Source organism: Pezoporus flaviventris, unplaced genomic scaffold (genome assembly GCF_033815535.1).
Source record: "Pezoporus flaviventris isolate CSIRO_AGI_PZ_B2104156 unplaced genomic scaffold, CSIRO_AGI_Pfla_v1 ptg000006l, whole genome shotgun sequence".
Lineage (NCBI taxonomy): Eukaryota > Metazoa > Chordata > Aves > Psittaciformes > Psittacidae > Pezoporus > Pezoporus flaviventris.
Window position 1 is genome coordinate 13,544,303 of NW_026892554.1, and position 121,896 is coordinate 13,666,198.

Here is a 121,896-nt window from a genome sequence, read left to right on the forward strand (position 1 = left end):
AAAAAGGAAATGCTACTTCTCAAAAGGCCCATCCATCAATGTTTCTGTAGACCTCGCTGCATCTAGACTGCATTTAGAGATACAGACTTATGAGATATAAATTAACAAACAAACAATAAAAGGTTTAATGTTTGTTTAACCCAAATCAGGCCACAGTATGGCAATAGAAACCTGGTTTTGTCACTCCTGCAGCCATGACATTTCCCCACAATTAAGAAAGAGATTCATTGCCAGGGAATCTCCACACAGAAGAAATCCTCACTCTGCTAGGTAAGGCAGCTTGACAGTTAGGAAGGATCACATCAGATCATTATCTCCACCAAAAAGTACAGATCCAGAAAAGCACATCAAGTCCCTTTGGCTTCATTAGCACTCTGACAATTTGTAATACAGAAAGTGAGCTTACTGCTCTGTGTAGCCATTATTTATCAAACCAGCATAAACCCCCAAGAACATCAGGTGTTCAATGAGTCTAATAAACTCCAAATATTCTCCAAACATAATAGTATATATTTTTTAAAAGACAAAAACGTATAGTTACTTTTCCCAGTGAGCACAAATAGAAACTCAGTATCATTTCAGAAGAGGCCTCCCATCAGCTTCTCCAACTTCATTTTGGTACTACATTTCCAGAGATGGCGGTGATAGCAGTATTTATAGAAAAGGAAAATTCACATCCTAGATACCACCAGATTTATAATCTACTTCCCATGCTCTTCTCTGCAAATAACATTTGTTGTGGTTTAATTGTTTCTAACTACTCCATGTTCATTCCTTGAAATGCAAACAATGTTTCTAATTATTTCAAAAGCATTTGCTTTTGATCAGTGTTAAAATGTTGCTGGTAATAAAAGCCAGAAGCAAGGAGAGATAAAAATTTAAATTTTACGTATATAAAAGACTATTAAAACCGATGCAAATTTTTATGGTAAAAGTTCTAAGATTTGTGATCACTACAAAAACTAGAGAAAAACATCTAAAAACAGAGTTGATATTTTCTATGGTAGAACTATCTAAATTTAGTTAAATAAACATGAAACTATTAGTGATGGAAGCGTGAATTGAAGCCAATAAATCAGCAAAAAGAAGCTGATCTTATGGAATGTATTTGTTCCGAAAATGAATTGTGAAATGCATACAATAACAACTACAATAATCCAGTTCATGTCCAGACCGCATATATTCTTTCTTGCTTGTTCTTGTGCATCTTCTAATTCTTCTGGCTAAGCAGGTTTTTCTAACACACCTTGCAGGAGCACACCTTAGATATCCAGGGATGTGACTTCATGTCATCTGAAAAAGAAATGTATTCACGTGCCTTAACGCTTTTACAATTTGAGGTAAGAGGCAGGATTTTTTATAGAGTACTAAGCTCTATAATTTTTGTTACAGAATGAAAACTTTCAGCGCTATCATGCTAGTGTTAACGAATATCAAAAGTCTACCTCCACTATAATTGCTATGGCACAGGGGGCAATATGGAACCCAGAAGAGCTCAAGAGCAGAAATGGCATTCCTCAAAAAATTTTCACCTGAACAACCTTTTCCTTTGTCTTCCGTTTTTGTTTTAAAGGAAAACATTCCAGTGGATCAGCAGAGAGCTAATTTCTGTTCTAAAGTAATAGATTGTTGATGTTTCCTCTGCAAATGTAATTTTCAAATTATGTGTATTTCCTTTTAGCAGAAACAACCGTACAATAGCTGTAAACAGGAGTAATAGGAAGTTACACTAATGAGACACTATATTTTAATTCTGTCATGTCTTATTAGAATTCCACAGAAGAACACTCTCAATCATCAGTTTTCAGCTTCATGATTTCTTCTTATTTGACATATGGTAATACTTATGAGTTTTAAATATTACTTGTATCAGGAACACTGCCTAAACACATGCAACACCTTCTATGAGTCCATGATTATGAAGAAAGCTTCACACACTGCATTTTCCCAATCTAATGGATATCTTGTACATTTATCATATCATCTATCATCTTTCTGTCTCTGTGTCCTAGAGACAGAGGTGTACGTTTTCCTGATGTCCACTGTGTAGTCTTCTGGTTTTAGAGTTTACTATTAAAAACAAAACCAAACCTGTGATTCAAGACACTAATAACCTAAAATGCTGATAGTTTGTGACACTGCATCTACTGCAGTGAAGCTCTTATGGGTTCATCTCTGCCTGCATTCCAGAAATTCTTTCTGGAATAATTCCTAGACATTGCATCCTAATCCTGCTTATTATCAACAACCTCAAGCACTCCAGTCCACAATCTGTTCTACTTGTCATGATGATGCAGACAGAGAAAATCATGCTTTTCTAGGGTGTTTCATACTTGGAAATTTACTATTTATTTTTACATTCTGCCTGTGTACTGATAAACAGCCATATTGGTGACACAGGGATGATTTCAATAACATTCTATTCAGTGGATGAAACATGGAGCTGGCAAGTGAATATTCAATAGAATAATCATAACCTGCCTGATAACAAGATAGTCGCAATTTTAGTGCTGTATTTTTTAGCACGTTGTGGCTAATAAGAATCTGTTCTTGATACATTCTCATTTCTATTTGCTGCAGTTCTGTCTCTCATAGACTGTATCTCATGGACAGTCAGAGATCTTTCCCCTCTCTATGCCAAGGTCTATCTCGGATAAGCAAGGCTGTGGAAACTGTTTGGATATTCACTATTATTTGCTGTTCACCCAGAATCACATTCTGCCTTGAAAAGTAAAAAAAATGAAGAGTGAAAAATTTAATATGGGCAATGTTTCTGGAATGAATGGATGGAAGATATCATGAGCTGCAGAAGGATCAGCTGACTCAGGTAGAGACTGGCTACTGAAGGCCATAAGCATATAGGGCTCTTACCATTTACATGGTTTTCATCCAGAAGATAGAAAACACTGTAATTTCTGTCTACAGCTTCCAACTCAATCTTCCATTAGAGAGACTCAATTTCCCCCTATAACCAAGTGAAGTAACAGTCTGTTGCCTAGACTACTGCAGTATCTCTGCAGATCTTCATAGGAGATGGCTTGTGCTACTGCTTGTAGTGCACTGATTAGGGCATATTTGGAGTTTGATGCTCAGCCTGACCACAGGATTGAGTAGACTGATAGAGGGGATATAGTTAGGAGGAAGAGAAGGCCTAGGTTTGGGTCTATGAGGGGAAATGGGAGGGGGAGTGGGGAAATAAGAGGCAAAGGACATCTGTGCCTACATTGTTTCCTGTCACTTCAGCTAAAATCTACTGCTTTTTCTCACCAAAGCTGTACTTGCAGAACCCTCCTTAGCGGGCTTGCGCCACATATGAAAGCTAAGACACCTCAAATTGTGTCAATCCTCTTACATTTTGACTGACAAAATTCAGAGCGTTTTCAATCCCCTCAAAACCCTTCTCAAGCAACTCCCTTTGGACAAGACGATCTGCCCTCTAGAGGGGTAAATTTTCCACCACTGTTTGTACAAGAAAACTTGGGTGAAGAGCTCAGACCTAGAAGTGTAACTTACACATCTGTGCTCACCCAGTTGTGAGCCTCTTTCTCTGCTTCCCTGAATGTAGAAAATTTGTGTGATAAAACAAAAAACGCTGCTGAGAATATTTATTTATACTAAAGAAGCACTCTAAGGGATAGTGAATTCTTTATAGGAGGTTGATATGATCAAAAGTAAAGTTCTATAAAACGCTGATGTAATTCTTATCTGATTATTACGTTTAAGGCCAAAGCAGAGACAAGTTTGAAAAGCCAAGGCTTTGCATGTCAAACAGAAGTAGTCCTCAGCATGGGGGTAAAATGGCAGTGATAAACCTACTATTAGGCATCTGGGAGAGAAACCCAGCATCTCCTCTGTGTGTGGGCTAAAATAGACATGAGCCACTATCACAGATAATGGCAGCTTGTAGGCACATGAAGGGAGCAACTAAAATCCATTTCACTTAGACAAGAAACTGCAGTCTGATATTTACGTGTGTCCATCACATGTGAAAAGTGTTAAGTGTGAATTATCCAAGAGAAAAGTGCAGGTTGAGGGGTTTTATTACCTATCTGAGAGTAGCTCTGATCACACACTGAATACAAGAAATCACGGGTAAATCTCAGATTGGTGTCTTGGGTAGTCAAATGGAATCCTGCTATTCATCTGAGTATATGCCTTTTTCTACAATTGCTGGAGGCCCACATCCAGAGCAGTGAGAACATGTTCAGGACATAGAAAATGTGGAAGTGAAATAAGCACAGTAAGCTTTATGTGATTTTAGGAAATTAAGATCACTTTTAAAATAAGTCTCAGCTGAATGTCAAGGTTAGAGACTGCTCCTTTCACCACTAGAAAACAGAATTCACAGAGATGTCTGTTAATGGCTGCTCTAGAGCCTTCCTGATTCTTGTAGAAGTTGTACTAAAGGACCCTTTCTAGGAATAGCTGGAACTCCTTGCAGGTACATTGTCATATTTTCACCTTTTCCTCATCAGGAGAGATAAGAAAATTAATGTATTTCTTAACACCTTTTCTTTCACATATGACAACATATTGTAAGCGAAGCGGAAGAGGCTCCGCAAAACACATACAGTGACTTGAAAATGAAAACTGCAAAATGGAGTTTGTAAGTTTGCCCAGACTGTCAAAGACTTTGAAGTCAGAGGCTGCACCAAACCAAATGCTGACTTCCCAGGCAGATTCCAAGATACTATTCAAAGTTAATGCACCTGAGAAATACCAGAGAAAATCATAGCCAACGGATTGTCATATTATTGTTTCAATGTTTGCTACTAAAAGTAAACGGTAAGTTTTAAGTAAATGTATTGTGTTACCAAGTCTTTCCTTTCAAACAAGCACTTCTGTCAGAAGTGTCTTAATTTCTTATCACAGAATTTCATCCGCACAAGGAGCAATAAATAATTCATGTTCCTAGCTCTTTGTTGTGTGTCCCTGAACTGCACAGAGCTGGAAGGCTGACAGCTGTGTCAGGACAAGCACCAAAGATCTGACATGACAAGTGACTAACAAGTTTCTTTCAGTCTATAGTGAAAGAAGACAATGGCATAAAGTGCAAAACCGAAATCCTGAAACAAAATGAAACTGTTTCTTTCTCTTTACCTAAGTGTTTGCTATGAGCTTATTTCCGACCCATAACCTCTGGTCATTTTATAGTACTGCCCAACCCCCTTTACTCCTCACATTCGCCTGGCCATTTACGCCTGTCCACGGATCAATATGAGCAATTCTTGGAGAAATACGATGTCTCCATGACAACCAAGCCACAAATTCTCAGTGGAAAGCAGTGAGACCAGTAGTGAAATCTCCTGAGGTTTTCAGACCTATAAGACAAGATGTCTTAAAATGCAGGAATGGACAGAAACAAAAGCCAGAGTAATTCATTGTTTATTACTAGTTTAATGATGTCAGATGGACCGAATGGAACTCAGTTTTTAAGTTTAGATGCTTTATCAACATGTATTTTTGCCAGTCAATATTACCTCCTGACAGGCTTTTATCCTTTCCATTACTTCATACAGATATGCAGAGTGCAGAATTGGATATTCAAGTTCCCATCCAAATGTGATGTGTACACTTTGCCACACAGAAGTAATTTAAGGTTAAAAATAATGTTCTCTTTAAAGTACGTGAGTTCTTTATCTGGACACTTTAGCGTCACCTCTTTTTTAATTTTTAAAGTGTTTTAATTCTCTCTCACTTCAGAACAATCACAACTTGGACAATCCACATTTTTGCCCATAGTCATCATTGAAGGGACGGTAGACAGTTTCTGAAGGAGCTGCCATGCACCACCACAGGTGTGGTAAGGAACCAAACCTGGCTCCTTCCTGAGCAGATTATGTATCTCTTTCTAATCTCACGCTGGTTTCTGCTGTACAGTGGTGAGTCCAAGCCTATGTGGCTTTAAAACGAATATGGATTTACAATTCATTGGTTTCAATTATTCCAACATATACGGGTGGTCATTTCTGTGGAAAAGATGAAAAGGGAATGTAGTTCAAATCAGGTATATGACAGCAGTTGAACTCCCAAGGAATCTTGGAGGAGTGGAGTGTGCTGAAATATAATCCCCCAGACATGGGTCCTATCTGGGGTCTGAGATGACTTAGGGGACCTGACATGGATTTCAGACTGCACCCTTTGACTGAAAATTAAATCTCAGCAGTGTTCCTTGGGGAAGGATCAGGGGACTGTTGGCAGCTGCCCCCTGTCAGCACAGGCTGCAAGATTTGGAAATCTCTTAACTAAGCTGACAGGCCGCAGAGACGATGAATCAAAAATATGATACACGGATCAGCACACAAAGATGCAAGAGGGTACACAGAGACCAGATAAAGCAGGGAAGGGAAACAGCAAGTGAAGAAAGATGTTTAACTCTTTCACTAATGAGTACTACGTGCAGGTTACATATGTGGTGTATGTGGGTCAAGCTCACAGTTTGCTTAAAAGATCTTAGTATTTAGTCACAAAGAATGTTTTTAATCAGCTGTGACTCGATACACTTTATATTTAATTGTTTCCCTTTGGGATTCATTTAATAAATTTTGTAGTTGTTCCATAACGAGAAAGATAATGAAACTACATGAAGATAAATCTTTTAGTCACCAAAAAGGATGCACTCTATGGATGTTCTTGTATTTAGCTGAATCAATGTTAAAAGCCATTAAAATGAAATAAGGATTGTGAGCTGATTTAAAGAAAAGGACCAAGCTATTTAACACCACCAATTTTCTTTCCCCTAGAAATACAGCATTTGAATGTCTGCCGCTACACTCAACTGCAGTATATACAGTCCTAATTTTTCATAATCTCATGCTACCTTCAAAGGGTCAGACACTGTACATATATTAAGTAAGCAGTGTAGTCCAAAACTAATTATAATGAACTAGTAGTGTCAGCTTTCTTTTTGGTCATAAAGCCTTTATCCTTTCTAAAACCTGAATTCTTGATGAAAGAGGAAAGGATAACAGCTCCACACTGTGACCCCTGGAGGTGACCATTAATTTGACATTGCAGCTGCTAAAAAGGAAACAGCATTACAATGTGCTTTTTTTACAGACCCAAAAGCTGTGTCAGATTTATCACTTGATACTTGGTGTCTGTCTTTAAATGCCTCTCACCTGGACTCTCAGACTCTTCCAAGACGCATCTGTCAGGCGTATCCTCCACATCTTGGAAGTTTGCCGAGTTGGAGCTCTTGTCATGCTTCAGCGCACGGGCTGGAGCAATACAGAACAAAAACAGGGGGAGGGAGAAATGCAGTGTATTCACAAACAAACACTTCCTGGCTTTCTGCAGAGCTTTCAATGCTGAAGACATAATTTGTAAACACAAATAAGAGATGGAAATAAAACAGAAACTCTAAGTACTTATATGCAACCACCGCACAGTTGAAAAATCTATAGACGAATTCATTCAGGGAGAAGTTTGAGGCAGTGGCTTAAATGTGATCTCTTTGAAGGAGAAAATCATTTTTTTCTTACAGAATCCTAAAATAATTAAATAAATTAGAAGCCATAAAAAGTGCTCATCTGTTTCACCAAGGAAGCCAGTAGACAATTGTAATTACTGCAGTCATTCACCAGGGAGAGAAATGGTGTTAGCTTTAAGATGAAAATATGTTGTATATAACAAGATAAAATGTGTAATAAAATCAGTGATAATGCCAAAGTGCAGTAAAAACCAGACTGAGTTATGCTTTAGAGATTGCCCAATTTGATTTCTTCTTTTACTTAATTGCTAAAACCATTTTCATTTCCGAGCAGGAAAGTATCTTCATGAAAACAATTATTTGTCTGTGCAGGACAAATCCCACATAAGTCTTCCTGAACAGAAGAGAGGTATTTCTCTTGTCAATGTCCTCTCTTCTGCTCCTCATCATCACGTGGAGCCACAAACACAGTTTGACGATCAAATACAATTACTAAACAATATTTTATAGAAAAGCACAGTAAAGACTCGATCTCAGTTTTTCAGTCCCATTAAAACTCTTAGCTCATCCCGTTTCTTAGGAAAACAGTGGTGACAAGGAAATACCTTTTTTTTTCCTAATCCCTAGAAAACTAAACAAGGTTCCAGACTTCCATGTGGATGGGGATACCAATGGCTATACACAGTCTCAGTGTAGTTTGGTCCTGTTCTTAAAACAAGAAATTTGTTATAACTTTTGGTGGATTTTCTTTTTATTTTACCAAATGAATATTTGCTGCAGGATCACTTCATTTAAACGGCCATTTAAATTTCCCAACATTATGAGTGAACCAACAAGGCCTCAGGGCATTATTCAGACAGGAAGAGCTCAAAGGACACATATTCCACTTCAGTGATTTGCACTTTCCCTCAGTTTGGAGCTATTGATCCCAGGTCACCAAAAGGTTCCATCATTTTTGACTCCTGCATCTACACAGAGTCTGTTTGAAGCAGTCAGAGCTTCCACACAAATGTGGAATCAGATCCTTGAAATACAACATTTAAAAATGGTAAATAATAAAATCTACTACAGTGACACCATGCATTTCACCTTCAAACAAACAAACCAACAGAAGCCAGTAAGTTTTGCTTAAAAACCTGCCTTGGACAGCAGCTAACCATCCAAGATTAAAACTCTGCTTGGGTAAAGGAGGAACACTGGTTAAATCTCTAGGCTGACAAAAAGCCAGTAGACTGTTATCAATGGTCAGCGTATCCATGCTGTGATGAAGTGGATTTTCAGTTCTTGTCTCTGCCATGGAAGTGCTGACATGATAATTTGCATGAGGTGACACTGAAGAAAAGCTTATAAAATAAATAACAAATGTCCTTGTTTACACATGAAAATAGTACGCTATGTGCAGGAAGAAATGTCTTCAAAGATATCTGTACTTTCCTCTGTTTCTTCCTCCATGTAAATGATTTTCCAATACACCAATCGAAGGCCAGAACTCCCACTTCAAGAAAGAAAACTTGCAAAATACAAGTGCACGTATCACGTTTTCAAGAAATTGTTCTGTGCCAAATTTATGAAAACATTCTTTCTGGAGCAGTTCTTCCCATTCAGCAGCCAGCTCCACTGCGCTGTGATAGACTGAGTCATAACAGCTGCATGAATTTAAAAGTCAGAACTGCTCTGAAGTAGAACAATAGGAAAATTTCCAGCAGAGTACAAAAGGTGGCTATGCCTCTGCAGACAAACAGAAAATCATAAGAGGTGTCTCCTCCAACACACAAAGCAGTGACCCAAGATTCAGGACGAACCTTTCAAAGCGCGTTGTGTGTTTTCACCCAGTGAAGAACTCTCACAGTGAACCAAGAGGGGAGATGCTTTCACAGTGCCAAGCACCAGTGTCAGAAGATGGCAGGTACTTCCCTTGCTGGAAGTCTGTGCCATAATTGCTCTTGAACAGGATTAGGACAAACCTGTTCAAGTGCCCTCCCTTTGTCCCAGACCCTGTCACTATAAGTCATATAATTTAAACTGACCTGCTTGATTTTACAACAAAGCAGAGCTGAGCAGGTGTCTTTTAGTGAAGGTACCACCTGAGAAATAACTCAGAACATAATGAATAGAAGTCAGCTAGAAGCAGGTCCACACAGATGAGATACATCAGAAGGAAGGTGTGAAGTGAACAAAAAAGAAACCAAGACAGGCTGGCAAGATCCTCTGACAAAGCAGGAGGCTCTCTCGTTGATATGCTTGAGTAGAGATTGAAGAGATCTGGGGAGATTCAGGAGAGGATGGAGTCATTGAAAGCCAAGAAAGACAAAAATGATAAAGGGATCACAGGCAGAGCTGATACTGCTGACAAATGACAAAAACCAATGATGAAACACTCACATGAATAGTTGGTGGCCAGGAGCCATTAGGAACAGTTTAAAGGGAGTGGAAAGCATGGATGGAAAGGGCTTTCAGAGGGGCAGAGAAGCAGAGCTCTAGCACAGCCTGTGTAAAAACAGCTCTCAGAGAACGTGGGTCACCAGGAGAAAGTGAAGGAAGGAAAGTGCGTATTTCAGAACAGCAGGAGACAGGCCTGGACAGGCTCAGATGGGGTCACTGCTGCGATGTATATCTTAGCCCTGTCACTTTCTCAGAAGTACACACACCTCCCTAGACAAAACACAGGCAAATAAACTTCACCACAGCCTAGTTTGTGAAGTTACACAATGAGCGTACGTGGTGAGCAAGAAAGGGACCTAGGAGAGACCTTTAGCACTTTCTCTCTTAAAATATCACATGACATGATACAAAAATATCATAAAAGAACAAAGGGAATTGAAAAGTTAAAAATAAGGACAGAACGGAGTGGCCCGCATCCAGAGTGAAAGTAAAAAATGGCATTATATAATAATGAAAAAAATGAAAAACTCTTAACCCTGAGATGTACATTACTGTATTTTCCTTTAGGGAAACAAGATTTTATGTGCAAATGTCAATAGGGGCAATACAGGATGCTGACGGAATTTAAGTTATTTAAACATAACAGTGTGATCTTTATTCATTCTGAGGATACTCTGTCCTACTTTGGGTTTAAATGGACCTTAAAATTACTTTTGCTTCCATGTGAAAGCTAATTTTTGTAGCCAAAGTGATGTAAATGTCTGCAGCATAAATGAGCCCCAAATCTACAAGTCAGAGAAAAAGTAAAGAAACAACCATCTCTCCTACAACAACTCCAATGACATTTTTTTCCTATTCAGTACAGTGTCATTTCAATTATTACATAGAAAGTAAAAATTACCTTTGTTAGTACGGAAATAAGGAAAAGCGACAGATTTAACTGGGGCAAATGACCTTGAACTTAGCATGTAAAAATGACATAAATCCTCATCGTACAGGATCAATCTTGAGAATAGCAGCAATTTTTTCTGATTCATCTTAATAAGCTCTTAAGAGTTGTTTACCGAACTTGATAGCTATTCTCTTACATTATTGAAGCAGGAAAGGACATTAAAAATAGGTATGGCATTTACAATAGTAAAAGAATGTCATTAAGATTGTAGTATTCAATGAAACATGTATGTAAATAGTTTCATATATATAAAATTCCACAAAATGAAACCAAACTATTCCTTAAAAGAGATCACAGCCTGACTGCGGACCAGTCTATGAAAGAACAGTCTTTGTGTGAATCAACTGTTGAATTATCAGCTGTTCTTTGTGAACATACACTAATCACTAATCACAGAAACAACTCATCACTATCATTTATTTCTTCATGTTCTGTTTAAACTCTGAAAACATCACACACTAAATAACTGCCTAAATAACCTGCTCTGCACACCAGTTTTCAGAGGGCAGACACTGGAGAGAGAAGTCTGCACAACACAGGTGAATAAACCAGTTAGAATTTTCTGATAAGATGCCTTTGTATTGATAAGGTGGATTAGTAACTTAAACGCAGTCTGTCTGCAGAGAAACTTATTTGTTATTTGCTATTCAAAAGAATTGGATAAGGCAAGATTATTTTTTAATAAAAAAATATTAGGCAATATAGGCTATAAATGATAAATATATTTAAGGTCCAGTGCAGAACACAAATCAACCTGAATCTAAATAAAACTGCATGAAAAAAAAGCTGCAAAGGGAACAAAATGCTGGTATTTTTTATTTCATAAATGGATAAAACAATTGTGCTGCAATGCCACTTCTGAGATGCATGGGATCTATGGGTGCCTACCATATTACATCTAAGAAGCTTGATGGCGAGCAGGGCAATAAATGCTTTGAGTAGCATTTTAAAAAGCAGATTTCATAGATATCATAAAAAGCACAAGAACAGCTGGACTTGCTGACACCAAATATCATCAGGGTTGGACTCCAACAATCACACAGTAATACTCCTAAATGCCAATTTGAAACCCAGGGAATTCCAAAAGTTGTTTTTTTTTTCTTTAAACATTGACTAACCCACAGTTGTTCCACAAACTCCTCAAGTTTCCCTTAAACACAGAGAATTCCCACATCCTTAACATCCTACTCCCTAACTTGTCTTAACATGGCGAGCTCCATTGCTTTACCACATAGGTAGGCATTTTGTTTGCACATGTCGCTATTAGATTAATGTGAAACTTTTTCTTGTGAGAGAAAAGGAATGTGTTTGAGCCCTGCACACTCTCTCCATGATGCTTGTGACTGAGCAGTCCTTTGGTTTTACCTTCTTTTAACCATCTCTTTTCCAGGTTGAGGATTACTGCCCTACGTAGCTTTTTGTGCGTGATTTGATGCCAACCAAAGAGGTTTCACTAACATGAGAAATGTGCAAAACAGTCACGAAATATTAGCATCACTCACCACAAGCGCCTGGAAACAGAAAGAGCAGACACTGAAGTTACACTGTCCAGTATGGAGCACCCATCCTTCTGCTAGGGTGGCAGTACTCTCTGCTGAGCAGAGCAGAGAGTCGGGTAGGCTGGGGATGTGCCCTGGATGGCACCAGTGCTGAGTACAGCACATAGATTGCTTCAGAGGTTTTACAGGAGATACTCCTGTTTACAGAGCCTGCTGTGGTGCCTGCCTTTGTTGCCACTGCACAAACGCTGTTGACTCATGCTCAGCTTGTGATCCAGATTCTTTTCTGAGAAACTTACCTTGCTATTTCTTCCCCATCCTGTCTCTTTGCAGAAGATTAATCCCACCTGAGTCTAGATCCTTGCTCTTGTCCTTATTGAATTGAACCCTATTTTTTTTCCAGACCATTTCTCAGGCCATACAAACCCTAATTCATCTCACTGACAGAAGACATCAGTTGCTGGTCCTTTCATAATTTTCAGTGTCATTTAAAAAAACCCTGCACTGATGTCTGCAGTTGTCATTTAACTGAGAGTGGCTGGCTGTTACCTTCTGTGACTAAATATCATAGTGGCCCAATTTTCATTGCATTTTAATTTTAAAAAGAGAAATTAAGAAATTAACCTGGAGAAACACATTATTAGTCTAAAGTGAGTGCTGAAGCATATGGAAGTTGGAACTCTCCTTGAGAAAAGCCAGTATGGAATAAGTCGAACTGCAAGCTACAGTGATTTAAATCCATTACACCGAATGCAGAATTAGGACCTCAGTGTGCAGAAATACTAACCCATGCACCTGAGCTTGCTCTTGCACCGTGTGAAGTCACATGCAAACAAAGCTCATTCCACTCACTAAGTGAACTGCAGCTAAAGAACATTTTTTCTTCTGTAGTGTGAGGCTTCTTTTAAGGTTTCTGTATATTTTAAATTACCAAACCTCCTGAAACTTCATTTTCCTCCCTGCCTGTACAGCTGAGGACAGCATTGCTCCAGACAGGAAAACTGAAATTTTCAGTGATTCTTTTCCCAATATACCTTGAAGTTTTATTCACCCAGAGGGACTTCCCTACTTCGCTCAACTAAAATATAATGGCATGTAACAAATTATGTTCTCAAAGGACATCCCATTTTTGTTTCATTAGTGCAATGAAACATTCACTCAATTTTAAAGCAGTTGTCTTGATCTTAGTTGTGATTTATACCAGAATCTGTCCATGTATTCTGTGCAGTATATATAATAAAACACCTAACTAGTTAAACTCGTCTCAGTGGGTTCTCCTGCAAGAAATAAAATACTTTCCCATAAAATCCCACACAACATTCACAGCACAGCTCTGTAGCACACGCTGTGGTAAAACTCAGGAGCATTTAAAAAATGGATTTTTAAAAAATTATTATTATTAAAGGATTTAAATAATTCATAATTCTGTCATTATGCACTCAGTGCTTTTTCTCCTCAATGTCCTCCCAGTTAGCAGGCCCAAATTCCTTTTTCCAGCATCACTAAATGTGCGTTAGTGCATGTTTAGCCAACGTGATCATATGTGATCAACATTATTAATGCCTCTCTCTTTCTTTCCCCCTAACAACCCTCCCCCCAACCCCTCCAGTAACTGAGAGGCAACAGAGAAACAATATTTACAGGAATTGGTAAAGAAGGCCAAATTCTCAGTTCTGATGCAGATAATCAGCTTTGGGTTTGTTTCTGAACTGAAGCACAGAGCATCTTGTCACCTGTCCCCTTCTCTAAAAATATATAGCAAAATCCGTCCTGGTTTCTCTTCATTAGATCGATGGTGTGGGAGAGTACATAGTGCAGATATGGCTGCTTATCAGTGTATCAGTAGCTTCTATAAAACCAACAAATAAAGAAATACTTCATGCTTTTAAAATCACAGTATTGACAGTATTGACATTATTATCTTCATGACAGTAGATTGATTTGGTATTCAAGCAGAAAAGCATTAATCAGGGAATTTTCAGACGGTTCTGGTTCAGTCCATTTCTACAGAGGAATTCTAGCTGTTTATTACTTTAATTTGCTTTTAAAACCAAAATGAAATGCAACTGCACAGAACAGTTATGGCACTGACATATCCCTGTGCATAATGTGAACGCTACAGCTTGCGTACTTTTCCTTTCTCTTGATCAAAGCTGTCCAAATAGCTTAATCCATGGGAAAAAAAAAATATACACAGAGCCTCTTTATTAATCTCTTCTGGCCAGATTATTGTTATTCTTTTGCATTATGGCCTTGAAGATGTATTACTGATAGGGAGGTAAAGCCAACTGCAGCACAGCATGACTCTACTGAATGGCTGCTGTATGAAAGTGGAAGTACTTATTTCCAAGACATTTCTGTGATGCTCCCTACTGTTAAAATGTTATCTGACTTAAAAAGATTTTCAGTTCAATTGTAAGCAATAAGTAAACTCAGGCAGTACAGTACTGTATACTGAAGAGTTTCACTAGCTGGTCAAACAGGCATTATTCCAAGAAACTAATGTTGTATAGGACTGCTTCCTGGTGGCTGAGACCTCTGATTGGCAAAAGACTGGACTTTTCAGTCAGCAAGCTAGTTACCCATGGATGTGGCTCAAGGCTGACACACAGATTGACTGGTTCACACTAATTTACTTCACACAGATTCCATTTATCTCCTAGAAGATCCCCTGGCAGCAGCTTATAATGGCATATCCTAGGATGCCTGCCTGCATGAGTTTTTAAAGCGGCAGAGCTTGATGAATCTAAATCCAGAAAACAGTTCACAGATTGAGGACTAGGTGCAATCAAAAAACATCAAGTAGCACAGCTGGGACTTGCTAGCTTGCTTGACTGGTTTGAGCAGCTGAGCATTAACTACGCTTGCTTTCCTGCTGGCAGCCCTGTGTCACTAGGACAAATCGGAGCACTACCCAACAGAAAGAAGAAAAAAGAAGAAAGGAAAGGAAAGAAAAAAGAAAAGGGGAGAAAAGAGGAAAGGAAAGGGGAAAAGGAAAGGGGAAAAGGAAAGGGGAAAAGGAAAGGGGAAAAGGAAAGGAAAAAGGAAAGAAAAGATAAAAGGAAAAGGGAAAAGGAAAGAAAAAAGGGTGAGGAGTAGAGATTATTGCATTGCATGGATACTATTAATAGATGCAAGAAAACCTCATTAGAACATTTAATATTTATTCAACTGCAGGATTATCAAATAAATAATTCTCTGGGTAGCAAGTTTTGAGGCTAAGAGTCTAGAAAATATCTTTTGGTCACGCTAACAGTTCCTAGGAAAAAGACCTGAATAAAACTAAAGCCATTTCTTTCCTTTTGAATATAAACCTATAGGCAACCTAGTAATACACGTACAATGAAAAATAGTTACAAAGGTACTGGATTTTATGTTATAAAAAGGCAAGGTAGAGGTCAATGCAATCCCTTGCCTCCATAGAGAACAGCAGACTTCAGCAGGAGCAAGCTTATAAACTGTATTTTTAAAAGGACTGAAAATACAGGCTTACACTGTAGCTCCTCAACCTCAGATAGACAGAGACTATTCTTTAAAGTCCTTCTCAGAAAGGAATCAAAAATTAATATTATTAGACAGTAACATTTGACAGCAAATGCATTGTGAGAGATCCAAAGCACATTTAGTACTTAGGAGGTTAAAGACTCAGCTGTAGTGCTAGTTGATGAAAAAGTAGGATTAAGGCTTTAGTATGAGTCTTGACATGATCATGTTGTCTGCCTGCTGTCTTAAGCTTCGAAAAACAGCTGGGATCATCTTCTTATAAGCTCCAACTCAAAGATGTTTAAGCAGTTCCAAATCCAATTAAAGAGAGGTAAATATAAGGAAGGGCCCTACTGAGCCCAATCATCTTATTTTTTTAATGAAAACCAGCATAATTGCAGGTTACACAACTCCTTAATCTCACTTTAAACCTAACAGACTGCTGCCTTACAGTGCACATGGCAAGCCCAGTTAACCCAAGCATTCTGTGTTGGTGTGCTTAATTTCTGATCATTATCCTTTATTATCTTACTTGTAATCCTAAAAGCCTATGATTGTGTCCAGATATTTGGCAAGGATTGTACCTGGATATACAGGGATTCTGCTTGTAAGAGTAATGGATTAATTGGATAGTACTGCATGACTAGTAGATAGTTTGCAGTGAAACTGCTGTGCAGTTCTTTGTGAAGTCCACTTCCTTCTTCTTCTGTCCCTGTCCTTTAAACAAATTGCCTTTTTGAACATTAGCAGTGCTGAGGTAGTAAGCTATCTATTCTCACCACTAACATGGCGGTACTATCTATGGAAATTACACTGCCCTACAGAGTAGGCTGCTAACTGAAATCCTCTTCACAAAAGTTAACAGAAAATAAGGAAATCCTTTTCTTTTTTTTTCAGAGGGATCTGCATGTTCGATATAAAACTGCCTATCTCACATGCATGACCCAATCATAGTATTATTACTTAAAGGCTTAGAGAATTAGGCCACTTATTTTCTATGCAGTGAAGAGATTTTTGAGGTGTGCATATGTGATCAGATTGTGTCAAGGTATGTATACTTAAATGCTTACAGCTAATACCATGAAAGCAAAAATCCACATATGTAATCCTTCTACTTTGTCCTATAAATATGCACAAAGACGTTCTCCAAGGATGTAAAAGCAAAATCTCATCGGGGACTACTTCAAATACAGGCTCCTCATGTCTGTAAGAGCAAGGAAATTTAAATGATCACGAGCGAACTGTTTGCAGTAGCTGTGTTACATTATGCATGATTCTTGGCTGCAGAGGATTTAATTAATGATTTCTAGTTACATGGTTAAGATCTGCAGTGAACTCATGTTTGGAGAAACAAACCAGCATCTGACAAATTTATATCGTTTTGTGTTTTGTCCCAAACATCATCTACTAGGAGTTGCTGTCCTTTTTTTGCGTAGGTGGAAATGTATTTTGTATATACTGATAATGATTCTGGGCTGCGCTACAGGAGCATGGACCTAGATTAAGGCAGCTACTCTCCTCATGCAATTGAAAACAAAATCTGGACTTTGCTATTCCGTGAATTAATAAGCAGTATTTGTTGATATGTGTAAGTATCAGGAAGGTGCATTGTTGAACTGATGGATGATATGCAATTATATTGCTAATGTATGTGGACCGTTTGTTTCAACTACCATAAAACAGACACAGGTTTAAGAAACAGACTCTCCCCTTTAAGCTCCAAATGATATGTCTCCAGAAAATGAAGGTGGCATTCCCTCAAATAAGAAGATAAACAGAGAGCTGTGAAGTACTTAACAGATAAAAGATGACCCCTGTCTAATACTGCACCTCCACTTCCCTACGCTGAACCTTATTCTTCAGGCCATCAGCAAGATGTATCTGTAAGTGAACAAAAGAGCCTGGACCCTCCGCTTTGAGGCAGGTAATAAACAGGTAAGACAGACACTACAGGGATTTCCAAGAAGACAGGCATCTAAGGAGATGACACTTGTCCCTGTGGTTCAGAGGCCATTTGAAACCCCACGTGTGAGGAACTAAAAAGAATGGTTCAAAAAATGCAGATGATCTGCTGTTGATAGGTAAAACATGCTACAAGACTATGTTCTTACTGGAGTTAAGCATCATGGGGGAGATGAAGAGCAAAGGAGAAACACAAGTGCGAGCCCTTACACGCTTTCTTTGCTGCATTCAAGTGCTACATGAGGGTGTGAGTGAGAAACAATCTAGATTGAGAAGAAGCAGGATTTATTAAAATGTTAAATTCTTTGCACTTTGCTTAAATATGGTTGGTAACAGGAACACACTGCTCAGTGCTGCCCAACTTAAAAGGCTGCAATCAGTTTTGGTACTGCCCCATTTTGACCACAATACTTGTGTCTTCAGCGGTATGAGGTTTCTTTCGCTTATACTAAAAGTTAATGCTTTCATATTATCACTTTGCTGTAAGAACTGGGACATTCAGAAAAGAAACATGAAAGGTACCATAAAATCTGCCATAAAATTATGAAGATTGGTGAAACAACATTACATTCACTGGCTGTATTATTGTGGTAGCCAAGTCACTAGTTAGAATTTGATATTTTGTTGATGTAAGAACATTAGTTTCTTGCTAATTCTGAAAGCAAAAATTTCTATTGCTCTTTGCAATATACCTAGTAAAAAATACCTGGAATATCTTTATTTAGGTATTCTGAAAACTACCTCTCTCAGGGTGTTGTTTATTTGTGCACATTTAGATTTCAATTCACACATAGAAAAGTTAGGCATACACTGGCTATCTGGAAATGATCCAGTCCTCAACAAGAAATTCCATATGGAAGTGTCCCACCTGTCTCCTGCAGGTACTTCAAATTGTATTGCTAGTATTCTTTTTTACTGGTTGATTTGTTTATGTTCCTACATGCTTTCAACTATCAGCTTGTCTGCACAATCAGAGGTGAATCTAGGGACAGTTGTATATATCCCTTTATATATGGAAGGATAAAAACAAATTTAGTGTTTCAGGAAACAAAACTGCCACTTCAGGAGATCACTAAAGGTTGCACTCCAGCTTGTAACATGAGTGAAGTGGAAATGCCAAAAAGGCTCCTGCACAAAAAAGGTACAAATGTGCAGCAGGACCTTGACTGCAGTTTCAAAAGCACAGTGCAATGGCTGCAGCATAATTAACAGAGAACACAGCATTCTTGTAAAATAAATCACAGAATGCTCACTCCCTGCTCAGGGCACTGAGTTCATCTCTGTGTTAACTAGGTGCACTTTTAAACAAAGCAATAGAGCTGCTCTTGATTTACCACAACCTGAGTTTGGCCAAGGTGGTTGAGATGAAGCAAGCAGCATAGAAATGCTAACAGATGTGTAAAAATTACTAGAACAGATGATGTACACTAAAATGACTTTCCATAACTAGGCTCAAAAGAGCAGGGCCAAGTTCACTTCCACCAGAATATAACTGGCACTCTGGGATCTGCCTAAGCTTTTCCAAAACAACCCAATAAACTCTCAGCTATAAAGTAACGCCTCAACCTTACTAGTCCAATGATTTGCCACTACACAGCTGTAGCACAGCAGTATACGCGATTTCAATAATTAAATGCACAAAGCCACCAAAGCTCACAGGCACCCCAGTTTTTGCACATCCCTTATCACAGTCAAATGACAAATGCAGGTGAACTTCTAGCTATAAATTGCTCCATGGCCTGATGCTTTTTCCAGAGGGGAATAACCTACCTCTGCCACTTCACATCTTTACAGAACTGCAAGAATTCTTGGGGCAGTATATGAAAGAATATCTACAATGCATGTGGCCTATTGGACATCAAGTGTATACAAACAGATCTGCTGATTCTGTAATGCATTTAGTACCTAGAGTATGTTAATTAATTTAGAGACATTCTTTGTTCCTAGGAAAACCTGAAAGGCTAAAGAACAGATTAAAACTACTGTACCAATGTGAAGAGTTAAACTCAAGTTTAGAAAGTTGGGATCACAGCAGTCTATTACCATATTGTATTATTACAAAACACATTTACTATATCTGACACTTTAATAGTTGCATTCACAGCTTCCACTTCAGGCTTCATTCCAAGGGAATCACTCAGTCATTCAGAGCTAAAGGAAAGTGAAAATGTGCTTTAGAAGAACCAACCACTTGTTTTGTTTTAGTTCATGAAGACAGCTGTTGAGTGCAAATGAATAGCCAGGGCTCACTTTCCTTGCTGTTGTATTTTTATACTCTTACAATGCCACCCAGTGAAGAATGGATTTTTTTTTAAATCAGTGTCCTCGAACCGCACATCCCTTTGGATGTATATTCATTTTCTTCTCACTTAAGTTTGACTTAATACTCAATGTAAAGACAATAGATCGTCCTTTTTCTTTGTTCATTTAATTCTAGCAGTTAACCCTACTTAATGACAGGAATACTGTTAGATACCTGTAAAAAGATGTCAAACTCTGAGCAGTTAAATGTTTGTTAAAAGAGAAAGATAAAACTTTTTTCACTAATCTACTTTGTATTGTTTTCTATACATTTTTCTTCTAATTCCACAAATTGTTTTTGGCAGTCTTGGTTTCTTTCATCTACAGCAATGGCACGCCATTTTCCACATTTCCAACCTAAATTTTAGAATCTTTGAAAACCTTTTATGTACTCTGAAATGTATCCCTGATCTCATCTGTATACACACCTTCTGCTAAGTATCTTTCATAGACCTTCAATATTCATGATATGTGGAATGAGAATGATAAACGCCTTTTTTCACTTTATAAAGGACACTGGGATATGTGCTACGGTATTTTGCAAGTGTTAACATAAAAGGTGTTTCTCAAAGTGTCACATATGGTGACTATTTATTTACCGTGATTGTAACAGAATTTGTGTAATAACAAAGGCTGGAATAGGACCTGGGGTGCCCTCACGCATAACAATAAACAGAGATGTCCCTAAAACATTCAGAAAGAATACAGAGAAATCTCAGCACAGCTCATCTATACTAGAAATAGGTTACTTTGGGAGCATAGCGTGTGCTTAAAAGCAAACAAAATTACAGAATGCCTGCAAGATACAGATATTACTTATGAACAAGAGAAACTCGGTCCATCAAACTCTGCACAGGGCTAAGTAGTACACTGTAATGTTAGCATTTCACTAACATCCAACAGCTTTGTTTAATTTTCAGTTTAAAACAAACCAAACCAAATTCCCCTCAAAATATGTGGGATCAAGACAGCTATAAAGAGTACAAGATTTTCTTAAAGCTAAGAAATTTGTTAAAAGGACTATTACACTGTTATAACTCTCCCCCCAACAAATGGAACTCCAAGCTTACCACACTCTGAAGAAAACACCTCATTCCTACCAAACATTACGTACACCTTGACATCTTACCAGCACACAATTATTTCTCTCTGCTAGTGGAAATATCAAAAGAGAATAGATGATAACCTAGCTGAATACTGAATTATGACAGAGTGGCATGTACAGACAACCAACTACAGGAATTTGAAACACTAAATATAAAGTATTCACAACAATTTGAGTATCTGTGAATACAGATGTCCTTTTTCTTTTGCATAACTTTAATTTCATGGCTGCTTGTTTAAAGTACTGCTCTTATTTATACATATATGGTTGGTTATATTTCAGATATGTATATATTCTGCTACTTAAAGGATATGTATCTTACAGCAACATTTAACATGCCATAAGTTCAGTATAGTATTACTAGAAGAAATCCATTTCTATGAAAGCTGTATATTCACAGTGTATTGTTGAAGTATGTATTGCATTAATACCTCACTGTGCTTATAAATGTTAATATAGGTTATTTGTTTATTACTACGTCAAGGTTATTCATCATATGCAGTGTCAGAAAGCACAAGCTGACATCTCATATTGTCTGCTTCAAGGGCAAGACCAATGTGACCTTTGGCTCCTTCTTTTAAAAAGGATGAAATCATTCCAGAGGAATAATGCTGCACTGCACAGCTCCCTTTAAGAATCAATCTGGCATTTATGGTTTCCTATTTCCCATACCATAGTGTGACTTGTTAAGATCTGATGGCTAATTTTCTTTTCAAAGTTTAGTGTTCTAAAATTCCAAAAATATTTTTCTTACTGTGGTATCATTTATGCTTTCTATTTATTGACCATAGAATAAAAATGTCAAATCAGCAGTTCTTTGTTAATTTTGCCAGGGTCTTCTTGATTCCCTCTGGCACTGAAATCATGCTGCCAAGTGATTCCCTAGATCAAGACTGCATTTGTAATCAGAAAGTATTGAAAAAATATTCTGGACTCAGTGATTCTTTTTCATTCCAGAATCTGTTACAATCTCCAAGAAAACCATCTTCATGTTTATTGCCTTTTCTTGCTTTACAGTTCTTCTAAGTTCTCCAATATTCAGCTGATACATGTGTGCAGCTGAAGGGGGAAATGTATTTCGGTTACTGCTGAAAACATGTTGAATATGTATATTGCACAAATAGTGAAAGGGAATCTATTGGTAAAAATGGGAGGTCATCTGTTAACTATGGAGCTCTGCCTTCAGCTGCCTCAGTACCACAACAGTGGTAGATGCACAATTTGAAGCATGAATTAGATTATGAAGCTACATGTGCTATTTCAGAAGGATGATAAAGTACACATGGTCTTGAAGCACACACGCATTTGTACAGGCAACTCTTCGAACTTCATCAACCCCAAAGTGAGTACATTTTTAGAGAGAGAGGGATGAGATACACATGAATCGGTAATTATATTATCTGCGCATGATACTGATTTCACTATAAAATTCAACCAAGGAGAATGCAGCATTCTTTGACCTAGCTGATAAAAGGTCAGAAAGCAATTTTGAATAATAAATGAGACCTGCCGACCTCATGACCCAAGTCTGGCAGGGTCAGCAGCAGCCCTCTCACCAGATGCTGATGGCAGATATACAGACACAGACAGCTCAACTAATGAGCTTCCTGGATAAGGGGTTTAGATCCAGTGACATTTAAGCGTGATGCAGCATATAAAATAAACTTGCAAATATCTATATTGTAAAAAGCTAAAGTGATATTTACAGTGAGGTGTAATACGACATGCTCTGTAATCCACACTACAGCAATTATTTTACTACTTCTAGGTGGTCTTCAACCACCAAATATACCTAGCATTTCTTTAAGGTCTTTTCGCATGTAAAGGGTTCCCAGTCAGCGGATGCACTTTGAGGAGATCTACTTTGATAGTGCATTTCTTTGGCACCTCATTTAGTACAAATCAACAAAAATTTAAGATAAGTTTAAATTTATTTCATTTAAATTCAACCTAATGTATTGCTTCCCCAGTGAGTAAAAGACAAGCCTAGATCATGCAAGGCCATGAAGAATTTTCTCCTGATCACTTTATCAACAGCTCCATTCAGAAAGAGTTACAAAGTAGATGGTTCATGAAGAACAGAGGGCAGCAAACTAGAATTCATTCTCTCACTCACTGTTAGATTTCACTGTGAAAGTGGCCTAGGGTCACTACCGCATTCCAGACCTTGGAAATGCTAAGATTTGACTTTGCCCTGGGTGCTGGGTCTGATCTCCACAACCTGCTGTCTCATTCTTTGAGTACGAATTTGCAGTAGTGTATCTACATGCTTGCTTATGCTCTGCATGAATTAGCAACTAAGGCCAAATTTCTAAATACCCTTGTTGGAGATTTTTGTGATGCAATTTGTAAAGAAAGAGAATTGCCTGGATTCTTCTGGGGCCTAAATACTTCAATATGAATACAATTAGTTACAGGAACTACAAAAGCTATAGTAGCTCTTCTATGTCTTTTTAAAGTCACCATAATTACTTTTAGAAAGAATGTCCTTTAGACATTGAAATCTAGAAGCTACATTAAAACACTATAGAAAAGTTATTGTGCTCTATTCAATTCTGTATTGCTTTGCGTAAGCTAATTTTAACTTACACAGCAACTGGTATTTAAGAAATCTGAAACTTTCAATATTTGATGGAGCTGGAGAAAAAATGCTGCCCCATTTCACTGAAGGGGAATCTGAGGAATTAAATGCAATGAAAAAACATTTCCTTTAAGTTATTTAAAGCTTCTGCCTTTCAGTTTAACTGCATGCCTGCATGTTCTTGAGTCGTGAGAAAGGATAAAGTAGCTGATTTGCTTTTGCCAAACAGTTTATAATTCTGTATACTCCTACAAGATTATTTTCTATTTATCTCCCCTTTAAATTAACCAGCTTTTAAAATTATGTTGATATAGAGCCTGTTATTTTTTCTTGTCTGTCTTTAAGCTCTCCTCTGTTTATGCCGCACCTTTTCAGAAGCAACAGAAAAGAACATAACCTCCCCAAAAGGACTCGATACCAATGTACATAACTTCGTAATATTTGCAGTATTATTCACCTTCGTTTTATATCTTCACAGTGTATCAGCTGTTCTGAAAGCCACTGTACAACTTTTGACTGAAATATTATCCCTGACATTTATAGATAGAATTTACCTCCATTGTGGTGACTGGCACACCACTAGGGAGAGAGCATCTGTATCCTTCTGATCCAGGGGCTGCCTGGAGCCATTTAGATCTTTTTAATCAGTGCTGATTAAGGCACGTCAGATGACTACCCTCAAATTTATCACTGCCTCTAAACACCTTGTAGCAGCCAATACCTAGGGCAGCTAGCGCAAGGGATTGTCTTGACCACACATCCTCCTCCCTCTGCACTTGTGAGGACTTTGCAAGGGGAATTACACACTGTCTCTACATAATCTATCCCAATTTTTCACTGACTCAAGTGTGTGCCCAGAATACAATTTTGGGACTTCAGTACTATGTGTAGATACCAATTAAACTCATTGTTAGTGAACCCAGCTTCTAAATCTTAGTGTATTCATTTAGGGAACCAGTAATAGCAACCAGCTCCCGCACTACCAGCCTGCATGCAATTGAAATAAAAATTGATTATAAATAGATTAGATTACAAAAGTTGCTCAAAAATCTGCTTGCAGCTTTGCTTCATGTATTTAAGGCAGCAGCATCCTCTAAAGGGGAAAGAATTTCATACTGCAGCCACTGCATCAGTAAAATATACTTAGCCTTGCTGCTTTGATTTGTCTTGCTGCTAGGTAATACATGTATTTTTGTGAGTCTGCTAGATTTCCTTAAAAAAAACATTACACTCACTCTGCTTTATGACCAACATGAGCTCTATAGTAGGTAACCAGTATCTAATACACAGTTGTGCTCCTAATTCAACGCCTATGCTGCTTCCCCCTCCCAAACAGTGCCTTGGTACTCCAAAGGCACATCTCTCTTTGAAAAGGAATGTATCTGGGATCTTTGGAAAATATTACAAAAAGGGGGGGGGGGGATAAAGTGCCAGATTATTTTTTTTATGGCCGCCTATTTTATAGCTATGAGAGTACAAGTCATTTTAGAAGTCAACAAAGAGTTGTTCACAAGAGCTTCATGTCCATTTTCCCCTTACAAGACCCTGCAAGGCTGGGCACTATCAGAAGCTGCTGCCTAGCAGACTAAATCATCTATTACATAAATCTGCTAGGTTTGGGTTAATTGTTTACCAGTTAAACAATGTGAAGCAGAACAGCAGACTCTAGAATTAGATTTACAGGTTTGAGTTACATCTCTTAAGCAAGATCTGAAAATGCTTTAATTGGAGAGTTAGAGAGAGGAGGAGCTCAGGAGATTTGCCTAATAGGATTGCCTATAAGCAGAAATTCTATTTTTCTTTTCTCAGCAAGAGCCAAAAATGCATGCTGGGGAGTGGATCTCTCTGTGGGCTTACAAGGGCAGAAGTATGGCAAGGAGAAGTCAGGAAGAAATAATTTTGTTACAGAAAATCATCCCAGATAGGTCCAACACACAAAAATTATTAAACACATCTCCTAGGTGTGCTCTGATGTACCCTCTGCCCCGTGCCAGTGTAGTGACAACTAATGCACGGTGGGCTGCTGTTTTCTACCACTTGTCCTATTTTTCATGCAGTACAACCACTCCATTCCATTTTAATTTTTGTTCTGCATGTTTATGCAGTGACACGGACAATATGTATTTCTTACTACACCCACCAGAGGATCCATTTTTAGTATTACCTCTGGGCCCTAAATGAGGAATGTGTAAATTAGTACCATCCACAAAAATCAACATGCTTTCCAGAGTGTACAATATTTATTCTTCTTGACCTGGAACAGAGCATTCCCAAAAGCAATTAACATACCTTCTGCTCTCTCTTCTTCTCCTACTAAAATCACTACAGAGAAAAGTAGAATACTAGTTTTCCATTTTGGTATGTTTTATCTAGCTTTGGTCCAAACTGAAGTAGTAGTCACCAGTTTTTAGGAACTTGTGCTTTATAGGAGCCACCCTGATACATCCCAGGACAGTTTGGCTATCTGTGGCTTTCATTTTCTGTTAAGAAATCATTTCTTATGCCATTATTTCCCTGAAGAGATTGTTTTATTGTGATGCTAAATGCAAGTTACAGTTTTGCAAGTTGCATAAACTAATGAGCTGAGAATTTTCTCAGGAGAATTTGCACGTTATCACGATGATAAAAAAATAAATGATTGCAGTGTGTTTTATTACAAAGGAACAGCTTCTCCACACATGCTCCAAGGTGTCAAACAACCCCAAACACAGGGCTTTAACCTACATTCCTTATTAGGACTTCAAGTTACTACAATGTATTTACATGCTTTTTTGTCAAAAATCATCATCCTTTCTCAGTCATTAAACTGCACTGAATTTCAGTCTTCTCTTTTGAATTTTGGAAGACTAAGTGCTAAAAATGCATGAGCTACACAACTGCCTGTGGAGTTTGTGTCCAACTATGAAAAGTCTTCTGCTTCCCCAGATTTTACATACTAGTCCCCATATCCAATTTTTAACTTTTACCAACCTTGAAGTCCTTTTTCTGTTCTATCAGGAGTGAAGTTCATTTGCAGACAGCTGCAATATGAGTTTCCTCACCCTGCCCTGCCATTGACCTACAACCTGATCTAAAAAAACCACCTTCTTTCAGAGTGAGAAGTTATTCATTTGCTGTAATAGCTCTATTTTGGGCCTCCTCAGCAAAAACAGACAATTGTGCCCAAATAGCATGAGGTTGTGTGATACCAGCTCTGTTTTATATATACACCGAAAAAAAATCCACAAAATGTTTCACTTAAGACTGGCTCACAAATGAGAGGCAAAAAAAATCAGATTTAAAAATAGCCTTAATATATGCTTTGCTATAAAAAAGTATTAGACATTGATACTTCTTGTTCATACAGGTTCACTTTATTCTTCATACTATGCAGCTTTTTCACTGAGTAAAATCTAGTTTTCTAGATGTCCATTGTATGCAGGGCAGCCTTCAAAAGTTACCATTGCCAGAGAATAAATGAGAAAAGGGAGAATCAGGGACTACAGAATAATAATTGGAAATAAATAAAATGTTTCTGATGAAAACAATTAGTCACAAGCATTACAAGTTGAAATTCAGTTCAGTGTTAAAGAGACAGTTTAGAAGCACATGGTACATTTATCACAGCTCCACAGACAAGTTATTGAGCTGTCTGTGAAAAACAGAGCCAAACAGGAAAGCTTTCAGCAGAAAGCAGTGGTTGAGGTCCTTGATTGATAGAGTTAGATGATGCAAAGCTGTCTGATGGCCTTTCTGCAAAATAAAGTGAAGGAACTCAAGGTCTTTCATGACGATCTCTGACCACAGATGAACAGCTACTTTATTACAGCACAGATTGAGGTTGCACCTTAGTCCATATTCTGCCACTTTTGGATGCACACGGTTAACTTTACCAACAATCCACTGTGTTTAACATAAGTGTCTGCCATCTTTACAGGATTTAAAAAGGGACAGCAGACTGCAGCAGTTAAAAGCTTCACCTCTTTTCTGTTTAACTGTGGTAACTGAAAAAAAGTCAGTTTTAACACAGGCTTCTTCAATGATAAGGCTGATTATTCAGGGAGAAGTGCCTCATTTAAAAGATAGAGAAAATCCCCGTTGTGCATAACAGCCACAATCTACCTGCTGCTCCTCTTCCCTCAGAAATGAAATGATTTACATTTCCCAAAATGTAATCTCTTTCTAATGACTTAGGTGTGGTTGCATTCTTCACGGACATGATGCCACTGATTTCACAGAACACATACTTGCAAAACCTGAGGATTATTGCACTACATTTGCTTTTAGCAGAAATGGAATGCTTATCTCCATGCTTGCAATACCTAGGAAACATTCCTTTTAAGCAAAAGAGCCAACACTGACTGACCAATATCATGTGTTTATAGTTGCCTAAATAATCCTGCCTTGTGGAGCAACTACTAAATTCAGGTGGAAGCACCGACTTCTCTTTAGGTGGGGAATTTGGGATACTTTATTCAGATTTTTAAAGATATTTAGCTGCCTGTGATTTACATTGGCTGAGGCTGTTCTGCCTTTTTAGTTTGAAAGTCTCAACTTAGAGCCAAATGCTATGACCCCAGTCACTTCCAGACTTCTTGCATGTAGGGCACGGATTCTGCCACTCCAGACCATCTATGTCACTATTCTCACATAAATGCTGTGCTCTATGTTTGCTTCACATTAAGACTATTAAGATCAATGCATGTGCTTGAGCCCCATGTTATTCTCCAATATTAACACAAGTATAGGAAGCTAATGAGATTTTCTTTGCTGTTTAAGTACCTAAACTCTGTTTACAGGGATTCTGGCCCTCTCTCTCCATACAAACTTCCCTCTGGATACCTCAATGCAGCTTTAGGTGCTGGCCTGAATTCTACAGGATACTTTCAAATCAAGGTGACCGCAATAGGTGGAAAAAAGAGGAGAAAATATGTGAGGACTACAACTGTTTATTCTGTAGACATTTCCACATTGACTGACACTTCTGATCTGAATTATTCTAGTCTAGTGCATTTTATATTTGAAGTGCTTTCATTTATCCTTGCATTCATTTGTATACTTCTGTTTGCGTTAATCTTTCAGCTCTAGTGCCCCATTGTGAGCACAAGGGTTTAAGTAGGAGCATCCTCTTACCAGAACGAGTTACAGTAAAGCCCAGTAAACATCTTTCCCCAGAAGGTGTCTCCATAAGCAACTGAAGTGTCAGAGACTACAAAAAAGCACAGTTCTAACATGGAAAAGTTCATGTATTCAGGCAATGCTTAAAAGAATTACCCAGCTTTCTAACCATTTCTGTTCTGCAGTTAAGTGATGAGCCTTACTTATATCAACACATTTCCTTACCACCTCTTTGACAGCCTTTTTTTTAAAGTCAGTGTTGATCACTGCTCCCCAAACTCTCTTCCTCAGAATAGCTTTTTCTTTTCATTACCTTAGTTTAATATTTGCTTTATAGGCTGCTGCCTAAATTGTCTCTTGTTATGGAATTCAGTGTCACAGCTATAAAAAGACTGACAAGAGAAACCTGCCTTGAAATTCTGACTTTGGAGTGGCTAGTTTACAAATGCTTTTTAAACTATTTTTACAAGCACTCCTCACCAAATGCACACTTAAAATGTGAAAAATGTATTTATTTTGGTATTAGGCCACAGTCACGTGAAAGTAATAATAAAACTGTGAAACCAGTAACTGATCAAGTAAAGCAATGAAACTGAGACTAAAAAATCCCCATTCTCAATGAATCAATGAAATTGAGAGGAAAAAAAAAAAAAGCCAGCAGAGTAATTGCCAGTATTTAGTGTTCAAAATAGAGAGTCTGGTACTTCAGGAAAACATTCTATAATTCTATGAGTTATTTAATGAAAGTACATTCATTAATTCATTAATTCATAATGCAAGCAGCTATCACACTTACTTAGAAAAGGAGCACACAAAACCAGGTTCATTAACGACAGGCTGTAAGAGCATCATACAGAGTTTGCATTCACAGAACTACCTAGCTCCTTTTCCATGCCTGATGTGGTATATACTTTGCCCTAAGTACTCAGCTTTCAACAACAAAAATTACCCTTTTTTAAAATAACAAACACCAGTAGTAGCTTTAAATTATAACATTTTAAACACCTCATGATATTATTTAGTTGATTTACTCTGACTGGTGGTGTACATGCTGCAGGTCTTGCAGGATTTTTATGCAAAATGAGATTCAGAATATCAACTAGGTTTTTCTTCCTGTAGCATATAAAAGACTCCTCACCACAGTACAACCTGATAAAAAGGAAGACACTCTCTATTGCTTAGGTTAGATATTGGTCCAATAGAGTCGGGGAAAATTGAAAATAACATTATCAGTAGAGAAAGGCATTGGGAAATAAAAGAGATTTCTGTATTAATCTTTAAATTGATGCTGTGTGTTTCTAACCACACAATTTTAAAACAAACTTTAAAACATTTAAAATTATTTCTAAGTGGCATTTCTCTCTGGTTAATATTGCAAACACTGTTTTCACATACTGAAGGCTTAACTATGAGAAGGATTGTGTTATTACATTTTTCTGTTGCATAAATTCAATCTTGGAATAAAAACCCTTTAAAAAACAAAACACCATGTCTGGTTCATATAAATAAAGGTGTTTTAAAAACCTGTATTGACTTTTCCATGTTATTAAGCTTTTTAGACGAATCCGGTTGTTAAATGGTTGTTCTAGTAACTGGCCTGTCATCTGGAAATGTTCTTAGATTGTTTTTTTGACACAATGTCCCTGCAGAAAGTTGGGCAGTGTGACATAAAGAGCACAGGTTTGCCTATCACGCTGATTACTTGATGTAATAGTAAGCAAGCTTAAGTGAACTGTGTGTCTTCAATCTTTCCAATCACTTAGGGATGGGCACCAGAGGATACCATCCATCATCCATGGCCTGAAACATATGGTGCATCAGCAATCTTAGGCTGACCTAAATGATAGTAAAAGCTGCTATGCTGTTCACAATAAGAAATTGTTGTCCACTGAATTACAGGTTTGTGATTAGATTGCTAACATGGCCAACTTGATGTATAAGTGAAGTGTCCAGGAAAGATATTCCCTAGGATCCTTTGAAGATTAATTTATACCCTTGAAATGTGCACCAATCACAAAATGAAAAAATATGTCAAGATATTTTTCTTGTGAACAAAAAAAGCTCTGCAGTGGTAACAGCTATTAATTTATTTTTGGCAGTTTTAGCCAACAGAATTCAATAAACAAGGTCCTTAAAGGTTTTGGGTTGTTTTTTTTTTTGCATTGTTTTGTTGCAAGGCTTTTACTGCTTAACTCCTAAATGCACTGAGCATGACAACAATATCTTTTATAAAAGGGACAGCTCCTCCTCAGATTCTACTCTAAAATCTCATGTACAATTGCAAGTATCACACAGACAGCTGGAAAAATACTGAAATTTCTTAAAGCTGCATTATTATATTCCTATCTAGTTGATCTATAATACGATATTAAGTACCTATTTTTAAGATATATAGAAAATATATTGTAATATATCTGACCACTGATCACCAAATTATCAGTCTTCTCCATAAAGTAGATTATGCTTCTCATGTTATTCATTTACCAATTTAGGAGAAAATGCATCCAAATCACACAGTTAAGGTTCAAGCTCTACCCCTTAAATCCTCTTTAGGTAATAGAACACAAATGGTGAAAGGTACATTTTAAAAGGCATGGTCAGAAAGTGAAAAAGAACATTGCCTTGTATCTGTGATCTGTATTATCACATAACTAAAAAAACCCAGATACGTTTCTGCTGAGCATTCAAGACCATTCACAAAAACCAGCTTACTCCAGGCTGAAGGAAACACACAGCATCAATTTAAAGATTAATACAGAAATCTCTTTTATTTCCCAATGCCTTTCTCTACTGATAATGTTATTTTCAATTTTCCCCGACTCTATTGGACCAATATCTAACCTAAGAAATAGAGAGCGTTTTCCTTTTTATCAGGTTGTACTGTGGTGAGGAGTCTTTTATACGCTACAGGAAGAAAAACCTAGTTGATATTCTGAATCTCATTTTGCATAAAAATCCTGCAAGACCTGCAGCATGTACACCACCAGTCAGAGTAAATCAACTAAATAATATCATGAGGTGTTTAAAATGTTATAATTTAAAGCTACTACTGGTGTTTGTTATTTTAAAAAAGGGTAATTTTTTGTTGTTGAAAGCTGAGTACTTAGGGCAAAGTATATACCACATCAGGCATGGAAAAGGAGCTAGGTAGTTCTGTGAATGCAAACTCTGTACGATGCTCTTACAGCCTGTCGTTAATGAACCTGGTTTTGTGTGCTCCTTTTCTAAGTAAGTGTGATAGCTGCTTGCATTAATGAATTAATGAATGTACTTTCATTAAATAACTCATAGAATTATAGAATGTTTTCCTGAAGTACCAGACTCTCTATTTTGAACACTAAATACTGGCAGTTACTCTGCTGGGTTTTTTTTTTCTCTCAATTTCATTGATTCATTGAGAATGGGGATTTTTTAGTCTCAGTTTCATTGCTTTACTTTCCTGAAGGAAATTATTCTCTTTAGAGAAATAGTTTTGCAATGATGGCTGCTATGTACAATTACCACAAGAAGACTGGAAACAATGGTTCTCTCTGTCCTGTCCATCAGTCTGCTCCTTTCTGTGAGATACTTTGCTGTCCCCATATGTGTGAGATAGATCTGCTTGCTCTGTCTATTAGACTTTCTACTGATGCTTTTGCTTTATTTCTACCATGCTTGTAACTGATGTAAGTTCTTAACCACATACAGGTCCTATTTTACAACATTCCTAACCATGCACTAAAACATTAAATTTTATTACAGAAAAGCATGGGTTTACACTCATGGACTTTCTTACTATTCCTTAATATAGTCCATTGCCAGCAGTGTAATTCATATAATATACTATATATCATACCTTGACTTTGATGACAATGGTCACTAGTGAAAGGGGCTCCTTTTCCAAAAAGCATATACTAATTAAATAATGAATTCTTTCCTGTAGATTGAGGATGGCCTTAATCTGATAAGATTATCTGGGACACACCTATTTAAAAGATCTTCCTAATTTATGTCAAAAAAGCTACTCTTGCCTGAAAACACAAATTAAAACCAGCGCCTGCTGAACTTACATAAGAATAAAAAAAAAATTAGATTGTCTCTTCAGTCCAGACAAAGATATATGTTCACTCTCAGCATTAAACTCTCCAGTCTCAGGAGATGCAAAACCTTGACAGCACTCCACTTCCCAAAAGAAACAGATAATTTAGCAACAGAACATTACCAGAACATAAAACTGAACAGTGGGCTTTACTTCTCTCAGATATATGTTGTTTGTTTTTTTCATTTTAAATTCACTTCTGAAGCTTAAGGAAAAAGAGAAAAGAAAAAAGCCATCCAAAACCTATCCTTATAAAAGGGTGGTAAAGAAGAAAAGAATACCCAGAGCAGCTATTAATTATTCTACAGAAAGTACCTCCTGGATTCAGGACCCTACTTCACCCTCTTCACTAGGCTATCTGAGCATCTTCTGGTAGTGCAGCAGGTGATGTGACTACCATCCATCATACGAGAACAACACAGGCACCTGGTCTTTAGGGAATTCGCGATAGGTATCTTAAGCGTGATACAAGTTGATTTTTTCCATAGTAGGGAAAGAAAAAGCAAAATCTTCTGCTGATACATCTGAGGAAATTTATTCTCAAATTCAAGATGCACTGGAAAGGTTTCTGTAGTCATTAACATTTGAATTGCCATTTTTTTGTAAGTACAGTTGAAGAACTAACAAATAATGCTGAAGCAAGATAGGATACTCCGTGGATCTAACTTTGGGCCTCAAAGCATACGCTGAAACAATAAATACAAACCAAGGACAACATACTAAACAACATGCATATTAAATTTCTGGATTTGGAAGTAATCTTGTGTTAATCTGTTCTATGTACCATCTGAATATGAAATGCTATTTCTATTAACCCTGTTTATCTGCTTTGAAACAACACTGACCTCATCTTTCTATAAAAAGCAAAATAGATTCTGGATTACGGAAGAGATGTGAAATACAAATGGATGTAGTAAGACTTCTGAAAATGTGTGAAGATACAGAACTGCATACAGAGATGAACACATTCTCCGTCCTGAAATGTAACAGTTCTGTTGATACACTTTCTACATAGTGATGGCTATTCCTGTACCTCCAACTGGTTCAACATTTGCTTGGTAAGTTTCATAGGCCAGAAAGGCTTCTTCAGTTATTTCCACTTTTTTTTTTTCCTGACACCGATGTCTTGCTCTCTTATTAGATGCTCTTCAGCACTGTTTGGTTGTATTGCTCTGCTAAGTGTTAACTAGACTCAGCTTCTATAACTAATAATAAAGACTTGTATAAAGTAATTCTAACTTTCAGTGCGATTTTCATAAAACATAATGGAAAAATTCCATCTTACTGAAAACTAGATTCCAACTTGCTGAAAACACTACTTGCAGTAGAGTTTGAAGGAATTTCTCTCTTTCCGTTAGGATTTCTTTTTTTTTTTCTAAATAAATAATACTAAAGCACTGAACTTGTGTTACTGCCAGATAATTTGGGATAGGGAACATTATAATGGGGGTCTCCTACAGGCCACCTGGCCAGGAAACCAAGTAGATGAGGCCCTCTATAGAGACAGGTGTAGCCTCACCTTCACAGGCCCTGGTCCTCATGGGGGACTTCAACCACCCCAATATCTGTTCATGGGACAACGCACCAGGGCACAAGCAATCCAGAAGGTTCCTGGAATGCATTGATGACAGCTTCCTTCTCCAAGCGCTAAGAGGAACCAATGAGGGTTCGTTTCAACTAAACCATAGAGATGACAAATTATATGCTATTAGCAAGTCTGAACACTGTTTGACTGAGAACAGCAACATAGGCAAGGAGATGTTCAGAATAAGGAAGCAAGATGTGGCAAAGAGTGGCTCTTAAAAAAAACCGAACAAACAGTAAAAGGCAGAGGAGACTAGACTTGCCCCCCCAAAAAGCTGGGGATATCACTTTTGGAGTATTTGCAGTTCAATCACTTCTTATTTTGAAGCCCCAACTCAGAACCAGCTTTCAAATATTTGACAGAGTTGTGTTATGATTTGCCTGTACCAAATGAACTTCTAAATAGAGACTAAAATGAACCAATGATAATTTTATGTCTGTATTAACAACCCCAAAATAGTGTTTACTTTAAAAGATCTAAATGGGAGATATTAGAGATTCTTCCCAGTCAGTAAACACTGAAAAAAGCACACAGAAAACCAAACTGTCCAAACTATCTTGCGCATTTAAATTTAGAATACATGTCATCCTTACTACCTCCTTGACCTATCCTTCCTAATGTTTTGGAGGAGTCTGAGATGGCGCCTGTACAATTTGATTTTGTGTAAAAATACACACCAAATCTGATTTCTGCTACATTAAGGAGTTCACTGGTAAAATATATGGTGTATGGAATGAAATAAACTGTAGTTCTAGAACGAGTCTTTAAGCTTACTTCCTTTAGTACTTGACCACTAACATTAAAGACTACTGGATCAGAATACAGTTTTAATTGGATATATAGGACATGATACAGTGGTATAGTTAAGCTGCAGGTTAGATGGTGAAATACAACATTGATTTGTATTCTTTTACTGGAAATATTTGTAATGTGAAACTAGGATACAATACACTCATTTTTAATGCATATTCAGTGCAGAGGAAAGCTACTGCTGTCACCAGCTTAAACTTAAAGTCCATTCATCAAACAAATGCTAGATTAATTGGTTTGCTGTTTCACTGAAAAAATGAGATCACAGATGAATTTAATTCTCACTAATAGTGATGAAATGTTGATCACACAATTATTTCCTACACTGCTTATTGCTAGTGCGCACACACACACACAAAATTGGCCTGCCCGACAATTCTTTTAGATCAGCCTGAAGTAAATCATGTGGAAGATGTAACATACAGCGGAAGAGGGTTAAACTGGAAAAATGTGAGAGATGCCAGACAGGAAGAGATCTGAAGCCAAAAGTCAAGCCAGATGAAAAGTAACAACTGCAAGAAAGTAAGATTGTAGTGGTTTGCTCAGATGTTGCTCTAAAACCAAAGTCTGGACATGCTTCAAAGCACAGAGACTGTGTAAGAAAAGGGACAGTTTTGATCAGTTTCATTCTAAACACTACTTGCTTTAATCAGACATACAGTGAGGCTCAGAAGGACGTTTCAGATTAGACATTTTGGAGGATTCACGGATGACAAGAATTCCCACTGTAAAGATTTCTTCCTGTCGGCATTCTCACTCATTTTAACCAAAAGCTTTGCTTACTTCATGACAATGGTGGCCTGATTCAGATTTCAGTTTCCATGAACAGGACTCTACTTTGACCTAACCAGATCAGCTCTCATTACATTTTGTAAACAGAGTTTTGATAGATGCAGGAATGTTCTTGGAAAGAATTTAGGGTGGGTGCATGCAAGTGAAATTTCATCACTACTAAGTACAATCTACTCGTCCTGTTGCATGCGCTTTTTGGCCAGTGCAAACGTAAACCCTGCAGACATACTCTAGATCTTCATATGCCAAACTGAAGATACTTAATCTCAATACCCTTGAAAAATTGAGCTAGTCTGAGAAAGCAGCAGGAAGTACTATTGGTTCCTCTAAAGCAATAAAATCTTTAGAACAGCCTGCATACGGAAAATCATCTTAGCATACTCCAGACTTCTTCATATAAAAAGAAAACAAAAATCAGTAAACTTTGTTTCACAAATAGGTTATAAAACCTAAGAAAAATCCTTCACTTGCTTTGCTTTAGGATATCTGTCATAACAAAAGATGTTTCTTATTGTCTCAGGTTTTATTTCAGACAACTGAATTGTCCTTTTCTTTCACATGATTTCAGTGTGCTAAGAAATGAGCATTTTTGCTTATGCTCCTCAAAACCCATGCTGCAGGGATACGTGGATTCTTAACTGCTTATGCATTTAATGGTCTTTTTTCTCAATTTCAATCAAAAAAAGCTATGCACACTGTCCAAATTCACTCATTTCCTAGTTCCTACTAATCTCAAGAACCTTTATCAACCAGAGAAAGGATCAAATGCTGTTCTTGAGCTTTTTAGTCAGCAACCAGCTTCCTGCTTGTGATTTCCTTTAGAGAACTGCTAACCTTCTGTACACATTCACATTGCCATGCTTTTGCTATAATTTTTTCTTCTCCCTTTTACTAGTTTTTTCTTTCTATCCCATTCTCCTTCTCCTCTTTGGCCTTATCTTCTTTGTTTATCAGAAATCCTTCCATGAGTCATCTGGACACCTATTTCTGTATTTTGCTTGATTACTTGTTTCATGATGGATACGGAACCCAGCCACAGCAAGGCAAGCAGTTTCAAAGACTGAATACATTATCTAAATGACAAGCCCCCAAAAAACCTTGAAACTAACACAGTAATGGGAAATGTAAGGATATGAGAACAGATGTGCACTTCTCTGTATGCACAATGTTAAGCCTGAACTTGATTAATCAGATGTTCAGGTTTTCTGGGCATGTAGTATTTCACCAGAATGGAAACAGTAATGTGGCTACAGTAACAAGGAATTTCAATGCATTTTATGTCCCTAAAAGTTACTTCTCGAACAATCAGGCAACCAAGTACAAGCTAGCATTGCAATCTTGTATAATCTTTGTGCTATCAATGGTCCAAACAGACTATGGCTGTCAGGGCTGTCTTTTGAGTCTTTGTTTAAATACAGAGACAGAATGTATATTTGGACTAATATGAAAAGGCAGTAGCTTGTAACAAAATGGCAGTATGAAGGAAAATACCAGAGATAGAACAACCCTTCTCCTTATCTGCACTTCCTTAACAAAGCCTTAATACTTTGCAGACAGGCAAGAAGATTCATTTGCTATACAGAAAGACACAGTCAAAGAATGACTTCCTAAGAGCTGACATAAAGTTGTCTGCAATTGGACAGATTTCTGAAACCCAGACAATAGAAGTGTTTGAAACCCTCTGCTGCAGGTCACTACACTTCTCCAGTGAACAGAAGCTGTTATATCCCGCCTTTCATTGATTTACCATTACTGAATGGATTCCTCATTTTAACAAAACATATTATTATATTCTAGATAAGTCTTTGACAATTTTTTACACTAACCTATGGAATTCAATTGCCACCATTAATTTCACTCTGGTATTTATCAGGAGAAGCTTTTTTCAAGCAAGAACCGATTTATTTAATTGAATAGTTTAAAGAGCTCCAAAACCACATACAAAAGACGAGGGCATAGCTAATAGCTTTCAAATATACTTAAAAGCTTGAATCATTAGCAGTTGCTTAAACTGGGAATTTTTAAGCGCAAACCAGAATTTAATGCAAGCTAGTCTTGGTGGTGTGATTTTTCACATTTACATTTTTCACAAATACAAGAGGCAGTTAAAATAACATTCTGTATTTAGGAATAAAGCCTGTACTTTATGCTTTCCTTTCATTTTTTCAGCTTGGCATGCTGCAACATCACATATATCAGTCTCCCAATTTAATATCTAAGCATTAACATCTTAAACACGTTTATCCTCAGCTGTCTTAAAAGGTAAATAAATTCAGTTCTTCACATTACACAAAAAACCAAAACTGAGTCACACAGTTCCAGAACAACTCGTGTACTATAAAGGTATTTCAGATAAGAGTTTTTTGCTCCCTATGCATTAGAAGAAATAGGCATTCAAGGATGCTTCAGTGCGGTAGCTAAAATGAAATCACAGTCCTACAGACAACATACTTAGGTGTAAAGGAATCTCATTTCTAACTCTCACCCTTGCAAATATTTTGAGATTCCCATTAAAAGTGAAGCAATTTCTGTAGATGACACTGCAGAACGCCTTGAACATAAGCAATGAATTACTGTTGAAGATACAGGTTCAAATCAGCTACAGGAGGGACTATCCAATTTGTTTGTATCCTATCACTAGGCTATTGAATAACAACAGTGGTATTGCCACCATTTTTCATCTGATCGTAGATCTGCACATGGCTAGGTATAGACTACATATGCATATCATAAGATTAAATACTACAAATGAAAAATGAATGAAGAATGCCAGTAAATTTAGTTTATGCACGTAAAAGCAGATAGATTAAGACTGTAAAATCACTGCCTCTGACTCACATGGCAGTGGAAAACAATGCCATGCTGACAACCTGTTAAATGGTACCATTAACCAGAGATTATCAGTGTTCAGGAAGGAGGCAAGAAGGAATAAAGAGCAATGTACTTTTTCAGAATGATGATGAATGTCAAAAAAATAAAGGAAAACCTCAGCTTCTTTGAAGAACTGAAGCAAAGCTTGCAGAAATCAATGGTAAGATTGCTATCAATATGTTTGGAAAAGGTCCAAAATTATTATCTCTGACATTAACATAAAGAAATTGCAACTGTTTGCATTTATATTTCCTTTTAGCAACATTGAAAGAATGTACTAGGAGAGAACACGGTTAACCCTTTCTCTGGCATGCTTTACATTACATTTTAGATGATGTCTAAATACTACCACCCTTAACCATGAAGTAAGGATGCAAGAGCTCCCTAAAGAGTTAGGAGCTCTTTTTCTGAAAGAAAAAAATAACTATATAATATCCTATAAACTTTAAAAATAATAAAAACTGAAAGTCAAATCCTGAAAGTTCTGTTTGTCTTTTTAAAGAAAACTTTTACTGACTTCAGTGGAAATCTGTTGAGTTAAACTAGGTTTAAACATCTTCATATCAAAACTATTAAATGCAATTAAATAAAAATGCAATACACTGATGTTGGCAGCCAAGATTCAGATACCTTTACTTTGGGTCACAGTGCATGATCCCAGTCTTGAATTATGACTTAAAAACCTGAAACAATATTTGACCTTTACCTTGACATTGCACAAGAGGATACCTACTGTACAACCCATACATACAGAGTATTTAATAAGATGATATACCTATCAGGTGAATGGCTAAGACTAACATAATTACTTGTCTTAGTAATTACACTGGTCATGAACTTACTCTAGGACAGGTTTTTAATAATTTCTGCATATCATTGCATGCCACTTGTAGCTTTACTCTAACATATTAAAAACCACTAAAAAGTTGTTCGGTTCTGAATAAGCCCATCAAGTTTTGCAGTGCATTTTAGAAAACCATGCAAACTAAACCAAAAATATTTGTGCTATTTACAGTGGTAGATAATGCAACCGTGTAAAACACAAATGGAAAAAGAAAGTTAATATGGTATTAAATACTCAGTGTAACATCTCTTTCCCAAGTCTTCCCGTATGTTTTACGTCTATTCCAGAATACATTAAGCTGCTGAAAAATAGAATGTCAAAAATCCACTGTTTTAGAGGTTATATTTATGTAGTTCAGATCATGGGTATGAAAAAAAAAGTCCTAGCCAGTATAAATGTATATGAACACTGTGCTTATTCTAGCAAAGCAATTTTCTAGTTGTTTGTTGAATAACCTTCAAATAACAAGGTTAAGAACAGTTGTTTTAGATATTTGTAAAACTTATTTTCAATACGATTTATTGATTTTATTTCAAACACACTGCTTCCTTTATTTGCATCATACAATCAAAGAAACTTTATGTTTTGTTGTTTAATGTTCAGAGGTGATGCGAGAGCATGAAAGTCTTTTAACTTGTTGACAATCACATGAGAAAACTCATAGCCTTATAAGGTCAGAAATAGGCTATTTGGGTTGTCTTACACAGAAATAAAATATTATGAACTCACTCTTAACTTGTTTTGTGTACTACAGAAAGTTTTTCTAAAAGAATACACTAATAAATCTTCCACCTACATGGTTAAGAAACATTTTAATGTTATTTTATATATTGTATATGTCTGCCACTTACCATTTCCATTCTCTACTATGGCAAACGGCTCTCTGCAGATTGCTGTTTTCCTGAAGGTATTCATAGTCTTTTGAACTTCTGCCAGCAGCACTGCTTGCATTGCCTCAATAATCTGTCATGAATGCAAATTATATTGGATGACATCAGTATTTCAGTTATTTATCTGAGCATTTGGCAATTTTAAATAACCACTACAAAATTTTAAGACTCATCCATTGAATGTCATTAGAAAGTCAACACTTAATATCTTTCAGACACCAATAAGTATGCGTCACTACATTCATATTGAGAAATAAACATTAACCGGATAGCAATAAATGGTGGAAGTTGTCAATCATGACCACTTCCCACTAACTGAAAATTCATTTTTTTTAATCTCAAAACTAGAATCAGTTGTCTACTGTCTCCTTCATTTCCAGGGGTCATGGCAATACGCATTAGTAAAGCACATGGTGATAACGAAAATACCTTTTTTTCCTCCCGTGTGTACAAAAATGCTTCATAGACTGAACAAGGACTTTGCATTTTTGAATTTTTAAGGAGTTTGGGGGCTAGTCCCTACCTGAAAAGTTTAACTAATGTTTTGTGATTATAAATAAAGTGGTAGTCTTCTATTCCTCTAACTTGGATGTGATAATACTGTATTTTTTGTCTAAGACAAAGGCAAACACCACTCCTCAAGTTCCTCTTATCCAAAAGCAGTATCTGCTGAAATTATAAACAGCCTATAAACAGCACTTGCAATAGCTAATGCGCCACACGTGGGTGGTAAGGCTGTTTGAAAGTGTGGAGACTGTATGAAAGAATTATTACTTTTCTTTACTTCAGCAGAGGAGCCCCAGGAGAACTGAGAAACCCTAAGACGCTTATAAAGCATATGAAGACCTTATATAATGGATCCAGATTTCCACAATCCTGACTCAGTCTAAATGTCAGCGTAGTGCAGAATGGCAACATGCAGACCTTCCCTTCATTTGGCTTTTCCTTCAGAAAGGAAATACAGTTCCAACCCCCCACCTCAGAAAGGCATTCATTTTCAAGAACAACAAATTTCCTGAAAGACAGAAGTTTCCAGGATAGTGTCCTCCACCTCAACTTAATCATTAGTTTAAATTGGATATGGAAATTTTAAGTTAAATAACTTTATAAACATTTTGTGTTTGTATGATATTTATAAACAACCTATTAAAGTTATTTAAAGTTTAATATGAAGGGAAGTTGATACGTAGGCTCCCACAAACTGCCTGGCAGAGAAACTCTTTCATCTCACTAATCAAGACCAGTGAATTCATTGGCTGTCCTCAATCACATTTCTAGCTGCCCTTGTAAATTCAAATCATTAAGCAGAATATAGGCTGTAGGTATTCTTTGTGACAAAATCCTTTATTGAAGACAAATATACCATAGTCAGGTCCACAGCGTAGAAGTTCATAGCAAGTAACCCAGTCCTATGTGTTTTAATGTAGCACAAACCTTCATCTTGTTATAATAGCATTTTATTTTACAGGGGAAACCAAAAGCAGTTTCCAATTCCACAAATCCATACATCCCTGAGCTTTGGGGATTGCAGATCCTGACTTTACAGCAGACTTTTACAATACATCTACAATAATTAAGAAAGAGAAGGAAACACTGACATGTTTTCACTGTCCTGGGAAAAGTTTTGACAAATTTCTTACAGAGGTACATGAAAGAATTGCACACATTATGTGTTTTGATCTGCTAAGAACCCGCCACTAATCTGGATCAGATAATCATTACCTGAGCCAGTGCTGTGTATGCCAGCCAGGCAGCATTTGTAATGTCATTTCCTCTAACATCTTAAGACAAAATAAAAAGCTGTTGCAAATGGCACGACATGATATTGTAGAGGCACCTGAAGGTCTCTGCATGCTATTTGTCTATCACCTTGTTGAATCTGCATTTCCACAGTGCTCAGCGTGGTTTCACAAGTTTAGTTTGTCCTCTCACTGCATCTTTCCCATGAATTCGCATACCTCATCTATTGTTATCACCAAGTTTAAAAATCTCCAGAAGTGGTTCTTGTTTCTAACACAACAAATCTACATAAGAAACATCTGCCTTCTTGGAAAGTTTCCACTATATCTTTATCATCCTTCTGGATTACATATACATTACCTACCTTTTTGGTTACTAACGTGTTCATTTTTCCCCATTATTATAACTACTGTTATAAATACTAGCTGCTTTTTAGTTGGGATTGTTAAATACGACAACTTATGCTTCTCCTATGGCTGAGAAAGTATAAATAGCCCGTATCCATCTATAAAAACAGTATAAGAAGTGAAAAGTAATTTTCTGATTCCTCAGCAGCAATGCTAGAAAACAATTCAAGAAGACAAGTGAACAAAAGTTGAGGCAAACTGTACCCTTACATCCATAGTAAGTTACAGTGGCTTTCCTTTCTGCAGTTTATCAATTACTAAGTATTACTCTTTGAAATGAGTGGGACTAAGGAGAAAAGTCAATAGACATCACTCCTGGCTATTACTCAGGCCATAACCTATATGGGTCTGAGCCTTGCAGAAACTGCCTCCCACATGCCTCCACAAGGCAGTCACACTGGGGAGCAAAAAAAATATAGATCAAAATATCAGACTTGTATTATCCAGTCTGCTTTCCTCTATTTCTGGATAGTAACTGTCAGGAGAGTTGTCTAGACACTTATACTGTAGTCAGTTGGCTTCAGGTAGACACAAATGCTGTAAAAACAAATGCATCCAGAGACTGTTAAGAGAAATTACCGTAAACGGGCATCAGTGAAGAAGGTACAAGCTTACCAGCACTGCTCTCAGCAATGGCCTTTACATTCAAAGAATAAACCACTTCACATGAAGGTATTGTAATATATGTGAGATTCATCCCACCTTAGTTTAGATGGTAATGGAAATTAAGTAACTGAAAAACACACAGGTGCACTGCAGGAATCAACAGAAAGAAATGAGAAAGTCCTGAGATCATCCACTTCTAAAATCTCAGCAGCCCCTCCCACAATCTCTGTATTTTTCCACTGGAGAAAGAGGAAGGCTAAAGCATCTACATTCCTCTTGCAGATGATGACATCAGAGATCTAAATATGGCATCAACAGTTTTTCTGAGGCAATACTGTGCAAAGTTATCAAAGTTCACACTTTCAGCCAAAAAAGGCTCCATAAAGCTGCAATAATATAGTATTATTAATATATTAATATATATATATAATTAAATACCTATCAGAGATATAGATAAGTAACTGGCTATTTTAAATGCAGAGTAAGGACAATTCAGGGCAGAAACGCAATCACTGTTTTCTCATATTAAATGTTGCAGGGCAAGGAATTTTTTGTATCTATCTGAAAGGTTGAGCACACTTAAGTAACTTCTGGGCACGATCGGAATATAGCAACAAGCAGGTATATTTTATCTGAAAAAATGGGCACTCACATGAAGACGAGCTTTCTCTTCAAATCATTTGGGCAAAAAGCCCTAGAAAAATATTTTTTAATATACACATCGTTAGAATTTAAGAAAGAAAAGGATGTCCCTCAGCCCTTCAACTTCAGATCAAGAGACCCCCAGATCAATCACTGGCAGCAGGGTTTCTGTTTTGCAAGGTTCTTTTTTGCACAGAATCTGTTACAGGACTGTAAGGAGATGAGGAATCAATAAATGGCAAGTGCTTTGGGTCATGTCTGAGAGTTAGTATCATCCGCTCAAGACCACGATATAAGAAGTTTTTAAAAGTAGGGTAACTAGTGATGTTTTGGGTAAACGTACATGAGTGCTTAATCAGGCTGCTCAACATTATTAAATTGACCATAAATCTGTGTATGTATAAAGAAAGCTTTTACAAAGCCACCATACTATAAAATAAAAAACAACTAAAATTGTATATAAATCATTGGTTGCTGAATACCCACACTTACTGCCACCATCACAAATTATTTTGGATGTTAAAACTCCTTGTGGCAGTTTGGCTATAAATGACCCAAAATCTGCACTACAAAGCAGGTTAACAAAGCTTATCGCAACTACAAAGCTGTGTTTGAATAAGGTTGAAGTTTGAGAAGCATTGATAGAATAGGATTTGCAGTACTTGACAATTCCAGTATCTTAAAGTCTTTTCAGATGACAAAAGTGTAAGGCAGCTTATTTCACACTTTATTCTCCTGCACACTTCTGTGATAGAGACAATAGATCAGCTTATACATTATCATCGTATAAACTGATCAGTCACTAAATTCATCAGAAAATCTAAATACATAGATCTCACATAATGAGCCATGCTACAAAAAGAAGCTTCATGGCTATACACCTCTACCCTATAAAGAGTTTCAGTGACTGACCAGGTCAGCGAGAGATTATATGGATTTCACATAACAATTGCAGCTATTGAAACTGAGGCCCTGTATTCAATTTTATTAAAAGGATTCAAAGAAGCTAAAAAACCCACACCTTATTGTAAGAGAAAAGGAGAAGGTTTGAGGGAAGAATAATGCTGAATAATGCTGAAATAATACGGAAGATATGCAGACAGTGGGAATATAATAAAACCTGATAAATTCAAGATAAAATGCTGAATTCAACTGAATGTGAATATTTGCAGAAATCACTACTGTCTTTCTAATAGAGCAGGGGACTATTGCTGCAGTAACCCTGCACACCCCAGCTCTGCAAAATATTCTTTGCACTTGAAGTGCAGGACAGAGTTGTATTCAATTTTAAAAGTAACATCACAAAAAAAGAAAAACCTTGTAAGACGTATTTCCCTTTTCTGGAGTAGAATCCCTTCTGGTCATAGTAGGCTGTCTTGAGTTTTACATTCCTGAACATTAACTCACTCAGGCAACCACAAAACTTTATTTAAATGCATATTTTCAAAATGAAAAATGGTCTCCAGATTTCCCTGTTCAGAGTAGTTCACAGTTACCTGTCAACTCTCAAGAAACAGTAATTTATCTCTCAAGACATCAGATTCTTCACTAACAATAGGCATGAGCTTCACCTGACCTGAGAACTCATAACTTACTTCTCTAAGCCAGTCTTGAAGACTGGTCTAATAAGTAAGGATTTGGGATTAATTATTTATCCCTTTAAGATGTCATTTTCTGTTTCTTCTGTAATAATATATTGGTATATGACTCTGCCCTTATTTTGGCCTTTATTTTTCTGGAGCATAAAATGGCATTTGTAATGTAAGTTACATCTGGTTGCTTGAGAACAGGTAACTTACAGATTCCAAATACTAAATTACAGCCAATGTTACTTAAGGATTACGTTGCAACAACTGACACAGACTATTTCTTACCTTTACAGACTGGTCACTCCAACAACAAATGAGTTTCAGCAATGAAACACTCCCAAAGTCTGAGGAATGATATCTACTTTTACCTGAAACATAGAATTTATGAACTGACATGTGAGAAGCACACAAATAGATATTTAACATTTCAATTTTCTCGCTTCAGCGACATACCTGAAAAGATCTGAAAAAGCGTAACTTCTTAGAATGTGCTTTCACTGGCTGCGATAAGCACAAAGTTTCCAGATAACAGTGTTTAAACATTTCCTATCCTAAATCAGATTAGGTTGGTTTTTTTTGTGGTGTTTTTTTTTTGTGGTTTTTTTTGTTTGTTTGCTTGGTTTTTTTTGTTGTTGTTGTTGTTGTTGATTTGGGGTTTTTGGTTTTTTGGTTTGTTTTTTGTTTCCCCTGTAACACAGGTCTGGTATCCCACTGAGTGTTTTTATCATTTTATTTTTTTTTTTTTTAAGATATAGAGAATGCTTTCAGATTTGAACTTCTTAACTATGGATTTTACCACGTAAATTCTAAAACTACTTGAATACATTTCTTTACCTTTAAACCAGTAATACAGTCTATGCAAAAATACATTAAATAACATTTTGTATAGTTACACATTCAGGTTTTCTTCCCTGCTATTGGGCACCAATACTAGTGTGTGGTCAGTATGTCTCAATAAAACAGTCTTTCACTGATCAAGAATAGTGCAGCCAGTAAGGCACCTATCACCTAGCTTTGTCCTCTGTTATACTGCTTCAGTTTCACATCCATGTATGCCCGATGAAATATAACATGATGAAATATAACAAGGGAAAGTGTAGAGTCCTGCATCTGGGCAGGAACAACCCCAGGTTCCAGTATAGGTTGGGAAACGACCTGTTAGAGAGCAGTGTAGGGGAGAGGGACCTGGGGGTCCTAGTGGACGACAGGATGACCATGAGCCAACACTGTGCCCTTGTGGCTAAGAAGGCCAATGGCATCCTGGGGTGTATTAGAAGGGCGGTGGTTAGTAGGTCGAGAGAGGTCCTTCTTCCCCTCTACTCTGCCCTGGTGAGACCGCATCTGGAGTATTGTGTCCAGTTCTGGGCCCCTCAGTTCAAGAAGGACAGGGAGCTGCTGGAGAGAGTCCAGCACAGGGCAGCGAAGATGATTAAGGGAGTGGAGCATCTCCCTTATGAGGAAAGACTGAGGGAGCTGGGTCTCTATAGTTTAGAGAAGAGGAGACTGAGGGGTGACCTTATAAGTGTCTATAAATATATAAAGGGAGAGTGTCACGAGGATGGAGCCAGGCTCTACTCAGTGGCAAACAATGATAGGACAAGGGGTAATGGGTACAAACTGGAACGCAAGAGGTTCCACTTAAACTTGAGAAGAAACTTCTTCTCAGTGAGGGTGACGGAACACTGGAACAGGCTGCCCAGGGAGGTTGTGGAGTCTCCTTCCCTGGAGACAGTCAAAACCCGCCTGGACGCATTCCTGTGTAACATTATCTAGGTGTTCTTGCTCCGGCAGGGGGATTGGACTAGATGACCTTTTGAGGTCCCTTCCAATCTCTAGCATACTGTGTGATACTGTGTGTGAAAGCATTAGGCTCCCATTTTTATTTTTTGTTCCCATCACAGCACACATGTAAATAGATACAGAAAGTCCAGAAACATCAGCAGAATCAAGATTGCCCATTCTGCTGTCCAGTGTGTCCTAATGTAAAAGAACTGGTCACTCCTAAAATGTTGGAGAGATCTGCAAGTCTTAGATAAAATTTCAATTTGCAAATCCCAACAACTGTGTGAACAAGGAGATACGGCATATGTGTTAGATTACTTCACAGGTTTTAGGTCACTAAATAAAAGTGGTTTCATGTCTGCAAATGTTTTAGTCATCTCTACACCATTTTCATGCCTTCCATCTACTTATTTTCTATTGTCACATGAACTTATGTTCCATCTCTTTCTTCAAACAGGCATTTCTGCTATCATAACAAGTTCTACAGTTATAGTGCATAGAAGAGTTAGAGAAGGAAAGGTACACTAAAACCTGATTTTAGAGGAGAATATTAAGGCTTATTTACATAGGAGAGGGTCAAGATTTGACTTCAAATAATTTGTGTTATCAGTCTATAGGCATTACTTAGTCTATAACAGGAACACTGATGGTTAGGTAATATGTACTGACAAATACCCATATTCTATTTGGGTTTTTATTTCAATATTCCTTGTTTAGTTCCATATTGTAAACAAATTACTACTTGCTTGCAAAGCCAAGATTGGTGAACAATTGCCTGTGGGATATTAACGTTAAGAGATTACTTTATTCTGCCCTAAACCAAAAGTCTAAGGGCATTATTGAACAGCCAAGATCGCTCCTGTATTACTAAGGCAACAGTTTGCTTGAAGGGCTGTATATATTACTGGGCAGGCACATAATGGTGATGAGGGAGATGGGGGAAGGGGAAGTCAACAGTGTTTGTCTTATTACATTTCTATTTTTCAGATTGCTAGAAAATATCTTTAGAAGCTCAGCTGAATGTTTTGCCATCACAGAAAAAATATCCTTGATTCCTCTATTACTTAACAGTCAACTTTTTTTACATGCTTTTGTGATATTCACAGAACTGGATAATTCAGTTTCTGTATTTGCAAACTGGACCTGCTCAAAGCAAAAGAATTTAATATTTTTCTTTTTCGTTACTGAAGAATGATGTATTTCAGCAATAAAAAGCATGCAAAATATTAATATTTAAAAGCTAGTATTGCCACTCCTCTATATACTTACTTCTTGTTAACTCTCCATAAAAACTGGGGAATGAATGTGTTATTGCTTCCACAGTTCGCCATTTGTCATATACAGATTCTGATTTCTGTGGACTAAAAGAATATGAAACTATTAAACGAAACCTGAACATACTTACAGAAATCTTACATCTTAAGGTAGGGTTCTTTTTTTTAAAGCAGGTACTCTGATATTAATTGCTATCAATCACAATTCAGTTTCTCCTTAAAAGTCACTTGCATTATTTCACCCACAACTTGCTACTGAAGCATTGACATAGACACAACTACTGAAAAATACCATCCATGTCAAGGGACTTTACATTCAGCTTAAAAGTTATTATATTTAAATTTTGTTGTATTAAAGAAACGTCATATTTACAGAGGACTTGTGTTTTTTTTCTATTACATAGGGAAAAAAGTTCAAGGAAAACTAGCAGCTTTATTTTATAGGTTTCCATTTTTTCACAGTATTAAGTAATTTAGAATATTATTGCAATGTTTGGGATTTCAACAGATGGCTACGATTTAGGAGACTAGTGTGTATATCTACTGTTCTTCAGTACTTTATCACTAATTCAGCAACCTAGCCCTTGAAGACAAAGGATATAAATGGAGGGGAAAGGAAGGGAAAAGCCTCTCCAAACCCCTGCACTATTTTAAACTATTTCTTTTAAATACATTGCTATAGTGACCCTGCACAAACTATATTTAGGTGTCATTTAAAAATAATATTTCACCTTTCCACTTCACTAGAGTCAACAGCAAGTCATAATATTTCAAAAGCCTAGCAATACTAAACAACTCCGAAAGCTTTCAGCTCGAGAGCTTTAAGTTACAGATACAAATCTCAAAAGGCAGGAGAAAGATCTTTTCTTACTAGCTTCTTGTTTCTGTCCCACTTTTATAACCTGACATATTGTCCTGGGCTCAGCAGTAGCAGTATTTTACTGCAGGTTCCTTTATTTTCACAGGCTGAGTCAAGATGCAAGAAAACACATACAGAAACATCAGGACACTTACAAGCTGTTAAAGTTTTCCTAATTCTTTCTACAAATGCTGTGGTGAATTAGAATTCAATACTTAGTTGTTTCCCTTGAGTATGCTGTAGCTGCAGCTAAACCAGCTGCTCAAAGAGGTTTGGCTACACACCGTACTTTTAGGAGGCAAACTGGACAAAATAGCATTTCCTTGGTTTCTTTCAAGCTTTTAATTTGGCAGAAGTATGTTATGTTAACTCTCACAAACAGAAGTCATTCCAACCCTCAATAAATTATGAATAACAATAAATCAGATAAAAATATTTAATGAATGAACAAACGCAGATTACAATAGTTCATTGAGACCCCAATTACTTGCAAGAGGAAGAGGTGAAATGAAAGCTGAATCCTAAGATCACGGCAAATAGCCCAAGTCCTATTCACGCTACTCTTATGACTGGGGAGAGAAGAGGGAAAGGGAACTTCACAGGAACCAAACCATGTCAAAATCTTAAATAAAGCACTCCTGAGCCTTTGAATAATATTAATAACCTTTTTTTTGTAACCAAAATTTATGGCAAATTCTTTTCCTCTCATTTGTAAAAGCGTTCACCTTTTTCTACAAGAGATGCTAAAGCCTTTATGGCTTTACATTTCCTGGATAAAACTTGAAATTACATTGTATAGGTTTCACAGAGAGAAGAAAAAAAAAAAAAGGCATTTATTCTTGTAACAACGTCAATAGTTAGAATTTTATGTGTGATATGTTCCAAATCCAGGATGCTTAAGTCTGGGAAAAATGTTTGATTCTGGTATGCTTACTAACTTCAATTACACCATGTCTTTCCAACAGAGTACTGTATGACACAAACCAAGCATAAAGTCCTCTCTTGGATGGAAAGGAATGCATGCTCAAGCTGGAATACTAAAACAACTTTCCATATAAGAGCTTAGGTTGAATATGGACCAGCAGGCAATGTAATTAGCAATAAATGTAACTTAGAATTATGCATTTGTCTTGCGGTATGGTGCGTATTTTGAGATATGCTGAATGGCCAGAGCTTTGTGGAAGATGCACAGGTATCTACAGCATCAGGATCAATATTTTTGTCCCCCTTCTTGCCTCAGGGCCATTGCGTCACCAACACTGAAGTTAATTGTCCCTAAAATGCTAAATACAGACCAACCTATGTCTGCAGAACAACAAAAGTCTGTGGACATATCCATTGCCTGATTAGTATGCTCTATTTGGCTTGCTGAAATCATGTTGAGCATGCTATTTTTCCTTTAATTCTGAAAAAGCATTTAGGCAAAAAATTTGTTTTGAGTAACACAAGTGTTATTTGGGATGGTTATCAGAACTTAAGGGCTGATGAGGCACTCATTCCCAGTAGCTGCTATTATTACTAGGGGTATTGTACTTTACATTGTGTCACTAGGACAAACTGTTCTTGTGTCTCATGTTTTATTTAACTGTGAAGCCAAGGGTTTCATAGTTGTCGTGGTTTAAACCCAGTCAGGTAACTTGTTCACTCACTCCCAGTGAGTGGTGCCAAGCTGACAACAATCAAGGTCCGTGTTCGTCTCCCCCCCCTCCCTGCACCGGGACTCTCCCCTTCCCCGCTCCCGGAGGAACGGGGAGGAGGATCGAGAGAGTGCAACTCCTACGGGTTGAGACAAGAACAGTCCAGCAACAAATCACCACCGCTACTATCAGCTAAAACAATGATAAGGGGAAATAACAAGGGAAGAGAATACGATACCACCGGCCAAGAAAACGAGTTCCACCCGGAAGCCCCTGTACTTCCGGGCAACTCCCAGTTACCCCCCACCCCGGGCATGACGTGCTGTGGTATGGAATACCTCCCCGGCTAGCCCGGGTCAGGCGCCCCGTCTCTGCTTCCTCACAGCTTCCCCTCCTCCCTGGCAGAGCATGAGCCTCACAAAGTCCTTGGTCAGGGTAAACATCACTTAGCAACAACCGAAAACATCGGCTTCACCAACGCTGTTCTCAAAACTAGAAGTCAAAACACAGCACTGCACCAGTTAACACAAAGGAAAAAACATGACTGCCACTGCTGAACCCAGGACAATAGTAAAGGAATTATATTGCTTACAGAGAATCGAAGTTAAAACAGCAAAGGTACTTAAACGCACATCTTGCAATGAGCCTGAAGACACCTCAGTATTCTGTTTAGTTTAAACTGTGAGGAAAAGAGTGATCTCAGGAAAAACAGGGTGTGATAATTCACATTCTTGTTCTCTTGAGAAAAATTCTTGCATCAGTTCTCACCTTCTAAGTAGAAAAAATGTAAAGATAATTAAGTTTATCCCTATCTGCTTTTGTTCAAAGAACATCCTATAAAAAACTCTAGAGAAAGACTGCAAACTCCATTGCAAAAATCTGTATTTAAGAAAAGTTTGTTTCATATTTTTCAATTTTTAACCACTATATAAAAGACTTGCAATGAAAAGGTTCTTACCTTTCAATGTCATCTGTAACTGTTGAAGGTATGTTAATAATCCTGTTGATCAAAGCTATTCTGCTAAATAAGAAAAATACTGTTTCCAATCCCTTTGTTCCATAAACATTATTCTCAGGTCCATCCTTCTTTCCAGTTTGTCCTTCAGTTGCAGCAAGGTACTTGTTTGATAAATCAAGCACTCTTTTTGAGAACAAGTTGATTATTGCATGTTCTTCTAGCATGCCACCATCAGTACATTTCCATCCTGGCAACATTAGTGATAGGTGGTTTTCATTTGACACAAGTCCAAAAGAAACAGGATGCTGAAGCCTCAAGACATCTAAATGTCTAACACAGAGATTGTCTATTTCTTTATCTACACCCCATGGTAAAAGACACGACAAAAGCAGTTTAGCTGTATCAGTGACAACGTTCACATCAATGTTACTTGATGGCTGCATTCTGATTTTTCTGGAACTCTTCATTTTCTTCTGTCTTTTTATGTCACTTTCTTCCAAAGGCCTGGCTGTATTGTTATCCCTATAGACCTGGACTGAACAAAATGTATCTACTTGACCATCCACTGGAGATATGGAGCCAGCAGTTTTATTTCTTTTTAATGTCAATGCCCTTTTCTCAGTTGCACTTTTGGTTCTTTCTAGAGTGTCATAATTGTGGAATGAATTTGATGTCTTTAATCCATTGAGTTGAGATGACAGCAGAAGTTCCTTGAGTCTTTCCAGATCAAATAAAAGAACATGGAAGTTTGCACTGTTCCATCTTGTCGTAACTGGTAAAATAGTAAAGGGCTGCTGGATGCAGCTGGTATCAGTTAACTGAAAGAAAAAATACTAAGTGTTCAAACACAAATCCATAGTACTTTGTAATTTTCAAGATATCAGCATATGGAATAGACCAAATCTATTACCTTCATTAAGTTCAACTTAATTACATTTATTTACTTCCTACTAAGAAGGATTTTCTGCTAAACAGCTTAAGATACACAAAGACATATGCATATAAATACTACAATACAGGATCCCTAGCATCTTCAACTACACAATTATACAGCCATGCTCTAGGCTGATATTTCTTCTGGTAAGTCTTACTTCAAGCTAAAAGACTTTTAGGAAAGTTCTGAAGAATACACATTTATTTATTTATAAGAAATAAAGCTAGGGAAACAAATCCTACAATGTTACAGAATTCTTGAAAATGCTGGGAATCTGTATGTTTTGTACCAACTTGATATATGCCTGAGAAAGACTATACCTTTTGCCATCTCAAAACATGCAATATTACCTTGAAGTTACTTAATTCTGAGTTAAGCCACACATACTTCATCAGCAATAAAGAACATAGGTAATTAGATATTCAGTTAAAAGTCATGCAGTTTGATAAAAATAACAGAGAAAAAGGCTATAGAGCTACCACAGTGTTTGCGAACATCTGACTTCACCTTGTGCCACTCTATTTCCAATCTGGATCTTTCTGAAATTACCCATACTTCACGAATTGTGCTGGTATCAATACATATGCCTGATTATTGCTGTTAATAAATACCCAAATAAAATAGTTTTGGAATCCTCCTAAAATTTGGTAGTAAAGCATTTCGAATTCTTTCAGCCCTTTTCCCCATACACCTTTAGGTGGCTGTATATTCCCAACATGACATGCTTTTCATGAGAGCTTCCACAGGTTTCAGAAAGCAGAAAAAATTTATTAGTGAGGGCACAGTAGAATATTAACCTCTTTGGCTGCTTACTTACTCCATTTTTATTAAAAAGGGACTGAATCTACATACCACCTGTTACAAAGACAAATTTCTAACTTTTGTTTGAGAAAGACTCCAGATGAATCTGTAGAAGAGCAACTACTTTCTTCCACAGGAGTCATTGTGCTGCACTATGAAGCAGTATTCCATGAAGGGAGTGGGAGGATCATCCAATGGTAAAGTTATGAGATTATGACAACATCTTATATTAGAATCCTGCTGTATCTATTAAAGAAGTATCTTTTACCTCCAGAGGAACAGCACATGTGAAGGAGTATAAGTTCCTTGTGGATGCTTTCGCCCTTTTCTGTAAATGCTTGTGGCTTGGATGTTTTTATTGTCCTGCTCAAGCCTATGCTCAATCTAGCTACTGCACCTTTAAAAGCACACATGTATGACAAGAAAGGTATCACCAAGAAGCAACTTTTCAGCCCAGTGATACTTCCACAAACCATCACGCCAGCTTCAATAACAAATGACAGACTTTTCTAGATCACCATATTAGTTTTAATTTTCCTGTGATAATTAGAAATATTTCACTAATGCAAAGAACTGTTTGTGTTGAAAATAGCTCAATCTTAAACCCTCAAGTGGTAGGAAACAGGCAACAGCTGGCTTTATCTTGATTACAACGTTGAGTAACTCATCTTTCTCAAGACCACTCTTTACCTATCTCCTTTTACATTCTGATTTTATAGGATTAGCTATTTTTAAGCTTTTAATATTGCAGTTATAAATAACACAAGGATAAATTCTATAATTCTATAGCCTGTAAGTTATTTCACTATTTAGTTTTTGGTATTAAAATAATTTGGCTTTCTGATACTTGGAGAATGATGCTCCCACCAGATGAGAATGCACACTAAATACATAATCTTATTTGAAGGTCTCCACAGGGAGTCATAAGTAAGAGATTATAACTGCTTGTTCAGCTTTTCTTTTTATGCCTTTCCTTTTCCAAAAAAATACATTATAGGTAACAATGCACTAGGATTATTTTAATCTTTAATGATGCTCTTTCCCAATACATAGGGAGATCCCCATGGAATGCAAACACTGGAATTCACAAGCTAGCTTTCACATTAATAGAAGCTATTGCTATTTGGCTTATCATTTTAATTTTCTCTGTTGTATACATTTATATTTGGTTGATTAACATTTATAAACCTTTAAGAAAATCGCCATCTAACAGAATATACTGTGACAATGTCTATCTGTTGAGGCATCTGGTGACGCTACTGTGTACGAAGTCACAATAAATATTTATTGGCAATATGAAAGCTTATTGACATTGATCCTAAAAGCATCTACCAAGTTATCTTAGCTCTCTGCCATAGGCATTTCACTGCATTGAAAGAAGGTGGACATCTAAAGTTTCAGACACTAAACACTATTTATGAAATATGGACAAGGTATTGCCTGTAACATAAGGTGGCAGAAAATGGAAGGAAACCCATAAAACCAACTATAAGCTACAAAGCTGGGAATAACATTGGATGACAGGTATTGAAAAGCAGATTGATAGATATTTACATTTGGTACTGTGACTTTCCTAAAGATTTGGAAGTATTTCACAAAAATAAATCTTACTATATTCATATAAATATTGTCCTTTGGTTTTTCAAATGTACACATTAAGAATTTAATAACTGTGTAAAAAAAAAATAAGTTAATAGCAGTAACAAAGCATGACTTGCCATTGAACCACAGAGTCCAACTTGGAAGCCGCCCTGTTACCAGCACACAAGATTCAGTAATGAAAAGATCCTATTTCCTTCTTTTCCAACAATTTTTGCTCAGCTCAGACCAAGTTACCACAGGATTGTCTTTCAGACTCAAACTGCTTAAGTGGGTATGCCCAAATATAAATCCATTCAAGCCTTACTGTTCTCCCAGCGAACAACCATATCAAAAAAGAATTAATTCAGTATTCCTTTAATTCTAGAAGTTAAAAGACCACCAGGCTATGACATACTGAACACAACCTACAGATTTTTATAATCATTAAGAAAATAACAATCAGTAGAGGCATCTACTACCATTGCTATTTATCATTGCTAATTTAACATTGCAATTTATCATTGCTAGTTTTAACTTTTATTTCTGACAAAGCCAACTCTCTGATTCACTATTTACAAGTCTCCCAACTACCAACATTCCGTCTACTTTCATTGTTTACCTGAAAAATTGGGAAGATTTTTAAAGCTATTTATTTAAAAATAATCTTCTGGAAACTATTACAGAGAATGCAAACTGTACAACTTCCCACAGCTTCAGTAATTTTGTCCAGATTTTGAAAGCTGATCTTTCTATTCTTTGTTGTTGTCTAAGTGTATGAATCTAAAAGAAATATAAATGTTAAGGTCCCCCCTGCTGTAGTTCAGTTCTGAAAAAGCAGAATGTGCTACCTCTTCTTTGTGCATCACTAGCAGTAAGTCTAACAAGGAGTTACCCCAAAGGAGGTGTGTATGTTCCTCAAGACTAGTAACTGGTAATAAGTCATGTTTCCATAAAGTGTAAAAACTGCCATTTTTACATGACAATTTTTAGGGCCAAAACCAGGTATTTACTGTGAGGGTACAGATTACCACTTATTTTTGTTGGAAACTGAAGAACAAGAAGCACTTTTAAATTTTTTGTGTATGCATGCATTACCTCAAAATTAATCTAACAGAGCCACCAGCCGTTTCAGTTAATATATTGGCTAGTCCCCAACAAGTACTCAGAAGTATCTCACAAAGCTTCTATAATTAACTATTAGATCTTCATATAAACATTTCTAAATCCCAAACTAAAATAACCTACTTTAAAAAAAATTATTTTGTTTAGAGTTAACAACTTGCTGTTTGAAGCTGAATACTTCAGTAAGGAGGCTAGACTGCCTTTGCTCAAAATAAAGCCATTTGTGCGCCAATAACATTCCTGCTTAACAACTGGAACTTGGAACATTTTTACTGCTTGAAGAGATCTTAATCACTTGATAAGGCTCCCTATGAGGCCTTCACTTAGAAGCTTTAAAGCAGCAAAAAGTCTGATTACAAACTCAAATTACATCCTGGGATTCATGAACCTCTTGCGCATCATCTCTGACTGACTCACAGCAGAACAAGCTTTCTACATGGAGGGAAGAGCAGGATTCAGGGCAGCTTAGAAATAGCAAGCTATATTTCCATATGTGGAAATTATCATCTATGTAATAGCTCCCTATTTTGCCACAGAAGATGTGTGAGTCAGGACAAGAGATACAACAGATTATTTCAGTTTGAAGGCACCTACAACAATCATCTAGCTGAACAAAAGTTAATGCGTGTTGTCCAAATGCCTCACTAAGAGACTTAGGGCATCAACCACCTCTCTAGGAAGCCTGTTTCAATGTTTGGTCACACTCTCAGTCTAGAAGTGTTTCCTAATGTCCAGTCTAACCCCTGCTCAGTGCAGCTTTGAACCCTTCCCATGTGTCTTGTCACTGGATACCAGGGAGAAGAGCTCAGCACCTCCACTTTGCCTCCTCAGAAAGCAGTAAAGAGCAATGATTGCCCCTCAGCCCCCAAACTGACAAGTCTGAAGTCCTCAGTAGCTCCCTTCAAGACATTCCTTCCAGCCCTTTCACCAGTTTGTTGCCCTCCTCTTGACACATCCAAGGACCTTCACATCCTTCTTAAAGGATGGGGCAACAAACTTAAATTTAGTGCAACAAACACTGAAGACTCACTTTAATTGATTTATTCTGGCATGGAAGAACTCTGCTCCAGAACTTACAAGCCTGTTCTTCTACCTTATCTTTACCAAACCACCTTAGAAACTGAGGAAAAATTTTCCCGTGTCTACGGGAGGAGGGAGGGAGGGGGCTATCCTTACTGTGGCCCCCAAATACATCAAGCCATGCCATTATCTTTAACAGTTTAAGACGGACATAGCACATAAAAATTTCATGGGAGTACAATTCAAGTGTTATTTTACCTAGCTGCCTTCTCATCTCTGAAGGCCTGTTTCCACTGGGATCCAAGCTGTTTTAGGAATGCCATTCCACTTAAAATACACACTTCCATTAGCTAGCAGAGATTCCCATACTGTTTCAGCTCCTAATATATATGTACTTTCTCCACACACAAGCTTTCTTTACTAGATACATTCTATTGTAGGTTTTGTGATAAAAACAGATTTGACAAGAATGATCTTGACATTCATTTTACATAAAGGAAATAAAGTGGCAAAATCACATGGTAGATTTTTAGAGAAACTAGACTCAAAAATATACTTAAAGGTCACGTTGATACCACTGAAAAGAAATTGCTCAGTTCTCACAGGATAGGTAGAATCAACTTCTATGTAAAACAAGTCCTTAAGTACTAAATTTGACTGTTCAACAGACTTTTGGCCTTTTTATCCACTGTGCTTTCACTTCAGTCCAAACATAATAGGATAAAACTGACATAAAATTGGTCCCAAAGTTCCCAGCGCCTGCAGAATAAATCTTGCTGTATAAAGCACAAATGTGAACTATCCTGCTCATTCTAATTGTTTTTTAAACTAAGTGTCATGGTTTAAAACCAGTCAGGCAGCTCGTTCACTCACTCCCCCCTTTTTTCCCTCCCCCTACTCCTGGAGGGACGGGAAGGAGAATCAAAAGAATGCAACTCCCATGGGTTGAGATAAGAACAGTTTAGTAACTAAAGTATAACACAAATCACTGCTGCTACCACCAACAATAACAATGATAAAGGAAATAACAAGGGAAGAGAATACAACACCTCACCACCTGCCAACCGATAACTCACCCCCTCAGCCCGACCACGCACCGCCCGATACCTCCTCCAACCCCGCAGTCCTAGCCTTTGTGGGTAACTCTCAGTTACATCCTGGGCATGACATGCTGTGGTATAGAATACCTCTTTGGTCAGTTTGGGTCATGTGTCCTGTCTCTGCTTCCTCCCAGCTTCCCCTCCTCCCTGGCAGAGCATGAGGCTCACAAAGTCCTTGGCCAGACCAAACATTTGAGCAGTAACTACAAACATCGGTGCTATCAGCACCGTTCCCAGGCCGAAAGTCAAAAACGCAGCGCTACACCAGCTACTAAGAAGGTGAAAAATGACTGCTACTGCTGAACCCAGGACACTAAGCAATATTCAAGAGGTTTAATTATGTTCCTTTGAGCTTTCTCTTGTGAGAGGGTATATTTTTAACCATTAACATTAAACAAGTCAAAGATCAGTCCTCTCCTTTATCCACCCATAGAAGCTTAAGCAAATGTAACACAGAAAATGAACAAATTATTTTTAGGTGAAATTTTTGATAGATTGAGGTGGGGCAGGCGTAACAGAAGTATTGTCAAAGAAGAGTGGAAAATTCTTTCATTAACAGAAGCTGCACTGCTTCTGTTTTATTAGGGCTGGAAGATTTTCTACCTCTTATTTGTCAGAGTTTCTTTAGCAGATCTATACTTTCCTATTTTGACAGTCATTAGACTATTGGCTTTTAATACAGGCACAATAGAACATTACACTTAAGCACATGATAAAAGTAAGGTAAGCAAGACTGCCTCTTTTAAAGACTAATTATTAAATTATTATTTAATATTATTTAAATATTATTTAATAATAGTATTATTTGAATTATTCACTATTAAATATACTTACTAGAAAGAAGTCTGCCAATTTAATCAGTAAAATACCATCTTACTGTCTGCTCATGTGTATTCAATGAAGACATACTATGAACAAGGCACATGTACATCAGGCTTCCAAACAAGAATTTTTAAGCAAAACCCATGGAATCATTAAAAAAATGCAATCATTATAACCACTGCATCTTATAGTCTTTAAGAGCTTTCCTTGATATGATGATAGTTTCTGAACTATCAAAATGAAGTTTGAGAATATCAGTATGCTTATTTCAATGAATTTAACACTTACTTTTGTCATGTCTCCTCTGCCTGACCTTTAAATACACTACAAAGACAATAAAAACTGTAAAGAGCATCTACATGTTTGAGTCACTGCTCATTACCTCTGAGGCAATAACATTGACACTAAATAGGATTATTTATGTTTAAAAACTAAGATGTGAAGAACCTTGGTTACAGAAATTAAGGAGAAGGGAGGGGCAGTAGAAATCAAAATGCACTGAGGGCTACATCTGTCTGGCTCATGCCATTAACTGGGATGTCAACAAAGTTCATTGCTCATAACTTTTCTCAGAACCGTGTTTGGCTCTAGGCTCACAAAAAATAAGCATGTCACACGGCTGCTTGTAAAAGTCATTTAGCTACTCCTACCCTCTTACAGCTGTACTTCATGGATCTGGAAGAACTGTTTTAACTGAAGCATGGCTGCCAAACCTAGGGGTCAAATAATAACTTATATTGCCAATGACAGCTCTATTCTATTCTCCATGATGCTTCATCCTTGATGGCAGGAAGCAATAACCATGTTTGGGTTTGCATTTCTTTATATTTTTTAATCCAGAATAGTTTAGCAAATGTCTGCCCATGCATAGGCACTTTCTTCTTTTTAAGCTTTCCAAAGAAAATGACAGCACTATCTATAACATAAGAAAGAATTATGTTTTGGGGACATGTTTGCAGGTGCTATCTCACACACAGTTTTGCAAAATGGGAAACCTGTAATTGTCTCGTCGAACTCTCTCAGGAAACAAATACATAAACAATGCACAAAATGGCTGGCACAGTGTAAATTAAAGCATTAAATTCATTTCTAAATCCTCTGAGCCCTCAGCTGCTAGAGATGGTAGTTGATAGTAGTGAAAAAAATTGCCTCCTTCAAATGTGCTTGGTGGACAGCAGCTTGATGATTGGCAGCACAAATAGAAGACAAACGAGAAAGCCTTCAATCTGCAGCTGATGCACAGGAAGAACATGGGGAGCTGAGTTTACAATAGAGAAAACATTACCAAGCTAATGGCACAGGCAATCATTTGACCACCATGCATCTCTGATAGCAGCAGGGCATCCATTTTCAGTTAAGTGTTAGAGTACCTTTTTGCTTTCTCTGACCACTGCAGGGGTAAAACAACCTAGTGCGTGAAACCCACTGACTGGTAATAAATTACTATATTGGATACTTTTTGTTTTCTTTCAGCAATGACTTTACTGTGTATTCCTGCTATCATTACCAATTAAAGGGGAGATCACGTTAGCAAGCTATATCTAACTGTATATCAGTCCCTATGCTCCAATTGCTTTGGCAAGTATCACAGGGTCAAGAGGCTCCTTTGACCTTTACCAGCTAAGTCTCTCTGACCACTCACTATTTGAAGCAATCTCAGCCGAACAGATGGACACTTTTGCAGACTCTATAAAGCTTAGAATATAAAGATAAATGAAATTGTGTTTGTGGCTTCAAACTGGTTTATGAGCATAAAATATTGTTAGCAAGTTCCACAAAAATCTCATTTGAAATAGCATGCCTTAAACCTACACCATGAACACAAAACCTCTATCTACCAGGAAACTGCATTTTTTTTTGTAGTAGCTTCTACAGCTGAAACTAAAAACTTGATATGACTTACATATTTAGTTAGTATGAAGTCACTTCTTTATTTAGAAAGCTTAATTTAATTACTTTAATCATTAAAAGCAAGAACAAAATTTAATATAGCCTTTTACCACAGGAGTGAGTTAGAGCAGCACACAGCATATGATCAAACAGATCATTCAGTGGATGATTACTAAAACAGTTGGATACTACAGGGCATTCAGAGAAAGCCTGGACCTCCATTTCAAATTTCCCTATCTTAAGTATAAAAGCCCTTACTCAAAATCGCTGCACCAGAATTTTAGTCACACAACATAAGAGAATGCTTCAAATTCCCTAGGTGATGGCTGAAGAACTAGTAATAATTAGATAAAAATACGGTCTTGCAATAACATTTATTTGTAACTGAAAAATAATCTACTGTTCAACAATAACATTGAATGGTATTTGTTTGAGCTAAATCACATTGGCAAACCTGCCTTAAATTCACAACCTTTTTGCATATATACAGCTGTTTAGTTGCTCAGCTGAAAGGGTGAACAATGAAGGATATGCGCAAAGATGCATTTGGTTAAAACCAGTTACACAGCAGATATTTAATTGAAATAGCTCTTAAATATATTCTATACACCATCTCTAAAAGAACCTGTATAGAAAGAAGGGACGCAAATTACCAGCTATACTTTTATCTCCATGTTTTACATGGTTTTTAACCATACGCACCTTCTAATCCAATATAGCTCCCATCAATAATCCACACGTACACACTCCCATGTGTCCCCTTTCCTGCCTCCTGGAGCTTCAAATTTAGGGAGCATGTGAACAGTTTCTGCCACTAAAAGTATCCATAGCTTCTGAAAGCAGGCACAAAAGACAGGCCTACCCTGTCCAAAGCAATGCTGGGTTTATGCATAGGGTGAGGATTATGCAGAGTAAAGGTGTTACTACTACACCAAGGTCATATTTCTTACCTTCAGACACTTGGTTGTAGGACAGAAGATACTCTTGAGGGGGTCATTCAGAACTTTTCTTGTTCGTTTACCCTTTTTAAACCTCAGTACTCACACATGAAGAACTAAGTGTAAAAAGCTGGATTCAACAGTGGTGCAACATTTTGCTTTCACATGCAATTTGGGCCTGACCTGAGGCTACATCATTTGGACAATGCAGTGCCAAATAAACATGGCAATTCATGATGAATTTTCCCATATGAACTAGTTTAAAGAAACTGCTTAGAACTTGTCTTACATTATGTCATTATACTATTCACTACAACTTTTATCACATTACTGAGGATGCCCAGATCCTCCCAAGAATCCAGCTCTCACACATAAAAGGCTATAATAATTTTTACATCACCAGTGCTTATCCATTTAACGGCAATATGAGCAGAGTCAAGCTCTGTCCTTCCAATACTACAATATTTTGCCCCCTTTTTTATTTAATCCCAGTGTAGAATGTTACCATTTTTGCAGCACTTTGACCAGTAATTGTGTCATCACTCCCGGTGAACAGACTAAACCACTGCATAAATACCCCTTTTTATCATGTATGGAAGGCCACTGTCAGGCAGATTGTTGACCAGACGGATATACTGGGCACAACAAATATTAAGTCATTATGGGAGAATTGCTAACACATCTATCACTCAATGTAGAGAACTGGAATGAAAACTGAATGTTTCTCACATTTTGTTTTCATGTCCACGCTGTCTCTCCATCACGAATACTGAACTTAAATTTTTCATTGCATTTAATGCAAGTAAATGTATGAAAGTGATTTTGGAGACAAATACCTTTGACAATATCTCTAATATTATGAATATAGAAACAATATAAAACCAAACTGGAGATCCGCTGCTCTCAAAATAAGTCTTTGACATGGACAGTCTCTGTGCCATGAAAAGTTTAGATGAAAGAATAAGGTGTTTTTAAATGAAGTCTCATTAATTTATATACTCAATATCCAAATACTCTGGTTATATCTTAACATATTAACATATATTGAACATAGAAGTAAATTACCTAAGCATATCTTTAGAAATATATAGGGCTCAGCAATCAGTGGTAGCCAAGACATTTTCAGCCTTACTCAGCACTTAACAAAACCTGTAAGATGGAAGATTTCTCCCATGTTTCCTAGATCCTCAACGGGACAAACAGTGCTATGGTACTCCAGAAAATACAAACTACTGACTCATGGATCTAGGAATTATTATACTGAACAATTTACTGGATGAATGAACATCCAAATATCTGAGAATAATGCTGAACACAGAGATACTGCTAACACGACCTTCAAAGGAGGGTAAAAGCATGAGATTATTGCTTTGTCTTAAGAAGGATTGATGTATATAAAAATTAAGTTACCAACCCATGGCTGGCTGCTGACTCCAACTGAAATAACATATTTGCCCTGGGCTGCTCTGATAGTGCATTTTCCATATTGGATTATAAGAATCCCACCCATAAATTTATCTACACAAGTACTAGAAAAAAAAAAAAAAAAACGAAAAGAAAAATACTAGGAAAAAAAACAACAAAACCCACTACCACACCACGAAACATGGGATTAAATTCTTAAATATTAATTAAAATCCTGTCTATCCAAGAAAATGTCATTCTTGAAAACACAGGAATAGGCAAGCTGGACTTTACTCACATCCTGTATCATACCTAAGATGTATCAGGACAGCTGCTGAGTCTCCATACTCAGATTTCAAACTGTTCTTTCCTTAACAGTTGTTCAACCTTACTGAGGGCACTAGAACTGCATAGGCTTCCAAGAAGACAGTATTTGCAAACAAATATTCCCAGCCATCCATTTGGCTGAGTCATCCTTTCCCATAAGTACTGCACAAACCAATTCTGACCACCAGAACAAATTAAGGTTTTAGTATTAGTATGTAGAAAAGCATATTAAGAGAATAGAAATGTAAGCGCTGGTGTTGCTTTGTTTTTAATTGAACCATAGTTTAGCTTAATTTCTGCTATTAAACTGAGATAAGAGAGTCAATTAGTTGTCTTGAGGAAGGTAGCAGACAGCAAGTCTTTTGCAGAGTATGGTTTGGTGTTGCAAGTCCTAGTTCTATAATTACATTCAAAGTGCCTATGTATTTCTGAAAAAATCACTGCTCATTTTTGTTTTTTTTTTATTAGGTGTGTGAGGCAGAAATCAACAAAAGTCTCACAGATCTGAGCTCCTGTTAATACTTTTCTTCACTAAATTGAACTATGGGAAGCCAGGAACTTAATATGTAGAATAGAAAATTTTATCATAAGTGTAAAGATTCCACCACTCTCCAATCGTGAATGGTGGGGAATTCTCAAGAACATCACTGGACAACTTGCAAATATAAAGGTTGTAACAAAGTGATGTAATTTATTTTAGAATTATTAGCATTAGGTAGAGCACTTCCAAGGAAAATCAATTTGGCTGATTTCTGAAGAAGAAATCACATCTTAGAGACTAGAAAGTAGTAAAGGTAAAATGTAAGACAGGAAAATTTAAACTGTGTATGACTCCACACCCAGAACTAAAAGAAACAGTAAGAAGTGAAGAATAAGGTATCACAAACAGCACTTCAGTAAGAAAAAATCTCTATGTTTCTATCCATAAAGATATGTCCCTAAAAACTAAGTACAAACTTTGCTGCAGTTTCCAAGGGACAAAGAAGGGTACTACAGCATGACAGCTGACATATGGGAGAAGACAAAGAGCAAAAGCTAGGTTAGCTTCAATAAATGGTCCTCCCATGTGAAATACTTCACAAGGACTATTGATATTGACCTTAAATTATACATGTAGGACACCACAGCACCTTTTTTAGCGTTAGCACAGGGTCCAATTAGTTGTCCACGCACGGAAAACTAAAATTTTATGTCAGTCACCTTCTGTATAGCAGAATGTTTGTAGAAGTACATAGAACCTATATGGAGCACTGAAATACAGAGTTCATGCTTATCAGATTTCTTTTAGACTGTATTACTTTTTATCCACATCTGCAAGAGTAAAACAATCTGCAAGAATGCTCTACTATCACAATGTCAGATTTTTGCTTTGAAGCAGTGGATAGAACACTGAAATCAACAAACGCTTGACTGTCTGGACCAATTAAAAAAATTACAGTAGCTTCCAACAAATCTGGCCTGTGGTCCAATCACTCAGTATCTCTCAGGATCATGATGCCTTTTAACTGGTGTCATTTTAATCTCGTAACTGTAGTTATTACTTCACTGTAGTTATGTTGCTACCTTGATCCCTTGATAAAATATTTAATTGTGAAATTTCATGGGAAATGAAGAACTGAAACGTTTTGCATCTGAGTTACAGGAAAGACATCTATACCTTCATTTCTTCACTCATTTTCCTACCACATGTAATTAACATACTACTAAATACAGCTTCTGAACACCAGGCCCAGTAAAAAAAAAGAAATACCCTGGCAGTAGCAGCATAAAGGTTACTAGCTTTAAGGAGAAGTGCTCTACTTTGTTTTGCTTTGTTCTTAAATAATCCACTTCATAAAAATTATCAAGATCTGTAGTTCCTCATCATAATACTCTAAATATTACAAAAGAAATAAAAAGAAGCCATGCCTAGCATACCATTGGTTATGATACCACTCCTGATTTTGTATTTGATAAGTATTATTTGGTATGTGTGCTGGTAGCTTATTTCCATTTTTCTATCCATTTTTCCATCAGTAAGATTTAACTAGCAGTGATTTTCCAGGCTTCCAATAACAATTCCATTTTCAAATTGCATCCTTTACTATACTAAAACAAGCAAACTGATATTGTCCTACAGTCTTCATTTGTCTTTTACTTATTCTGTGCAGCAATATAACAAAGTAGGTATTTCTTATTTATAATTTCTGTACGTTTTTGTTTCTTTTTTTAAACAGCTATAAAAATATAAACTTTGGCTTTCCTCCTAAGAAAATGCCTCTATTTTGTTTAGAGCAGAGTATGTATGCAATAATGTAAGCGAATGTTAAATCAGTCACCAAGTTAGACTACCAATACTAGGCATGTCAATTTAAAAAGCATTGAAAAGTGTTATAGTAACTGATACTTAGCTACTCTGGTCATAATTATTTGTAAATCAAAACAAACTTTTACAGGTACTGTATAAACCCTTAATTAGATATTTTGATTCTATTTCTGCATGCCATTCATTAATACTGAAATAACAGTATTTTAATAAACAGTTGAGTGGATATAACAAACAATAAATATACCTATCATTCCTATAAAACTTCTTATGTAAATAAATACTCCCCCCCCCCCCCCCCCGCCCCATCTTTGCCTTGCTTGTCTCTGAAACAGAGTAAAAAATTCCCTTTTCTGGTCTAGCTCTTCAGTAGTACGATTCAGCAGTCCAAAGTTTACACAGATTTTAGAATCTATTCCTCCTCCAAGATTTTTACCCAGAAGAAGCTGTAATTACATTACTGAAATAACTGGAAATAACAGCGCATGATAAACACAGATTTATATCAGATTTCTTTATCTGAAAAGCTGTAACATGAAATGTTTCTGGAACATCAGGAAAACAATTCCCATACATATCCAGCTTTTATGAGCATCAATGAAATCTTCATATGATGTACTGAAGCATTTCAATCTTTCTTTAAACCACTTTTTCACACAGCTCCAATTTTCAAATATAACTATGACTTAAAGGTATAATGGGAGCCAGTTCCATATCAACACCATGAGTACACGATCTAGTGTGTAGTCTACTGTAATTAAGAGCAGTGATTCAATACCTATTGCTACTGGCCAGGTATCATAGCAACCTTGTGTCACTGACTACTGCTGTAAAACTGTTCAGCACCAGCAAGACTATGCTTCAGGAAAATCTACAATGGCACTACAGATTGTCAACATCTGTGGGGGCTGTTACAGGGAGAACAACAAAGAAATCTGCTTTAAAAACCCCTATGCTTCGAAAATTGACAGGGATACCACAGTAGCACTATGAAAAATAAAAAAATAAAGAGGAAGGAAAGACCATTTTTTTGCCATTTGTTACATAACTTATGCACCCACATCCTAATATCCATCCATATAAGCTGAGAGTTGAAATAATGCTGCATTACCACATTGTTTATGTATTTCCACAAAGCAGTCTTTTTCTTTCTTACTAAACACAAACATCATTCATCACCGACATTAATCTGAAAATAAAACAGACCCACTTTTAAAATAATATTTAAACTTCCACAAATGAACTCTAGATAGTCTTGTATAAATCTGCAAAAAAAAGAAAAAACAGGTTACTATGAACAGGAACCCAATATTGATTTTTCTGCGGTGCAGTAAAGCATCTCCATTCTATTTGGCTGCTGTCAAAGCCACTCTTTAACAGCTGGAGTCAAATTGCACTATTTACAGCAAGAGCCCTTGTCAAGTGGACCATAAGTATTCTAACAATACACTATTCAAATGGCACTTTGCCACACAAATTGCTGACTTGATGAATACCCTATGTCAATGACTAAGGCCAATATAAAAGTTTCATTTTTATGAGAGGTTTTACATTCACGTATTAAGTAAAGCTTCCTTGAAAAACTATTAGGCTATATATTTTCGGTCTTTTGACATTGAAAATAATTAAAATCTGTTTAAATATATCAAGAGGATTTGACAACATTAATATGGATCTTGTGTTAACTGCATTTGTCACACTCATCTGTTATTGGTACTCCCACTGGCACGTGCAGTACAATAAAAGAATTAAAATGGTCAAAACACCATGAAATCAAAGCATTCGGCTTTTGTATCTGTGATTTACATGATGACAAACGTTTTGAAAGAAAGCCTTTGAAGCTGGACTGCTGTGTGAGGATATTTTTCTGCTTTCTTCTTAGGATGGAGGAAAGAGACGGTTACTTTATAAATATTATTTTGCCTTAAATATAATATTAATGATAAAACCATGTAATATTAAACATTAAGAAAAAACGCTGAATCTTTCTTTCTATCTTCATGCGAATCAGCCCACAGTACAAAATAAGGATCACTCAAAAACATAATACCAACAGGACAGAACAGCTACCCCTTATTTTTTCTGTGACAAATCTTCTGAAGTTGAATTCTTTAAAAAGACTGAAATTGACAGCTTTAAAAAATAATTAACAATTTAGCATTATTTTAAATTTCTAATACACAATTTGCAAAAGCAGCAAAACGATAATAAAATACTCATTGTATACATTCATACTAAAGCCTTCTGGGAAGCTGAAAATTTTATGATAGTTTCACCTGTGTGATCATTATATGCTTTGTAATACGGTATGGGATGCTGGACTCTGATATGCACAGAACTTTCACTAATTTCATGAGACTGGATTTCAAAATGGTAAAAAACAATGACCCAGAAGAGTCAATACAGCACTTCCTGAAAAAAATGTTTCCTGAACAGGAACTAAGAAAATCAGCAGATTTCATAACCAGCCTTCATTTCAGCAATAAGAAAACAGTGTTAAAGGAAGCATCAGAGCTCCATGCTCCTTTTGTGTAGCCTGCATTTGGACTTCTGGAATAGCATTAAAGGGACCTCCATTGTTATCGTCTTCTCAGATTTAACTATACCCTATATATTTAGCCTCCAGCATCTCCCACACTAATCTATGGAACCTGCTGCAATGGGGATGGAGTTGGGAAGAAAAGCTAGATGTAACGGATGACAGATTTCTGATGAATGCAAAGTGGTTTCCTAAGAATAGAACTTCATTTGTCAGGAAATTAGACTAAAATAACAGGACTATAATGACAAAAAGATGAAATAAAAGATATTTTGACAGTCATAGCGAAGTCTAAGAGACACCAATAATATTCTCTCAATAAAAAGTTTTCATCTGATGACTTTTTCATCAAGTCCCAAATATGAAAGTTTAAACAAGAAAATGGAATATTTTACTGTGAAATCAGAGCAGCCAAGATGTTTGTCTGATGAAGTGCTATAAAATATTATTACAACTCCACTGTTGCCTATTGTGATATAAATCCCAAAGCATGTGAAACTTCACACATCAAAATTTACCAAAACCTATTTTCCCATATTCCATGAGCAGCACATTTTCTTCCCAGCCACTTCGTAAAAGTCAAGCAATTTTTAATTTAACAGGTATGACCAAAACTACACTCCAAACACAACTATAACTTTTTCCGTTGTTCCTCTTAAAAAAGGCAAGAAGAAACTATTCTTTTTAATGAACAGTGAGATCAGATTCTGTGTCAATGGCCAACTAGTGCACCATCTGCCCCACAACATGCTCAGCAGGATTACGCTCTAATAAGACTTTTCAGAAAATGGGATCAAACAGAACTTTAGAAATCAGACTAAGGTTACTAAAAGGTCAAAGATAAATATTAAGATTTAAACAATAATTAATATAAACTCAAAATTTTATGTAAATTTGTGGAAAACAATGAAAAAAGACTAGAAAAGAAAATTGAAGAATGGGGACTTGGATTAAGCTATACTTTAACAGACACAACTTTGGAATATCCAGTATTTAATTGACCATAATTAATAAAGCCAGAAAAAGGCCTGAGACCATTCTGGAGGCTGTTTTCCACATGCAAGCTGAGGGAAAGCATTTTTTCATCTTTTTTTCATCCTTCAACTATTTTGCAGACTTCGGTGACATTCCCATACTTGTGGGAAGATGTTTTTAATCTAAATTCAGGATTAAGGAACAGCGTAACTTTTTATTGCAGAGAACAAAAATCCCAAAACCCGTTAATTAGAAGGTAACAAACAAGAAAAAACAAGAATGAGGCCCCACTCTTCAAGATACACTCGTATCAAGAGCTCACTGTATTTATCCATTCCTGAGGCACAAACAGGGTATTGTAAAAGTATATACAATTATCTTCCAACCTGAATAAAGTAATATCCACCTAATTGAATTGAAAATTGTATTACATTTGATACAGTTTTAATACTTTGACTTTAGCAAATACAGGCTTTTTAAATATCTACATATAAATGGAAAATATAGGTGTATCTAGGCTACAAACAGAATTACTATTGCATTTTTAACCTTCTCATAAGGTGCCTCTGTATTTGTTTTCTCAGCTTTAACAGCACATTAACACTTGTTTCAGCATGGTATTTCCTTCTGTTCTTTTTCAAAGCAAAGAGAAAGAGCACAACTTCCCCATCACTCACAATTATTTGGTTTAAGGACTTTTACCAGGAGGTTCTGAGGTTACTGCTAATAGGCGCAGTCATAAGCCAGAGGCATAAGGAAATAGGGTCTAACTACAGGTGCAAAGTCTCTGAGAAAATAATTCTGAGATGATCTACTGGTGACCTTGCATAAGGCACCCCCCCCCTCTTGCTCATTTGTTGCATGAAATAGGGTTAAAGATGTAAAACTGAGCCAGTCAGAACAAGCCTTTATAAACTTTAAAGCAAGCCCCCATACCACCTACACAGGACTACTTTCAGTGAAGGTGAAAAAGTAAAGAATTTGGATCACAGCTCATTGCTCTGGAGAAATGCTTTACTTTTCCTTCTTACCTTATCTGAAGATTTTTCTGTATGAGTGAGATCATAAGAGACCATGCCATATTTATAAAAGCTAGAATGCTTGTATCCAGCATTTTTATTTCTTTTTGACTCCTGAGATACAGGAAGTAGAGCATCTGCCACCATGTATTCCGAATCTTCAATGGCACTAAGAATTGCTTTTGCCGTTTCACCCGTTTCATGTCTTTCCAGTGTGCCTAGAGAAACGAAAACAGAAAATGCATTTTTTTTTTCAAGAAACTATACTAATTCAAATTTCAGTGTAAGTATCACAGCATTAACTTAGTACATTTCATGTGAGCAGATAAATCATGAAGAATTTACAGATCAATCAACTAATTCCTCATTTTATAGACCGTAAGAACATAATTTTACACAAGGGTCTATTCTACAGCATTATTACATTAAAAAACAAAACGTAATTTCTATAGAAATCACTACAGCAAATACCTTATTCACACAGGCATTGTGTATAATTTGTTAAGTCAGATGCAATTTTCAAAAGGAGAAAAAGAAAGTCAAGACTACCACTTGCCCTAACTCTGTTCAAGAATCATTTGTTTTGTTTCCACAAAGCCCTCACAGAGCATCTGTATCATTAACAGTGTAAACAATAACACGCTTATGTAATATTTTAGTGCTGTCCTCTAGTGTTCTGGGTTACAAATAGCAAGGGAAAGCTCAATTTTTTCCTTCCATTCCTAAAAACCTCTCGCACTTTTTAAACAACTGAATATAGCACGTGCATCATAGCGGTCTGATTCCTTTAACACTAGGCAATCCGGTTCCTTTAACTGTTATACAGTTTAGTTATAATTTTATTTAGTAACAGTTTTAGTAACAGCACTTTATAACTGTCATTAAAGATATGCAAACTGAGCTTAAATGTATTTGAAATGAGCTCCTACTATAAGCTACACATTTCCTATAGGAATTAAACTCATCAGAAATTGCTGAAACTGCATGTTTCCTATAAATATCAGAGATAAAAGACATGTGAAGGATTTTTAAAGTATTAAATATCTGCTGTAACGTGAAATGTTTTTTCCCTTAAGTTTGAATTCTTTGTAGCCTCAAGTAACACAACATGAATTTTCCCTTTCCTGCTACCAGAAAAAAATGTGTAACATTGAAGTTCTATCAGTAACACCTGCTAAAAATATTGGACTGGGATTGAGGGATCTCATACAGTGTTTGTGTGTATATGTGTATAAAAACTCTTCATCTGAAATTATTTCTTTGAAATTCATCCATTTCTGTTCACTGCAGTATCACCTCTGTTATTTACAGGGCCAAAAGTCCTTGAATTCAAAGCAATGCAACTGATTCTTTGTCCCCTACAATATCAATCGAATCACATAGATTAGTATAACATTGCACTGAAAAACTGAAGATCAATCCCAGTTGGTTTTAGTATGTAACTTTCTTTATCCCTCCCCAGGATTTGGAGCTACTGTCAGGGATCATCACAGAACTGAATATTTACTGCAAGGAAAGCTAGTTGCCCGAAGATTTTTACAGTTGGAATATCTACAAATACTTCAAAACAAACCTTGCTACAATGCTCCCAACATTGCAATGTTTCAATAGTTCAAACACAGAGACTATTAATAGAAGCCTACAAGGAAGGATTATACAATTCATAGTAGACATAAGCAAACACACATACTTAAAAGAATGAAAAGTGTTTGCAGCATTACACTTAGAAATAACAGTCACAATAAGTCACTCAGCTAATATTACTTTAGCATCTTTATATACGCAATGTAGTCTTTCAAGCTGTAAGTATATCCTGTTTCATCACAGAACCCCCTCTATCATACACAGCAAAAGATGAACAAAAATCACTAAAAAAAGTAGCTGTTCTCCCTTATTAACTGTGAAGGAATAAGCTTTCCCTACTACCTTCTGCAGTAATTCCATTATACAAAGAACACTTATATGTGTATACATATACATATAGATACACATACATATCTATCCTGGTTTTCTGTATCACTTGGTCTGTGTAATTCATTACCAGGAATACTGAAGTGCTTCAGAAAGACTATTATCATAACATCCTTGTGAAATTACCGTGTATCATTTTTATGGACAAGTATTAAAGGCAAATATTATACTAAATTTTTAATCAATCCAAGAATTTTGAGGGCATGGCATTAAATTTCAAAGACCTGATTACATACTTTTTAGCATTAGACAGAACTTCAAAACAGGTTTTGCTAGCTTTAGATGCATCCATATGTGCACACCACCAGTCATACCCTTAGAGCCAGACTAAGTGGAAGATTACGTGAAAAATTCTTGTATATACAGAATAGAATACAATAATTTAGGCTATCATACTACAGTAGCAAAAGAGGATAAGATCATGTTTCTGTCACAAATCAAGATATGAGTTGCCTGACTTTTCATCCTCCTATAAATGTATATATACTCAGGGAAAAAAAAAAATATATATTTAAGGCTTGCATTATTGTCTATATAACAGAGCTTATTCCCCGGAAATAGCTTCAGAGCCAAATTTACAACTTCTGGTTGAACAAAAGATTTTTAGTCTAAAGGAAAAGAAACAAACCAGAAGTGGTAAAAGTCACAGAAAAGGGGGACAGAAGAATTTTGCCTTTGAAGACCATGGCCTGAATGACATAAAGAGGCAGTCTTGATGTACGTGAAAGCAAACTGATATTTTATACTTTACACGTGCACACATGTATCATTTCAAAATGCTGATAAATGTGCTTCTACATATTCTAGTCTTATGGATGCAAACAGAAACAACTGTGCATGTGTTGCTGAACATTTCTGCTACCTACTGAACTCTTTTCTAAGTGTCAGCATTGGAATCATGCTTGTAGGAAGTGTAACATTTTCCATGTGTCGTTTGGAGAAGAGAAAATTAACTACTTAATAATACAAAAAAAAATCCCTTCTGCATTCACACTGGGCAAGAGATGGGACTCAACCTCTCACATGGAGGCACAATATTTACTATTTCTGGTTTTTATTTTTTTAAGCACATTTATAGGCAGAAAACAATGCCCTGGACAACCAGCTTAGTTTCTTACTAACAGAAGTCTGTGATATCTTAAAATCAATTTCAGAAACTTATGAGTTCCATCTTAAATTATTTATATATCATCCACAGCAGCTATCTAAACTCTCTCACAAGTAGTACCTTCTACAAAATGGTTCCTTTATAAAGCATGGTTGCTTGCATATACATCTTAATCATGGATCTCTGTATATGTGAGTAGACATACGTACAGATTTGTGTACATAGAGCTTCAATAAAAAGGCACAAAGGGCATAGGGAAATGGGTGTGATGGAAAGGGGTGAATATTATGAAGTCTTTGTTTTCCAGTGTACTCTACACTTCTGAAGAGCCCAAAATACTCATTTCCAAAGTGAGTAGATGGCAGAGACAAAAATAGGTATCTGTATTCTGTGATTCCTAAATACATATTTGAAAGAAACAGGGAGGGAGAGGGGAATGTGTGTATGTGACAGTGACATTCTGATCAAACAGTTAAAGCAATACTGGAGCAGGGTGGTTATTATTCCTGGAAGTTAACTGTCAGGAACATTGTATCTGATATTAAAGAAAACAAAAATAGAGGAGTAAGAAAAGGCAAAGCCTGTATGTGAGAATACAGGACAGAGGACAGAAATAAAGACAACTCTAACACCTGAAGTATTTTAAAAACAAACACACCCAAAAGCTTTTGATTGGAGAGCATGTGTAACAATGAATGAAAGGGAAAATGTAGGGTTTTCTACATAGCAGCAACACCACTGCTATGACCCCCTACTATACATACAAAATACAGGAAAAGAAAGTCTTTATCTCTCTAAAGCTGTGACCATGGCAACCAAGTCTCAGGAACAGACAAGAGTGGAGTATTTTACTCTCCTGGGCAGCTTTGGACTACCAGATGTGACTGGCTAGAGACTGTTAAAACATCTTATTCTTCTTCTAGACCAAATACTACAAATTGTGTCTCTTGGTGTTATAACTGTCCACACAGTTCTCTGGGTTCTGCTCTTACTGGATGATGTATTTTTACCGAGGAGGTCACACATATTATCCTGCCTCAAGACGAGGTATTCACTGATATCACATGACCTGTCATATCATCAGGCTCCAGTGCTTTCTGTTTGCTGTCACAGCTAAAGTATTGAAAATCCTCAGCATTGCAGTACTGCTGTGACCTAGTAACTCAGCTGAATCTTGCAGCATAACAGTGATCTGCGAATGAAAAATGGTTTCAGAATTGATTTTATTTGAAAAGAGTATGCGGTCAAGAACAAATCCTTTTCTTTAATAGTGGCAAAAGAAAAAAAATAAAAATAAGCTTTTAGAACAAGTATCCTCTGCGATATCATTTTAGTTTCTGTCAAGATCTCCCTTTCCATAAATACACATTTCATCTGAAAAGAAATTCCCACCCACTTTCTTCTATGCTGCTGGAATCAGGCAAACAGAACTTATGTTCCTTACTGGAAGAGGCTTGAATTTCACAGGTCTACCACCTTGCTCCAAGACAGCTGTCAAGCATTTCACTTGAGAGTTCCCCGAACTGCTAGTGCCTACCACTCTAGTATCAAATGGCCCACAGCAAGTGGAACAAACATTGCATTAAGTAAGCATATATATTTCCAACCAACATCCAAACAAAAATAACTACATTCTATCAAATAGAAATAGGAGAGATCAAACAAACACCAGCCTATTAAAATCTAATAATCTTTAAAGGAATATTTTACATACAGGAATAGATTAACAAAGGAGATGCCTTGTGACTATAGCACTGTATAGAGGAGCAAGTAGAAAGTCTTGGGAGACCATCCCTGATGTTTTCTTTGCATTTGAAAGATGTCAGTCTTGTCCAACTGCTGTGCATTACAGACATTCTTCAGAATATACATTTTCAAAAAAAACTACTGTCAAGATATCCTTTAGCTAAAGATGGCTGTGAAGAGCGCCACAAACTACCAGGATCTTATATATAATGCAGTCTTACATATGCAGGTAAAAAGAGCAGTTCTCCAATTCAGCCAAGTCCTCATCTTGGGATTTCTGCTACAGACACAATAAGCTAGGAAAAAAGACATTAGAACTCCCCTGTTGTCTCCCTGACTGCATTTAAGCTATTCTAAACAGCAAAGGACAATAATTCTGTATTAGGAATTGTTGAAATACATTAAATCTGCTAAACTGGGCTGAATGGAAGAGCTTACAAGAGATGTGAGCAGTTTCTGCCTATTTCTTTATTATCACCTGAAACATGGCCTGTGGATGAGAATCTTGCCCTTAATGGCTGGAATGAAAACCCTCCCTCATACAAGCTCTTCTTACCATGTCAATCTTCCCCGTTTCCACTTTTTTTTGTTTTGAATTGTTTTTTTTTGTTTTGGTTTTGGTTTTTTGGTTTTTTTGTTTTTGTTTGTTTGATGGTTGTTTTAAATATATATAATCTTACTTCATTATTAATAACACAATAATGCAGATCAACTATCAGCTGTAAGAGACACATCCTTTCTAGCAGATATACAGCTACGTTCCATACATGTTCCAGCTAGTATAAAGTACATAACAGTATGTGTGCACATATGCATGTGAATAGAAAGATACCTGACTCCTCTCAGTATAAGGGTATGTCCCTAGCTTCTACAGACTAGGCAAGAGATGACACTGCTTTTTCTTTCTGAGACAGACTTTTCCAAGCTCCACTACCCTTTATTATTCTACATCAATAAGTAGTTACTGAACAAGGACTCAAATTTAGAGAACTATAAAATATTCAAGTGCAAGCTACAGACTGAACTGAGGTTTACATGTATAAAATATAAGATGCTATATAAAAGACAAAACATTTGTCAGCCTTCAGATAAAACTTAACTAATTAAAACAAAAAGCTCAAACAGCTTCTGAAGCATATATATATTCATGCTTGCAACTTCTCATTCACATTTTCAAAACATGCTAGCCAATGTTTCTTCATCCTTCACATCTTTTAGAAAGTGATTTAGGAGACAGTAGATGAACAGAGAAACTACAGTAAATGGGTAACTTTCTATCTATCAGGTTATTTCATCATATATGTTACTTTGAACATACCTTGAATCTCTTTACAGAGCTGCTTGCTTAGAGAAAGATTGTCTAAACCAGAAATAGTTTAATGTTGCATTGTATTACTTGTTTAAAGTTATAGTTACTCTTGGTCCAAGAAGTTATCTTGTCTCAGTTCAGTACTCCACAGTCGGCTTAACTCACTCCCTGCAGGTTTTCTCTTTCTCCAAGGATGCTTCTTAAGCATGAAGGTGGTGGGGAGGAGAGAAATCAAGATCTTAACCCACGTGGTGTCTGCCCTGACTATTAATGTTGACAGTCAGACCATGACCTAAGAACAGAAGAGCTAAATCACTAGAGCCTTTTTCCAAATACGAAAAGCTCCCTTCAGGGGAGTTACAAGCCTTTCACAGTCTTCAATTAACTCCTCCTAGTAATGCAACATGGTATTTAGTATTTGAGCCATAGTTTTGTAAAGGGCTATTCTTCATAGTTTCACAAGGGATGATGAAATCAGGTGCAATGTAAATGTTTAAGAGATTATTATTAGGAATATCAAACAAGACCTGTTTGTCCTAATAGGAGACAGGAGTATTCACAAAAGCCTTGCTTTCCAATACTATATTTTATAAATTCTAAAATGAAGGAAAGTTATCACATGGGTGTGAATTGAGTACATGTAGAATTTGTGAGAATTTGTGGACGGGGGTATCAGACCCTACAGGCAAACTTCATTAGCCAGGAGAAAGTGAATCATAGAATCATAGAAGAGTTAGGGTTGGAAAGGACCTTAAGATCATCAAGTTCCAACCCCCCTGCCATGACAGGGACACCTCACACTAAAACGTATCACCCAAGGCTTCGTCCAACCTGGTCTTGAACACTGCCAAGGATGGAGCATTCACAATCTCTCTGGGCAACCCATTCCAGTGCCTCACCAACCTAACAGGAAAGAATTTCCTCCTTATATCCAATCTAAACTTCCCCTGTTTAAGTTTGAAACCGTTACCACTTGTCCTGTCTCTACAGTGCCTAACGAAGAGTCCCTCCCCAGGATCCCTGTAGGCCCCCTTCAGATAAACAGCCTGGGAATAAATAACATGAAAAAACAAACAAAACCAAAACCAAAACCACAAAAAAAAGCATGCAGTGAGTTTCACAGAAGACTTCCCAGATGTAGTTCCCAAAGACCCTAAAACAGAGTTATACATCAGTCCAGATCTTTAGGCTACACAGTATTCATCATAACCAGAAAGGAAGTGACTCCTATGACTTTGACCCTAGCTACACCACAGCCTTCAGCATATGAACTGCAACCACAGAATTCATCAACTAGGCCACTCTCAAGTCTAATTCTGACCAATGACCTGAAGAGAAAAAGAGAAAATGATGGAGACACAGAGGGAGAAAAAGGGAAAATGAGGAAAGATATCGGAAGAGACTGTAAATGACCAAATTTTGCAAGGATAAAACCATCACAGGAGTGTAATTATTGTTGCTTTTACAATAATCTAGGCATAAATCCATAGCAAAATAATGACCGTGTTTACAAGTTCTGTTTTTAGAGAGCTGATACTCAAACTCTGAAACTATTAGAACCAAATTCTAAGAGTTTCATTAAAACTGTACAACTTATTTCCTCACAGCCACCTGATGAAACCTAACCCTTAGTTATCTACATAGTTCAAGCACTAATTTCTTGGATATGAGAAAAAAAAAAAAGGTCAGACTAAATGAGGGTCTACTTAAAAAAGCAAACAGAAACCCAGCCACACACAACCCCACACCTTGTGTGATACTTGCATAGATTTTATGAGAGATTTAGAAGACTTATTGTCAACATTAATTACAAGAATATTGGAGCATGCATAACTACATACAAATTATCTTTTAACAGTGTCTGAAAGTGTTCCAGCATTTCTGACCATCAAAATGATCAAAGGTTTGATCTATTATACCACAATTGGTCATTTCATTTTCTCCACAGAAAGAATGATTATGAAAACAGAAGAGCTTTTACATAACAGGTCAAATTATTCAATGTGGCATTAACATAATGAGAAATATTTTCAGGGTATTTCCAAACTTGTTAATTTGTTTCATACAGGTTTCTTTTGTAATAGAAGGGATCATACAGATTGGTTTGACTAATGCTAGGCACTGCATATTTTATAAGGGGTGCCAATCTTACTAAAAGCCTGTTTGAATTTACTGATACCTGTGTAGTTTTTAAATGCTTGAGCTCAAGTTTTCTATGCTTGGCTTCCACCTTAAGGTGGTGGGATTTTTTGTTTCTCAGCAAGTGTTTAAAATCATTTATCATTCAGGTTTAAGTCATGAAAGCACACAGGTGTTTCATAAAATCTTCATACCTTGAAGTATGGAATCAAAGCTGAACATCCCACTTCTGTGAAATGCACTGTCAATGCTGAAGTCTAGTTTTCACTACAGTGACAATTTTAATTGAAGCACCATTACTTTTTTTGTTTGGTCAAACAAAGCCTATACAGAATATATCCCACATGCTGACACACACAGAATCAATCTTATTTCAGTCAATGAAAGTGACAGTCTTTCATTTATCACTATTAAAAAAGCAAGGGTTTTTAATACACGTTTAAAACACATGTAGAAAATTATGTATAAGAATCAACAACATGTTAGGTTTGCAAAGAGAGGTAGTAATAGCAAAGAAAAACTTTGAATTAAGGTAGCAGGCCCTTCTATGCAAGTGTCTGGTACACTGTACACATTAAAACACTTTTTAATATTATGGAACACCTAGAACATCCTAAGAATTATTCTGTGGAAAGCACTGCCATTTGTAGGATTCCTGCTTTGTCTGGGTGCAGAAGTTAGAAACCAAAACAACTGTGATGCTTCTGCACTTAGCAGGAAAATGGCAGAAATATTGTTACTATGCACCCAGATAATGCGATACCCAACACGGCAAAACACAAGAAAAAATATATTCAAAAAAGGATACAATTAGAGCACAAGAAGGGAAAACAATACACATTAAACAGTGAGGATAAAGCAATATTACAGATATTTCTTTAGTAATTTTTCTCAAGAGTTCAGAGGTACATGGAAAGAAAACTAAATGCAGAAGTACACAAATCTATTTTGTGCAATTAGATTTGCACAAATGATCTTTACATCTTTTGAGCTATTTAAAGGTTAAATGTCTTTTCCTTCCTACGTGTACAGTTACACACTTTCCTTTGACAATTTGTTTTAATCTTTGTCATCTACAGCAATTCAATTTTATGTAGAAAATTTTAGTTGTCCTTTATTTTTTATTCCGTGTCCTGTATGTAATTAATTGGCATAGAATGCTACCAAGTAGCTAAGGATCCATAAACAATTTGGAGGAGAGGACAGTCACTGAATAAAAGAGCAGCCAAGCAGGTACTATACTTAAGCTTTATATTCAAATACCTTATGAATTTTATTTCCCAGCAATGCACATTTCAAGCAGGTACAGTAAAATCACCACTGCCATTAACTGAAACACAGATTAAGTGCTAAAAATCACTATGATCACCGCAGCTCTTGCATAGCTAGGAAGCACAATGTGGAAAAAAACAGTACAGAATTTGAAAATTATATATAAATAATTTAAGCGTTTTGTAAAAATCTGTTAGATATTTTCAATCAAAAATTAATGGAGTTCCTTGTTTCTGAAGGACTGGAGCCTTCAAGAGTATTCAGTACTTTTGCAAAATTAATAAATCAGGTTTTGTGTATTAAAAAAAATAAATAAAAATTGCCCTTTTGTATGAGAAAAGCAAGACCCCCCAGGCTTGGGGTTTCAAATATGACACAGTTTTCTGAACTTCAGTTTTAGAGCTCACAAACCATTTTTTAAAAACAGCTTCTACACAGTTATTGAAAAATTATAATGGCACTAGTGCAATCACACGTGAAAGAAAGCACCTTTACTGATCCACTTAAAAGGATCAGAAAAAGTTTCCTGCATTTTGGACACATGTCCTTTGTCACATGGAGTACTGTTTAGGCTTGCACTATGAATGCAAGCGAGTGGTATCTGCACTTGACTTTATTCCAATATATCATATTAACAATAACAGTAGCGACAGTGTCATAGACAACAATGCAATAAGACAATCCCCAGTGTATTCAGAAAAACAGCCTGGAAGATGATAAAGCCACCACATCTTCTCAAAAGGACTGTAAGCATACACTTATTTTTGACTATACAGGAGATCTGATGTCAGCAGAAATACTCTTCAGGCATATGTTTCAAGGGGGTTTTAGTGTTGCAGCTAGCATCAAGATGCAAGAAAGTTATCAAATTTGCACTCCCTGGTCGCGTATGAAAAATATCACATGGCAATGTAAAGTTAAACATGTCTTATGATAATGAACAGGAAGTTCTATTAAATGATGTTACTATATTTTTAAACTCACACTAAGCATGTTGTAAAACAATAAAACAGAACGAGACTTGCAAAGCAATAGAAACAACAGGAAATTAGTAGACAATTCATTGTCTACAAGTATGATGAACTTCACAGAATGAAGTTATATTAAGCTAGTACTAATTGAAAGGCTAAATCTACCTCTGATAAATGGAGATTGCTATCTCTGAGCGAGGAAGATTGCTCTTTAAATTCTACCCATTCCTTCCTTGCTCTGAATACATATTAGCAACGTGGCTCTGTAGACATGCTACCATATGTTGTATACTGCAAGTAAAAAAGCACTGATGCTTTTATTACTACATATTATCATACTGATATTTACCCTTTTAAAAAAAAGTGAAGAGACTAACTGTTTAGGAAAATGTAAAAGCAATACAGGTAACTATTTCCTTATTGAAGTGGATTTCAAGTGGTGGCTATTGGAAAAAATATTCTGCACTTAAATTAGAATAAAATTTGTTATTGATTTTCATATTTGTCTTCTAGCACACATAAGTTTGGAGCATATCCTGTACACATGCTATGTTAATATACCAAATGTATTATTAGATCAATATTTGTCATGGAAAGATATTCTACTGTAATGGAAAGTTATAATGGAAAGTTGCCCTATCTGCATATTAAAATTTAGGTAAATGCACTAAACTACACAATTAGTTCATGGCTTCTGTTGTGGCTTGTTTTTTTACAGCACTACCCCCCATGCATGTGTAATAATGACATTTGAACTTAGAATAATTTCTTTGTTCCAAAGAACTACAAGGATGAGACTGAATTTATCTTATTCTAGACCTATAATAGCAGCAGGGAGCAAGTTATGCCCCCCTCCCTCCTCCTCCTCCTTTAGACTTCCCTTGTAGTACGTGGGGAAAAAGACTTTTACTTATTCCTATTTCCTTCTGTTCATTATAAAACCAACATGAGCGACTAGCTCATAGATAGAGGACTTAAGTATAAATAGAGTTCTTAAGTATAGATAGAAATCTCAAGTTAGATAAATTTCATTTGAAGTCAACTACACTCATGGTATTCAACACATTTCAGCATAAACTATACTGAAATGCCTATTTATTTGGACTAAAGGCAGCCCACAAATCTCTGGTAACCTCCCATTCACTATGTAAAATAAGGTATCTTTGGCAGTCTCATGAACAGAGGGTACAACACATTCTACATGAAGGAGTACTAGTTTGCATTTTAATCTGTGTGACAACATTCCTCCCACAACAAAGTATAATAAAAGCTATTATGAAAGCCTTCTAAAAGACAAATATTTATAAAACCTCAGAATGTTTTCTGAAAAAGTACATCAGCCTCTGTCACAGGAAATTGGACAATGAACTGTTCTGTACAATGGAGTCTTTTATCTGCTTAAGGGGCCTGCCTCTTAATTACCTGATGGAAGAACAGTTTTGAAGCTAAACTGGTATAACTGAGAGGCAGTCATAGGTACTAGATGCCCCTAAACTTTTGTCAAGTCTTCTGTCAAATTCAACAGAATTATTGGCCACTCTACACCAGTGTAAATATTGAAATATTAATGCAAATTCTTGAACCCACAGCCTGAAGTTACGCACAGACTGGCTGTTCTCCCAGTTATCCATTAACTCCAGTACAGTAACGCTGTTCAGATTTATTTTTTTTTAACTGCAAACGTGATACAAGTCTGACAAAATCAGGTCCTCCCCTTTCACTTAAAGAGGCAAAGCTTCAGTCATGAAGCTAACTGCATAGCAAGAAATAAAACAAACACTTTTTAACTACAGAAACAACAAAAGTTTATCTTATGTCCATTTGCATAATAGAATCCAAGCACAGGGCTACCACTACTCTTCACCCTAGTTAACAGTTAGGGAATACACTTGCAGGCATAAGCATGTGGTACTATGCACAGCTGCCTGTTCACTTGCCAACAGATGAAAATCATAATGAAAGGCTGCTGTGTTTCTGGAGAGGTTTGTCTGTAATGCTGTGTACAGCTTTCCCATATATAGCTGAACAATGCTTCAGTGACACTTGGGCAGAGAAAGTATCTACATGGCTCTTGATCTGGGTCAGGCCAATTTCAAGGATCAACGCCATGACCTCTTGTGTTCTCCTGCAATACAGATATAATTCAACATTAAACCAACTACGCTACATCCTAGTAGGCTTTCCCAGGTATTCACCCTAGATGGCACCTTTTAGTCAGCAATACCTAACTGAAATAAAAAATAAAAAAATCTGTTAATTGCTAATGTAGCAAATAACTGCATCCTTTCTTGTGTTACAGCTGTTTTCCTTCAGAGGTGGTGATTGTAACTCTTATTCCTGTTTGATACTAGTAAAAGAAGATATACAAACAGCAAGTAAAACCCACACTTTTAACTATCTGCCCCCTTTCTGAGAATGCAACAGATACGAACAGTGGCATCAATTTTACTTCCTCTAACTTTGAAATAGACAGCATTTTTACATATGACAGTTACAATACACCCTAATTTTTGTCTCTGTGGTACCATTCCAATCCTACACTATTAAATTTCACTGATGTAGAAAGAATTCACTATACTTTAGCACAAAGTTATCCAGCTGTACTAAATAAAATTGCATTAAAGACGTAATTCTGCTCCAAGCCCTCCTTTGGGCTGCCTTGGGCATTGTATGGTGATAGAAGCTAATAGTTCTTATGCTGTTGAGTGCAAGAATTTGCATCTCTATAGAATTAATGAGTCAAAATCATTTTCCATATTGTTAAGCACATGCAGCAGCACTAAATTTACTCCACAGTACTTACTGTCTGGAAATCTAGGAAAGAAATTGTTTAACTGAAGAACCCCACTGCACCAAAATGTGCAATGTATCCCCATTGTCAGGGGTTAATTCAAAGCCACCACATACAGAACTGCCTTTTCTACACAGACAGCTCTTTATATCAACAACCAAAAGTTTCAGTTTGAAGATGACAGAGTGAATTATTTAGCAATTATTTATTAGCTCCAGAAGTCTGGAATACTTGTAACCTGTCAGCACCATTTCTAATTAGTATTACACATTCCTGAAGTAATAATAAAAGGCTGAACAAGTAAAAAGCTGAGAACTTGCACAGTTGGCCTTTTTTTAGATGTGGGATATATTTTAACCTTCCAAATTTTTACCAGAATACACACTTTACACAAAATATCTAGACCAAAGAAAAAGATATTATGTTTATCTTAAAATTGTGAAAGTACAAGACACAAGCCCCCTTGGTGCACAATACAAGCACAATTCTGTTGTGCATCCTCCTGCAAGCACTACTGCACAAGTCCTACTAAAGGTATGCCTTGATAAGAAGTAGTGTTTCTTCATGCTGCCCCTACAGCTCTAGAAATAAGCTTTGTTACTAATTCAACACAAATTTATTTTTTGTGATATGATGAATTAAATTATACTCTCTCATATCATTAGCATAGGTCTTCTGGCTTGAAGGTTGGGCGGGGGTTTTCAGTTTGTTGGGTTTTTTTAAGCATATAAAGTGCTGGATTGACATTCTATGTGGTCTGAGTCCCTTTATAATCCAATGTCTTTTCAAAAGGCACATGAAGAGTTGCCACCTTGTGAACTTTAACCTTAACTGACATCACAGGAGCACCCAAGGAGCTGTTGCACTGTACCCTACAAATATAACAATAGCACAGACTATGAGGAATCCATAGATAATATATTGTAAAAGTATGTATGAAAAATAATCATTACATGCTCAAGTTTGTTTTAAAGCTTTAGTATCTCATCTATTTCCTTTCTTAAAGTGATTAAGTTCTGATAGTAACTGAGGAAAATCATTTTCAAATTATAGCTATGACAACAGATTTATAAGGAAACAAAAAATTGTTTGTTCCTTATTACACTTCTGTGCTCAATTTTATTGCAGAGTTTCAAACACATGTTAATACTTTGGTCTCAAAAATTACTCCACTAGAAATGCTAACTAATGTGTAAGTACAATCACCTTCAAGGATGCCTCACTCTCAAATTGATCTGTACTTAGGAAACATCCTACCTACTGTTACATGTTTTTGAGAAGTATCCCTTTTAGCTGTGACATAAAAGAAAACATCTGATATCAAGGTTACCCACAACTAAATTTCTCAACTGTTTTCAACATCAGTTTTAAAAGAGTAATGAAGGTGTAGACAGAACAGCCGAAAACCTGTGGCATCCTTACAAGCTTCTCCATAAAACTGTGTGTATTTGTTAATGATTGCTGAACATTCAGATGCCTGCTCTCGTTTCCCTTAGTTACAACAGGAATCTAGTATAATATCTTTCCATCCTACCTTTAATAGTTTACCACTAGTAAAGGTGACTTTCTGGCGATTGCTACAGAAAAAGCAGGTAGACAATCAAATTAATTTCACATTTTTGCTTTTTGGTAAAGGGGCAGATAAATAGTATACACAGCGGAGATAATATATAGCATATATAGGGGCAGACATAACAGTATAACAGCTTATACTGTTAACAGAAATACTATTTGCATAGAAAAAGTGCGTGCTGCCATTACGGAGGGGTAAATAATCATGGATCTCGTAATAGCTACAAGTACAGAAAAGAACACATTGGAGAGGAGGCATTCTTCCTTTAGAGGAATGAGAAAAGAAGAGAGGAAAGTAGCAGTTTGTAATCTTGCAAATAGGCTGATGGAGACTAGTAAAATGAAGGGATTAAAGTACCAACAGGACAGGAAGAAAGATCCCAAGACAGTATTGTTCCACAAATCCTCCAAAAAGAGGACTGAGCAGAAGGGTAGAACCCATTCCCCCTCCTGACCGGAGAAAATGAACAGAAAACATCATGCAACTAGTTACACACCAGAATACGCATAAGAAGGATGACAAATATTTATCAGAAAACACAATTCAAAGCTATGCAGGAAGCAACAGCAAATAAAAGCAGGATAACAAGTTTAGAGTACCCTAACTCAAAGTCTAATGTTAACTTCTGAAAATTTTACCTTGTACTGTTTTTCCCAGCACTGCAACTAAAGCTAAAATTCTAAGCAAAGCCATCATATAGTCACTCAGCAACAGTAAGACACCAAAGAAAAATAAAAACAACACTGCATACAACAGTCGCACCTTCCCTTCTGTGTTTTTCAGAGATGAAAAGAATTTTTAAATCTTAAAATGCAATGCAAAAATGAGAACTTCATATTACTAGCTCTAAAAAAAATCACAGAGTATAAATCCACTTTTTTTTAACTGACTATAATTTAGTTCAATTTCATTTTATTCTAAACCTTTTTATTTAAAGCAGCAATTCAGTACATTTGAGGAAAAAATAAGCACCAGAAGGCATTTCCTATGCCAGCTTAAAAATATTAAATAGCCTACTAACACAATACGCTTGTAATTTATGCTGAACTCATTTTACAAAGTCCTTCATTAAATACAGATATATTGTACTTTAAGCTTTGATCTTTTAAAAATTAGGTTTGTATAACACCACATGACAAACAAAACTTCAGGAAAGTAAACAAAAAAATCCCTCTGTGTTTTTACCTGTTTCAATTTCCCAAATATAAACTGAATTGTCCTCACATCCAACAATTAGCAGATTTTCAACAGGGTCAAATTTTATCTTCTTCACAGGAAACAGGTGCTTTCTGGCATGTAAGAGACATACTCTCTTCTGAAGGTGTAGAATTGCTACAGAGTGATCACTGCACACACAACACACTATACCATGGTCTTTTAACTGCAAAATAGAAAGAACTTCAGTTTCAATACTAACCAGTCACAACCACATCATTTTAACCAGCCTCATACAAGTTGCCCAGTGATTTCTTTCCCAGAACATACTCATTTTAGAAAATGTTTTATTTCAGCCTGTATCTCCAACTTGTTTTTAACAGGCTAAATGTACAACTGATCTCCTGACATGAAAACATACAATCTCCCCTGTGTTTTCAATTAAAAAAACAAATTGAAACACTTGATTAATAATACTTTGCCTATCAAAGCAGCGATTATATAAGCAAATATACAGCAGCAGTTCTAGAAAAAAAGGTATTAAAAAGTTACCTTTAACCAAACTGCTGTTCACGTAACAAAATTGTGTCAGGTCTTATGACACAAAAGCCAACAGTAATGTATTTCTAATGAAAAATAGGGTATGCTACACCACATGGATCTGATTCCGAAAAGCCTTCCTTTCCATACCTGTAAGTAATTTTTGGTGACACACAAAGGAATTCACCCTGTGGAAAGATTCATCCCCGTAAAGAAAATTGAAGCACTGCCCAAGCAGGCATTAAATCCAGCCTAGTTTTCAGGAAAAAAAGGCTAAAGGAAGCCTTACAAATATTAAGAAATTACACCATTGCAAAACATCTCATGGACTATTTAATATCGGTATGTAAGTGAACTCTGAGTCAACCTTAAGTATCAAATATGATTTCACAGGCTTTCTAAGAGGAATAAGATAAAATCCCTATCCCATGGAATACAACAGGGACAGGATTCATTCCACAAATTTTCATACTGCATTCACTACAATAAATCTAACATTTTATTACAAATTTCACTTAAAATATACAAAATTATTCTGAAACTCATAAATGACAAAAATATGTATGCAAAGGACCACAAGGATGTGTCAAGAACCAAAATTAACCATACAAATTTAGATTAAAATACTATTGGTCCAAATCTTTCCTTACTATGTTCTAACCCCTAGCCTTACTGATTACACTTTTAAACTTCAGAAGTTAGGACATAATCAGATTAACATGTAGACTGATAATCATTATATTAAGAACAGTGACTAGAATGTAAAGAGCTTCAATCTAACATGTCACAGGTTTGAGATCATTTTTCTTAACCGCTGAAGTTAAACTCATAAGAAATCAACCTTCTGAAATTAAAAGCAACTTGCAAACAAGATAATTAATGAAATATAAACTAAGGATAGAGTGCTCAAGGATAAAAGTATTGCCAGATGGTTTTTAACTTTATATACGCACATATCTTGAGATACTTTTTTCTGTTTTTTTTTAGACATAATTTATTATGCTTTTACTTACTTTACAGTTTTCTGGAGATCGCAAAAGCTCTGTCACTGGACCAGCTTGCAGATTAAATTGGTGTAAGATGCCTCCAGTAAATATATCCCAGCAGATCACAACAGAATCCTGGCCCCCTGATAACAGCCAGCTTGGATCAAACCTTACCGATTTATCATGTGGATAAAGTAAACAAGTGACTCTGGTACTATGACCATTCAGAACCTTGTAAGGTACATTATCTGAAACAAGGCAGTACACAAATTATTTCTGCTCTTTATGAATAGTTCTGTATTTTATAGTACATTTCATAAAATGTCAGGAGACTCAAAAGACTAAATACAACAGTTCTTTACAGAGGGGTAAAAGACAAAGATGTCATGATATGGGCAGTAGTTGTTCCATGTATCTCACTTCCAGGTGACTCCACCCCCACTCGATCCCCACAGCCATTCCAGGACTCCTAACAGAGCAAAGCACCTTAGTACTACTAAGCTGTGATCTAACAGATCAGTTAAAGGGGAAAGGAACATCCTCATCTTTCATTTTTCCCATTCTATCCCTGACCATCACCCCTAGGCAGTCACCTGTGCTTGATTAAGATTAATTCAAACAAAATCCTTACAACTTACCTTTCAAAGATGTGTTTTCCAAAAGTCTTGCTCTTGCAGTGTTTAAACCCAGTGTTACAAAAATTTTCCCATTTTCACATCCACACACAAGCTTATCGAGACTGGGTATGTATACAGAGGAACTGACAACTGCACTTTCGATTCCATCTTTAGATGCACAAAGATGATCAATAATGCCCTCTGACTTTGAATGTTGTTTACTAAAATTATCCTGAAGACTCCATGTTGCTGTAATTGGGATCTCTAGAGGGTGTGGGAAGTAAGTCAGGGATTTATTTTTTTTTTTATTCAAACCAAAATAAAAATCCAACCAAAGCAATATATTTTTTTGTCTCCTCATCACTTCCCAACTTATCCCTTCTGCAGCCTACGGACAGAAAATCAGTAGGCGCTATTCCAACACTAGATTACGTCTCACAAAGCCCCTTCTTTTATACCTCCCTATGAAGAACAGTAAGCAGAAGCAACTAAGTAAATTTTCATGACATTTGATACAGAATTATTTATGGGCTGACAGCAAGGAAACAGAAACATTTTCTGTTCTGTGAAGAATTTCTAGACACCCATCTTTGTTAGTGTTTTGCTCCTTCTAACTCCAGGCAATCATCACACAATGAGTAAGTGAGCCTCACTCCCTAGTGTGAAAGTATTTTCATGAGAATTTAAGTTTTAATGAAAATTGACTTTAAGACATAGTTAAAATAGGGTATCAAGGGCACAGAATTGTCAAACCTTTTGGAGAACCATCAAATGTTGATACGGGGACATCAGGAACATGCCACAGAGTGATCCTTCCTGAAGCTTCACCAGAAAAAAGAACCTTATAGAAAGGCTCCTTTCTTTCATTCATGAAGCCCATTACAAAAGAAAAACTCTGCCAAAAGAAACAGTAAATCAATATGCTGATACAAAGGAACAAATGTGGATACCAGGCATGTACGTTGGAAGTGAATGCTTAGCTTTGTGCTGTGGAGCTGTCTTGGAACACCAAATCAAGGTCCTTTTTTTGCACGAAAGTAAACCGGGAGACGTGTGCAGGAGGATAAAAACCCCACAAGCAGATACTTTACAGTAAATTATGTAGATGAAAGGCCATCAGCACAAACTATTTTGTTCCACATATCACGTTTACTTCATGTAGACACAGCTTAATACTGCTCCTTCAAGACAGTTTAACAACATCCCCATATGATGGATATATTTTACAAGATTGAAGTTTGTGAGTAAATTATACACTAAGCAATTCTACTATCATGTTAAGTTTATAATTTAAGAATGAAGATCAAAACTGATCATGACAGGCAGTTTTGTTTCTCAAATCTGCTATAAAATTATTCAGATAGGTAAATATAAAAGCAGAAATATTAGAAAAGGGCAGGTGAGATTATTTTAAAAACGCATACGCTTTGGGGGAAGTATATATGAGCTTCCTAACAACATTGTAACCCTATTATTTGCTAAGCCATGTGTTTTGGCTGTTTCTTTTCCCTCACAATATCTGACCTTTTGGCATCCTTCAGCAGTTATCCTATCTGATTTTAGATCACATCATTTGGGGGAAAAGCTGAATGGCCTGTGCTATTGTCCTTCAACTGAAAATGAAATCTGTCAGGCTTTGCAAGAGTATGCAAAAAAATGCTTTCTAAGAGCCTGTATTTGTCAACAGAAAGAAAGAATGCTAGAAAACATCACATAAGTTTATATTTGACAGTGTTTCCAGTCACATACCCTTGCATACCTTGAGAAATTGTTTAAAGACCTGCTTGAGCTCTCATGTAAATACACAAGCTAATGCAACTACAAGCAGGAATTAAAGCCACATCTTCCAATAATTACTATTTCATAAACAGTATTAGCAATACAACTAAAAAATTACTTCACCCAGCCTTTCTATAGCTGAAAAGGCAGGATTTTTTTCCTCCCTGGAAAAAGTATCCATTGCCAAGAACTAAGAAAAAAATATGATATTAGTTTGCAAGTGAAAAATTAAAAAAAAAAAAGGGATAAGCAAGTCTTATTCAGTGTTTTCACAGAACAATAAAATCTGTCAACGGACTCATTTTTTTAGGGACCATTCAGGTAACTGCAAACAAATAATGACTGAATTTTCAAAGCTTACTCTAAACATTTGTCAATTTACCTTTTTTTCCTTCACATCAGTAAAGCAGAGTAAATGAGGATAAACAGTTTCTTTCAGCACCTTGCCATCAGCAGGATATGTGCTTTTAGAAAGCCCACTGCATTATCAAAAAAAAAGGCAAAAAAAAAAGCTTTAAAAAGTCAGATTTTAGAAAGCAGAACAGCGACATCCAAGATTCACAAGTTCAATTAAAAGTTACCGAATAAGTAATTACAAGCGACTTTTTGAAATCACAGCACCAGCTGCCCAAGTTCTACATGGCTAATCTTATTCCTATGTCCCCTGCTGTGTCAAACAAAGACGGAGGGCTGTCAAACTCAGGGTAAACCTTTGAGTGCCAAAGTGGTTTTGTTCTGGTTTTTGATCATTTGCAACATGCAGAGATTTTCCATAATAAACCTCCCAAAGTTCATCTTGTACCTGAACTTTTTGTGTGAATTTCCCATCTGAGCCCACCTGTTCAGCAGCTGGTAGATGTAACTGTGACCATCTTCTGTCCAGATGATAAGTCTGTAAGCTGCTAGCACTTCTCCACCAGCAAAGCACTGACCACTTCTACAGAACTCAGTACAAAGCAAGGAGAAATCACAGTAATCATAGACCTAAGCTCAGAAAAGAAAAACAAACAAAAAAAATAAATATTAGACATTCATTTTAATTCAAGCTGGTTTGAGGCAATGGGTACTAAGTAGAACTTGGCTCTTTGTAGTCTAACTCTTTTAAAACCAAAGCAGTTTTCATACTTCAAACTGCTGCAAAATCAGAATCAAGCCTTACACTTCTGAAATAAAGTGACAACAGAAAAAAAAACAGCATTAAAGCCTTCTGTTATAGTAGGTGATTTTGGATTGGGTTTACTTCCTTGCCTTGCATTTATTAATATTTACAGGACTATTAATTTCTTATAGAGAAGTAGGCAATGAATTTAGCACAAACATGACATGGAAGACTAATAGAAGCTATAAATGCTTCTATATTCTTGAAAAGAGGATCTGCTGGCATAATCACAGCACCCATCTTAAAAGTTTCTTCTCTTCTTTGGGAGCAACAGATTTTTCTTTTTCACAAATTAGCTGAAAGCAAAGAACATAATCCCCTTTGCTTGCATGAATTCTTCCATTTCTAGAGCTGGTAAAAACTTACAATATATTTACTTCCTCTGACCTTCCCGTTTTAAGATAAAACAGGAAATGACTAGGACAATCTAGGATATTGTCTGCTTGTTCACATTCCTAGTGGCCTCATAGAGAAAGTAGTCATAGACACATTTCATTAATTTATTCCAGCAGTGAGAGGAACGAGGATTTCTATGAATTATTCATAGCTTAGTTCTATTCATTCTGTAATTTCTAGTTAATCTGCTTTATATTTTCATTACTACAGAAGTGGGTTAAGGAACCACTCTAAACACATATGAATCTCTCCTATGCTTACATACCTTTCTAATTAAGGAGTAAGATCATCATAATTTTTTAAAGCTGTAAATTCATTGAAATCTACAAGTTGAAAATCCAGCATTACTTATGTACCTATAACATTACCTTAAGCTTAAAATGCATAATGGAGATAGCACAAGAAACATGCACCCCTTGTGGAAAAAGCATTATAGAAATTAACAGAAAGCAATGCATGTTACACAGATTTTGCCATGAAACCCCTATCCACTGTATACATGGAATTTCTTTATAAATGCTTCAGTACAGACTTTTTAAATATCCCAAGAGAAGTCTCAAGGATGCCCTACAAATGTATTATTCAAAGTTCAGGCAGGTGCACAGGGAATTTCCCCACCCCCCAACAGGAGTGGTGTTTGGATCAGGCAGATGTTGCACTAATAGCTCAGGATTATTTTTTATATCTAGGAAAAAGAAACAGTAATTTTAAAATAAAGTTCAGTTTAACTGAAATTTTAAATAAACTAGTAACAATTTCAGCAACTACATAATGCATTTATTTTCTTACAGCTATAAGAAAGAGATACATTCTGGGGCATTTAGTTTTGCTGGCATCTATTAGTGGAATCCAGGCTATTGCTCCTGATGGAATAAAGGCCCCTGGTCACTGAGAAATCACAGACTGTGATTACTTCTGTCATACTTGCAACAGTTTTTGTGCACCTTTGTCTCCTTTTGAAATGCACTGTGAACAGGACTGTAACATACCCAGTGTTCTAAAACTGACTAATAACGTAATCCCCTTTCTACCCAATGTTGAACTTCAAAAACAGACATACATTAATAAAACAATAAGCAATCTCAGTCAGGCAGTCATGATAGCAGAGAAGGGATGACACTTTTATATCTGACAATTAGTGAAAAATTTAAGCTGAGAAAAACAAGTATCTGCATGTAAAAATTACATTAGCTTTTAAAAGTTATTAATAAAATTTAAAAGAAAGTATAATGCTCAATAATGTACCTGCCAGCATGTGGAGGACACAAGAAGAAGGAGCCTCTCTGTGTATGTACAAAACCGTACCGCTTGACAATTTATACAGTCCAGAGATTTTGATTCCTTCTCACAAACACTTTGTCTCTCCTTTACAGCACAGAGGAAGAAAGCCATAAGATTTATTGTAGGTATTTGATCTTTAATTTTTAAGATAGAAACAAACCATTGAAACTAACTTAATTTTGAGCATCACGGTCTTGATAATAATTATATTTGAATTTTTATTAATTATAGATTAAATCACTGAAAACTAATGTTTTCTGCTTCAAAAAAATATCAACAGTATTTAAATCTCTCAAAAAGAGGTATGCTAGTCATGGAATTATGGCTACCAAACTGCAAACTATTCTTATTGCCCCTTACAGCTCCAAGTAAATACAGCAACACTTACTCAAATACAGCACTTTAAAACATAACATAGCTGGATTGTTACTAACTCTGCACCCCTCCCTTCACGAAAGAAGGTCCCAGACAGTAAAAGGATGGCACCATACCGTATATGCATCTCTGGTGTGTAACCTATTGTTAAGGTCCTCAATTTCTACAGTGTGACAGTATTTTTTTACCCTAATAATGTTTAGAAGGCCCTCCAGAAACTTTGCAGGTAAACCAAAAATGCATCACAAAACCACTACTATGGTATCAAACTTGTCAGAGTCTGAGAAGCTCAATTCTACCCATTAACAAGTAGTGCTGTGGCATGCTCTTCAGTTTGTCAAGCAAGGCAGTAATTTATTATGGATGCTCAGAGAAGACTGTTGACATCTCACCATTTCTGTTGATGATTCATAGTGCTTCACTGTAATAGTGAAGTCCCTTTGTGCATATAGCTCTGGGTCTAATTCAAACACAAAACATTGTATTCCAATTCTAACGTGCGCATGTCAAGTGACAGCTGCTGAGAATATTAACACAGAAAAGAATAACTGAGTTTGAAGATGGAGAAATAGGGCACTTGACACAGCAAGAGTCTTTTCCAAGTGAAGACAGCATTGTCAAATGCAGACAGAGGAAAACAAAGTCTAAAAGACCATTCTGAAAAAAGCAAGGAGGGTGAAGAGGGAGTACTAAGGCCAATTTTGAAGAGCTTTGAATTTAAAGGACAGAGTGAAGGGGTTCAGAAAAAGGAATGACATCAAGACAGCAGGAAAGCATTACAACTTCAGCATTGTGGAATATGGAAAGACAAGAAGCTTGGGCAAAAGACTGCAGTTGTCAAGGCAAAAGCTGTCCAAGAGCCCAACTAATTTTAAAAATGCAAGGGTGTGTTTTCAGAATTGTTATAAAAATCATCTAATTCTGTTTAATACATATCCAGAAAATTCTAATTTATCTTCTGCTTCAAGGCACTCTTAACTTGAGATTACTACTATGTTTTCATATTGCTGTTTTACACCTCATACAAACTGACCTGTATGCTATTCAAAGATGAAGATAGGTCCCACACTTTAAGAGTTCCAGTTATAGACACTGCAACCAGTGAGTCTTCTGTGAAGAAGTAACAGTGAGATAGTCAACATGGAACCAAGTTCAAGCAGTGTCTAATACTAAAAGAAAACCTTGGCATAGACACTGATGTTTCATACTGCTCTAAAACATGGATTCTACAGGACACTTTAGATGAAATATTTCCACAAAAATAACCAATGGTAATAAAAACACAGGACATGCAAGCAAAGAATGAATATTTATTTTGTCCAATCAGATATATTTTAATAGAAGACAAAGAATAGTGGGTCTGCATACTTTATTTTCCTGATATTACACAATTAATTTGTACATAAAACCAAGAAATGAGTTGCTTATAAGCAGTGTAGAGGCTGCTTGTTTTTCTCTTTGAGAAACATTAAATAAAACATAACCAATATTAGGAGTATTAAAACCACCTTCTTAGGTGCTGTCAATGAAATATTAACATGTACATAACGGCTTTGTAAAACATGATTGGATATTAAATCAGGTAGGTTTGTTCTAGCTATACAGACATTTTATCACAAATACATCTAGAACACATACCTTGAATTCTTGCAGAGTGTACAATACACATACAATTTACCCAGTCAGAAGACTGAGATGATGATAAAGTGTGAAGAACATCCAAACTCTTAGCATCAATAATAAGAACATCTTGATATTCTCCACAACAAAGAAGCCAGCCTTCACCTGTCATTCGGAATGAGCAATGGTAATACTGTACAAGTGGAAAGAAGAGAATCAGCATACAGAACTACAAATGTGCACATATTTTTCCAGTTAAGCATGTCATACTTTGAATTATAATCAACACTTGAAGCGTTTACTAAAAATCTACTGCATATGTGAGACCATATAAAATTTTCCTAGTGACACAAGCATTTCACATATTCAGCTGTAAGCCTATACTAAATCATTATAATGTAAGAGATGCTTTGGACTGAAAGCAGATCTTAAATATTAGGATTTTTAGAAGAAATCAAGCTGCTACTTTGCATTATATACTGCTAAACAGTTTGGGATTTGTTTCTGAGGCAAATATTTGATAAAGCTCTAGTTAAAGACATAAAGATGAAAAAAATCAAGTTAAAATGCAGAAGATTCATAAATATTTTTGTCATAACGAATTTTCCATTATTTTCTAGGAAGAATTTCTATTTCACAAGATATTATTCATCTTGACATTAAGTACCTTAGTGTTAAGATTCATTCTTTCTCAACAATCACAAAGAAAAGGAAGAGACACATAAAGTGCCAAGGAACAGATGACAGCAGTGCAAACCAACTATGAAGACTCCTTTTCTACCAGGTGCTTTGTATGTTTGCATTTTATGTAATATCTATCCATATTTGCACACATAATTGCTATAAATGCCTAAGCAGCCACCTCAAATGGAAATTAAAGTCAATACTATACTTAAAGGGAGCAACTATGTAGTCAGAGGAAAACATCAGACAGATGCACGACACTGTGCCTAGTTTACTAAAAGTTCTCTGTACATTCATGTTCTGCTTAAAAAAAAATAATTCTTGGTTTATCAGTTAAGTAATTGAAGTCTGAAAACAAAAGCAGCATAAATAACTGGGAATAGGATAAGTACTATCACAGATATTACGAATGACCAGAGGCAGAGGTGCTTAGCAGTAGGAACAACTTGTAATTACTGTTCCTCTTAAATTAGGCTTGAACTGGAATATTTGTATTGTCAGTTAGTCCTCTGAGAAAATCTCACACTGATTAAGATCCAAAACGGTTAAGAGTTGACCCTGGTGTTAAACTTCATTTCAAATAGCAAATATTCAGTTTGCACTGCTTGACATCTGCCATTTATAGCTGAATCATCTACACCAAATAAAACCAACCTACTAAACCAGATAGGCTGCTTAATTAAAACCTACTAAAACACCAACAAAAAATAAAGCAACAATTTGAAACAGTGATGCTATCAAAATCTGTGTGCACTAAGCCTCCCAAACAACAACATTATGTAGGAAACTGTACTCTTTCAGTTGCTATTATGCCACAGGCAACCTTTTCCCATGGAATAGCAGCAAAAAAAAAAATCTTATAAAAGCAACTCACAAGAAACACACCCCCCCCCAAAAAAAAAAAAAACACAAACCAGCAAAATCCATTATAAATGTCTGAAGGTTGCATTTTAAAAATAGTTTCCCCTCCTAGAAACATCTATACCTTTTCCTAAGAGTTTTCTTGTTAGGTGTTCCTATTTTTCTTTAGCCATCCTCCCTAAGTTACAGAGCTAAAATCTTTATCTAGCCAAAATTAAGTTTAGCTCAGAACTAACAGAGCAGTAACAGTTTTCTAAAATTATTTGCTACTCCTACTTGAAAGGTAAGAATGAAGATTCTGCCTCTAATCTCCACAAAAATGCAGAGATTGTCAGATAATCACCCAGGCCAGGTCTGCCCAGTTTGAAGCGGAACTCTGCCATAACTTTAACTATTGAAATCTAATTAAGCAATACCACAAAGCAGATCATACCACACCTCTATTATAATTGACATATTTTATGTGTGTGTATACATACATGTAAAAAGATTATATAAGCTTAAACATATACAGAAAAATTATTGAAGAATAAATTCTCTTAATTTATATTTATACACACATCTATATGTGAAAATACATTAATAAATTATTTTTTATAAAACTTTTATTTGTTAATTTGCCAAAACTGTTTCCTTCCCCTTGATCGTTAACAACTATGTTCGAATTCACCATGTCAACCAAAAGAGTGTCATGAAAAAGTTTCTTCTTGAAACTTTAAAAGATTTCCATTCTGAATTTGGCCAAAGTCTACATCACTTAAGGTCTCAGATTTCCACCATTTGGAGGCTTAGTTCTACCCTAGATTTCCCCACTGAAGACAGCCAGCATCTTAAGTAACCCAGAAGCCCTGAGCTGCTCTTCTACTAATACATCCAGAAATAAGCCATCTCTCTGAATCAAATCCATACATGCTGGGCTCCTTAACCATACACGTGTATTTCAAACACAGCCTCAACAGTCCAACATCTAGATACTTAGTGTACCTGGATACAGTTCAAAGCACACACTTGAAATTAAGTGAAGTAACATTCAAAGCAATTTGGCCTCTGAAAATAAGGGTCCTGTCTCAAGTTCTACAATGAATGAAAGTGTATTTTCAGAAGTGGGGCAGAGCAGTCTTTTGGAAGTCAGCAGTTAGCCATCAAAACTTTGCAAACTTTTAAAAATAACATTTCAGCATACTGTCTCACAATGTTTGGCTAAATTGCTTGTACTTCTAAAATATGCCATCAAAATCTAACATAACATTTGAAGTTTCAATGCAATTTGAACAGGGGACAAGAGTAAAGATTAAGACACTTTCACTTTGCTACCCAATGCCCAAACTTTACACTAAGATAATTGATATTGCATTCCAAACATTTGAAGCTTAAAAAGAATCAGTTTGATTTAAGGAGTTCAGAGGAACGTAGAAGTCTGAGCTCTTTTCTTAGGAGGAAGCCAAAAAAGGAAAGATAACAGATACAAACCTACTTACATTACAAAAATTTTCTCCTATTAAATATGTTATGAGCTATACATTTAAAATTGTATGTTTCTGAAAAATACCACATTTATTAAGCGAAACTGTTCTTGTAATGAACAGAGAGTCTATGAAAAGTTGCTGTACTTACATGGATTGCTGTATGCCTATAAGGAAGCTTTGCGTTCTCAATGCACTGTCCACTAGTGACATTCCAAACACACATCTCCCTGCCAAAGATAACTTCATATTATTCTCTGTCATTTCTACTCAATTGGCTGGAATAATTTTGTGCCACCATGTTGTTCTTTCGTGCTGTACTTAAGTGCAGTCTGGTCCGTTATGTGGCTTTTTGTTACAGATTACTGGGTAAGAAAATGTTGTAGTCATTATTAGGAGATGACATACAGTATCTGTCTTTGTTTTGGTAATTACACCCTGCTGCCTTGCAACAAACCTGACTTTAAGGCCAACTCTAGTCTACAACAAATTGTAGGTATACTGCCATTACAGCTCGTCAACATGTCACTGTAACTATCTGTCGTTGGAACTATATCCTCCTGAAAATGATTCATTTCACTGGACTTAAACCACACGTCTTGAAAGACATAATGCATCTTCTGCAGCATCAGACTTCAGCTCCGGAGAGGAGCCGCAACTTCTGTTAAAAAGAAACAGTGCCACCATGAGGCTATTCCTGAAATCTGTTAACGGTACAGCAGCATTGCGGCTCGACAAGCTAAATGGCTGTGCAACATTCTAGCTATACTTAGTTACATTAATGTTTGAAAAGAGACAAATCAGCCAGGCTTCCTCATTCTAGACATTATTCAATGCGCTGTGGGACTGAGTACAACGGAACCAGTCAAATTAAATGTTGTAAATAAGGTTACATGAGTTACGTTGTCATAGTTCAGCCATGTTAAACTTCGATGCTTTTAGATTTTACTTGGACACCAAGCATTATTTCCACAGTTGAAAATAATTTTGTGATTTCTGAAATTACATTCTATGCATGAGGACTTAAAGAACACATCAGGGAAAAGATTTTATTGTATTAGAAATTCCACTTAGTGTTTTACATTTTAATCCACACACTTTCGCATTTTATGATAATCTAAAAATATTAACTTACAGTTTTCAACTGAGCAAAAGCAGTAAAATCTATGTAGCATCATCATAATGCATAATGCAACATCAGCTTCAGTAGACCAAAATTCGTAATTTAAACAGAATGCTTATGCTCCTTATTAAAGACTAAGGTAGTGAATTTCTCATCAGAACAATTACATTTATTGCTTTAGCTATATTACTGTGATATATACATGCAAACGTGCACAAATGAGACCAGAATATAAATTTTGCATTTTGCACTCTAAGGAATGTATGTTGTACTAACAAGGAATGAGTGATACCATATGTTGATAAAGCTGTCCTACAGCATATGCTAAATGCATAGTGAGACCTAACTGCAAAGTGAGACCTTCTGAATCACAATGAATTGATTTATAGATATCCATATAAAAACTACAGAAATACTGTTCAGTACTCATCCTTCTGGGACAAGACAGTTATACAAACACTTGAGATTTTGAAATGGGATGGTGGGAGAACATCATCTTTAATACAGTTTCTTCCACTCTCAATACAAGGGAATGTAAGCTTGAAAATGGCAGAAGTGAATGATTCAAGGCCAGGTTGGACAGAGCCTTGGTGACATGATTTAGTGTGAGATGTCCCTGCTGATGGAAGGGGGGTTGGAACTAGATGATCTTAAGGTGCTTTCCAACCCTAACTATTCTATGATTCACAAGCCAGAAAATGCTGTTCAACAAACCCTGCCTCTCCTGAAGACAAGGCTCCCTATTTGTAATTATCTCAACTTCACATCACAGCCTTCCAGGGATCAGTGATGGATGCTTTGCCCTTATGTACTACAGCTGAAAAGTCAGCAGTAATTTGGTAAAAGTGAACACTTAAAGAGGCCAGAAGACTGTCCAGTCCTACATACACGCATTCCAAGGAAGCCTGATGATCCCTTCAGAGGCAGAAACTTTTGGAAGTGAACATCTCTGTGTGGTATATCCATAGCAAAAAATTTCATTTGTTTCTTCACCCTTTTCACCAGAGCTTTTTGGAAATACAGTATCTTTTCTCACAGTATGATCTGGAAACAGTACTACAGTAACAGAACTTCACAATTAAGATGAAAAACAGTTTTACCTCTGAGCCCTTGAGTAGAATTGAAGTAGGCCAGTACAAAACTAGTTTTATAGACTTCTCACCCTCCTTTCTGCACATAACCAGAACTGTTTACCACTATCTGCCCAGTGGGACAGTCTAACCTCAGAAGATTAAGAAGCCTGAATCAGTCTGCTTAAGTTATCCCTTCCTTGTATACTTATGATTGAGAGAATCAGGCCAAGAACCTAGCAGCTGGAAAGTATAAGCTCCTCAGTGAGAAAGTAGTAGCCTTAAGATGCTAAAAAGGTATAGCTTGAAGAAGGGCAACTGACAGGAACTCTTCACCTGAAGAGGTTTTAACAGAGTTGTTAATTGGAAAAGAGGGACCCAAAGTGAGAGGAGAACATCATTAAGCAGCCAGACAGAATTTTTTTGAGGAAAGCCCTTAAGGAGGTAAGAAGCTAGCTCTAACTACTTTCAGCAGCTGTAACCCTGAGCAGATGGGCTACAAAACCCAGCTGAAAAGATTACCAAATATTCAGAGAGGGAAAAAAGTCTTGCATGCTAACCTAGCAGAACTGCATAATTTTTTTTGCCTGACATGATGAGCCAGTCACAATAAACACAGGAGAAAAGCTGCAAGATCAGTCTCTCAAAAAGATATACTCCAAAACAGCAAGTCAGATTAACTTCCTCCTGCAAATGGTGGATGAGCCAACCAGGAGAGGAGCGCTGCTGGATCTCATCCTCACTAACAAGGAGGATCTGGTCGAAGCAGTAAGGGTTGAGGGCTGCCTTGGTTGCAGCGACCACGAGATGGTGGAGTTCAGGATCTTGTGTGGCAGGACTAGTAGAATACCAAGTAGAATTGCAACCCTGGACTTTAGCAGGGCAAACTTTGGCCTTTTCAAGCAATTGCTAGGGGAAATCCCATGGGCAAGGCTGCTTGAAGGTAAAGGGGCCCAAGATAGTTGGTTGACATTCAAGGACTGCTTTTTCCGTGCTCAAGATCGGAGCATCCCGACACGTAGGAAGTCAAGGAAGAGGGCCAAGAGACCTGCGTGGCTAAACAGGGAATTGCTGGGTATGCTCAAGTGGAAGAGGAGAGTTTACAGGTCATGGAAGGAGGGGCTGGCCACTTGGGAGGAATATAAGACTGCTGCTAGAGGATGTAGGAAGGCAGCTAGGAGGACTAAGGCATCCTTAGAATTAAACCTGGCAAGAAGGGTCAAGGACAGCAAAAAGAGCTTTTTTAAATACATGGCAGACAAAACTAACACCAGAGGCAATGTAGGCCCACTGATGAACGGGATGGGTGCCCTGGTGACAGAAGATAAAGAGATGGCAGAGTTACTGAATGCCTTCTTTGTCTCTGTCTACTCTGCTGCGGGCAGTCCTGAAGAGCCCTGTACCCCTGAGACCTTAGATGAAGTCAGGTCGACGGAGCGGTTTGCCTTAGTCGATGAGGAATGGGTTAGAGACCAGTTGAGCAATCTGGACATCCATAAATCCATGGGTCCAGATGGGATGCACCCGCGGGTGCTGAGGGAACTGGCGGAAGTCATTGCTAGACCACTCTCCATCATCTTTACCAAGTCTTGGGAAACGGGAGAGGTGCCTGAGGACTGGAGGAAAGCAAATGTCACTCCAGTCTTCAAAAAGGGCAAGAAGGAGGACCCGGGTAACTACAGACCGGTCAGCCTCACCTCCATCCCTGGGAAAGTGATGGAACACCTTATCCTTGGTACCATCTTAAGGCATATCAAGGATAAGAAGGTTATGAGGGGCAGTCAACATGGCTTCACCAGGGGGAAATCATGTTTGACCAATCTCTTAGCCTTTTATGAGGAAATAACACGGTGGATGGATGATGGCAGAGCGGTGGATGTGGTCTACCTTGACCTCAGCAAAGCATTTGACACAGTCTCCCACAGCATCCTCGCGGCTAAAATGAGGAAGTGTGGACTGGATGATCAGGTAGTGAGGTGGACTGCGAACTGGCTGAAGGAGAGAAGCCAGAGAGTTGTAGTCTATGGGGCTGAGTCTAGTTGGAGGCCTGTAACTAGTGGAGTGCCTCAAGGGTCAGTACTGGGACCGGTATTATTTAATATATTCATCAATGATTTAGATGAGGGAATTGAGTGTACTATCAGCAAGTTTGCTGATGACACTAAGCTGGGAGGAGTGGCTGATACGCCAGAAGGCTGTGCTGCCATCCAGCGAGACCTGGATAGGCTGGAGAGTTGGGCAGGGAGTAACTTGATGAAATATAACAAGGGAAAGTGTAGAGTCCTGCATCTGGGCAGGAACAACCCCAGGTTCCAGTATAGGTTGGGGAATGACCTGTTAGAGAGCAGTGTAGGGGAGAGGGACCTGGGGGTACTAGTGGACAACAGGATGACCATGAGCCAACACTGTGCCCTTGTGGCTAAGAAGGCCAATGGCATCCTGGGGTGTATTAGAAGGGCAGTGGTTAGTAGGTCGAGAGAGGTCCTCCTTCCCCTCTACTCTGCCCTGGTGAGACCCCATCTGGAGTATTGTGTCCAGTTCTGGGCCCCTCAGTTCAAGAAGGACAGGGAGCTGCTGGAGAGAGTCCAGCGCAGGGCAACAAAGATGATTAAGGGAGTGGAACATCTCCCTTATGAGGAAAGACTGAGGGAGCTGGGTCTCTATAGTTTGGAGAAGAGGAGACTGAGGGGTGACCTTATCAGTGTCTATAAATATATAAAGGGGGAGTGTCACGAGGACGGAGCCAGGCTCTACTCAGTGGCAAACAATGATAGGACAAGGGGTAATGGGTACAAACTGGAACACAAGAGGTTCCACTTAAACTTGAGAAGAAACTTCTTCTCAGTGAGGGTGACGGAACACTGGAACAGGCTGCCCAGGGAGGTTGTGGAGTCTCCTTCCCTGGAGACATTCAAAACCCGCCTGGACGCATTCCTGTGTAACATTATCTAGGTGTTCCTGCTCCGGCAGGGGGATTGGACTAGATGATCTTTCGAGGTCCCTTCCAATCTCTAACATACTGTGATACTGTGATACTGTGAGCAAAGACAAGTAATATATACGCCTTTTATTCAAGGGCAGTTGTTTATATGCTTCTATATGTACTCAATGAGCAAACACAACCTGGATCAGAGTACATTAACCTCTTTTACTTATTGAGTTCTTAAGAGTGAACTTGGGAAGGAACAGAAAAAAGCACCACAATATTAAAATGCTTCTGAATCTGCTGCTTCCTTCCAATAGCCCATTATTCGCCATTTGAATGGGGCCTAGCTAACTCTCTGAATGATTCATTTTCCTGACTACTGACTGGATACCTGAATCTGCCAAACCCTTTTGTCATTCAAGAGATGAGCTCTTACTTAACTATTGTATATAGACAACACAATCATTATCCTAAGTTGCTGATAACCTTTCCATATCACAGAAGTGTATCAAAAACCTTCTGCCAAATGCAGAATCTGACCTACACCTGCCATACATTTCATCATTTAAGAAATGCATAATTGAATATTCAGTTACCTACCCATTTTCAGTAGCACTTACTACATATGGTTGTTTCTCAAACTCTCTTGCTTTGGCCAAACAAGTTACAGAAGCAGTATGGCCGAAGAGAATTTCTTTAGATGAAATCTAGGAGAATAATACAATGGTTTAACATAACACTTTCAATTTAATCATAGGAGATATAAAAGCAAGAGAATACTACTTGGAGATGTCATTATTTATGAGTAACTCTCAATCTGCTTTGTTGTGTTTTTCAATCATATTTCTGGAATGCACAATGATTCGAATAGATTATGCAGTTTGTGTAAAGTTCTTCACTTCCGGAAGAATTCATGGAGTATCAAGTACTGTAAAAAAAGTGATAGGCAGAATATCACTGCCCGTCACCTTTCAACATGCAGCAAAAGTGGCAGAGTGAAGGAGACAACTGGTATAGCAAAGCTCTTAAGCGTGGGTTTCATACAACATGTTTAATAATCCTTTTGATTAGCTTCCCCAAATGCAAGGATCTTAATAAAAAAAGGTAGCCCCATAAAAGTGCAAACTAAATTTTCAGGATATTTGTGAGCACAAATGGGACAGCCAAATGCAAAAAGAATAGAACCGTAGTCCTAGGAACACAGAATAAAAAACTGGACTTGCTTTGACTTTGTTACATTATCAGGAAAATAAATATAAAATAAGCAAAGCAATACCAATGATATGCTAGGGGCTTTGCATCTTAACTACACTGCAAATGCATATTTCATCTTACATGTTCCGTCTTTCTACAAATTTTTCCATTGCTAAACCTGATAGAAAGCTCTGGTTTTATAAATAGATACTTTTTTCCTTAAGTGACAAGCCATGCTCAGCACCCAATTAAAAAAAGCTTTACAAGATAGGAATGGTGACATTTCTATGTTTACTTGTTGTCATCACTCACTTGTTATCATACACCATCTCAAATTATAATCCACAGGTCACAATAATACATGAAATTTTTTCTGAAGTCTGCAAATAACTGATTGCTTATTTAGGCATTTCAACAGTTTTTGCTTCAGGAACTACCTACAACAGATATCACATTATCTTTAAAACTTAATCTAAGTAAGTGCAAGTCTGCATAATCCCATTCTTAACAAAAGATAAAACTCCACTGTGTCTATTTGGCAGACTGTAGCAAAGCAGACACAAACCTTTAATTCTGATGAAAGATCCCAGAAACATATTTGCCCTTCTTGACTTCCCGTAACTATAGTCTGCTGGTCATCTGTAATCATAATAGCAGTGATACTATGAGAAGGAGCTACTTTCCCCCACACTGCCACAGCCTGTACTGATACCTTCATAGTCAGCACCTGAAAACAGAAACAAGTCACAATGATTAAGAAACATGAAATGAAAGGGAAAAAAAAAAATCAGCCCAAAACTTCATGCAATTCAATCAACATCCAAAAAAGGGGAGCTACAAAATACTTACTGCTGCAAAAGAGTTAATCAGGCATTGAAGCATCACACAAACACTTTAAGGATAGCTATGTGCTAATAACATATATGCAAAGCAGTGACATACCACTATTTTAAACTGAGGCATTCCTAAATAAGACCAGAGTTACCAGGAACTAGTACTACCACAATACTGAAATACCAGCAACAGAAATCATGTACTATCCCACACAACCTGGCTTAACTCTGATGGGCTCACGTCACAGTCATCATCTTCTTAATTTTGGTGGGTGGAATATGTACCATGTCTTCCCTATTGCCCACAACCAGCAGTGCTGCTATTCTTAGCAGCTAACTACCAGAGCATGGACATGGCACAGGAACAGGGTGTCACTAAAGAGTCTGCAGTTCCTATAAGGATAAGGCAAAAGAAAGAAGTAATAGGCATGGAGGAACAGGTGGTGGGTCAGGGACGAAGAGGAAAAAAAAGTGAGGCCCAGGGCAGCAAAGCACTATTCCCTCACCCTTCAATAGAATCTCCTAGAGAAAAGCCACAGAAGACAGGTGGAGGCAGAGTTGCAAGCTGAGGAACAGGGAGAACAGACTCTTTCTGCTGCTCAATTCACAAGCCTCTTGTAGGGGAAAAAAAAAAAGCAACAACAAAACCCAACAAACAACCAAACAAAAAGAAAAACTAAACACCATATAATAGATTTCAGCCACTACGGCAAAAATATAATAGAATTGTCCAAAATGATACTGGTCATTAGTTAATTCAATACAGATTCTTATGAACTGCATTTCCAGGAAACTATTTCAGTATATGTTCAAAACACAGTACTTATAAAACATCCTAAAATCCTTCTTATTAAAAAAAAAAAATAAAAAATCCTGCTTTGCTTGCTTTTAGACTTCATGTGTGTTCCTTTTAAAAGCAGCTCTACTTGTTAGCTGGATTCTGTACTTGCCTTGCTTCAAACAAAAGCCCTGAGAAAACTGCGTTACTGCGTTCTCAGTCACCTCACAAGCCTTCTATCACATTGTTTACTGCTCAAATTCCCATGTTCATGAGCCTCAAGCATTTTCCTAGAGTATTTCCAATGATAACTTCAAAATGAAAAACAAAAAAAAACAGTAAGTACCTGCCCATAAATAATTTGGCACTTAAAAATCATATTTGTCCTGTTTAGACTTTTCAGGGGACCTTACAACATCCAACAAGTATGTCTCCTTTGGGTCAGCTTAGGTGAAAGGATGGACTGCTAAAAACAGACACAGATGAGCAATATCTTTAGCACATCTTTATCTTTTTATCTTTATCTTTTTATCTTTATATCGGAGCCTTACACTAAGGTGGCAGTGCCTAACTTAGCCCAAGCAGTTTCCATATCTAGAAGTCACCTGTATCAAAGCTCCCAAATTAACTGCAATATACAACAGCCTCCAGTAGTCATTCCCTGCATCCTGTGACAGCTATTCTCTCCTTCATTTTCCCAGAAAGCCTGCACAAATGTTTCTGAAGCATCTCTGTGAACCTCCCTTCCCATTCAGTTTTCAGGAGAAAATGCCAGAAGATTGTTGTCACCTGCTCCTAGCATCAGGGAGGGAGGGTATGAAGTTGACTTGTGCCCAATAAGTGAGTCCTCTGAAAACAGGATTTTCTTGAACTGTACTGAGAACAGTTTTAACTACCACCAGTACACAGACAGCTGACAATGAGCAACGAAAATGTTTGTGTAACTCAAAGTTATCCCCAGGCATGACTGAACAAGAAACAAATGTTAAGACCTTCAGATGCACCATTGCCTAGGGTCACTTAAATACTGCAGTTACTCTTCTCAAAATATTGTATGTATGTCAGCTACTTGTTATCTAAACAGCATAATACCATTTAATAGACACCTCAGAGTCCCCACTAACCAAAATACACCTTTCAGAGAAGGTGTGCTCCTATTTATCTTGAAGGGGACACAACAGAGTCCTTAGCACATCCCTAGCAAAAATATATTTAAAACAAAACAGGTGCCAGAACAGTACAGTTGGGAGGGATCAGACAAGAGACATGACAGTAAAGCTGAAATGAGAGGAGGCAGGAAATGCATGGCAGCAGATAATAGACAGCCAAAGGAAGTAATCTAGGAACAATGTGAAGTGACATGAAAAGCAGTTCCTGTGATAATTCCAAAAAGACCACAGGACAGAAAGAGAGCACAGAAGCAGCTTTTAAGCTTTGCTTTAAAAAAGCCTGTAATACAAACTATCACTAAATCTAGCATGGTAGCAGCTAAAAGCAGGGACACAGACAAGAAGTGTATCTGTTATTCCTATTAAAAGCCTTAAGTAACACAGAACTGGAGGAATGGTCTTGCTTTCTGACGAGTACACAAGACAAAAGGCTCAGCTCTTGAAAAAAAGGGCTGAGAAGACTGCTATGGCAGACTATCAAGGTCCTGCCATACAACCTCAGCCAGAACATCAAAGGCAGAGAAAGAAGGGTCTAAGAGAAAATTAACTGAAATCAGCAGTTTATTAGGCTAAATCACATTTAGTTTCATTTTAAAGCTCTTTGTGGGTATCACACAAAATCCTGAGACATGTTATTGATCTCAGCTTTAAAATCTGACTTTTACAGAAGTTATTTTTTTAAATCTCTAGTCACATGAAATATTATGCTTACTGGTGAACACTGACATCCTTTTCTCTTTCAGTTTATGCCCTGAAATCAAAGTTGTTCTAGCCAAACTCTAGTGATACGCTTTCAAGTATCAGCTAGGCAAAGAAAACTCAGTTTCTTACAAAACAGCTTACAAAATGGTGGTTGCCCAGTTAACAGTTTGATAGGCTAAATCCTGAGTCTTTCAAACGTGTTTCCTTGCATATCATGTAGTAATTTATACTTGCGCCATGGGAGCGTTCAATTAGTGTAAAACGCTGTAAGACAGCAGAATTCAGATTTGTACTGCACTGAATATGAACTCATAAATTACATTTTCTTGTAAAAACAGCATAGATTCAAGATCAATATTCTTAGCAGAAGGCCTACTGCTGAGCAAGTGATGAGTAACAGCACTCAACCAACCAATAGAAGTTAAAAACTAAAACTGGTAGAATTTGCTAATGTATAGATGATCTATTTGCACACATTTTAGATATCCATGTGTGTCATATTTAAAAAATGCTACTAAAACATTGGCTATACATTTCAGTCTAATTCTTAGAAATAGAAAACAGAAGGTATGTGAACTTCCGTGTTAATATAACAGTCCTTAACTTTTTTCCTCTTGCTCCCTTGTTAACTTCTCTTTTGGACTAAGGGATTTCAATGCACAAGTACTTTGCATTAAAGTTTTGATTTTAAGAATACCCTGACTTTCCTAGAAACACCACACACTTGCATGCAGATATCCACATTTTGTCTGATGATACTTACCTTTATCAAAGCTATTTAGTAATACTGATGGCACCTAGAGCAAACTCTTTTTAATAAAATCAACTGATATTTATCACACTGTTCCCTTAAAAAAAAAAAAGTAAAAACTGTTTCCACAAAGTCAAATATTGCCCAAGGCGTATCTGAGCTCCATGTTGCTTATCAGCGCAAATTCTTCCAGCTCTGCACACTCAAGCGTGTCTGATCTGCAGTATTAACCCCTCATTCAACTTCAAATCCAGTTCCTCAGTCCTGCTCCCCATTTCTCTCTGCTTCAAACCTAACAAACTTCTTTTTGAGCTGCCCTTACGATTACACTGCTAAAAACTCATGACTGAAAACAAAAACCCTATTCCGAGTTAAACCCATACCAATTCACCCCACCGCTAACGTGTGCCATCCTGTCTCTAGTTCTGCAGTCACACCACAAAATTTCTTACCTTGGAAAATTATTCCAGTTTGCACTGCTTCATGGACTTTGGCTGTACTACTTCAGCAACTTTGGACCATTTGCAGTGTTAAATTTTCATTCAGAAGGCCGAGTATACCACCTTTTATTCTACAGAGGCCGTGAGGTATTTTAAAGGGGCCAGAGCGCAGGAGGTCTGACCTTGAATGCCCTTCTAAGCACATAGTAATGCAAGGGGTTTTCCTCATCACTCAACTGTTTTGACTGGGACTGGTCACATTTATGGATAGAGAAAATACCCTGATTTTTGAATGAATTAAGAATACACCAGTTCTCACATACATAAATGTTCTTAAAACTAGGAACTGAACTTCCCAGAAGCTTAACCTCAAACAGTTCACATCATAAAGCACTGGCTGTGACAAAAACCTCCTCCTCTTAGCTACAGTCCATAACAGAAGCTACCAAACTGGAATTTATAGTTCATTTATAGTAGAAGAGACTTCATAAGACAAAAAGTCACTCTACAGGCAACAGTCAACCGGCCAAAAAAACTTTTCTGAGTTTATGTTCATACTTATTTCATGCTTCAATACGAGTTTTCTCAAGATCAGTTTGTCCAGGTCAATGTGTGGCAATCAGTGTGGGCACAAGAGATGCAGAAATTGGCTTACAGTCCTGAAAATATTAAGAGATTAGCGGCATTTAACTGTGTGCATTGGATTAAAAATGCAAATAATTAAAACAAAAGCACACCAACAAAAAGATAGATGGGCCAAAGCGATTAAAACAATTATTGACAGCTTTAGGAGAACAGCATGTGTCTTCTCAGTCTAGCAAAACTGTATTGGTCCAGGTTTCAATGTTCTTAATGGCTAAGTAAAATAAGAAGTTTCCTCCACACACATCCCTTTTTAGATTCATCACTGTAGTGACAAACTAAAGTGTACAAACTAAATTTTAGGCAGAGCTTAGTAGGTTTTCATAACAAATTCAAAAGGTACATTTGCTTGTAACCAATTTCATTCTCCTATTCCTGTCTATTCTTTGGCTTTATCTGACACACTTGCTCTTACCACCTATATAAGAAAGTACAGGTTTTATCAGTATTTTTGTACTGTTAGTAAAAAGCTAATTAGTTCCCTAAAATAGCTTTGACTTGCAGTCTACTAATGTTTACTGCTTTCATAACTTTCTCAACTTTATGATGTAGATGTTGCGCTTTCCTTAAAGATAACATACTATATTTTTGCTGATTATCAGATATCTTTCCCTAACTAAAATAATTCACCCATTGTTCACAATATATAGCAAATCCATCTAAGAGGCATAAATAATATATTGCATTTACAAAATACTTGATAGAAGTATCTAAAGTACAAAATCTGAAGACAGAGAAGTGACAAACTGCTGTCTTTGTAAGCCTGCAGATGTACCACAGCCACGCTCCTGAAGCGGGTCACAGATCTACTGTTTATATAAGTTGCTATTCAGAAATCCATTGCATCCATGAATCTGAAAATACAGGTCAACAATACTTTGCAATTTGTGAAGCAGCAGAGTAGGCACACATTTGTATAAGTGTAAGCAGTGGAATAAATTAGAAAAGATTAATGCTGAGAAAGATTCTTAACAGAGAAATTGAAATAGAATGGAGATATAGGGCTACAGGGCAGATGGCAGGATGTGCAATTCAGGAAAAGGTAAAAGGTATATGAGGCTAGGTAAGTGAGGAGAGAATGATGACCACAGAAACCGTATTGAAGACTGCAAGACAAGACAAAGGTAAAAGACATTTGAAATAATTAATAGGAAAAAGTAAAACATAGGTTAAGATATTTTTAAAAGGTAATTAAAAGCTAGGTTGCATTTAGCACATCACACAAGGGAACTAACAATTGGCTCCTTTAAGATGTAGAGTCTGCTCTCTGTAGGTAGAGCAGCAAAAATATTTCTGTATTTCAATTTTTTTTGTTAACATACCTAACCAGATAGCAGGCAAGAAGTAAAATACTTCTACCAACACTTGCATCCTATGGCTCACTTGCTTGTGTTTTAATACATCCTGCCAGAACCCTCAGTACTCCACACCTTTTTCCATTCTAGCTCCTTTTTTGCAGCTCTACCCTGAGACACTCCCTGCCTGCTTGCCTACCACTATGGTACCAGTAAGTTCATGGGACATCCCTGGAGACATGTCAGGGCTGCAGCCTAACCTGCCCAAGGACTCACTGCTGAGTGACATCCAGATCCCTCTTGGGGTGTGAATGTACTGCAGTCCAAGGGAGCAAGAGGCTGGGACCAGGAATCAATACAACCCATTTTAACTAGCAAGAACCACCTAGTAATACCTTGTTTGTATTTCTTGAACGAGTGACACAAGAAACACTTATTTCATTCCACACAATAATTCACCACAATCAGAAAGAGCACAGTAAGGGCAACACCATCTCCCAGCTGCTGATTACATCAAAGGTTTGCAGCACAAATTCAATTTTATGATGTTAATCTCAGCCTGCCACTCAGAAATTTTCTCTGAGGGATATGATTTTTCTCTGGATTTCATTTTAAGAATGATTTTCTTCTCCTACAATCAATAAAGATATGTTTTCATCAAAAGACTCTATCTTGGCAGAATTCAATTGGCCATCTCAAAACCTTTTGGTGACACAATATTAATTAAAATAGTTTATGTTGCACCTAAGCTGGAAAACAGGACAGTGAAGACTCAGCACACTTGTGCTTTGCGCAGTCCTAAGGTACAGTAGAATAAATCTTCACCTCCTTGAAGTTATCATTTTACCCCATTAACTGTTCATTATTTTAAGCTTGCTAGAAAAGTGTCATGAGATGCTCTTTTGCTAAGCAAAAAAAATAAAAGATGTGTGAAAAACTAGAAATTCCTACTTTTTTTCCACTGTTATTAAAGGCTTCTGCAACAACGATATAACAGCTGCTTGAACATGTTAAAAATTGATACATGTGAGCTAGCTAACACGGTTTTAGGTCACATATGTCAAGGATACTGCATATATTTGAAGTTCATGTGGAAAAAGTATAACAAGTGCTTGGAGCCATAAAAGATGTCTTTAAAGAAAGAACAAACACATTAAAGAAAAAGAAAACACGCTTGTTTTTACTGTCTGAAATTTTATGTCTGACTGCTTTATGAAGTACAAACATAGGTCTCTGCACAAACAAGGTGCTGCTTAAGCACTATAGAGAACTATATATATATGAATTATTTGCCACTTCCAAATCCATAAGCATACAAACAACATCACTAAGTCATCTTCTGTGGAGTTATATTCAAATTGTGAAATGTCTTACTGAAGCAGAGCTTTAATCAGGTCTTAAGAAATTCACCCAGCAATTCTTACAGGAAAGTACATATGACAGAAAAGGGCCATCAGTTTTTGCAGAAAGCAAGTTTTGATTTCAACAAAATTGAATCTTACTGATTTAAAGACAGGTTTTCACCTTACTTTCTATAAAATTTGGTAACTTAATATATGTAAGTTTTTCCATTTGAGAAAGTGCTGCTTCCTTATGCCTGTGAAGAGACAGCTCCTTATTTTTCCTTAACTGTAAATCATCTTTTGATCAGACACATATCATGCCCTTTAAAAGAGTCAATGATCATAAAATCATCCCCCATGAATCAAAGGGTGTACTAAGATGGTGTACTAAGGGGGTGTAAACTCCAAATTTATGGACCACATAACTTGGAAAGTCTAGAGAGTAATAAACTTTAGACCTGTGTCAAGACTTCCCACAAATGCAAGTCATTAATGTAATCCACAAGAACTTTGATCAACTTTCATTTTTACTAAACATCACAGAATCTGTAGTACTAGCCATAATTAATCCTGCAGAATTCATTCTTACTTACACTACTGCAACAGAAGATATAAAATCTGGCAAAGTCAAGACACATGAAACATAAAAAAAACCCAACTTACAAAAACATCAAACTAAGAGGCAGTGAATATGCATCAAAGCTCTACGTCACTCTTTTTGTCTTCCTTAAGTGACCTTGAACTCATTTAAGATAAAAAACCCCACTGATCAGAGAGGTGATGTTTTTGGTTCAGCTACACTGTACTCAGGAATGTTTAAATAACAAATAAATTGGAACCAGACGCTGGAAATAAAACAACTGAAACATTTCATCAGCCTTTGGGTTTTGGACAGTGATGTAACATTTGCTAACTACTGGTGTAATTAATTGCATCATAATGAGGATTTCCAAACTGACAACAAGAACTTATTTTTCCATTTTGTTCTTTGAACACTCTTGATTATCAAACAGGCCTCTCCACAGAGCTCTTCACTATGGGGCATGCACCTGCTTAGTGTAAACAACTTTGAAAGATTTATTATATGCACACAAACAGATCTGCTTAAGTAGAGAGACACTGTCTATTATGAAGCAGAATCAAAGTCCATACCTGATTCAATGCATTGCAATGCATGGATTGCAGTTGTAACTACAATAAAGTTCTAATTTTAACACTGAAACAATTTTAATGAGAAAAACCTGGTCTTGTGTAACCAATCCTACCACCTGACACAAACCTTTTGCACAGAACTGGCTCACCAGAAAGCCATTTCTGCAACGCATTCCCAAAACATCATAGTTCTTTACCAGCAGCACATCTGATATGCTAAATCTCATGATACTTTAAGAAAATATTACTACTGTTCATAGCAGTAACTAGGAAAGTGATTGTGACAGAACCACCACAGGGCTCCAAGTGAGCCCTGGGCAATTCCATCATTGAGCAAGTCTCAAGAGACATTTCTAACTGTTTTCAAGAGAAAACAGAACTGCTGTAGAATAAATATAAATTTATCTCTACTCTAAGGCTTTGCACCTACTCTAAAGGCATTACTAAAGTAACACAGAAGCATTTTCCCATTTCAGTGAACTAGTATTTTGAACTCTGCTATGTCCTCATATTACTTTCTCCAAGAAGTCCACTGAATAAGTATACTCCAAGACAACTGATGGAATATATGTATATGCATAATATATGCATAGTAATATGTATGTATCACTAGATGATGTTGGAAAGGGAAGTTCAGACACCCACCATCACAGGTCAAACCTGAAAAATAACGAAGCTATACAGCTGATACTAAACGTACAGGGTACGAAACGGAACTCTCAGAAACTTGGCCGACATCGGCCCGAGTGAAGAGAACAAAAAGGCTTCACCACAGCGGAAAAGCTCTGCAGTACCCCATGTTACCACTGCTCTCGGCCAAGACAAAATCCAAGCCCACCCCTCAGTCGCTTTCCTAAGGCACCCGAGGTAGCGGAGTCTCGCGGCCACACACCCCTGCCCGGACGCGCAGGTGAGGTCCCAAAAAGCCGCCCGAGGCTCCGCACTGAGGCGCGACCCCGCTGCCGGCGGGCCAGGGAGACCAGCACCGGGCGGGGAGAAGGACCGGCGGGGGAAGGCAGCTGACAGGAACCGTGCTGAGCGGCGAGGCCGCGGCACAACCCCTTACCTGCAGCGGCTGCAGGCACCGCCAGTGGTTAAGGACCGGCCAACAGCACCGAGAGCGCCGAGAAGAGAGGAAATGGAGCGCAGCGGCACAGGTTTTATCCCGCTCGGGAGCGGCTACACCCAGCCCGGCCCAGCCCTGCCCTGCCCCGGCCGCGAGGCGCCTGCCGAGCCTCGGCCTCTGCGCGGCGACGGGAGCAAGGGCAGCGCGTGCTGCCCGCAGCTGCCCACGGTCCCGTCAGCGCCCACGGAGAGGGTCTGCTCCGGGGGCCGCTTTCTGCTCCGGCGGTTCAGAACGGAAAGCGAGAGGAAACAAGGGCTAAAGTAGCAACCTGTGAGGTGGTGCCTGGGCTGCTGCCGCCCTGCTCACCCACCTGCTCCTCCCCGCTCCCTTGCGGCTCAGGAGACCCGTGGTGGGGGGCCGGCCTGTTCGACAGAGTACTCCTTGCTCCGTAATGAGGTACAAGAAACTTCTTAGGTGTCCGCCCTGCTTTAAGTACGGAGAGAAGAGTATTTCTGCGGCCGTAGGGGCAGCTGCAGGTGGTGTCGGTTCTGCACGTCTCCGGTCAGGTGCTCTTTCTCAGCAGCTCCGGGTTTGAGGGCGGTAAAGGGTGAGTTGTGTGCCTCATGGCGTGAGGGCTGCGCATCGTTGGGGGCTTGAGTTTCTCAGCTTCAGGTATTTCTTCTCATAAACGCTAAGTTCTAGTGAGTTAACGTAGTGAGGAGGAGAAATGCAATGTTTATTTGTTATTGGTGTGTTTCGTTTCTCTTAAAAGGTCAATTTCAGAGAAGCTATGGTATATGAAAGGAGACCATTATGAGGAGCCAAGTTGAGCTGTTCTGTACATGTGGCTTCATCTTGATGAAGCTGTGTTGAAGTAATTATAGTTTGCATCTATGGGCTGCGTTTTAGAGGTAAGTGGATGGAATGAAAAAAGAATATGTAAAGTTAGTAACGTTTTGAAATGTTTCTCCCCAGCTTCTGATTTTTATTTGTTTTAGCAGGTGATTACTCAAAATAAATATGAGAATACTTAAGCTGCTTCACCTAATGAATGATTTTATGAAATTTTATAAACCCTGGAAATAGAACCTTAACGGAGATGGTGGTGTTTAGTAAGATAGTATTAGGCTAAGTGATAAAACGCTGGAATATAGTATCTTATATGAAAACTTAGATGTAGCTTTTCTCTGGGCTTACTTCTGGGCATTTTAGTAATATTCTAGTTGAAAACAAAATGAGATGATACAACATAGTTTAAAAGCCATAATATTATTTTCCTCAGAGAAGATGAACTCTAGCCCTTTAAAATCAGTAGTGGTAATTGGAATTTCAGTTAAAGTTTTTGTAGTCAAAAATGCTTATCAAGAAAGTGAAATAATTGTATGAGACCAGGTAACCTAATGGATAAACTGGATATTGCCTGTGCTTTGTGGCACGTGATGTGAATTGTGAATCCTGCCTGTGAATAAATAAGTTATTTCAACAGCTTCTCCTTAGTCATCAGTACATGAAGGTTGCCATAAGACAAAGTTGTTGCATACACTTCAGCATGATTTAACACAAAGGGAAGGCTACTGCAAAGACCTTAATTACATCTTGTGTTTAGAGAGGGTCATGAAATTGATTTCTATTTTGCCTTCTAACACTGTATTTTTTTACCTTGGTAAAATAAATTATTCTATAAAAGCAGTGGACATATTAATACTATTTAAATGTATTTACAGATGCACATCAGAAATAGTGGTTATGAAAGCTGTATGTACCATATATACTAATTACACTTCGGGATATTAAGAACTGTCTCCCCAAATCAGGTTTTATTTCATTCCCAATCTTTACGATATGAAGCATTGTGTTTAAAGATACATAGTTTTTCAAGTGTTGTAAATGGTAGTTTTTAATGTAAGGTGCATGTGATAGTGTCCCAAGCTATATATGTTGGCTTTGTTTTTTAAATGGTTCTACCTAAACATAAAACATCCCATACTTCATATAATATTTGTGTAAAGTTTTAATTTTAATAATTCATGTTGGAAAGAGTGATTGAGCTGCTACAGAGCCTTTATTATGGGAAAAAGAGAATGAACACATACTTACCAATCTACCTGCCATGGTATCAGGTGGGTTTGCATATGGAAACAAATTACAAGGATTACCCTGGCTTGGAATAGTTTGCATGAATAAGTTATGATGTTTGGACTGTTCTTGAGTTGAAATCTGTAATGGATCATAGCGCAAGTTAAATGTATCACAAGTTGAAATATCACACCTGACAACTGGTAAGGAAAGGGAGAACATGCACAAAGTAATGAAAACTGCCCATGCTCTTGAACTCAACAGAGACCACTTTTTCTTTCTGTTGAGAAAAAGGAGATTTGTTGTGGACTGTTCGATTTCCACAGCCTCTCCAAGGGAGCGAGGGCAGTTCACAAATAAAATATGTACACAAAGAAAATCCTTCCATGATTTAGGCAAGGAAAAAATCTCTTCTAAAGGAAAGACCATGTCTTTTCAAAAGTGAGCTTTCTGTATAAAACCTTCAGTCATCAGTTGCTAGTTGTATTCTTGAGGCATTACTTTCACATGCTGTTATAGGTTTGCATTCTGATTCTAGTTCTTCACCTAATTTTTGTTCTGACATGCAGACCACCTCATTTCACACAGGCATACTTGTTTGTAACAAAAGGGCTAAAATAAGCTTTTCTGAAGTATATCTCAGATTCTTTTGTTGAGGAGGATTTATTTTGGGTTGATGACATTGATTCAGATGCGCCATGTTGTGTTGCAGACTTTGGCACTGGTCTCCTGGGAGACAGTGTGTCAGTCTTTTATTTTCCACATCTGTAAGATAATAAAAATGAGATATACTTCCATTATGAAAAGCCTTGAAATTATTAATGAAAAGCACTTTAATTTTTTTTTTAAATAACTTTTATAATTGAAGAAATTTATGCCTACTTATGACCTTGGGTTGTGTAGGTACTTGGTGAGAAAGTAGGTACTTTCTCACTTCCAGTGAGAAATTCCTATTTCTCACTAAAACTATCTGCTCACTAATTTATTAATCATAGACCATGTAATAATTTCAGTCTTGGTTGTAATTATTGTCATCCAGTAATTACTTTCTCAGTCTTTCCTCTCTTCATCTTCTTCTACGCTTTATCCTCTTTTATCTGAATGGGCAACAAAGTAACTTCAATAAACTAAAATGTTTATCTGGTCTCAGCAGTCAAGGCATGTTTTTGAGAAGAGTAAGAGCAATTAGTGGTTAACAACATTGTTGACAGATGTCACGTACTGAAATATGAAACAGCATTAGCTTAGATTACATTAGAGGATAGTTGTCAAGTACTGAGAATTTATTGTATTATTTTACATATAATGTGATGAAATATTGATGAAAAAATGTCACATTTCATGTCAACAGAGCTTTTGTTTTGCAAAGGTAAGCAATGGGTATGTTCACCATTGGATGTACTTTGGAGACTTAAGCATGCTGTTGATTAAATCAGGGCTTTTATGAGAATAAATGCAATTTTAAAAATTGCTATCACATAAAAGTGTGAGATAAATCTATACTTGTTACATGCTAGTATTAAAGCAGAGCAGTGTTAATATAGGATTCAATCTCTTAATGTCTGTTTTACTGGATTTACAAACTGTACTTCATTGGTTGTAGTTTTTTTTGGGGGGTTAGAAAACAATGCTGTAGCTGCTCAGTCCAACAATAGGGTAGTTTCATAATTATATTAATTTCAAAACACAAGTCATAAGTACAGAATTGTTTATTTACTGTAATATAAAGGAATGTAAAACACTCAGATGCTAGAGGGGACAAAGTAGAAACAGAGAGGGAAGGTAAATCTGACTGACAGCTTAATTTTGCTCAAAATATGAAAACATGATTTGTTATTGTTGAATTTCAGTTTAACTACTTTTAAGCTTTTAGCAGTAACCTTCTGAGTTTGTCCTCATAAATGTTTTTAATTGCTTTTTCCTTGCTTTAATTACTCACTTCACACTTTGGCCTTGTACATTTATCTGTTTAAAATGAGTTTAGTTTTTGTTCTTTGTGGGCTCTTTTCTGAGGAAAAGTGTGGAATACTAAATTATGAATTTACTAAAGGGAACTTCTGATAATAATTTTTCCCAATTTAAAAGATTCCTTATAATGAGTATCATGACCACACCTTTATGAGTATTCTTTGTGCTTTAAGACCATATAATGTAAGCAATTATGGAAGCTATATTTGTTTCTAAGAGTTCCTCACTTCCTATTTGCATGATACAGGAGAATCTAGGAGAAAGAAATTAGCTATTCTGCCTATCTACAGAAGCAGGATAGGAAATATTTGGGTTTCTGGTAGCTATATATTTATTGTGGCTTTAGGGTATGAAGTCATTTTTCTTAAAGAAAAGGCTGAAAGTGCTGAACTATTACAGATACTTTTAGGATTAGTTATTTAAGCACTTCCTATATGCTCATTAAACAGAGGTACTGGAAATAAGGATATCTCATACTTTTTCTTTTCTGCTATGGTTCCATGGCTTTTCTTGAATACAAATATTTTCAGGTGAGTTGGAGAGAGGATTACAATTTTAAAAATATAGGTACAGAGCACACACAGATTAAGCGCAGTCATTGAGTGTCCAAGGAATGGAGAATTTTTAAAAGAACAAAGAAAAGGCATTTCTTTGCATTTGCAGCATATTTAACTAATTGTAGATTCGTAAGATTGCCAGGGCTGACTGGCTTAGAAAACATGCTGCTAAATCACAGAGTAGTCAATCTAACATTGTTACTCTGTTTCCTTAGAAACACTTTTTTTCATGTAAGAGTGGAGATGAAAAAATAACTCAGCCTTACCTGCATTCTTGGTAGGGACTTTATTCTACCACCTTATTTTGCATGTAGAGCAATTCCACTAATACTGAGAAATCTTGCTACACTCAGTAAAATCACAATTTCAGAGGGATGATTGTATGTGTACATATATATATATATATATATATATAGCACAAGGTGTAATGGGTTTAAACAGGGGAAGTTCAGGTTAAATATAAGGAAATTCTTTACTGAAAGGGTGGTGAGGCACTGCAGCAGGTTGCCCAAAGAAGTGGTGAATGCTCCGTCCCTGTTCAAGGCCAGGTTGGACAGAGCCTTGGGTGACATGATCTAGGCTGAGATAGGGGGTTGGAACTAGATGATCTTAAGGTCCTTTCCAACCCTAACCATTCTATGATATATGAAATGATGAAAAATGTCATCTGAGATTTATGTTCAGGAAGAGATACAGAGGTCAAAGTAGCAAATATGGTCTCTAAGATGAATAAAACAATGTTCTGAAGAAAAGTGCATTTTCTATGGTAATAAAATAAAAATGAACTAGATAAGTTTATTCAGGTATATATTAAAAGAAATGACAAATTATTTTTTGACATCTCAAACTTTTCATGTGTACTGTGTAATGCAGTTCTATATAAGAGTGCTTTTTCTTTTAGTAAATTCGAATATTTTATGTGCTGTGTTTTAAGAGATAAATGAGATCTGGAAACATCTGAAGCTCATTTAGAAATGAGACATCATTGGTTTTTCAGAGCAATTCAGAGGCGAGCCACTAGGTGTCTCTAAGTGTAAAATAAAAGTACTCAAGACGGCAGTTAAGACTACATAAGAACATGTGGAGCAGAGAAAGAAAAACATTTCCTTTTATAGGGAAGAAATCTGTACTTTTAAAAGTCAGTGAGTAGAAATGTTGGATCTGGCCTCTGAGCTCAAGGTTTTTTTTTTTTTAATTTTATTCCTCCTTAATTATAATGAGCACATTTTAATTTTTTGATTGTCAGCAAGCAGTTTTACAGGAATCATAGCAATGAGCAGAGCTACTGACAATGAAATGCAAACTTCAGAAATTCTTGGTTAACTTAAAATAGATGCTAAGAAGAAAAATACTTTGAGATTTATTTGCATTATTTAAGGTAGCTTTTTCTCATCTGTCTTGCTGTACAAAGGGGGCATGCTTTCTGGGGCATGTAATGTCAGTGTTGCAAATGACTTTGTCATTGAAGAGACAGTGGGGGCAAAATAAACCCAAATTTGAGGACTATAATCAGAAGTATGTGGTCTTCTTTCCACTTAATGTAGTGGGCAATTACTCAGTATTTATGTAAAACAGTGAAAATATTTATCTTTCTCTTCATAGCATTTTGAATGAGAGGATCGTGAAGCACCGTACAGATGTTAATTCCAACAATATTTTCATAAGACAGGTAAGTGATAGCGTTGTCAGTCTTACTGGAGTCAAGGGAGGAGATGTGAGGTGATACGCAAGATTTGCATACAGAAGTCTTAGGGTTAATGTGGAGTTAATAATCTATTTTTAATAAAGTTTAGTACCAAACTAAAAATTACACAGTGTTCTCATTAACTCCAGGTATTTAATTATTCAAAACCTAGAAATTTGTGGCACATACTTATATTGAAATAAACTTTTCTGGAATAGAATGGAAAAACACATGTGAGATAAGTCTGGTTTTAGTCTAATTACCTAGTAGCTCCTGTGAGTTCACAAATATGACAGGTGGAATATAGACCTGTGGTAAGTTATTGTATTCTTCTTTGTGTTAAAACTGCAGGATTATTTTTTTATTGCTGTGGCTTGACTTTTTGGATATTAGTAA

General features: G+C 36.9%; 1 protein-coding gene across 4 annotated transcripts; it reads right to left on the minus strand.

Annotated features, from left to right (window-relative positions):
• Positions 1–998: 998 nt before the first annotated feature.
• On the minus strand, positions 999–115,869 carry WDR72 (WD repeat domain 72). 4 transcript variants are annotated; one of them, XM_061446990.1, is made up of 20 exons: positions 115,586–115,869; positions 105,610–105,771; positions 104,451–104,557; positions 98,883–98,961; positions 95,742–95,916; positions 95,137–95,210; positions 93,693–93,812; positions 91,731–91,876; positions 91,275–91,371; positions 89,867–90,008; positions 89,135–89,377; positions 88,524–88,744; positions 87,001–87,196; positions 70,948–71,153; positions 52,159–52,976; positions 48,700–48,791; positions 45,934–46,016; positions 40,626–40,737; positions 7,122–7,220; positions 999–1,293 (listed from the first exon to the last, which is right to left on the minus strand). In XM_061446990.1, exons 2-20 carry the CDS (start codon positions 105,760–105,762, stop codon positions 1,238–1,240), a joined length of 3,219 nt encoding a protein of 1,072 aa, XP_061302974.1. In that variant the 5' UTR covers positions 105,763–105,771; positions 115,586–115,869; the 3' UTR covers positions 999–1,237. The 4 variants fall into 4 exon arrangements, with proteins under 4 accessions (XP_061302974.1, XP_061302972.1, XP_061302973.1 ...); XM_061446988.1 differs by having other exon boundaries at positions 95,137–95,213; XM_061446989.1 differs by lacking the exon at positions 115,586–115,869 and adding an exon at positions 114,988–115,108 and having other exon boundaries at positions 95,137–95,213.
• Between the last annotated feature and the right edge of the window lie 6,027 nt (positions 115,870–121,896).

Excerpts from the sequence above, each read along its gene's own strand:
- WDR72 (XM_061446988.1), bottom strand. The coding sequence starts at position 105,762 with ATGAAGGTATCAGTACAGGCTGTGGCAGTGTGGGGGAAAGTAGCTCCT. Across the intron at positions 95,214-95,741 it reads ACACTCTGCAAGAATTCAAG|AAGACTCACTGGTTGCAGTG; the intron begins GTATGTGTTCTA and ends ACTTCTTCACAG. Across the intron at positions 91,372-91,730 it reads ATCTACCAGCTGCTGAACAG|TGGGCTTTCTAAAAGCACAT; the intron begins GTGGGCTCAGAT and ends TTGATAATGCAG.